Source organism: Rattus rattus, chromosome 6, assembly GCF_011064425.1.
Source record: "Rattus rattus isolate New Zealand chromosome 6, Rrattus_CSIRO_v1, whole genome shotgun sequence".
NCBI lineage: Eukaryota > Metazoa > Chordata > Mammalia > Rodentia > Muridae > Rattus > Rattus rattus.
In genome coordinates this window covers 140,905,933-141,050,111 of record NC_046159.1, presented here as the reverse complement: position 1 = coordinate 141,050,111, position 144,179 = coordinate 140,905,933, and the positions used below count along the sequence as shown (strand labels likewise).

Genomic DNA, 144,179 nt, shown 5'->3' with positions numbered 1-144,179 from the left:
CTAGCTGTCATGGTGCTAGACATCGCTGTACGGCTTGCTGCAAGAGGAAAGACACAAGCCCTCTTCTCAGTACCAGACCCTGCATGCTAAAATACCCTTCCTGCCAAGCAAATGTACTCTCTGATGCAATAGGAGCATGACTTTTACAGGACAACAAACCACTCTTCTGACTGGGTTTAAGGCCTGCTGCACAGAGAATTCCAGCCTGGTACTGTGAAGCTTCCTTCAAGTCTGTGCCTGAAGAGCTCATGTGACCGAGGGCAGAACCAAATACTGTTATTTTTCTAATCATTGTCATGTTACCCAACTGCCTTCTATATATGTTTACATCACATATGTGGGTTGCTCCCTGTCTTGCCAGAGCGACTTCTCTGCAGTGCAATAACCAATGCGGAGTCTCATAACCAACCAAAATACGAAGCATAAATGAGTATAGAAGCTCAGTCCTAAGTGGGACATTTTTACTCACCACCAAGGCTCAGAGACCATCACAGCAGAGGAGGCAGAAGATGGGGAGGAATCCTGAGAAATGCTGTCATCAGGACCTGACCATAACATTCCATTATAGTAACCTGCACAAGACTGAGCCCACCAAAATTCCAGCACAGATCGGAAAGGAACTCAAGAGCACCCCAAAGTAGGGAGTTATTAGCAGTTGACAGCAGCTGGGAGGAGGAGAAACATTCTTCTTTGGGGGTGTAGCCCTGGTAGGTTGGCCATGTTTCAGCAGACAGCCCCATGCCATGCACACATGGGCGTCACTAAATGGACTTAGCGATTAAATTAGAAAAAACTAAAAAAAAGAGACATGAAGTTGGGAGATGGTAGACATGTTAAGGAGGACCTGGGGAAAAATGGAGAATGAATATGATCAGAGTCAAAAAATAAATGAAATTCTCAAAGAAAAGTCAAAAAGTACTGGATGCCCTGTTAGCTTTCTAGTGAGAGTAAAAGAGTCCTGAAATGGGCAAGGTGACAGTGTCAAGTCCATGGCTCATGAGATCAGTGTGAGGATAAAATGGGAAAATAGGAAGTACCTGACACTCCCTGGTGCAGAAGCATAGAACAAAAAATCAGACATATGTCTACATGGCTCCATTAACTGCTCTCTAAATTCCTTCTTTCATGTAAATGATTTTATGACTTTCCTCCATTTCTTTTGGGATCCTATTCCCTATAGAGTATATGGCAAGTGGCGTGGCCCTTTCAGGACATAGCTGTCTCTTGTTTGCTTTTCTCCTTCTTTCTTTCTTCCTCTCATTCTTTCCAGTGAAAGGCTGATTTTTCCTTGCACTGTGATTTTTGCCGAGTCTTCAATGTTTCGGTAAGTTGTTTCTTGTTTTACCAAAGGCCAAATTTTTTAACCAAGAGAGAGGAGAGAAACTCCTTTATCTCTGCTACACTTCCTTTTTCAGAAGATTAAACATGGCCATTACTTCTATCCCTTCATACCCAAAACCTGATCTCAGATATTATAAGGCTTTCTTCAGTTTACAATCTTTACTGTTTTCATGTGATTTGACTATTTTCATATTTTACTGCCAATGTGTTAATATATTTGTAACGTGAAGATCCACAGCACAACAGTGGTGTTTGCGTCATTTTACATTTCAAAAAGGTGTAGGAGAGAGGGGAATCAGATTCTGAAATATTTTGGATTCTAAGCATTTGAAATAGAAGTTATGAAATTGGAGGTGAGGAACTGTCTTAATTGATGGAGTGCTTGCTATGGACCACAAAGACCTGAGTTTGAGCCCCAACACCCAAGGTAAAAAAAAAATCAAAACTCGTGGGTGTTAGAGAGGTTGAATAGCCAGATTCCCAAGGACTCATTGGGCAACCAGATGAGCCAAATGGTGAACTGGAACATGTCTCAAAAATAAATAAATAAATAAATAAATAAAGGCAGATGGTTGTTGGGAAGCAACAGTGAAGGGTAATGTCTGATCTGCATACATACATGCAAATACAAATACATTCACACATGAACACACACACACAGGAACACATACACACTGACATCTAAAAACAAATAAACAATGAAACTAGGAAACTGCTTCCAACACCAAATCACTAGATTTGTTTGAAGCTTGAGTGCTTAGCTAGTCCTCACCAAGGACTCCTCATTCTCAGTGTTGGCATCAAATCCAGAAACATAGAACATCTGAGATGCTCTACCACTAAACCACATTCCTAACCTGACCAAGAACTTTTCCAAATGGCTACATGCAACATTCATTTTTAGAAAGCTTCCCAGATGAGTTTAATATACATCCATGTTTGAGAACTACTTTAACAATGCAAAATTACCTGTGGAAGGATAGGGTGCCTATGAGGGGACTCTGGGAGTATGATGCAGAATGGAGAATGTTACTTCTATAAGAGATGGAAGGCAGCAATTATGGTCAGAGATCATATCAGAAAACGATTCAAGTAACTTAAAATATCCGATGGAAAAGAGAAGTCTTTGCCAAAGTGCATAGAATTTTAAACTGTAGCATTTTATTTTCACTCTGTGGTTCCAGGAAGGAACTCATATTCTGTTTCAACAAATATGTACGAATTACTTCAGTAATGCAAAGATCTGTATCAGAGATTTTCAAATGATGGACAGCATACCGAATGTCCGATAGCCTGAGTCTCTTCCAGCTTTGGAATGCTTAAAAACATGGCTTGAGTCAACAAAGTTCCATAACAAACCGGGATGTACCTAAGAAGAAAATATTTGGGTTGGGTTACACGGGAGTTTTCAAATGATAGAGGGACTCGGTAAACCAGAAATGTGCTCCAGAAATGATTTTCCTGGAAACGTGCGGAAGACGGCTGGGATTTAGAAAGGACATTCAGCAGACACTGTTACCACAGAAACCAGAGTCCTACACCTGCTACATCAGCCTGTTGTGTGTAGAAGGCTTCTGTAGAGACAAGACTGTGAGATAATCAGGAGATCCTTGCAGGTATCATGGCAGGAAGAGAAATGATCCGCCAAGAGTGAGAATAAAAACTTGACTCAGCCTGATTAAGGCTGGACCCAACTTTCAGGAGTCTGATGTTAGGTGGTTTTATTGCCAGCATTTTAAAACAGTACAATCTGGGAGGAAAAGAAGCTTCCTGGTGTAATACAATCCCCAGTACACATGGAAGCATAAATACTTTGAAATTCAACTCAAAGGATGTGTTATTTCTTCCTAGATCTGTTCTAGAAACAGCCTATTTATATTATCTTAAGGGCCTAAGGAAGAGTCTGGCGTGGTCTCAGTCGTACAGGTAGCATAGATGTCCTTGAGTCTATTAGTCACCTCTGGTCCTGGTTGTGGAAACTTTATGTGGCCTGGCCCAACAGAGAACACAGATGACCAGCAGGCTGTTCATCACCTCCAATTCCCAGACTTCTGGATGGTAGAACAGGTATTTCCTCCTTCGCAGAGACACCCTATGTGATTAACATTCCTGGTTTTCCTGGGGATTTTTGGGCACAAGAACCTTCAAGCTCCCAACAGTATAAGATTAGAAAAATAGCAAAGGCTAGAGTGACTCTGAGTGCTTTCTTTGATTTTAAATTGTGTGTGTGTGTGTGTGTGTGTACAAGCTTGTACGTGTGCACGTTTGTATAAGTATACATGTAAACCTGTGAACATGTGTATGGAGGCTATAGGTCAATATTAGGTGCATTTTTCAATTGTTCTCCATCTTGTTTTTGAGACAGAGTCCTGAAATTCACTGACTAGGCTGGCCTGGCTATCCAGTGGCCTCTGGAATCTGCCTATCTCTACCTTCCCAATCCCAGGAAGCATGCACCACTAGGTCAGGAATTTTTATGAGTTTCGTGGATATATAGAGTAAGCCAAATTTTTGAGACTATATTTTTTAGAAGAAATATAGCCTCTAGAATACATACTTTGCGATATTGAACAAGGGTAGCTATCAGAATGGGGAAATTGCTAGCACAATTTCTTCATAGCTACTAAGATACAAGTGTCTACCTCGATGAATTTATTCTACAAAAAGAAAGTAAAGACATTTTTATTCATGAAGTCGGGAAAAGAACTAGCCTGACAAATTTTCACAATGTGGATTCTAAGAGAGACATTGTGGCGTTGATGGGAGTTAGGAGGCTATAATCCGGAAAAGAACATGAAAGAAGAGACATGCCTGGCCATGAACCCTTCCTTCGCTTTATTGGGTCAGCAGCAAAGGGAAGAGCGTTGGGACCGTACAGGTTTCTGCTCAGTGCTGGAAACAGGGTCACAGCCTCTGCACATAGTGCTGTCAGGAAAAGGTTCGGGGCCAGGCAAATCAAGTATTCATCTTGAGCGTCTAGGAGTGAGAAAATTCTCAGTGATCAAGACAAATCAGATTATCCTATTCTTTCAGTAAAAATGCAAATATTCTTTAACAAACTATTACACTATTAAACTATTAAATCAAGAAAGTAATTAAAGAGTAACTGTCGTTACTTTTGCACTATTCATAAAACCAGTTATTCTTGTCTGTATTTAAAATTTTCATATTTTGTTTAGCACAAATTTTGACATTCATTTGGCTCATTAACATTGCCCTAGAATATTATTTTTATTGCTGAAGTAGATGTGTGTTTTATTTCTAAGCAAATGTCTTCTTGTATATCCTAAGGTAGCATACACTAGATAACTTAAATGACAGAAACTTACTGACTCACGGACTGGAGATTAAAAGTCAGCCCAAAATGTCAGGAGTCAGTTCATTCTGAGAGCTGTGCTGGAAAGGGTGTTGATGCCTTTCCCTGGCTCTGGTGATTTGCTGGAAGTGGTTGGTATTCCTTGGCTTATGATTGCCTCATGACTCAGATGTCTTTGTTCGCATTTGCATACAATGTCCCCAAGTGTGTTGCTCTCCATTTCTCCTTTTCATTATGGATACACTGATTATATTGGATTAAAAGATCTATATGAATCGGAGAGTTAAAATCACCATTAGAGGTTCATGCTGGAATATTACCCCACCTTAATTAGCAGTCAGGTCCCGTGTGAAGGTGGTTTAGTCAGGAACAGAATATGCATGTGACATGAGTTCCACAAGAATATGAGGACTAGTAGCATCTAGTATTTGAACTCACTTTTTCTATGCTTTAATACACAAGCCCTCACCATAAGGCCACAACTGCCTGGAGTATTTAATACAGTAATGCATCGTTAATGTTGGCGGCTTACAGCAATCACTACAGTAAGCTTAGCTGTGTGTCAGGCTACGCAGCCTAAATTTGTTTACATATCCTCTATGATGTTTACGTAACACTCACCTAATATCACACTTTTCAGAACTATTACCCCATAAAGGAATATGTGACTATAATTACATCTGCCATAACTTGATTTCCAATTAAAGCACACTCCTTAATCACTGGAGGTTGAAACTACAACATAGGGGCTGGAGTTGCAGATACAATTCAACCCACCTTTATTTAGTAAGTTTTCTATTTTCTTTACTCTATTATCCTTTAGAAACTCAAACACAATTTCCAGAATCTCTACCTTGGACTCTGAAAGGATTAGGATTGCCGTACAATTTCTGTCTTCCTTTTGACTAGATTAAATTCTGTATTTACCTAGAAACAAATAGCTCACGGGCTGGAGCCCCTTGTTTCCACTCTATCATACTCAAGTCTTACAATTTGAACTCAGGAAAAAAAGAAACAAAGGAGCAATCAGAAGCATATGTACCTTGGGATTCTGGGAAATCCTAGGCAGTGTCCCCACACCATTGCCTAATCATTTCTTCATCTAGACTTTATTCCTCATATCCAGTGTTTGAGAAACATGTAAGTAGTCTATATTTTCGCTTTGACCTTATATCTCTGGAGTGAACAATGAGTGGCCTTAACTGAGTCTTTACAGATATGTTTTAATTCACTCCTCATCAAATCTCTTCAAGCAATACAGATGTAAAAACTGAAGTCTAAGAGTTTCCACAGCCAGAGAGTGGTAAAGTTAGAACTGACACTTGGTCTAGCTGTCTTCAGAGCCCTGAGTCTCAAACCTCCACCCCACATCATGGGTATACATGTTAGCTACAGTTCCAGGGCTTTATCTGACAGTGTAGGCTGATCATTACACATAAAGGAGACTCAAACAAATGCCATGTCACATCGAGAGTCTGTCTAATAGGTCCTTAGTGGTCCTCATTGTCCCACCCAACCTCGACCAACAAGGAAGACACGACCCAGAGGAGATCTTCTTCAAGCAGTTTACTCAGGAACCTTGATACAATCTTCTTCTACTACCCCAGGGAATGCCCTACATCAGCTTAAGTACCCAACGCCAACCAACCCCAACGTGCCACGTGGGTCATGCAGATAGGCTGTCACTATTCGGAACCTAGCAGGCCAGGCAGGCATAGCCAAATAAGGACTTGTTTACTACAAGGAGCGCTCACCGTCTGGAGGGTGGAAGGCAGAAACCAGCGCCATCTTTGAGGCGCGGCACGTTGCAGCTCCCTACACCTCATGAGTGGACTAATGCTATCATCATGTTAATTGTTCCAAGAGTGGGTCTGGTATAGAAGCAGTCTTGGCCTGTCTTATTAGATCCCTCTTGCCATGTGATAAAGGCCCTCATCAGATACAGTTTCCCCCACCAACTTCCTGGCCAACCTTGGGATTCTGGGCCTCTACAATTGTGGTCCAGTAGATTTCTAATTATTACAAGTGACCAAGTCTTAGGTATTTTGTTATGGTAACACAAACCAAATTAAGAAAAGTTCCTCATTTGTGTTTTCACAGAGCCTATGTACTATGCAGGTCTTTTGTCCCTTTTCACATCAACATCCTTGCACAGATGGTTAGTCTAAAGGAGAGTTTAGATGGATGATACATAAATAAGTAAAATTCAAAATATTTCTCATACTGATATAATTAATGCTTTAATGAAACCACTTAATGAAGTGCAGCAGATAGAAGAACTTATATCTCTAAAACATAATTATTCAAGGAGTAAACAGCTGGAGCATTGAATAATGATGTCCTAGGGCTGAGGAGAAGGAGAAAAGATAAATGAGAGGAGCATGTAAAGCCTGAAAATTACAAACCACCCCATGACATCATTCATTTTTTGAGAGGTCTTGCAGGAAGAAGCAGCAATACAATTCATTTATCGGTTGCTATTTTTTTTTCATGACAATGTTTAATTAGACATGGTAGCCTTCAGGAAAAATCACCGCTAATATAATAAGGGCTGTCCCTTATCTTTTCAGTGATCCATTCCACTCTAAATTAATTCACTGAAGTGAATTACTGAAGTCTTGATGTTGTCATTTTTTTTAAAAAATCCTTGCTTCTGAAAGCCCTAGAAAATAGTTTTCTGCCATTTTCAGAATCGAAGAATAAAATGTCCCCACTTAAGACTCTCTTTCCCATTGCAGACACTTCTTTATGTGTTCACAATACCCACTCTCCCCTTTCTTTACACCACCATCGCTTGGCATAGTTTTGAACAAGGCTTGAAAATGCTGAGCCATAAATCTGAATCATTTTACTGTTGACTGCTATGATTTCCCAGTTACCATCAGACTCTATGATCATAACCTCCCAAATATGCACAATTCACCTTCAAGGTTTCTGTTTTAACCAAATAAAAAGTCTAGAGCCATTTTAGAGGTTTTGAAATAAGTAGAGAACCAAAATTAAGCACAAAATGCCTTGCTATAAAATGTTGTTCTTACAAAAGACACAACTGCCTACTCTGTAATGTATTCTTCCTCATATTAATTTTGATTGGCTATCTACAACTAACCTCAAGAAACAGCCTCGTTCTCGGGAAAGTGAAGTCTTCCTTGAGCTGCAATTACTAACTTCTCTTTGTCACATACAAGAAGGCTATACAACTGTCTTAGTTAGGGTTTCCATTGCAGTGAAGAGACACCATTGTAGTAATATGTCACCATGACCAACTCTTACAAAGGACACCATTTAATTGGGGCTGGCTTACAGGTTCAGAGGTTCAGTCCATTATCATCAAGGCAAGAAGGAAGCATAGCAGCTTCCAGGCAGACACAGTGCTAGACTGAGAGTTCTACATTTTGTTCCAAAGGCATTCGGGAGAAGACTGCTACTATCTTTCAGGCAGCCAGGAGGAGGGTCTCTAAGCCTACCCTACAGTGTCACACTTCTTCCAACAAGGCCACACTTACTTCAATGAGGCCATATCTCCTAACAGTGCCATTCCCTGGACCAAGCATATTCAAACCACCACAACGATTCAATCTCCTATTTCCAATCATTTCCATCTCCTTATTCCCTTTCTCTAGGGTAACTGAAACAGAACATTGAGTGTTCTTGGATTTTTTTAAAGCTTCATATAATAAATATAAACATTTCTTTTTTAAAGATTTATTCATTTATTATATATAAGTACACTGTAGCTGTCTTCAAATACACCAGAAGAAGGCATCAGATCTCTTTGCAGATGGTTGCGAGCCACCATGTGGTTGCTGGGAATTGAACTCAGGACCTCTGGAAGAGCAGTCGGGGCTCTTAACCACTGAGCCATTTCTCAAGCCCAAATATAAACATGTCTATGAAGTAAAGTAATCAACAGCTTTACATATTTACTATTCATCTTTTAAAAATTTTATTTACAAAATTTTCACCATAACTACTATTATATGGAATGTTCTTACAATTATGGAAGTAACATTTGAGGACCGTCAGGGCCTGCTGCATCGGCAACCGGCAAAACAGTTACTTACAAATTGCTAATAGTAACAATTTGTGAAGAATTCTGTAGTGTTCCTTCCTGGTTTGAAGGGAAATAATACACTATCATTTAGTGAATAAGTACCATTTTTAAAATATAGGAAATATGTTAGTGAAATAATAGTAATTTTTCCAAGTTGAAAAATGTAAAGCCAGAAGAACCAGTCCATTCCAGAGTTTTCTGATCCTTTGTGACAACATAAAAATAGACAAGAGTCACCAGAGCTGCTGCACAATTCCCATTGCTAACAACAAGGCAACAGTTAACAGGACAATACAAGTCTATCTGGGAAGGAAACGTGAAAGGTCACTGTTCAGGGAAGAATCTTCCCACATGTCAGTCTCCAACGATGCACCCGTTACTATAGAAATCTTCTATAGAAAATGTTGGCCTATAAGAAGGAGGCATTTAACTCTCATAATTTAGCTTTCACCTGTAATTCTAAGATAGTGTTCTGGCAAGGGAATGGGTCTCAGCCATCTTTCCATAGTGTTCTAGCATCTGTGTGATCTTGGCATCAACTCATAAGGACCATAGTGTTCTTTCCCAAGACATAGCTAGAAAATTTATTACATATATAAAAATATCACACAAATAATAAATATATAAAGAAATATCAAACACACAAGCACAATACAGAAAAACAAAGGAAAAAAGAAGCACACATGAAGGTATGGCATTATATTTTTCCATCTTCACACTTGTGTTGCTTTAACTGAGGTCTAGTAGTTCTACTTGGAAAAAAATCTCTGAAAACTTACTCTGGGCACAGGAAAGGTGATTCAGATGTTAAGAGCGTATACTGCTTTTGCAGAAGTCCCAAGTTTGATTCAGAGACATCCAATAATTCTGGCTTCCATGGACATATAATGCCACAAAGCCACACACAAACATGTAATTAAAATTAAAAATAAATCTTTAAAATAAGCTTAATCCAACTATACAGAGGCGAGCCACTCTACTCACCTTCAACACATCCGTTTCCTGTCTCCTCAAGGGAAACAGACTCTCTAGCCAGATTAATAAGCTGAAAATATTCAGTCAGCCACACTTAAAAATATAAAAATTCACTGCATATTTAAAATACATAAGCTGAAAGAAAAAGTTCTCTCTTGTCATTCTTGTTTCTTTCAACCTGAATTACCACCAAGGAAAGGAAGGCGCTGCAAGGCCTTAACTATTAACGATATGGCTGCCCAGAGGATGCTAACATACTGGAATGTAGACTTGGGTTGGAAGCAACAGGTTTATCCAAAAACTTTTACAATAAATAGTCATAGATTGGAGTAGGTCCAGAGGAGGGTAATTCTCTGAGAGAGACTGATTTAAGATATGTAGACCAGGTAAATTGTCCTGCGCTATCACTCTTCCCTCTCCTCCCCACTCCTATACTGAAAAATGAGCTGTAATATAAAACGGCAGCAATGCCTCAGGTCAGAAATTGACTCCTTTGGCTGATCAGACCCAAGCATGGCTTCCAACTGGACAATGAATCCATTAGTGTTTTTTTATCCTTACCCACGACAACTAGAGGAAGAGGCCCTGGCTCAATTGTCTGAACCATCCTCAGGCCACAGCACATTAGAAACTTTCGGTGACCTGATGGCCCTAGATAAACAAGGTTTGTGGAAGAAAGAAGGAACCCATGATAGGATTTGCCCCAGGTCCTGCACCAAAGGCTGCCTGCTTCCTAGAAATAATCAGAACAAGCCCGATCAATAACGCATTAGCCAGGCTTTTGAAACTCTTCAAGGGTCAGCAGGCACAGACTGTTGAATTTTCCACCCAAGAAGCCAACTCAGGCCTGATTTTAGTTCAAAAGTTTCAGTAATGAGAAAAATACGTCCTTCTTTTTGAGGAAATTCACTGAAGAATTGGCATTTCTCATACAATGTCACTCACAGTAAGTCAAGAGCTCAGCAGGTGCTAAGAGTTCTCCCTAACAATCTACCAGTGATTCCAGAAAACCTTTAGGCATTCATTTCAGTTAATAGTATTATCTTCCTATCCATCAGAGGACAAAGTGCCATTAAAACATATGTGAGTACAAAGTGTTAGAAGTATAAGTGAGAAACCAACAGAGGTATACTAAGCTGTGTGTGCTGAATTTTTAATTGGAAACGTCTGATACAGAGAGACCAACAGTGACAGCCATTAAAAACATTTATAGACCATATATAGTTACATGCATGTTACTATGAAGTTTCTTCTGAGACATTAAGTTTTAATAAGGGGGTGGCAATGGCCTTCTTAGTGTCTTCTTATGCTTCCTGTTGTGCACCAAACACTGTCACCATCTAGATATTTGGAAATACTGGACACTATACTACGACAAAACTCTCACTCTCACAGGGTATACTTGTGAGTTGATGAAAAATAACAACAACAACAAAAACAAAAAGAAAATCAGATACTTTCACATAAGAGTTATATGCTAGGGAGAAAATGATTTGGACCAATAGGCAAAGCTCAGAAGACAGATTCAGGTACGACCTGAAAAGCAGACTCACCCCAGGGTGAGAAGTTTTCAGAGTCCAGATGCTCTGCCAGCCCAATGCTTGTGAAGTGAAATACGACCAGCAGAGAAGGCAGACATTAAAGAAGCAGGCAGGATGAAATCATAACGCATTCTTCAGATCGGGCAGAAGAGTGCACCACTTATTGTATGAGAACTGATGGATGGTGGGAGTGAGCTCAGAACGGCATCCCGAATCACTTACATAGTTTTAGATGCAAGTCTTCTAGTAGACCGCAAGATACATCGGAAATATTTATAAGGCCAAACAACCCAATCAATGAATGACCAACTGAGCCAAACACACTTTTTAAATAAATACTTAAAATGCTCGATGAATGCATTTTAAAAAAATGTTCATTATCTTTAGCCACCAGGAAAATGCAAATCAAAACGGCATTGAAATTCCAAATCTGACCCCAGTCACAATGGCTATCATAGAGAAAAGAAAATATATTGGAAAGCATGCTGATGGTGAAATTGTTAAATACTGTAATAGGAGTGTAAGTTGATCCAGTCCCAGTGGGAATTGTTATAGAGATCCCAAAGGAACTAAAACTAGAACTCCCTAGAACTCCATATACTGATGCTATACCATGCCTGAGCACATACCTAAAAAAAAAAGAAAAGTCTTAAGGTTTCACTGCTGTGAACAGACACCATGACCAAGGCAACTCTTATACGGACAACATTTAATTGAGGCTGGCTAACAAATTCAGAAGTTCAGTCCATTATCATCAAGGTGGGAGCATGGCAGCACCTAGCCAGGCACGGCACAGAAGGAGCTTAGAGGTTTACTTCTTCATCTGAAGGCTGCTAGCCAAATACTGGCTTCCAGGGAGCTAGGATGAACATCTTAAGCCCACACCACAGTGACACACCTACTCCAAAAAGGTCACACCTCCTAATAGTGCCACTCCCTGGGCCAAGCATATACAAAACATCATATTCCACTCCCTGATCCTCAGAGGCTTGTTCAAACACATGAGTCTTTGGGGGGTCATACCTACCCATAGCATAATAAAAAATACATTTAGTCCAACTTCCAAAGCCTCCATAGTCTATAGCAGCCTGAACAATATTAAAAGTTCAAAGTTCAAGGTCTCTTCTGAGATTCATCCAATCACTTAACTATAATCCTCAAACAAGACAGAAAACCAGCTGGGCAAACTCCAGCTCTATATCTCCATGTCTGAGCAAAGCGGTCTTCAGATCTTCAATTCCTGTTTCATCTTTGTTGACTGCAACAACGTTCTTTCTCCTGGACTGGTTCCACTCCCCATTAGCAGCTTTTCTTGACAGGTATCTGGCGGCTCTGGCATCTTTAACATTTTGGAGTACCAAAATCAACTTCAGCTTCACAGATTCTTGTTCCAATGTCTGGGATCCACACATGATCTTCTGAGCTCCTCTCAAGGGCTTGGGTCACTTCTCCACCTCTGCCCTTTTGGAGCACTCTAGGCTCTGGTCGATCCATTCCACTGCTGTTGCTGTTCCTGGTGGTCATCTCATGGTACTGGCATCTCCAATACACTGGGGTCTTCTGCTGCAACTAGGCTTCACCAATAGCCTCTCATTGGCTCTCTTCATGGTGCCAAGCCTCAACTCCTTTGCCTGACCCCTTAAGTCCTGGCTTGTCAACTATAACTGAGGCTGCACATTCACCAATGTTCTTCCATGATCTCTCACAGTGCCCAGCCTTAGCTGCTGTTCATGACCCCTTCATGCCTTCAAAACCAGTACCACATGGCTCTGACACATTACTAAGTCCAGCTGCAGCATGAGAAACTTCATCAACTCTGGAACACAGCTTCTCTGTGCTCTCAGAAAATGCTTCCCAGAAGATTTCACCTCAGTGATGCTGTCTCTTATTGATCACCACTAATTTCTCAGCTCCAGCTAACGAGCATTAATTTTCCCAGTAGTCCCTTCTTTTTTTCACTCTAAAGTCAGAGCCACATGGCCAAAGCTGCCGTGTTGTGCTGCTTTCTGGTGCTTGAACATGGCCCCACACTTATTCTATTACCAGTTTTCTGTTCCCTGACTCCCTCTCTGCCTCAGATTGGCTTTCCTGGAACTTGCTCTGTAGATTGACCTTGAACTGAGAGATCTGTGTGGCTCTGTCTCTCCTATAATGCTGGGATTAAAGGTGTGTACCACCATGATTGAATTTAAACTTTTCTTCTCCTAGAACCTGCTTTGTCCTAGGATGGTCTTGTCTCCTGGGATTAAAGGTGTGTTACCACCATGCCTGGATCTAAATTTAACTACGTAGGATCTTGCCCCCAAATCCCTTAATGTGTTATTTCCTAAAACATCGGATTCAGTTCCATTTCACTTCCTGGTGCCCCTTTAATACTTGAACTATATATTTTATATTTTTCCTTTCTGAGCTTGCTACATTTGTTCAAAACGTTCTTCATGAGACTTAACCAGAGAACAAAGTCTCTGATGGGTCTTTCTGAGACTTCCTTTGTCAGTGCAGTTAATCTAAGACTCTTCACCTTAGACTCAGGCAGACTTTTCAAACAAGGGCAAATATTAGCCACATTCTTCATCAAAATACCATAACAAACAAACTCTAGGCCACAAACTGAAATTCTTCTCCACTGAAATCTCTTGGGCCAGGTCAGCACAATTCAAACCACTCACAGCAACGGAGTCTTCCATATTCCTTCTAGAATAGCCCTTTAAGCTCCACATAAAACATTCTAGTGCTTTCCAAATCCAAAGGCCCCAAATCCACATTCTTCCAAACAAAAGCGTGGTCAGGCCTATCACAGCAATACCCCAGTCCCTGGTACCAACTTCTGTCTTAGGGTTTAACTGCTATAAACAGATACCATGACCAAGGCAACTCTTGTACAACAACATTTAATTGGGGCTCGCTTACAGATTCAGAGGTTCAGTCTATTATCATCAAGGTGGGAGCATGGCAGCATCCAGGCAGGCATGGTGCAAGAGGAGCTACATCTTCATCTGAAGGCTGCTAGCAGAATACTGGCTTCCAGGGAGCTAGGATGAGGGTTTTATAGTGCACACCCACATTGACACACTTACTCCAACAAGGACACACCTCCTAATAGTGCTACTTCCTGGGCCAAGTATATAGAAACCATCACAGTAGTATTGAACAGATATACCTGTGTAGTCATGATAATTATGTCTTTATTGATAATAGTCAAGACATAAACTCCACCTAGGTGCCTACCAACTGATGAATGGGTAAATAAGATGTGGCTTGTATACACGGTGAAATATTATTCAGCCATTAATAAGGAAATTGTGTTCTTTATCTGGGAAATATGTGGACTTGGTGCCACTGCTCTGCATTAAATAAGTCATATTCAGAAAAGCAAATACCATGTTTTCTCTCTAATATATAATCTTTTCACATATTTTATTATTTCTGAGTTTCATATAATTTTCTTGGATCATATTCACCTGTCATTAGCCCCCCACAAGTCTACAATACCCCAACTTCAATCCTAATTTTTTCTAAGTGATCTGCCAAGTCCAACCTGTGAGATGTGTGTGTGTGTGTGTGTGTGTGTGTGTGTGTGTGTGTGTGTTTTATTTAATGAGGGAGGTGCGTCCACTGGATCATGGTAGACCTACCTGAGGCCATACCTTCAGGAATACTGACTCTCCGCTGATGTTTGTCTGAGGTGGAGAACTACTACTTTAGTATTTATTCAGCCTATTGCAATTTTTGGCAAGTGAGAGTGCAATTAAAAACGTTGATTCTCATCTTCACCATACTCTTACCTACACCATACTCAGACTGGCTTTTACCTCTTACCTATCCTAGCGATTCTACTTTGAAAAATTCACAAAATTAAAATTAGCAAAGGTAAAAATGTGAGAACCTCCATGACTGTTTTCAGAAAAGAATACACACATGTACACATATCAAATGTTATGTGTCTGTGGTTATAGCTATTTTATAGTCATCTTCCACAATTTATTCATGCATGGGGTCATGGGCATTACATAAAATCTAGACCTCTCTAAGAGTGGCAGATCATAGTATCAGATTTGTTCCAGCCTCCTGGTCCATCCCCAACATAAAATAGTTTTGTATTTGTATACAAAGCAACCCATGCTCTTAGTAACATTTCTCAGTACTAATGGCAGACTCTGCAAAGTAAAGGCCAGTCAAATCTGACATGGTGGCCACTTTGCTGACTATGACAAAGCCACTACAGTTCCCAAGTCTCAGTAAAACAGACATAATCCACTAAAGCTCTGGCTCTCTCCATCTCAGCTCAGACTACGATCTAGGTTCTGCAGTTGCATCATAAAGATAAACTTTGTGTCCTTCTGGGATGACTGCTCCTTCCTTCCTGCCTCCTTGCTCCCAAGTCACACTGCTATACTAGATCGATGTCCATGAGTCATTTCCTAAAGTCACCCCCCTGCCCCAAGTCTCCACACTCATGCCAGCTAGAAGTGAGCTGTCGAACCTAGGAAGCCAACTTAATCCACAGTTATAAAATATCATTAACAAGAAGCCTTCTACACACCACACTTAGAAGTGCCAGAAGCTACTGAACCAAGCTCACAGGAGACATTTCAAAGGACACAAAGACTGGCAGTAAATTCATTACACCAAGGTGCTTTGTCACCCTGTCTCTTGGGACTTGCTGATTACTATGAACCGATGATATTTAAATGTTATTTTACTCTTGTCTCTTTTCAAATGCAAACACCCCTGCTTCTTAACCATTGCAGGTGATTGAAGCTCGAGGTTGAAAACCTGTATTTAATTTTATATGTCACTTAAACTTGGGAGCAATAAGGAGGCTTGATAGAAAGAAGTGAATGGCGTATCTAGGCTTTGAGAGAATGAGAGGTAATTTACTGAGTACACTCCTAGTTTCACTTTTGCTTGAAATGATGGTTATACTTGTCATTTTTAAGATTTTTAAATATAATCTTATACTTGTAAGATTTTTATACTTAATGTTTACAACCCAAGAGGTATAATTTGTATAACAATGTGAAGTCGGCTTGTTTTGTGGTTAATTGAAGTATACTTGAATATTCTTTTCTGACTATGTAGATATGCTCTTTGTGGATCTGCATACATTATGTTTTTATTGTGTTGAGGGTTATTAAGCTATAGGAGCTTCTAGGGACTGTTATAGTCACAACCCCTAACTAGGTTCATCATGTGCTTTATAAATATTTGTTCAAATCTAAAGAATCTGAAGACATTGCTCAAAGATTCTTTTCTTATCTTATAAACATTTTATTGTCTATTTTTCAGATATGATTATTTTAAAAAAATACCCTATAGCATTCATTATTGTCATTATTATATCAAGTCCACCCATGAATTCTACCCATATTTTGTCTCACAGGTATTTTTTCTAGAATCGTTTCCACATATACACATGTTAGTTAACATGTTAAATTAATTAATTGTCACGCCCACCTCATCCGGGGTAAGGAAGACGCAACAACCGTCGGATCCTTGTCAACATCCTTTATTGCAGGACACCTTCATTGTTGATACGGGGACCACGAAGCGCAAAGTCGCCGCCTTTATATACACACAACAGTATGCTAATAATACTCAGGATTGGTGGGGTATGGGTCACCTTTACCATCATCCCACTACTTGTCCTCCAGGGATTGGCGGAGAATGAATCACCTCACCAGCATGGTACCGCCCCTCATTAGCATATTATTGGCCAACTGACACTAGGTGCAAAACCTGGCACATGCGTACACTTTGTTCACCACTGAGGGCGCTTCCTACAATTAATTAGTTAAATTAATTATTATTAATTTTGTGTATGGCATAGGAATTGTGTTTATTGCCCCACAGATGAACATTTGTGCCATAAAAACCATTAAATTAGCTTTTTCCTATGCGCTTGTACCCCAAGAGAAAATGTTCTGTAGTACCATTAATAACGTAATCTATCTTTCTTGCCAAGGATGCATGCCATGCACACAGAAAAGTGGGGTCAGCAAAGCATTAACTGATAAACAAAGTCACTGTGTCTTCTTCATTCAGCTTTGCTTTACATGCCAGTCTTAATGTGGCCCATATATACAGCCACCAACCAGATAAGATGGATGAAGCAAAGAAGTAGCTGACAGGAACTGGATGTGCAGATCTCTCCTGGAGAGACTCCTGTAGCCAGAATACAGCAAATACAGAGGCGAATGCCAGCAGCAAACCACTGAACTGAGAATAATAGGACCCCCATTGAAGGAATCAGAGAAAAGGACTGAAAGAGCTCAAGGGCCCTGTCCCATATGAACAACAACAATGCCAAGCAACCAGAGCTTCTCCAGGGACTAAGCCTACTATCCAAAGACTATCACACATGGACTGACCCCTGAGCTCCAACCTCATAGGTAGCAATGAATATCCCAGTAAGAGCACCAGGAAGGGGAAGCCCTGGGTCCTGCTAAGACTGAACCCCTAGTGAACGATTGTTGGGGGATATGTAATGGGGGAGGATGGGAGGGGGAACACCCATATAGAAGGGAGAGGAGAGGTCAGGGGAGATGTTGGTCTGAAACCAGGAAAGGAATAACAATTGAAATGTAACCTCAGTTAATAAAGATGGAAAAAAAAAAAAAAAAGAATGCTTGTTATTTTCTTTGGCTTTTGTCTATGTTGATGGGTATTAACAAAGCCTACTCTCTAACCTTTATTTACTAATTATTAGTATTTCCAAAATATTTTCTATATAAATCACAAAAGAGGTAAGGATACCTGCATTTTATAATACATGTTTTTGTTTGCTTGTTTTAATATGCTAATTTATGGTGAAAGCTGTTATTAATGTTCTTTTATTGAAAGTGATGAACTGATATTAGAGAGGAAAAGAACTACTTCAAGGTCAGAGGCTCATAGGTAGAACTATAGATATATTAAATGCCTCTCTGGCTCTCTATGTTTGCTTCCTGGTCTACAGCAGTGGCTTTCATGGGATGGTTCCCAGACAAGCAACTGGGTATGCTGTAACTCCAGTACTCAGAAAGCTCATAGAACGGGGTTGAGAGAGGCAATCTAGTCCAGGTATATATCAAGATGACTTCAAAATAACAAGGGAGAGAGAAAGGGCGTTTCTAGTATTTTATTTCATTTTTCTATTGTAATTATAGCCCTGAAGAAATTCCATCAAAGTTCAGTATTGAAATGACAGAAAGTGCATAGACAGACAGACACAGAATGAAATGGGAATGAATGAATGAATGTCACCGGTGGATTTTTTTCAGCAAGTAAAATTTTTATGAAAGATAATATATGTCTAGGGGTTTATATTCCTGAATAAAACATCATGACTAACAGCAAGTTGGGTAGGACAGGGTTTATTCAGCTTACATTTCCCTTTGCTGTTATCACCAAAGGAAGTCAGACTGAACTCAAGCAGGCTCTGAAGTAGGGTTTAATGAAGAAGCCATGAAGGGATGAAAGACTTATTGGCTTGTTTCCCTGGCTTGCTCAGCCTGCTTTCTTGAAGAACCCAAGACCACCAGCACAGGGGTAGCATCAGCCCATAATGGGCCCTCCCTTGATCACAAATTGAGAAAATGCTTCTATTGGCCCTCATGGAGGCATTTTTCAAGGGAGGCTGCTTTTCTCTGTGATAATTCCATCTTGTGTCAAGTTGACCACAAAACCAGCTTGGACAATGCATTATCCAGAAATGTAAGTGAAATTGAACTTGTCACTTGTATTTTCTGTGCACAATTTTTCTGGGCTTTTAGTTGATCTCAGAATTTTACAATACCAGTTGGAAAGTGTTCTTGTTCCTTTCCTCACATGTCTCTCAGGAGAAGCCGCCCCATGAACAATTAAGACCCCAAATAAATTTATTAATGCCTGAATAACACCCTAAGTAAGGACCCCTACATCCTGTTAACCAAGAATTTGGGGAAATGGGAAAAAATTGAAGTCAGATGGAAAAAGAAAACTAATGCATTTTGTTGGGTAAGAACATCCATTTAAATTAAGTACAAAACCAGTAAGTAGAAAATTGTGAGTGGTATTCTCATTCTAATTCGTATAATGCTGAAATATTGCAGTTACTAATTCCTCCTATTAGAGATAATCCCAGTGGAGCACAGTCCATATTAGAAATGTAATATATTTGTTTTCCATGACAGCAGTGCCCTGCTGTGAATCTGATGAACACTGCCTAGCTCTCTACTAATCCATATATGATTATATGATTTTGAATTCATAGAGTTTTCCCAGAAAGTTCCACATACTTAAGAATTATATCTAGAGGGATTCTGAGAAATAAAAGATACTCTACTCTGTCAAGATATCCCACTCTCCCAAAAGTCAGGAAAAAATGCATTTACCTGATGTTTAAAGATGTTTCAACCAAACAAGCAGATAAGGCATATTGTAATAAAATATAAATGCTAAGCATATGCACATACAGAGAGAGACAGACAGAAAGACAGAGACAGAGACAGGGAGACAAAAAGACAGGGAGACAGAGACAGAAGAGAGAGTCACACATATGGAGGTCAGAGACAACTTGGAGGAGCCAATTCTTCCTTACTACTACGTGTTAGCTGGGGTCATAATTCAAATCTTAGGCTTGGCAGCAAATACCTTTACCAAGTGAGACATCTCACCTGCCCTCACATATGGCCCACTCTATGTAGTAAGAGCCCATTGTTGAAGACACCACACTCTTTCATTACAAGACACAACTTAATCTGGGACTGATGAGATTCCATAGTGTTAGAGGTGCTATGCACGTTGCTGAAGGAGAAGAGAAGTCAGTGGTCTTAAGCAACCATAGAGCCTTTGTGCTACAGTGCTTGACCTACCAGACAAGATGTGCAGGCTGGTACAATAGCGCCTAGACACTTTATGGGGGTAACCAACAGGTCTCTTGATTGGATTTGAGACCCGTTCTTCAGGAGGAAATTCATGCCCGTCCTATAAACTTGGTCAAAACCCATCGTTAGGGAGTCATCATAGGTCTAAGGTAAGAACCTATTGATGTTGCTTTAGTAAATGGTCATGTTGGTCAAATTGCCTTCTAAATACTTATGTTTATATTTATAGATTGGTGCTGCTCTCATCTTTGGTCAGAGAGGTTTCTTACTACAGTGAATAGAGGTTAATGCAGAGGTTATGAAGTGTTCAGAGTGATGAGAACCAGCAACTTTGCACGTTCAGCCATAGATGAAACATCTGCACCAAACCTCGCCTCCATAAAGGCTCAGAGAAGACTTAGTAACGGGGGCAGGAGGAATGCAAGAGCTAGAGAACTGGGATGAATGCGATGAAAATTTGTATTCAGGACATGACAAGGCTTCTGTGCATGATGACCCACACAAGACTAAGCTTGTTTAAAATACCAGCACGGAGGGACAGGGGGCTCCCAAGTCGCCACCTCTGACTGAGCAGCTATTAATTAACTGTTTGATGGCTGGTGGCAACCCATGCTCCACTGGATGACTGCACACCCATGCACGTATAGGAAACACTAACTGGACTCACTAGGTTATGAAAACGAAGGACGTGCAGTTGGGAGGTGCATGCGTTTTAGGAATTGGAAGGGAGTTGATGAGAGGGGAGAAGGAGAGGGATGTCTCAGATTAAGGTACAATGTATAAATGTCAAAAATTTTCAAAGCATACAAAGAAGCCTGAAGTCAAAAGCATTTAACATCTGATTCCCAGAAGGTATGCTGTAATGTTTCTTATTTTAAGCAGTTTTAGGAAAAAGTTGTTAATCAATGACAATCAAGATAAGAAACCATAGAAAAGGCTGAGGAAATGGAGGCATGTAAGGGAAAAGAAATATTTAAAAGACATGGTCTAGAGAGCTTAGCATTCAAGAATGAAAATTCCTTATTTGTTATTTATCAAGTAAAGAAATCTAAGATCCACTACAGCATTTACTTGTTACTATAGTTACTGGTTTATCTATCTTCTGTACAAGACTATGAGAAAAATGAATGTGTATCTATACACGTATTCTAACACATAGAATGTAATTGTCACTTAAGCATCTAGTTAATAGATAAGTGAGTCAGAAACTCTAATGGATTGGGGTTCCTTTTTGGTTTTTAAAGATTTATTTATTTATTATATATAAGTACAGTATAGCTGTCTTCAGACACACCAGAAGCAGGCATCAGATCCCATTACAGATGGTTGTGAACCAACATGTGGTTGCTGGGATTTGAACTCAGAACCTCTGGAAGAGCAGTCAGTGCTCTTAACCACTGAGTCATCTCTCTAGCCCAATTCCTTATACTACAGAATCATGCTGAATTTATCAGATCACACAGGAGGAGATATCTCAATTTAAGAGACATTGAAGGATTTTCTGGTTCCACTTAAAATGGTGTGAACCCACTATACCCTAACTCTCCTGATTACAACTCTTAAAAATGATTTTCTGGTGACTTTGACTGGATTCAGATTAGATTGTATTATGTTTAGTAGGAGGAAAGATTAAAATATATATACAATATCAAAAAGAAAGAAAACAAATAAAGCCAGCTTTACTGATGAAAAAACTCAAACCAAAAGAAGAACCTGTACAGTGTTAATTCCAGCTTAACGGACTCCAAATCTTGGGACTCAGTAGGTCTGTGTAGGAAAACCTCTAATAGAAATACTCACCCTGTACAGAAGACTAGGAAGGCCACACTCTGAAATGGAATATCAAGAATTACAGAAGAAATATCTGGATTCGGTTTGGTTTTTCTTCCTCTCCATTTCCACCATTGCCCTAGATTACAAGATCTAGTAGAAGGAAACGGGTGAGTCCCAAAGGCCTCAGCAAGAGTTTCAGTCACAACCCCGAGGAAGAGTTCTTCAAGAGGTGGGAGAAGCGTGGGCTTTTCTCTTCTCACTTGGCCTGTGCCACACACACTCAGTAGTGTGAGTTGCTGTAAGGAAGCTAAACCTCGGTAAGGGCAACCCTCTAGCCACAGATCTGAGATAAATAGAAACCCTTGGGAATGGGCATCACGGAAGCTAAGGAATGAGACCCTCTGGGCCTGCATACCTCTCTGTGAGCCATCAGAGTCCTTAGCCTCACTCCTGAGATGCAAGACAGCTCCAAAAGAAAAACAGCAAATGCTTTAGAGCTCACAGCAGTGTAGACCACACCCAGGTACCAGCCTAGTGCTCAGTGGCATACAAGGCATAGATCCAGGTAGCGATAATGGTTCCAAAAGCTGGACCACAGGCAGAGAGGTAGCCTCACCAGTGCCTGCTAAAATAACCACGACGTTCATTAATTACAGCAATTTTTTTCCAACACTCACATACACTCAAAACATTTGGGTACTGTACTAAAAGTTCTTTCTATAAAAAAAAACCTCTAGAGAAAGTTACCACTAAATGCCAACCTTAAGATGCCTGACGCTGGATGATTAGACAAACGTTTGAGTGCAGCTATTAAAGTCATCTCCAAGAAACGCATTAGCCTGCTTTAGATTCTGAAGCGCCAATACGCTGCCTATCTCTGACCCAGGGGCCTCCAGAATCTATGCGAACTTGTTACAGTTCCCTACACTGTCTGCTGGACAGTTTAATACATATTGAGAATTATAGAAGAAGTATTACTACAGATCGTAACAGACGTTTTTAAAAACAATAAAGGAATGATGTGAACAACCCCATTCACTCAGTAATGCATTACAATTCTTTCCATCTTCCACACAATAAGAATCTAGCAATATGTAAAAAAGCACACCACTTAACCAAATGTAGTTTATCCCAGAAATGCAAGAATGCTATTAACACTGAAAGTCGATCAATATAACTCACCACCTTACTAAAATAGAGGGAAAATTACATACAGTGATCTCGGAACATCAAAAGGCATTTTACAAAATTCTGTAAAAAAAATAATAATAAAACCTCATTCGTGAAAAATTCTTTAAGTTTTCCTCGAGGGTATAAAGGTTTTCTAAATGGGGTCTAGAGCTGGAGAGATGGCTCAGTAGTTAAGAACATTTACTGCTCTTGCAGAGGTCCTGGGTTTGTTTCCCAGCATCCATATGTTGTCTCACAACCTTCTGACACACGTAGGCATGTAAATATATGGTGGGCAGACACATAAAACTAAATAACTAAGTATTGAGTAAGTGATGTCGTCTCCTATAAAGCCACAATTGTGTAAATTTATGATTATAAGTATTCTTACAGAATAAGAAAAAAACGAGATGATTAATTTAGAATAGGAAAACTATGGCCCCAAAGTGGAAACAAGGGAGCCTGCTCAGGCAGCCTGCACTCCATAGACACAGTGAGGACAGTGGCTCCAGATGTAGACACAGTGCTGGCTCATGCAGTGCTCAGAGGCAGGCTGAGATCCCTTCTGGGTCCAATGTCTATCCACCTGTTAACGCTGTAATCTTGGCAATACTCATAAGTGAATTTTTTGCTCCAGCTTATTAATTTGCAAACATAGAAAATACAGCACTAGACTTCTGAAAGGATTAAGGAGCCACAGTCCCCTTAGCATTCATGACATACCTGGGTAGAGTAGACCCTGCAGAAAGGAAACCAATGGATAGCATCCTTTGTGTGCTTCTGCTCCCTGGTCCCTTTCGTGTCTAATCTAATCACAGGGAGAATGAAGTAAGCTGTGATACAACAGGCAGTCATCCCACTCAACCCTCCATAACCACTGTGGAATAAGTACTGATTAATAAAAATTGAATTGACTTACTATGTACATCACTAATGAAGTTATAATCACATCTTGTTTTTACTTGTGAGCCTCCCTATCTCCCTGCATAGCCTTTTCAACACCTAACCCTGAGTCGGTATGCTTTGATTGTATAGGTTGACTTTAGAAGGGAAGAAAATCACAATTCCAGTATTTTACCCTTCATCCTGAGTGGAAATCCTCTGTCACCCTCACCCACACACCCACCACTTTCCCCTTAAAACACCTTATTTTATAGACTTTTACTGAGTCTGCAAGCTGCTCCAGGAGTCCGTCCACTTTGACTAAGTAGTGAATAAACCATGAGACATATGCAGAAATGTGACTATATGGAGTGTTTACTGCACGTGGGAGTGAGCATTCTTGGAGTGGTTGTGAGGGCAGCCTTCAGAGGTCCTTTCCCACATCACTAAAAGAAACACGGTGTAAGTGCACATGGGAGATTCTCCTCGCTGTTTGGAAGCAGCCTTGGCTGTTTTGGAATGTTTTCTTAGAAATAAGTTGATCAGTTTTTCTGTACTTTATGCCAATGTCTGTGTCAGCATGGCTGATTTGGAGGCCAATTACATGATTTCAGAGCTATTCTGAGAAAACACGAGCATGCTGGAAATAGAGTGGGGATGGGTTTGAGAGAGTTGACTGGAAAAAAAAAATGGAGACAAGCCAAGTTGTTAATGATTTCCACAGCGCTCAGCAGAAACCATCGACTGTGGTCTCTGTTGATACACAGGACGAAAGCTTTCCAAACTATGGTTACTTAAGAAGTGACTGCATGAAGTCATCTTCTTGTCCTTAAAAAAAAAAGAATCTAAATTTTGTTTTAAAAAAACAAATATTATTCAACAAACACTTTATTAATCAGATTTCCCATTAGATACTATGTAAGTGCCTATAGAGGCGCTCATGCAAGAGTAAATTAGAAAAACAAAAATTTCAGGAAGATCTTTAAAATCAAAAAGAAGAGGTACATGTACTCATAGCAGATCTTTTTGGGGATATTAAAGAACTCAGGTCAGTTATTTTGAGTGCCTTTTTTCCTATACTAACAGTAATAAGCAGGTGACATCAGGCAGAACTATACACTCATCCTCTAAAATAATTTAATTGTCGAGTCCATTAACAATCATTTCAAATAAGAAAGATGCCAACTCTATTTGCCTTTGACAATAAAGAAGTCTATGCTATCAAAACCCCAATTCCCTCCTGCTATTAACTCTGCCCTGTGCAAAATAGGTCTCATTCTCAAGCCTATATAATGTAACCTTCCCTACTGGTAGCAGTAATGTGGATACCATAAAACCAAATGTATATTAGATCTCAACATCTGGGGGTGGGTGGGTAGATGTCTCTTCTGACATTTTCCCTAGATTGCATTTTTGTTACCTTTCTTTGAGCTCAGCAGGCACCATTTTAAATGTCACTATTCTGCTCTGGTTATGCACCAGTTACGGTCATAACAGGTACAATTGATCCAACCCAAGGCAGACTGTAAGTTCTGCAACAGACACACCATGTGAGCCCACCCTTTATTATGCGACCACTGACGCTCCCCAAGTGGTCAGCTCGTCTTCAGAGCATTTTCAGAACATGTCATCAAGTGTCCTTTGTCAAGACCAAGGCGGCCCAATTACATTTTGGTAAAAGTGTTTGCTAGTTCAATTTTTATTTCCCAGAGATGGTTTATTTCCTTTTGTGAGAGGAAAGCCCACCTTCCAACCTAAATAGTAACGGGCAGAGAAACTTTTGTTCAAACTGATGCTTTCAATATTAAAGGGCAGCTTTCTTTTGGGAATCCTTTCTTTTGTCTACTATCCCATGCAATGTCATAATATCCCTTGTTTCCTGCTACTTTTACCCTATCAGTGGAAGCAGGGAGGAGATTATGGAAGTATATGGGATCGACATGCTTGATTAATCTGTTAGTGTGAACTATGAGCAAACTGGGTTTACACCTCAGCATGGATCTGAAGAAAGATTAGATGGGCTGCCCTTTCTGCTTCCAGCATCATGTTATTGGCCTAAGCTCTCTGACACACTGGGCTGGCTCCCAGTCTTAAAAGCTTACCAATGTGATGTACAAAGCACCCACTACACCTTCTAATGCAGTTCACCCAGACTGACATGTAAACTTCAATAACTGTGCGTTGATCTGCAAATGAAAGTTTGTATTGCCCCTGTTTCCCTGGCCTACCTCTTCTTTACCTATAGGAATGCTACCTCGGAAACTATATTATAATCAAAAGACTTTTCAGTGATCAGAGCCTTTGAAAAGGTGATGCATTTTGATTCTGTCTCTCCTGTCTCTAGGCACAGCCCCCCCTTTGTCACTGTGATTCTTCTCCTTAGGAAATTTCAGGGCTAGCCAAGTTCCACATCATCTCACTAACACAGTATTTACTTTATCTATCACATGCATTCAGTCAGGTTGCAGTTGGACGCTATCTGCCAAGCCAATAATCTTTTATCTTTTAGAGAACATGCTGCTCTTTTGTGATCTGCTGAGTTTTACTTCTCCGTGGGCAGCCTAAAGTGTATGGGAGGAGGGAGGAAGCTGATCTTCACACTCAAATATTCTTAACAAGCAATGATGTTTAATTCCAAAACGTTCCTCTTTAACGTTCTCGCGTCTTGAAAGAGTTCTTTAGGGAAAGACAAAACAAAAAGCAAACAATGTTGTTGGTGCCAGTGCTCTAATACCACAGATTGTATTAGCTATGGGTTGTAGGCATAATGCTTTTGTGCACCATGTAAACATTATCCTTGTATTATTCAAATGCTAACTTCTCTGCCCCTATATCACAATCTGGACATGACATTGCAATACTTGTACTAAGAATCCCCCTTCTCATGTTTGTGAGAAGCATTGCTCCCCATTGATTCCCTGACTTGTCAATAAACGCTCATCAGCCAATGACTAAAGAGAGAATAAGGCTTGGCTTCTGCCAGAGTGGGGAAGGGGAGAGAGAGAGAGGAAGAGGAAGAGAGGATTCAGTCACATTCATCCACATTCAACATTGAGAGGAGACATCATGGGAAAGCATCTGAAGCTCAGAGAGCAAGACCAATACTAAAATGAAAATACCTCAAGGATTTTGGCTGGGAGGTAGCCAGAGTACCTTAGAGAAATAGATTAGGTTAATAACTGCTCGGCTAATGTGCTCTGAAGCTTATCAAAAAGTTGTGTAGTCTGTCTCATTCGTTTGGTAGCTAGTCGGGGGACAAAGAAAAACTATCACTTTTAAAAATGCATTTACAACATATGGTCCTCATGCCAAGGGGTCAGAAGTTCAAAATCATGTACAAGATGAAGCAATCAGAAGTCATGATCCATGAGCAGTGAAACTGAGAATATAAAGTCAGAAAACTGGTATAGGTGGGGACCAAAGGAGGCAGAGGAGGATTAGAACTGAAAGAGATCTTTGAAAAAAACAAAATGTACAAATGGAAACTAAAGTAACTAATACATTTTTTTTTCAACAAATAAAAAGAAAAGAACTGAACCCCTGGACAATTCTACAGCAGATCTTGTAAATAGAGCCTGTAAATGGTTGCTCATGAACACCATATTGCAGAGGCCGGGTACAAGAGAGAAAGGCTAGAGAAGATCCAGACAGTTATATAAAGATGTACACAGACATATATACACATACATATATACATCATATACATATATATCATATACACATACATATGCAAGGGAACTGAAGATAGAAAGCAAAACAGATGTTGTGAGGCCACGGCACTGAGAGGACTGGCGATTCACACGCTTTGTCTAAGTTAGGAAGCTTTGCTCTAGTTCCACAAACGTAGGAAAGTCATTGCCGAGCTGGTCTGAAATAACAAACTGAAACCAACTATAACCCTAGCCATGAGGAGAGGTGGTAGGGAAAAGAGGCTGGATAAGAAAGATGGCCACTGTTTGTGCTTCAAGTTTCACAGCTGACTATGGTGATGGTGCTGAGCACATGTCCTGCTCTAGCCTAATGTGTCATTAAAAAAAAAAATCAATGGCCAAGAAATGTTTAGGAAAGGAGTATAATGTATATGGGGCAGAGATTTACAGTACACAAAATTTTTTCATTATTCCTAATAAAATATTAATGGTTTTAGCATATGAAATACTGTTTTGGTAACTGTCATGTGAGGTGACTACTTAAATCTTTCTCATAGAACTGGTATATGTTGCTGTAAAACTTCAAAAAAAATGACAGAAATGGTTCCTGTGAATTCCCATTCTGTGAGGATTTGCGTGCTCTAGCTGTTTCTCTGTCAGCCACTTTCACACACTGTCCCCTTGGCGGGTTGTTACCATGCCTGACACATACTTCACGTTCTGCAGGACATGCTAGCGTGGCCCCATGCCACACTAGCTCCAAGCATTCTAGGGCCCAGCACAGCTTCCTGTCGTGGACTCTGCTCACACTCCCAACCCAGTGACATCAGGACTCAACACACTGTAACCCAACAACCAGATGTACATGTTAGATACTCAATGGACAATACATCCACACAGAAAACTTACAAAGGATATAAACCACCCACCTAGATAAGAAATAATTTGCCCATCTAGACAACACAAAATCCTGTACACATTCATCTCGTAAGAATAGTCCTAACAACCTGTAGATGTGCAGAGAAATCTTAACATCTGCCTCCATGCTGTCTTGGCTGCTCCCCCTCCTCTCTCCAGTCTCCTCTCCTTCTCTACAACTTTCTCCCGCCCATCCTTCCTTCTCATCCAATGACCGGCCTCATTCTATCCTGTTCCTGCCTTCACCTGCCTAATGACATCAACCTACAAGGCATACACTTAGGTTTAGAATGTATTCCCAATCAGAGGCAATGAAGGAAGTTAAGGCCAGTAAGGAAAAGGTTTGAGCTGTTGAGAGTCAACTACAGTGATCTAACTCTATTAAAATGTCACGCTCTTCTTCATTCTAGAAGCACATACTTCATGGAGACTATGAGGGCCCACCAGTTCGTAAGGAATCTGACCTTTGACCTTTGCTGTCATATTTCACTATTCTTGCTGAACACAGTGACATATGTCTGTAATCCTAGAACAGAGGAAGGCGGCAAATAAGGAGTGGCCTGAGCTACATAATAAGACCAAGAGAAAAAGAAAAAAATAGAAGAATGAGAAAGCGAGAGACAGAGACAGACAAAAGAAAGGAGGGTGAAGGCAAGGCAAGAAGAATGGAAGTAAAGAACAAGGAAGAAGGATGGAAGGAAAGAAAGAAGGAAGGAGGGAGGAAGAGACAGAAAGAAGATGGAAAGAGTTCACCATTCTCACAGCATCTGTCCTCTGATGGTAAATTTTATCTGTGTGCTTACCCAGGGCATGGTGTCACCAAGTTAGGCATTACTTCTAGGTATGTCTGTGAGAGAGTTTCTGTAAGAAATTAACAGTTCAATCAAAAGACACAGTAAAGTGCAGCTCCCTCTCAGTATCCAGTCTGTTTGTTTGAAAGAACTTGAATTAACACCATCAGTCCTAGTTTCCAGGCCTTACAACACAGGCTGAATTGTACTACCAGCTCTTCTTTCCTATAGATAATAGACAATGGGACTACTCAGCTCCCATCACCTCGAAAGTCAATTCTTGAATGTAAATAATCAGGCAAACGCTCAGCAACTCTGTTTCTCTGGAAAGCCTTAATACATGCTCTCAAAGTCACAGAAGGAAGTCAAGAAGAAAGGGCACAATGAGACACAAAAGCTGTTTCCCAAGTTGAATCAGCCTATCACAGGTTGATTTTAACTGGGTTAAAATTTACATTTTGTTCGGCAAATGTTTTGAGTTTTACATGAGGATACTTGTACCATTAACATCTCCATAAAGGAATAAAATACTTCCATAATGGTAATAAAGTTACTGTCTCCTTCTACTTAGTTACAGCTCGCAGACAGCCACTGTTACCACAGTCTAAACTTGTCTACTCTTCAAGCACCTTATAAATTTGAGTAATAAGTTTTCATATCCTAGTCAATCCTTTCAACATATGACTTTGAAGTGTATTTGTATGATGATGTCCGTCATTTTGTTCGTTATGTTGAATTTTAAAAAAAAAAAAAAAGGTATGGAGGTTTGTTCACTCATGAATGGACATTTGGAGGCTAGAGAATGGCGTCAGGTGTCTTCCGCTGTCAGGCCGCACCTTATCTCTTGAGGCAGAGGCTCTCCTTAAACCTGGAGCTCACCAGTTTGGTTAGACAGCCAATTTGGCCCATGACCCCACAGGGTCCGCCTTTTCCCTCCCTCTCAGAGTTACGGTTTCAGATGTGTCTGTGCAGTCACACACAGCTTTTATGTGGATGGCAAAGACCAGGACACAGGTCCTCAAGGATTTACCCACAGGGCCATCTCTACAGGACTCATTCTTTTTCTTTTATTCCTAAAATCATGTACGAATGCATGACAATATTCATGCATAACTAGTCTAGCATAGTCTCTCTTTAAAATCCTGCTCACTCAGAGGGCCTAAGAAGGACAACATTCTGATGCATCTAGTGCACAGTTCTTTATTTTTTTTTCTATTTTAACATTGTAATATACGGTGGTTTGAATAGGCTTGGTCCAGGGAGTGGTCTTGTTGGAGTGGGCATGGCCTTATGGTGGAAGTGTGTCATTGTGGGCATGGGCTTTAAGACCCTTTCCCTAACCATGTTGGAGCCAGTCTTCTAGCAGCCTTCAGATAAACATGTAGAACTCTCATCTCTTCTTACACTATGCCTGCCTGGATGCTGCCATGTTCTTGCCTTGATGATAATGGACTGAGCCTCTGAACCTGTAGCCCCTGTTGAATGTTGTCCTTACAGGAGATGCCTTGGTCATGGTGTCTGTTCACGGCAGTAAAACCCTAACTAAGACATAATATAATTACATTTCTTACTGCCATTTCCTGCATCCAAACCCTCCTGAATATCCCTCCCTGCTCTCCTTCAAATTCATGGCCCCATCTTCTTTTTACTAATTGCTATGGCATGCATATATGCACATGCATATATATTTATAAATATAACTTGTTCATTCATTATATATGTCTAAATTCAACATGTTCAGCCCACACAATGTTACTTATATGTATGTTTTCAGGGCTGGTCGTTTGGCTCTGGACAATCAGCTGGTGTGCTTTTCCTGAGAAAGGCCACATCTCTAGCTCCCTACTTTCTTAAGTTGCCTACCTATCATCGTTTTGTGTAGGATTAAGAGCTCATTGGTTTTTCCCTGTCTCTTTTGGCCTATCATTACTGTCATCTTGTTCAGCTCACATTTGGGCAGCCATGCTGGTGAGACAGCATGGCCCAATAACCGTAGCAGTGGTGCACATGACTTGTCAGTGACCAACAGCACTCTCAATGGACATAAGTCTCCATCAGCAATACAGAAATCACGGCTAGTACCCGAGACCCAGATAACCACTCAGTGCTAATGAAGTCGTGGCTATTGGAAAAGAATCTGCAGCCACTAATTTACTCACCCAGAGTAATCTTTAACAACAATCTAAAAACGTTTATCGTTAAACCCACAGGTAAGTGTGCCTTCATTCCTCATCAAGGAAACTTCTCTATGACACAGACTAAAACCAGTGGAGAAAACCACAATCAAATGCAGAGATGCAATGGTTATATCTAGGAAACACTCCCACAGCTAAGCCTTACAAAGACCACACGAGACAAAGAACCACGGACTTTGCAGTGAGACTGTATCTCCACTTATTTCTTTCTCAAATCCATTCTCCACTAAAAGAAAAACAGTTGCTTCTTGGAGAAATGGCTGATTCAAGGATGTCACATGAGCCAGGAACCAAAGATTTGGGCTTTGTTGTTTTTGTTTGTTTGTTGTTGAGGTAATTCTTCAGAAATAACATTTTTCATAATTCGTAAAATTATACGTGGGTCTGAACTAAATAAAACATATAAGAAATAGGAAAGCTATGAAATTCCAATGGTATTCCTCTATGAAAGTTATTAGTAACAGTGAAAGGGAGAAGTAACTTTACAGTACAAAATAATTTTCAGACAACACGTTCATAAAGTATATTCAGTGAACACTATGAATTATGTGATAGGCAGAATTCAGCAAGAATTTCATACTCTCCTGCCCAGGATCTGTCGATGTGTTAGCTGGGTGGCAAAAGGGATATTACATGTGATCACGGATCTTAAGATGGGGTGCTGTGCTGGTTGATCGGTGGACTCGAGGCATCACAGGATCCTTTATCACAGAAGAAGAAATAGGTATTAGAAAAAGAGATGTGATGAAAGTAGTGATGACTGATAACTCAACTTTGAAGAGCTGAACATTTGAAAATTTTAGACGAAGAACTGAGCAATTTTAAAAGATCCCAAATAATATAATAGAATTATCCCTTGCACTAATCTTTCTGCAGTCGTCTTCCTGCAATAATCAAGGTGGTTGCTGGCTCTGGAGATTCAAGAGGGAACATAGGTCAAGGAATCATTAAAAAGGAAAAATAGATCCTGCCTAGAGTTTCTAGAAGAATTATGCTATATTGATACCTGACTTAAGCCTAATAAATTCATTTAAGGCTTCCCATGTGTATAGATGAGGTTACTGTTTTAATGTTTTAATCCCTAAATTTGTAATAGATTTTGATAGCAGTGGGAGAAGTGAGTGCGAAAGGATAAGTTATATTCTTGTGCCACCCAACAGGTTGTAAGAACAGAACTCTGATTTCTGGCAAAGTCGCAGCGCCTGCATATACTCAAGTGTGAGGACATTGTACAAAACAATGTTTGCAATTTTCATGTCAAGGATGGGAGAGCCAAAGGACTCTTGCTTTATTGAAACAGACTGAAGAGGTGTAACAATTAACATCTGTGGTTTTGTACTGAATTTTTAATAGAAGACATAAAGAATAATTAGTGAAACTAGAATGAAATCTGAGAATTGAATAGCAATGTAGCAATCAAAATTGTGTAGGAAAGCATCACTGTAGGAAATGTGTGTTGGTACTCACAGGGAGAAGAGAAATCAGCCACTTAGTCTCAAATGACTTGTCACAGTTCATAGTGTACTTCATTATCCTACACTGGCAACTCTTTTACAAGATGATATTGATTCTATTTTGACTTTTAGATGGGGGAAATCTATATACATAGATTATTCCTTAGTCTACAAAATTGTATTGAGTTCAAGACTGACTTTAACAGAATTAAGAAGGACAAATAACTAGTGACACACATTAAAGGACTCACAACGAGCGTGACAAAATGGAACATTAAATAACCATTAGAAATGTCTAAACTATATCTGCAAAGATATTTCACTGCAGGGGATATTTCTATTCTATTATTTGGGATCATTTTAAATTGGCCTTCATCGAAAACTTCCAAGTGTCCTGTTCTTCAAAGTTGAATTTAAACTGAGTTTCTGATTCCAGTCTCATTGTGTTGCTCAGAGCAGGCACGTGGGTATCTTTGAACTCTTTGGATTTGGCTTAACCCAAACCCAGTTCTTCAGTGACAGTGGGAAATGCTGGAGAGATGAGGGGTAGCAAGGATGGGGAGAGTTGTTCCTTCCAGTTTAATCATATATTTCTCACAACACATCCCCCACATTCCACTTTCTATTATTTTCCCCAAACAAAATCACTCAAATCAAGGATTAATATCAAAATGTATGGGTATTGTAAAAAAAAAAAACTACAGAGGAAAGAAACATTACATTTCTTTCCTAAAATAAAAGTCATTTAGTCTGGCTGTCACTCAGTACATTTTGTATACTATTAAAGGATTTGAGAGGGGGTGGGGAGGAACTGAGAAGAGCAGAGGGGAAACTGTATTCAGATTGCATCATGTGAGAAAAGAATAACACATTGAGTAAAAGGGGACAGTAACTTCCATCATGACTCCACCAGCTAACATGTAAAGCACCAGTGTCCCCACCATATTCTCTGAATGCCGTCTGCACCACCTTTGTCTTAATATCCTTCTGCTTCTTTGTTGACAGCTCATCTGAGGGCTGACAGCTCAAAGAGGCAGCATATGCTCCTCATTCATTCTTCTCTCAGATAATTATTTGAGCATTTATTAATCACTGATTTTCCATTTGTCAGAAGATCTTTCATTCATGGGTTTAACTCTCAGATCCGACTTAAGAGGCCCACGTGGAAGCAGCGGAACCTTTTCAAGTGTCCTTTTGGTCAATGGTACTGAGTTTTGACTTTCTTCTGCCCCTTTCTTTCCTCCCTCTCCTTCCCTCTCTCACCATTCTCTACCTCTGTCAGACAAACACTCTGCTACCTCCCTCTATTACATTCTGTTGCGTTTCTGCTCATTCATAAAAATCTCTCCACTTCCAAGCACCTCTAAAACCATTCTCTCAGGTGTAATAATGGTTAAAATGCCTTCCCCTGCTGATGCTTTAGCCTTGCAAGATGCTAGAGTTGGCTTAGTTTCACCAAGTCCTGTTACGAGAGCAAAGCCTTTTCCTATCGTTACTTGTTAGTTGTCTTCATGTAACCTCCCTTACGTCTGATGTCACCTATGTCTTACTCTTGTGTACTCTAGCTTTGAAGCTATGTTATCTATGCATGAGGTCTACATGATCTCCACCACTTTTATCCCTGTGGCAATGTAATGAGAACTTGGGCTACTCCTGAATGACACTAGTTTAAAGCACTGTTAACTGATTACTAGATTTTACTTCCCCGTATACTCTGTCTCCAGCTGGGGATTTCATAGGTGACTACCACCACACCTAGTGTGGTACAATTATCAAGTGGTGGACAGACCAGGGAATGATGGCAAGCAGTATCTTCCTGAAAAAAGTGTTCACTCCTTCCCCTCCCCTTGAGATTATTTCCATATTTTTTTTCTTTTTCTTTTTTTCCAGAGCTGGGGACCGAACCCAGGGGGCCTTGCGCAAGCGCTCTACCACTGAGCTAAATCCCCAACCCCTATTTCCATATTTTAAGCACTATTTAAGCCTTAGCACTCGCATGTTTTCCAAGTAAGCTACCTTATGATCAGCATTAATTAGTGAACACTGGGAGAAGAAACTGGCTTTAGTTGGTTGATATAAAGTGAGGTGAGTCAGTAAATTCAGGGCAAACAAACAGAGCAGTGAGGCCCGGTAGAGGAAAAAACAAACAAACAAACAATGTGAAAATCTAAAGGCAAAATTGTGCATGTGTGTTTTTTTTTAATTTTGCAGCTATGCTAATATATTGCACACCTGGAACAATTTAAGCAAGAAAACCAAATAATGTAGTATAAAACTATAACCTAATATGTGTGATAAACACCTGTGAATTTGCATTGATGTAACTAAGAGAGTAAATTAATAAATTGGCAAGAAAAATGAAATCTCCAGTGTAGAGTAAGTCCTAATAATGAATACAGACTCTCCACTCTCAAGGAGGAAAGTGTAGAATAAACTTGCCACTTGTTAAATGGAGTAGAAACATTGCCCTTCTGAAGAGCTCAGGAAAGGGAAGGTGGAAGATTATGGGGGAACTTAAGCAGACTCCCTGGGCCAAGTGATCAAGAGTAACACCCACAAGGCATAAGTGGGAAGCTGTGTGGAGAGCACCTACATCTAAAATGTGATGCAAGTAACTCTTTACCTCTACGGTCTTCCTCCCCAAAATTATCATCCGAATCTAAATCACAAGAGTTCCTGATGAATTTCAATAAAGCAGAAGCCTACACAGTATTTTGGCAGCATCCCTCAAAATGCTCAGTCATCAAACATGCAGAAAGTCTGAGAGACCCACCATTGCTAAGAACAGCCCCCACAGACGCGATAGCTAAACGTAATATCGATCCTGGGTAGGATACTAGAGGTGAAGGGGGCTCTGTAAAATCTACAATCTAAACACAGCATGGGCTTATGTTAATAACTCTGTCAGCACTGATTCATTAATTATAACAAACATGCCAAATTATAAAGATCTTCAGAATAAGGGATATCGGATGTGGGCATTGGGGGCATGTGTGTGAATGAATGTGAAGATATTTGTTCTCATACAGGAGCATGTGGAGGCCAGAGCAGGATGAAGGCTGTCACCCTCTATTACTCCCTCCATGTGATTGCTTTGATCCAGAGTCCCTTCCTGGTCAGAAGCTCACCTTTCAAGGTAGGCTGCCTGTGGAGTGAAACCTCTGTGCCCTGAATGCTGGAGTAAGAGGCATAGACAACCATGCCTGGCTTTTGACCTAAGTGCCATGGATCCAAACACAAGTCCTCATACAGAGCAATTGCTTTTACCCACTACACCAAACCCTAAAATCTCAAACTGTTCTAGTGAATGAAGTCTATTCATGGAAAATGACGGCACTGGGAGCAGGATCCGTGGTTGATCTCCAAGTCTATGTTCTGCTTTCTTCAACAAACACCAATTAAAAGTCCAAGCTTCTTAGTATCTTAAAAAATGAAAACTCTAAAAATATTGTCCACTGATGATTTTTCAAGTTTTCCCATGGAACAGTGAAGGCTTCCTTTAGGTTCTTTTTTTTTTAATTGGATATTTTATTTATTTACACTTCGAATGTTATCCCATTTCCCAGTTTCCCCTCTGCAAACCTCCTATCCCATCCCCCCTTACCCTGCTTCTGTGAGGGTGCTCACCCACCCACCCACTCCTGCTTCTCCACCCTAGCATTCCTCTACACTGGGACATCAAGCCTTCATAGGATCAAGGGCCTCCTTTCCCACTGATGCCAGATAAGGCCCCTTCAGCCCCTTCAGCCTTGCCCTAACTCCTCCATTGGGGTCCATGTTGATCAGTCCCATGATTAACTTCGAGCACCCGCATCTGTAATGGTCAGGATCTGGCAGAGGCTCTCAGGAAACACCTATATCAGGCTCCTGTCAGCAAGAACTTTTTGGCATCAGCAATAGTGTCTGGGTTTGACATCTGCATGTGGGATGAATCCCCCAGGCGGGGCAGTCTCTGGATGGCCCTTCCTTCAGTCTCTGCTCCACTCTTTGTCCCTGTATGTCCCCTAGACAGGAGCAATTCTGGGTTAAAATTTTGGAGCTGGATGGGTGCCCTCATCCCTCAATCAGTGGTTAAGCCTAACCTCTGGATATGGTTTCAACAGTTCTCCCTCTGCTTTGTGGAGTATTTCAGCTAATGCCATACCGATGGTGTCCTGGGAGCTTTTCTGGCATCTGGGACTTTCTAGTTACTACCCACAGTTCCCCATCCCCCATTGCTACACACCTCTGTTCAATTTCCTGACCTTCTGTAATCTCCTCCATCTCCTCCCACACCTGATTCTGCCCCTCTTTTTCCCCTCCCCCTCTCTTCTTCCCAAGTCCTTTCCACCCTCTACTTCCCTTGATTATTTTGTTCCCCCATGTAATAGGACTGAAACATCCACTCTTGGGGCTTCCTTCCTCTTCAATTTCCATGTGGCCCATGAATTGTATTGTTGAGTATTCCAAGCTCTTTTTTGCCTAATATCCAGTCATCAGTGAGTGCATACCATGTGTGTTCTTATGTGACTGTGTTACCTCACTCAGGATGATACTTTCTAGATTTACCCATTTGCCTAAGAATTTCATGAAGTCATTGTTTTTAATAGCTGAGTAGCACTCCATTGTGTAGATGTACCGAATTTTCTGTATCCATTCCTCTGTTGAAGGGCATCTGGGTTCTTTCCAGCTTCTGGCTGTTATAAATAAGGCTGCTATGAACATAGTGGAGCATATGTTCTTGCTATATGTTGGAGCATCTTTTGGGTGTATATGCAGGAGTGGTATAGCTGGGTCCTCAGGTACTACTATGTCCAGTTTTTTGAGGAACTGCCAGACCGATTTCCAGAGTGGTTGTACCAGTTTGCAATCCCATCAACAACAGAGGAGTGTTCCTCTTTCTCCACATCTTTGCCAGCATTTGCTGTCACCTGAGTTTTTTATCTTAGCCTTCTATGTTGCTCTTTGAACGTTATTGCCATAAAAATAGACCTGTGCACTAAAGTGACATCATGGGAGTGAACTGAAGCACACGGTCAACCTCTCCAGTAGACAGACAATAGACCTGTGCACTAGAGTGACATCATGGGAGTGAACTGAAGCACACGGTCAACCTCTCCAGTAGACAGTGAATATGGCCATCCAATCCCAGTTGATCTTCCAGGTGACTCATACTACTGATTTGGGATACCAAATGTTGGGTGTTTTGTTATACAATAAAGCATCAACTATGATAGATCTTTCTGTTACTTTATCCACCAATTTTAGTCTGTATTAACCACAATTTCTCAATGTTCTACCCAAACAGAATGCATTTTTATTCCTTTTGGAAATATTTTAATATTCACACATTCATGTGTTTTGATCAAATACACCCCTCTTTAATTCTGCCTCTATCTCCCCACCATTTTCCCCTTCATCTTCTCCCTCCCTTTTCTAATACTGAAGAGTTGATCTAGTGCTGCTTGTATGTACATCGATATGCAATCATCAGCTGGAGCATGGGTAGCATCTGCTTCACTGAAGAAAACTGACTCCCTCCTCAAACATTAAACAGCGGCTTTGTAGTTTTCTGTACATTGTAGAGAGAAGGGTAGAACTTCAAGGTAGCATTCTCCATTTCTCTTTAGAAATACTTTGCCCTTCCTAGATGCTCACTCACAACATTCCTTTCTTATATACCAATTTCCTTAAAGAAATTATCGCTCATCTTCCCTGCTTACAAAAGTAACATATAAATATAAAAAGGAGGGAAAAGTTTGGTTTCCTTGATTTCCTCCTAGAATAAAAATCTCATTTTGAAGGGGCATGTTGACGTTAAGAGAAATTATCTGAAGGTCATTACCTTGATTGGTCTATAAACTCAGTCATAGACACTCAAAACATGAAAATCTAAAAACAGTATGAAATTTTCTTCCGTCTCGCATAACAGGCAAAATATCATCCAAAGATGGTTTGAGGACTCCAGAAATGTAGTCATTTTTTTTTCCTATTCCTGGTGTCATTATCTATAAAGTACAAGATTTTCTTTATAGCCACACCCACATTACAGCCAAAAAAATAAAATAAAATAAAAAGAAGGAAAGGTGAATTAAAAGGGCAAGCAGATTCCTTCAGGAGGAAATCATGTGGTCTTCAGCTTTGCCTGGATCACATTAGTCAGACAATTACACTTGGATTCACAGGGGACTGCAGAATATATTGAGTATCTGGCACTTACATATTCTCTTACTGGGGAAGGAAGTAAAATAGAATGAGAACGAATGGAGTCATTATTCCACACAGAATGCTAGTCTGCTCAAATGCTATGGACGGACTAGGCAAGAAGATGAGATAGCTTCACTCTTGAGAGAGAGCAGGATCATCAAGAAAGAAGCAAGACAAAAAGTAGGAGGCGACTTCTCCTTTGAAGAGTTTGATTCTCATGAATTTGTTCTAAATTCTTTCAATGAGTAGCTGCATAGCGAAAATAAAAAAGACTTGGTTTTTCAAGAGATCATATGCCTTAGTGCAAGAATTAGAGAGAGAGACAGCTATGGTCCCATTAATCTTGAAACCTAGCAGAAAAATAGGGAAGTCACTAAGTGACTCTGGACTTTGGAATTATGTATTAAGAAAATACCACATTGATTTTATGAGGTCAGAGATGTGAGACACTGGCTGACACTAAATATCATCCAAACCCAAAAGCAGTAAAACTTAACAATTTCTTTTAACAATAACAGCATAGCATTCCAATGATAATCTTTCTACATTTTTGTTTCTTAAATTGTTCATGCACTGTATTTTGTTCATATTCCTTCTTCTCCCCCATGTCCTCCTAGACCTTTCTCCCCACCTCTCTGCCTTCTTAATCTCATGTTCTCTGCCTTCTTAATCTCATGTTCTCTGCCTTCTTAATCTCATGTTCTCTGCCTCCCGTTCTCAAAAAAGCCAATAAAACAAAAGCCAAAAGGAGAGCGAAAACACCAAAGAATAACAAAGAGCCTACAAAATATCATGGAGTCTATTTTGTTCTGGTTCACTACTCTTGAGTGCATGGCCTGTCCTAGAGTGTGATTGAGATGCCCAGTGCCATTCTATTGAAGAAAACTCATGAATTCCTCACTCCCAGCAGTTAAGAAAAAAGTCTAATTAAAGGGGAAGTGAGCACAAAATCACAGTTATACTTCTTACAGCAGTCATAAAGTCAGCAATTTAAGAGCACTTTGGTTAGGATTAACATAGAATTAGTTTTAGTCACCGAAAAGTAGATATCAGGTATGAATCTCTATCTTGGCTGAAATGTAGACTTAATAAATGGCCAGGTTTTTTTTTTTTTTTTTTTTTTTTTTTTTTTTTTTTTTTTTCGGAGCTGGGGACCGAACCCAGGGCCTTGCGCTTCCTAGGCAAGCGCTCTACCACTGAGCTAAATCCCCAACCTCAATGCGGCCAGATTTTAAGAATACTTCCAAAATTTTACTACTGTACTTTGTGTTCTGGTCATGATTGATTAATGGGGAAAACAAAATGAATTGGTCAGTTTCTACTCTTATCAAAAGATCCTGAAGAAACTATACTTTATCCTTTGAGTGAAAATTATACAACAGATGGAAAACTATGCACATCTGACATACTGAGACATGCCTAATTACAAAATAATTGATTGCCTAATGGGCCTCGTTACCCTTGGAAACTCTCAAGGAGAACGCTTAGCTAGACTCAAAGAAATGGAAACCAAGCTTCATCAAGACACCCGGAGACAGAAGAATGATCTTTTTAGTTGACTGGGCAAGACCATCTCCTTAGATGCTTGTTTGACAAGTCGGTACACTCTTTCTTAAGTACACTGTAAAAGAGGAACTGAGACTGTCTCATCAGCCAAGAATAACATCCTGTCCTGTTTGGGCCGTTAATGACTCTTTAGTCATATTCCTAGATAGGTAAGTTCTGTCTACTAATTATTAGCATATAGTTGTGAGGTCACTTCTGTGAGTGCTTGAATTTTTAGTGACATAACAAAGGAATAACTAGTGTGTTCCAGGTATTTGGTTCCTGCATGCACTATAGCTTGCATGGGCTTGTGTAAACTATATTTAAAAATATGTTGAAAATATATGTAATAATGTTAAGCATCAAACATAAGTTTTAAAACACCAATGGCTTATGCTCTAAGATCAAGAATTGACAAATGGGATCTCATAAAACTACAAAGCTTCTGTAAGGCAAAGGACACTGTGGTGAGGACAAAACGGCAACCAACAGATTGGGAAAAGATCTTTACCAATCCTACAACAGATAGAGGCCTTATATCCAAAATATACAAAGAACTCAAAAAGTTAGGGAGACAAATAACCCTATTAAAAAATGGGGTTCAGAGCTAAACAAAGAATTCACAGCTGAGGAATGCCGAATGGCTGAGAAACACCTAAAGAAATGTTCAACATCTTTAGTCATCAGGGAAATGCAAATCAAAACAACCCTGAGATTTCACCTCACACCAGTGAGAATGGCTAAGATCAAAAACTCAGGTGACAGCAAATGCTGGCGAGGATGCGGAGAAAAGGAACACTCCTCCATTGTTGGTGGGGTTGCAGACTGTTACAACCATTCTGGAAATCAGTCTGGAGGTTCCTCAGAAAATTGGACATTGAACTGCCTGAGGATCCAGCTATACCTCTCCTGGGCATATACCCAAAAGATGCCCCAACATATAAAAAAGACACATGCTCCACTATGTTCATAGCAGCCTTATTTATAATAGCCAGAAGCTGGAAAGAACCCAGATGCCCTTCAACAGAGGAATGGATACAGAAAATGTGGTACATCTACACAATGGAATATTACTCAGCTATCAAAAAACAACGAGTTTATGAAATTAAATGGTAGGCAAATGGTTGGAACTGGAAAATATCATCCTGAGTGAGCTAACCCAATCCCAGAAAGACATACATGGTATGCACTCACTGATAAGTGGCTATTAGCCCAAATGCTTGAATTACCCTAGTTGCCTAGAACAAATGAAACTCAAGACGGATGATCAAAATGTGAAGGCTTCACTCCTTCTTTAAAAGGGGAACAAGAATACCCTTGGCAGGGAAGAGAGAGGCAAAGATTAAAACAGAGACTGAAGGAACACCCATTCAGAGCCTGCCCCACATGTGGCCCATACATATAGAGCCACCCAATTAGACAAGATGGATGAAGCAAAAAGTGCAGACCGACAGGAGCTTGGATGTAGATCGCTCCTGAGAGACACAGCCAGAATACAGCAAATACAGAGCGAATGCCAGCAGCAAACCACTGAACTGAGAACGGGACCCCGTTGAAGGAATCAGAGAATGAACTGGAAGAGCTTGAAGGGGTTTGAGACCCCATATGTACAACAATGCCAAGCAACCAGAGCTTCCAGGGACTAAGCCACTACCTAAAGACTATACATGGACTGACCTTGGACTCTGACCTCATCGGTAGCAATGAATATCCTAGTAAGAGCACCAGTGGAAGGGGAAGCCCTGGGTCCTGCTAAGACTGAACCCCCAGTGAACTAGACTGTCGGGGGGAGGGTGGGGAGGGGAACACCCATAAGGAAGGGGGGGAGGGAAGGGGATGTTTGCCCGGAAACCGGGAAAGGGAATAACACTCGAAATGTATATAAGAAATACTCAAGTTAATAAAAAAAAAAAAAAAAAAAAAAAGAAGGAACAAGGGACCAATGACCAAGGGCTTCCTCTGATCTAACTTACACCATATCCATATATGCATATGCATGCACACAGATACACACCTATAAAATAAGATTTCCATAAAGAAAAGTTTCCATTCATACTTGATTATTTTGAAGTATGGATTTTATGGGAATGGTAAGGCATATGATTCCTGTTTTAATTTGTAGAATTCAAAACAATTGATTGAAAGGACTTGGGAGGTATGGAGAGGTGTAGATGTGCTTACTCTCATGTATTTGTTGTACTTCTAGGTGGAGAGCTACTATTTTTATAAGTGCTCAAAATTCCCTTTCTTGTCCAGTGAAAACCCTCTTTCCATTCATTTGAGGTTCGTTCTGATAGGAGGCCTGTGAACTGTGAGTGCTTCCCTGTTTTCTCTGTGACAAAAAAAAGTTCCTACTTCACAGGCATTTCCTAATGCAGACTTGAAATCACCTTTCTTCTCTAGGCTTGGCTGTAGAAGTGGGAAATGACACCAAAGGAATGTGGTTGAAATATTGTGCTTGAACTTCACAAGGTCTAATAGAAACTTATTATTTTCTAAATAGTATGTGAATATCATTTTAATTGCTTGCTAAGTAATTAAACCAAGATATAGATTTGTTAAATCTTTACAAGTGGTCAAATGAAGTTTTTGAATTATTAATTTTAGTATGGTTTTGTTTTGTTTGTTTGCTTGTTTGTTTATATCAAAAACATATTCCATACTATTAATGGTTAAACAGGCTTGAGTTAAAGCCTAAAAGTATGTCTGCTCTTATCATGGTCTCTGACTCAACTATATGACTTATTCTAACTAGTCATTTTTATTCTATTCTATCTAGATTAGGATCTTTTCTCCCACACATGCAGTTTGTTTCTTTCCTCCTACACATTTTTTTTTATGATTTGGACCCGTTTGTATCATCATCATATAGCTACAAATAATAAAAGAGAACACTACTTCCTTAGGTCTGTGAAGCATGAGTATCCTGTATTTTATGGCTAATATCCATTCATAAGTGAGTACATATCGTCCATGTCCTGTTGGATCTGGGTTACCTAACTCAGGATAATATTCTCAAGTTCTATCCATTTGCCTGCAAAATTCATGATGCCTTTGTTTTTAGTAGCTGAATAGTATTCAATAGTTTACACATATCACATTTTCTTCATCCATTCTTCAGCTGAAGGACATCTAAATTGTTCCCAGTTTCTGGCTATTGTGAATAAAGTTGTTATGAAAAAAAAAAAAACCATAAGTTTTTCCAAACTCCTATTGGGGCGGGGGACTGGATTCAATATCACTGAATCATGCCTAATACCATTCTGATCTAGTCTCTGTACCCCTCGAAAGGACTCAGGTAATTGCCCTTTGGGAATTCAGAGGCATCTGTATAGTCTAGGATATTCTGCATATTGTTTCTCTTCTAAAAACACTAGTAATTCCCAGGTACATATTCCTTTCAACCTCTACTTCTATGATACAATGCTGAAGACAGGAATTCCAAGACTGAGTATAATTCCAGTGCAAAAAAAAAAAAATACTGCATATCTGAGGTAGCAGATATGCCATTTACCCCGATATAACTATTGTATCATCTGCAATAAACTCCATAGACATTTATAATTATTTTATATCTATTTCATGCAACTATTTACAGTTCCACATATGACTAAGGGCAATGGTTCTTGTCTTTCTGTGGCTTTTTATTTCCCTTAACATAACAATTCCCAGCTCCATTTATGTTGTCACAAGGGGCAAGATTTTAATTTTCATGTTGAGCAGTATTTTTCCCACATTATCTCTCTCCCCTTATTGCTCCATGGATACCTGGCTAGTTTCTGGTTTTTAGCTATCATGTACATCAGTACAATAAATATGAGGGTCAATGTTACTTTGACATGCTGACTACTCTCCCTTTGTTTGTATACCTGCAGTAGGACTGCTTGATCTGTTCTGTTCTCCATGACATGTAATCTAACGTATATTCCTATCAACAGTGTGCAAGGGTAAGAAATATAATTCTGAAATTCCCTAATTTTATCAAAATGTTCTCATGGTAAAAAGACAGGTAGGGACGCATCGTTTCAGTTGTACCCGTTTGCAGCAGTCAGCCATTAGAGAGTACTTTATTTACTACTACTACCACTTCAAAAAACATACTATTATGTATAGGGCATTATTGAATTATTAGATGTGTTTTCTTCAGTTGATTAGCAATGGTAGGGGCAATGGGTTTCTTCTCAAAAAAGTCAAGAAAGTTTAGTCAAGATCAACATTCTCCTTAATAGAGAATGACAGCACTGCATAGAGTTCTTTGGCAATGGTAATGAAAGAAAGAGTGAAGCATCATGTGAAAAAAGGCTACATTAAAAACAAACCACTACCACCAAAACCAATAGCCTATCTAGCCACAGTAAAATAAAGGAATTTCACCTTATGTCAGACAGTGCCTATGATAGCCTTCCGTCTTTCTATACCAGGTTGAGCCAATACAAAGAACTAAGTTCTACAAACCTTCATTTGAAATATAAATAGATATAGGGAAAATTTAGCAATTTTTCTTACTGCTGAAGTCACCTACGTCCTTACCCAGGCTTGCTAAAACAGATATAGTACTGATACAATGACTAATTACAAAATATGATTATATATATTATCCTCATGTCTCGACAGATGGCCCATTGAAATCCCGCATTTCTAATCCTGTTGGTATAATTTCATTTGATTAAGTAACTGTATATTATTTGTCTGCACTACCTACTTAAGATGCAGTGTGACAAAATATTATGCTTTTAAGTTTAATAGATGGCTATATTTAGTACAACAGAGATATTCATAAATTATTACAGAAGTATTAAAAAAACAGGTTGAGATTTGGGGAGATGCCTTAGTTGGTAAAGTGCTTGCCATAGTATAAACTTCTAAATTTTACTGTCACTATCCATGTAAAATCAAAACAAAAAATCAGGGAGCTAAGGCAGGGCACCTATAGTAGGTACCTATGAGTGTGAAAGAAGCAGAAAGAGGAGACATTTTGGGCTCACTGATAGACAAGTCAGTCTAAGCAAATTAGAGAGCTCTGTGTTCAATGAGGGAGCCTGGCTAAAAACAAAGTTGAGAATAATTAAGGAACACACTTAACCTCCGGCCCTCACATGCACCCACCTGTGCCACACTTCACCCCTGCACCTGTGACACATGCACACATGCACACATGCATACTTGCACACACACACACACACACACACACACACACACACACGTCAGCAGCAGCAGCACCATCATCATCAGACACAACAGTTCTCTTGTCCCATGATTGCTGTTTTGTGTAAAAACAAATGATCTCTAATACCTCAGCGCACAGACACCACTGACAATGCAATTATTAAACAAGAGCAATGGACAGAAGCCATCTTTCCTAATATTTGCAGTTTGGCTTAACATGGTGATAGCAAGTAATTTGATTCACATATTGTCATCATTCCTCATTGAGTTAATTAGAAAAATGTTTATATGCAGTTACTAGTGATGTAATAAACTGGCATCTTAACCACAAGATATTGCTTGGTGAGAGCTAGATATGTCACGGTAGAGGAGTGGCTCTGAAGCTTTGTTTAATCGAGAATCTGCGAACACCGACAGTGAAGGTCCTTGTCCCTAACTGGTTCTTGGTCAATTGATAAAGATGCCAGTGCTTAATAGGTGGGCAGAAGAAAGAGGAGAAGAATCGAGATACCTGGTGGGAGAGGGAGACAGAACAGACTCAGAGTTGCAGGAGAGATCTTCCAAAATGTCGGAGGAAAGGGAAAGTGGCCCATGGGCTTCATAGAAGATAAGTTGGCAACTAAGCTGAGGGCAGATTTAGAGGTGTTGAGCTAGGGATAGAGGTAAGGGCATGCTCGAGAGCCCAGCCACAGAGCAAATAAGGCAGGTTAAAAAGAAGCTTGTGTGTGTGTGTGTGTGTGTGTGCGCGCGCGCGCGCGCGCACGCGCGTGCGTGTCTCATCTGCGGATCTGCGATAGCTCCTAGACAGGTGCACACCTGTGTGCAGGCAGGAACACAAAAGAGAACAGTCAAAAACTACCTGCAAGATGTCATAATGTGAGCTGTCCCCTAAAAAATAGATTCCACGAAGGCAGAAATTTCATCTAGCTTGAGTTACAACCATATTCTCTGTTCTAACACAATGCTGAGCACAAAGTAGCTTCTCAGGAGTATCTGCTGACTAGAATGTGTGAGCTCCTGGAGGTGGTGAAGGCATCCATTTCTTTCTCTTCTGCTGTACCGTGACAAAACCTCTGCGTATACTGACTGAAAAAGAAATGAGCATCGATCTACAATACATCTCTGCCTTATTTGGATTCAGAGCACAGTCCCTACTCTTGGGGTTTCATTATTGAGTTTGGGCCTGAGTTCCTCTCTGTGATCTTCTACACATATCACTAACAATTCAAGCCTCCATATTTCCATCTACTGATAATGCTACTACTCTGAAAAGTTCTCACTGAACAATAGAGACACCTGCTGGTTAAATGATATGCTTTAAAATGTTGCATCTAAATCAACAAGAATTGAGCAGCAGATGTGGCATAGTGTTAACATTGACCCTCCTCTTGAGGAATAGTAAGTGACAGCATTTAATTTCTTTCTTAATGTGGTGATGCTCTGAGAAAAGACTGTGTTCTCCTGCAGACAGACACTACTGCCAAAAAAAAAAAAAAAAGTTTAGCTCCTAATTCTTTTGGTTAAAGACAATTTTTTATATCAATGAACAATTAAGTATCCAATAAGTTGAAATATTGTGCCATATGCTGGCAAAGTAAAGCTCTCGCATGATAGAGGGGGGCAACATATCATCTTGGCTCTGTCAGGGCATGTACTCAGCTCTACTCTTAGATGGGAATACTGTTCTTTAAAAAGAAGGAAATTCTACAACATCTAACAACAAGGATAAACTGTGCACATATGGTACAAAATGAAGTAAGTCAGTCACAGAAACAAATACATTATTGCACTTAAATGAAGTATTTAAAATAGTCAAACTTGTAGAATCAAAGAGCAATATGGTGGTCACGGAGGATGGCGAGGAGGGGCGAGGAGGAGGAAATTGGAATTATTTATTAATGGGCATAATATCTTAACAGATGACTAAGCTCCAGAAACATTCTGTACGAGATTGTACACACGTATTGTGTGTGTGTGTGTGTGTGTGTGTGAGAGAGAGAGAGAGAGAGAGAGAGAGAGAGAGAGAGAGAGAGAGCTAGTGCTTCATACATTAACACTAGCAAGATGGTTGATCCTATGTTACATTCTTTCCGAAAGGAAATAAACTTTTAAAGTCAGTTAATATCTGAACAGGTCTTGGTCTATCACATACGTGAGTTGTGCCCTTGTTATTTTGTGCTTTATAGGAAAGTAACTTTCTATAAATATGTTTTTATTGCACTGGTATGGACAAACACCTTTCATCTCCCAGCCCTTTCTATGATATCTGTGCTCATTTTTCTAGGCTCTGCTTACTTTCTCTGCCAAGTCTGCTGTTCTCTGTGTAAAGTTCACTTTCATAGCATCCCTGCTTTGATCCTCACTGGATAGAAGTGTATGAAACTGTAGACCTCCATCCCCCTGACAACAACTGAAATTTTCCAGTTGTTGAACAACTGAAACACATTTCATCAATTTTCTTTCCCAATGACCCAATCAGTCTCTGCATCATCTGCAAAAGAAAAGGAACTGAAAAGGATATATAGAGAAGTGTTTTTTCAGATTAAAGGATTAGAGTGTAGAAATGAGACAGAGACAAAAAAGGACTCGGAGAAAAGGGGTTTTGAGCTGGAATTGGCTTGTGGCTCGGAGGAAAGCCTTTCAGAAGAATAGGGATAGGGCTGAGCCAGAGTGAGGTGGGGATCGAAGAGAACAAATCGCTCATTGCGCTGCTAGCATCAGGATCCCCATCGGCTCTCCCAACGTTTGGGAATGTCATCAGTGTATTAATAGGATTCATATACTGTATGGAAAGAAAAGAATTACATAGTATTTTTCTTTTACTTTGAAAAATGTCTTTTGTCTGTAGCAAACCATCTACTTCCAAGCTTGAATGCATAGTAAAGATTATGAAAAAGAATTCACACCTTAGTAGTCCAAATACTTTTATGTTAATGAATTAACTTTTCAAAAGAGAAAATTAATTTGTATGGTGACATGGGCCTGTAATACTAGAAGTCAGGAGACTGAGGCAAGAGGGTTATGAGTTCAAGGACTCAAAATAAGGTGGGTGGGAGTAGAGGGTGGGGATGAAAAGAAAAGGAAATATCGAGGGAGGAACTTTGCCCAACATTGAATCTATGATAATGTTCATGAGTCTTATACAACACATGAAACAGTAAATCACATATAGCAAATGCCATCAATGTGCTATGAATGTTTTTATGCCATAATTTCTGCTAGAGAAGCTGATATCTCTCATCTTTAGTTTTCTATAAGACATTTAAATCCCAGTTACTTAAATTCAAGTATATTTAAAATCTAACTGCACACTGATTAAGAAGAGTAGTAGTTAAGTGTAACTGCAGACAGGTATTCTGGAATTCAAATCACAGTCTAAAAAAATCCTTATCATAATTATTGAGGTTAAAAATCTAGAGGTATTACTGTAACAATATATTTACATCTTAAATATCAATATTATGACTTCATGTTTTGTTATGCTTCCTTAGTCAAAACTCCCAATCCAAGGAAGTTGATAAAAACTAGATTTGTCTTCCAAATATCAGTTGATGCTGAGTTCTAGAAAGGACATCGTGATGTGGTTTCCCAACCCTGGAACAGAGCCAAGAGGACGTGGGCCTCCATGAGTATTGATGATTGCAGGGCATGAGGCTTGTTTGTATAAAAATATATAGATATGTTAGTTTATGGTTCTCTTTTGAGAAATAGTCTCCCTGCTGAGGTTATTGGGAAATATTCTCCTTGCCATGATTATCAGGGAATGTCCTCTCTACCAAGGTTAATGACTCCATAATGATCAGAGACAGTATGAGTCTGGGAGGTGAAGGTATGTCTATGTTCCTAGCAAAAATGGTAAACACTGTGACCTTCAGGACAGTTCTTCAGACTGTGGGAATGAACGCTGAAAACATGAGTTCAAAAATACATAATTTCTCAATTGTGCAAAATATAAGGATGCAATATGAATCATATGAAGGGCTTCATGAACCTAAAAGAACAGAGGCAGCTACACTATGAGCTGAAGGGCCCTAGAGGCTTTCACCAGCCTTCCACCCACCGCCTCAGGTCAAGGCTAGGCCAAGTTCCATTCTCCACCCAGAGTTCTCAGGAAGAGCAGGGACATTCTTGAAAAACCACAGAACGTACTGACTGATAGTCACCTGACCCTCTGGTCCCAGATAGAGTTCGAAGGCATGCCACATGCTTGCTAGCCAATAGATTCAAAGCCAATAAGTTTAAACTCTTACCTTGCTGATGTAACCTGTACCGATAAAAAGTATGAAAACTGTTTGTTAGAGCTATTCGGGATCACCTTTTAGTTACTCACCAGGAGGGGCTGATTGAAGGTTGACCTCGACATGCCAGAAAAGAAACCTCTTGCATTTGCATCGAACTCCGTTCTTGTGTCTCACTTGTGGGGGGCTCCCAGTAGTTAAGACTCACTTTGCTGTCTTACAAACCAACTTCTTCAGAAAAGTTTCCTGAAAGATAAAAAAGTCAGGCAGATACAAAGGCAGGCAGATTCCTGGGGCAGAATGAATTTAGGTGGTCTGGATGGTAATCTCAGGATGGGATCCTCCCCAGCTAAATTTATTGTCTGGGCTTACAAAAGCAGGCAGATTTCTGAATTCATTAGCAGTGCTTAAAAAATGTGCTTACTGTCTTTATTTTATTTTTTCAATCAGGGGCTGGGATCACAGAATGTTGATTTGTAGGAGAGTTAAAAGGGAACAAGGAGTATGACTGAATTGATATGTAAATAAAAGGCTGGGCCTTGGCCTTTGAGAGCTGGATGTGCTCTCTGGAGATTTTCAAAGAAAGCTGTCTCAAACTGCAATCTTTCCTTGCCTTTCTGTTTTCCAGACAGAAATAAATTTTCTTACCTATTTTATCTGAAAATAAAGAATAAGATGCCTATCAGAAGGATCCCAGTTCAAGGCCCATAAAATAATGCCATACAAAGAAACAAAAAGAACCAAACCTACAAGCCTTGCTAGATTTTCATGTTCAGAATCTTAGGGTCTGATCACACCATTTTTCGCAATCATTCACTTGCATTTGGCATCCATAAACCTAAGGTAGGGTTCTGGATGCTTCTAGATATCTGAAGATGGCATGGAAGCTCTACACCCTTTCCTCCATACTTCTCCCTCCATATCTTGTCTGTCAGCAGAGTGAAAGATTACCTAAGATTCCATGGATAAGAATGAGCTTGAAGGGGTTGGGGATTTAGCTCAGTGGTAGAGCGCTTGCCTAGCAAGAGCAAGGCCCTGGGTTCAGTACCCAGCTCCGGAAAAAAAAAGAAAAAAAATAACATATTGCTTCAAATTGAATTCTGAAAGCGTCCCCAGACATCAACTTCCTAATTAACTAAATCTGAAAACTGGTTATATTTTGTTTTCGTCATGAAGTGACTCTTGCCAAAGTGTATTTTTGAACTAGAGCAGGGTGCATGAAAAAACAGGCTCTAGGGCTGAGGTTGCAATTCTGAGTCTACCATTTGCTTGTGTGACCTGGACACTTCCTACGACTTCACTTTGGTCCCTGGGTAAGATATGATTCGCTTGTAGTACCTTCAATGAAGTATTTGTCATCTCTAAGGATTACATGAGTTAATACATATGGAAGACACACGGGAACACAGAGATGTTGACTTACATTATTCAAATTCAGGGTTATTTAGCCCTTTCTTACCATTTTTTTTTTAACAAAGACTTTTTTTTAACATTGAGAACAAAATTAAGCAGGAAGTTCAGGAAACTCCTACGTGGCTTCATACATACACAATCAAGGGTGAACATTTGTTATAATGACCTACAGGATGAACCTATACTGACAGACCATTAACTCAGAAAATCCAGGTTATGCTAGAATTCATTCTGAGTAGTGTATCTATCAGACCTGTGGGTTTTGCTGCAACTGTAAAAGCATGTTCCTCTTTCAGCACCACATAGACCCCTTGCTGCTATAGGAACCCCCGCACTCTATTCATTTTCCCCACCCCTGGAAGCACTAATTTCACTGTCTCCATAGTGATGCCCTTTACAGAGTATCATTGTGGTAGACCGAATGAGAAGAATGGCCTCTGTAGGCTAACATACTTGAATGCCTGGTCTCTAGCTGGTGAAATTCTTTGGGAAGGATTAGGTGTGGCCTTGTTGGAAATGTCTGCCATGTCACTGAGTGCAGACTTTGAGCTTTCGAAAGCCCACAAATACCCAAATGGCTCCGTGCTTTCAATGTGCAGTTAAGAATGTAGGCTCTCAACTACTGCTCTAGCCCCATTCCTACCTGCCTGCTGTGATGCTCCCCTCCATAATGACTCATCGTTTAAAATTGTAAGCAATCCGCCAATTAAAACTTTCTTTTGTAAACTGCCTTTGCCAGGGTTGTGTCTTCACAGTAATAGAAAAGTAATCAGAATGGCATGGTCTTAGCATGCAGAGCCTTTTGGATGGTTTTCTTTACTAAGTGACATATATTTCGATTTTTCACTACTTAAGCGCCAAGTAAAATCCTGTTGTATGGATGTGCCTGTTTCTTTTTCCATTCACCTGCTGAAATAAATCAGATACAAAGGCAGGCAGATTTGCAAGTTTTGTCCTGAAATGATGAATAAAGCCACTATAAAAACATGGCTAACATTAAAGACAGTGCTTAAAAAGGCTGTCTTTATTTTAGTTTTTTTCAATCAGGGGGGATACAGACAGAATGTTGATTTGTAGGAGACCATGACTGAATTGATATGTAAATGAACCTTTTGCCTTGAGACTGGATGAGAGATGCCTCAAGACTCATCCATGGACAGAAATTCATTCTCCACTGAAAATAAAGAATAAACAAACAAGGTTTCAAGGCCCTTTCCCAAGCCATAACTAAAAGAAATCATCTAGCATGTTCAGAACTTTAGGTCTTCACACAGATGATTATTTGGAATGAATCCATAAACCTAAGGTAGGGTTTGATTTTTTAGACATCTGAAGTGTATCACTAATAGTCCAAAGGAAAGATTACCAAAAGATAATAATATATCTTGATTTTATAAAAAAAGTTAAATGGCAGTTGAATCAAAGAAGAAAAAAGGAATTGCACCAAATGGAAAAACCCCTTACTGCTCAGCACCTTAGATCTTAGAACTACTTTTTTGTTTGGTTTGGTTGAGATGTGTTCTATGCAGACAACACTGCCTAAAACTCCAGAATCTTCATTCTGCCTCAGTTTCTTCTGTGTTGAAATTACAGGTGTAAGCCACTGTACCCAGCGTGGGGCTCTTTAAATTAAGCAAAAAGCAGCTTTTTTTTTTTTTTTTTTTTTTTATGTTTTTCACCAGAGAGTCTGCAGAGTTTATGGCAGAAAACCACAACTGACCAGTGTGCAGTTACAGACTATAGAGTGCCTATCCCTGAAAGAATAAAAAATGCAGCTTTTGTTGGAATGTCCTGTCACTGAAGTTTAAAAAACCCTAAATACCTCAAATTCCAGACCCAACCCTCTACCTGTACTGATGAATCCCTCCATAATGACTGCTTAAAACTTGAAGGGCCATTAAACTTCCTTTGTAAACTGCCTTTGCCAACCACAGTCTTCCAGGACAGTAATCAGAATGGCATGGTCTTAGATTAAAATCTTAGAGAATAATCTTGAGAAGCAGGAAATCCTTCTGTATGGGTTCTTTTCCATTGATGGACCATAAAGTAAACAATCTTACAAAAAAAAAAAAAAAAAAAAAAAAAAAAAAAAAAAAACATGGGAGTCCAAAGCCGAGCTCCTCAGACTATGTGATTTTCACTGGGACCTATCATCTGCAAATTCTGATTAGGGAATGAGACATTTTCCTTGATTTTATAAAAAAAGTTAAATGCAGTTGAATCATAAAAGGAACACCAATGGGAACCCCACTGCTCAGCACCTTAGATCTTAGAACTACTTTTTTGTTTGGGGTTGAGGTTTCTTGCAGACAACACTTAAAACTCCAGAAATTCTGCCTCCCTTGTCTTAGCGGGGTTACTGGAACCAGAGACTCCAACTGCTCCAGTGTGGGATGAGTCTATCCCGAAGAATAAAAATGCAGCCCAGTTACACTGGACCTTACTATCAGATTAAAACCTTCTCCCATTTAAAGCAACAATCTTGAGAAACAGGAAGCAAGGACATTTTCCACTGAGTCTCATGTGGGGTTTCTTCCTTTAAATCCCTTGTCTTGGGTGTGGGGGGACCCCAGTACACTGGTTCCTATAATAAATCATCCCAAGAGACTTGAGTGGGGGTTTCCCGAGACTTGAGTTAGAGGGTTTCCTCCAGGGGTCTTTCATCCCAAAAGTGGGACATAGGACATTTATGACACAATCCTTACACCAAAGGTAAGGGAATGTCGCTGAAGATGGGGGCAGCAAAAAACAAACAACAACAACAAAAACCTGAAAGAGGTGGGGAATGGGGAGACTTCTGTGAAACACCCACCACGCAGCAGCTGTGGTATCCTGCACACCACCACTCCAGTCAACACTGCAGCATGGATGGGATAATGGCTAACAAAGTTCCATCCATTAAAGGCTGCTGAGGAAGAATCAATTTCCTTCCTGAAGAGACCAGATTGTTTTCTTATGTCCAAGTGCGCAGCCCTACACCCAAGAACATCTGGCTTACATGTGTACCCAGGAAAACACACACACACACACACACACACACACACACGTACCAGGACATGAATTTGAGTGGGGATTGGGGATGTCAGGGAGAACACGGGAGGAATTATGAGTGGATATAGTCAAAATGCATTTATTCATATAAACTCTTAAGGAATCTGATTCTTAAAAGGTTGGCATGGGGGCAGGGTTTCTATTTTGTTCATCTCTAAGGATCCAGAAAACAGAGATGCAATCGGTGTAGAGACCAGCATTGAACTTTAAATGCATGAAGAACTGTAGTCTCCTAAAAGCGAGGTCACACTCACGGAGGACACCTTTCACAATAATTATACCACACGACCAGAAACCAAGGAGCAGAGAGAGACACCCTGCTTTCTTCTGTACTCTAAGGCCTCTTCTTCCCTTCGATCCTCCGGAAACTAAACGGTGCAGACACCTGCTAAGGAAAAGACTCTCCTCTATATCATCCGCATCAGCTCGGCAGGGACTATACGACCGTATTGCTTGCTGAGAATGGCGGTCGACTCCGCAGCAACCCATCAGCTTGTCGACGCAGACGGAAGTGACGTCCAAGGTGGCGCGCAGGTCCGCCCCACGGGAGAGGCGGGCCGGAGAGGGGGGGTACTGAGAGGGCGGGGGCGGGGCGCGGCCGCGGCTCCGTTTCCGGTGGCTGGTTGCGCTCGCTCACCCCAGCTGCAGCCACTCTCTCCCGTGGCTGCTTCCTCCATCCTGGTATTTTTTGGAGCCTCCATCCTGGTTCTTCCAAAGTGCCCGGACCCAAAACAGGAAGTAAGTGCGATGGAACCTTCAGGTCCGGGCCTCTGTCGCAGCCGCTCCGCCCAGTGCGGCCGAGCCGGCCCCTTCGCAGGCCTTGGCTGCCGCCGGCCGGGTTCTGCGGGCGGGGTCGGAGTCCGGTCTTTGTCTAGCCGCCGCGGCAGGCCCCGCACGCTGCGCCCGCGGTCTCCGTCGCCGGCTCATGCAGGTGCTGGCGGCTGGAACCACCGAGCGATCGCTGGGGCGCAGCGGCGAGCCGGCGGGGGCGGAAAATGGCGGCGGGCTGGAGGAACTAAATGGCGCCGGGACCCCTGGGGGTGGGCCCGAGTCGCGGAGGACAGCGCCAGGGGCCGGCGGGCGTGTGCGTGCTGGACGGCAGAGCTCCCAGCCTAGCTTTGCTGGATTCGCGGTCGACTAAGCCCCCTACGCTGCCTGGGCGTGGGTGCGGTTGGCAGGGTAGTGGGGGCGGGGGTCTCCCCAAGCCCACCCAGTTCTCTTTTGCTTGCTTGGCCTGTATGCCCCTCGCCGGTTGTACGGTCTGGCTGGACTCAGCGAGGGAGTCATGGTTGCTGGCCGGACTTTCTCTTTAAAGACTGCACGGGACGTGGCCTAGGGTGCGGGGAGAGTCCTCGCCCAGCCAACTAGTAATTGTCAGGATCGTGCGGAGCAAACCTTAAGCGTTTCAAAACCCTCTTTGGTACTCTAGCGAGAACTTTTTTTGAGAATCTCCCCTCAGCCTTGAGAGTTTTAACTCCGAAAGAAGTGGTCCAGTGCCATCCTGTGCTGTTGAATGATACAGCATATGTTTTTATAAAGACTCGGTGTAGCTAAGGAAAGATTGGTAGCCCGTGAAATGGATATTACATCCCTTTCCCCAGCCTAATGCTCGTGATTGCTTTTCTGAGATCTTGTACCCCTTTCTGACAGCTAGACTTCCTATTGGAACATCCTCGAAAGAAAAGAGCATTTCAGTACTGTTTCTGATATTTTATGTCTTAAGCTAGATGTAATGCCATTTGAGACTTTTATTAATTAGACCTATATTTTATTTTGTAAATAACTTTTAGGCTATAAATTAAAGAAAAGGCCTTTGATTATGTTGAAGGTTTACAGACATCAAAGGCTACTTTCCTTAAAGATTTTTCTGGTACTTCAAATTTCTTTAGGGCAGTCATAAATGTACCTTAATAATTCGAGTAATTTACAATAACATTTAAAACTACAACTATAATAACAAAGTCTTATTGGTTTTACTGGGATAGAATAGTAATAAAAAGTGTATATTTGGATAAACTTAGACTTAAATTACATTTCAAAAATCGTTATGTTGAGTGTACCAAGTTGGTGAGAGACTAATGGTGTCCTCCACCGCAGTCAAAAAATATAAATAAAACCTCCACAGCAGTAAAAAACACAAATAAGGGTTTGAAGAAAATTGTTACTGTGAAGATGGTATGTATTTTATGCTTCTATCCCATTACTTCACTGTCTTTCTCAGGTGCTTTTGAGTACCACCAAACAAGCTAGCATTTCTTCATTATTTTAGATTATGATAGACTTAACCCAAACTGTTGTTCAGGGGAATGATCTAGAAACTTACCTGTTCTGTTTTCTTGTCTTCAGCATTTACTCTGAAAGTACTGGGTCTTGCATACTTCTTAAGAATTTAAATGTGTATGTTTAGCAGTTTGGGGAAAACATACAAAATAAACCTTTTTCTCCAAGTATTCAGGTTTTAGTTTTTTGAGGGAGGAAATCAAAGTTTTATTCTTAGGGTTTGAGCTTGAAAATAAGAGTGTATCTGGGAAATGGTTACTAGTGCCCTCTGGTCTGTCTGTCTGCCTATTATTATTATTATTATTATTATTATTATTATTATTATTATTATTATTTTCCCCCCAGAGCTGAGGACCGAACCCAGGGCCTTGCGCTTGCTAGGCAAGTGCTCTACCACTGAGCTAAATCTCCAACTTTTTTTTTTTTAAAGTTGTGTTTGCCTATATCATTCGATGTCCCTAACAAACGGCCTTGTTTTACATTTATTAAATAGGGCAGAAAATATCGTGTGGGAAAGAAATTAAAGGGTAAGGTTTTATAGAAACAGTTTTAATGACCCAGAGTAGCAAAACGAAACCATGTTATCAAATTGTGTCCATATTTAGCATTCAATATTTATGGTAAATATGTTTTGTTTGGGATTGCTTTCAACCTATTGGTTGCTTTCAGCAATGATTATCACAATATACACAAATTCTGGGTCACCAGCACAGACAAATACATAAGATTAAAATTACGCATTTAGCTTAGGTTGTAAAAGCTAATTTCGTGGGAAATCCACAGCATTGTAAGGTTGGTTACATTGTTATCATAAAGGCAGATTAAAATTAAACAGGCTGAGCACACAGTGGGATAGGAGACTAAGTACACAGTATTAAATGTTCTCAAGGAATGTTATTAGCGTGGCTGCAAGAACTGTTAAAAGTTCAGTCTCTTCAAAGATGGGATATTTTCAGAAACCCTACAGTTTTTGTCTCAGTCTCTTGAGTGCAGTGGTTTCTATTAACGTCTTAATAAGAAATAAGCCTCCCAACTAAGAGTGTACAGCCAGACTGTCAGCATTAAGTTAGGGAGAGAGCCAGGTGTTTTTGAAAGCATTGAGGAACTGGTGACTTTCTTTAAATTTGTATCTGTCAGTTGCAAACACACCAAGACTTTAGAAGAGCATAGAGGTTAAGGAGGATTCTGTGGTGACCACCTCAGCCTGGTAGATCAGCATCTACTCTACACAGTTGAGCTCCAGTGTTTGTACAGACTGTGCTAATGTTCTCTCAAACTTAAGTTCTCATTTTACTAATTGAGTACATTCTCTTTTTGCCGTAACTCCACTTGAAAGGATTAGAAATTTGTGTGCTTAAATAATACAGTTTCAACAAAGGTGGTACATAAATCCAGAGCCAAATGTTATCTGGATGGAGTACAGAGGCATGTGGAGTTTGATGGCTCTTGTATCATTGTACATTTGTCTTGATGGTGCTTTTGCTTTGTGCCAGAATTCTTATAATAAAAATTAATAAAAATCAGTTTGTTTGCTTTGATGCCATAAAGGTAAATTGGTTCAGTTTCAATAAAAGGTAACTATTGTGTCTGCTTTTTTTTCTAGTTTGTGGAAAGATAGCCCACTCCATGATTAAAGTTGTCAAGAACAAGTATGTTGGCAGGTCCTATATAAACTTTTGTCATACCTTTTGAAACATCATTTTTTACTATTTGTACCGTGAGGCCATTCCTTCTAGCACTGGTGTTTAGAGCTAACCCTTCACTCCCCTTACAAAGTGTTTTATGCCAAAGAAATATGTGTTAGGTTTATTCACTGCATAGTGTGTTACAGTGTTTGGTAAAGAAATGTGATTTTAAAATAAACTAGTGGAAAGAACATGGTGATAATTTGTGATAATCTAAAAATCAGATTGCGTTTTTTTAAAAGTGCTGTTTGAAAAGATAGAGTATAATAAAACACTTAAGTTCTTATATCATTGTTAATTACATTAGATAGGCAATACAATTTTATTGTCAGGCCACGCATGAAGTTATGTGCCTTACTTAAAATCACCCATATTACCATGTAATTTACTCTGTTCAATTACAGCATCATTGATAATTAAGTCAACACTTAAAGCAATTGAAGCATTACTTTAAATTTCATTTAATAACGTATTGACACTTGATGATATGTAGTATTGGCTTACCATCTTTAAATGAAACCATTATGTTCTTTAGTTCAATATTCTTTAGCTTGATTTATAAATCTACTTTCCAAACTTCCTCACACAGTATACAAAAGGATTTTAAGGGTCCAGAGCTGTTACTGCTAGCAGGGAATCTTGCTCTGCCTGGATAGAAATCCTGAATAGGCAAAGAATATACTTCCAGCAACGCCGAATTCTGGAGTATCCACGACTTAGGGTCTGGACTGCCATGCTTCACAGTTGTGAACCCCAAGCACTAGAGGCCTATTGACCAAGTGAACCCAAGACACAGCTCTCCCAGGCCTTCAGGCTAACGGCTGAATGAGTGCTCCTGCTTTAACTGCCAGTGGCCACAGCCCTTGACAGCTTTGGTTTGGGGCAGTCTTGAACAGCAGAGGTAAGCAGTAGTGTTAGTCTTCCAGCTTTGTCACAGAAGTGACTATCCCCATCCTGTTGTCAGGGACTAGTGTTAGCAGTTTCACTGTCCAGAGAGTTTGAGAGCCTTGGCTCTTTGGCAGCTTCCTGGGACTCTTTAAATGCCAGGACTCCCTTTTGGCTCTCACCTCTGTTCCCTGTTAGCTCTGGAACCCTTTAGGTCTCCTTACTACTGCCACTGCCTCAGCCTCTTCCTTCACTTCCACTTGTAATGTACTTTTTTCGTGTGTTACCAACTAAGCCTGTAAGAGAAGATGACAGTGGAGACACTGGGCAATGATGCAGGTGATAGTGTAGGAATGTCTCCTAGCTGGCTCACAAATGTGGTAGGCTGTGCTTCATTCACAGCAATCCAAACAAATAAGGACAATGTTTGTGCTTGTTGGGGCAAAGCTCCTTATGTAAATGCTTATACCATCACAGGCCTTTAGCTGGACCACCAGGGGAGATGCTCCCTTCTGGCCTGGGTTGGAACAACTGTGGGGTCATGAAGAGTTCATCAAAGCTTGTGATGGCAAAAAGTCTGGAGGTTGTACTTCAGCAAGCAGGTTGGTTGATGTAAAGCTTTTTCAAAGCTGTCTGTTTAGAACGTTCAGAACAATTGGTGGTGCCATAATGCACTCAGCTGGCTGCGTGGTTGTCCCTTGCTCACGGCAGTGACAGCAGTAGGGAAGGGTCTAACAGCTGTCTGATTAGACAGTCAGATTTGAAGGAAAACGTGAACAGGGGTGCTCACAGTATAGACATCCTTAAAATGAATGGTGTTTCACACTTTAACTCTTAACCCAGTGCCTGAGGAACAGAGGACAGTCTGATCTGTCTTATAATCGTTCCAAAGCATTGCACATCAAGTGCAGAGGGTTCCCATAGGAAGTAGTAAGTACTTTCTGAAGATGTTATTCTGTAGGCCTGTATGTTTTCTAACATTTCTATATGCATCCAGATATGAGATCTAAGAATTTAGATCTTTGTTCCTTTAGAGAAAAAAAACATTAAATATGTTTTTTAAATTACACATTAGTAGATAAATATTGCCGTGTGTGTGTGTGTGTGTGTGTGTGTGTGTGTGTGTGTGTGTGTACGCCCGTGCATGAGAGAGAGAGGGGGGGTGGGTGTGAGAATATGCTGGGCATAGAGGCTCATTAAGGAGGGTTTGTAAATACTGTGACCTCAAACTAACTCCCCCAATAATTACTGACTGGACAGGTATTATATACCTATTGAAATGGTGGGAAGTAATTAGTAGGGGGGAAAGAAGAAAAAATTTGGGCATGGTGATACAAGCCGGTGATCCTAACAGTGAAGAGGCCAAGTCAGGAGAATCATAAGGTCAAGGCTAGCCTGGGTTACACAGTGAGACTTTATCTTAAAAAAATTTTTTTTCATAATATTGTAAAAACAAAAGTTTGGTGAAGTATAACCAAAAATTTGGAAGGTAATCATTAAAATGTTCAAGAGAAATAGGTAATTGTTAATACTATATTGGGCCAGGAAATCTCAAACACGGCCTTGTCGCCTTCAGTTCTGTACTTCACCCCCCACCCCCACCCCAGATAGTATTGTATGCCCTCCCCTTCCCTGCCTGTGGATTTTCCAGCGTTTTTCTGTGTGACCTTGGCCATTCTGGAACTTTGTATACCATGCTAGCCTCGAACTCTGATTCACCTCCCTCTGCTCTTCAGAGTGCTAGGATTAAAGGTGTATGCTACCACTGCCTGGCTGTATTTCCCATATTAAGAGTATCCTCACTAGTGCATTTTCCTATGCCATCTAACTGCACTCTATCTTCCTAGACAGCCTTTGTCATCTCAGGTCAGCCTATGTTACCTCTGGCTTTATATGATTACCATAGGTAGTGTCTGTGCTTAGAAACTGTTAATGAAGTTGACCTCTAAAGAAGACATGAGGCTTCCTGGATTTATTTCTTTTTAATGAATTCTTGACATTTAACTGCCCTAAAATTGAGGGCAATAGAAGACCCAATGGATATGTGAGTCTAAGGACTTTGTATCAATACTGAAGTGAAGGGGAGCATGAGAGATTCTTTAATTTTGTGCTAAATAACAAATGTTGCTATGTTGTAACGTACCCTGTTTGTTCCACCAAGTTACTGTATTCTAGTGAATAGGGACATCTTGTGTGAGCATGGTAACACAAACTTGTACATAGGAGGATAATCAATTTTAGGCCAGCCTGGGCTACATTATGATACTCTATTACATGCTTTCCTCCCCTAATCCCGTTAGCTGTAAGTGAAATGGGGCATATGCAAGAGTGCCATTATACATGTTTTACACCGTTTTCAGGTTCCTTTTTCTTGAATTTATTAAGGTATTTATTGTCTCAAGGTAATTTATCAGGGATGAGAATATGCCGGAATGTCAGTTTGTCAGGTAAAATGTTATCTGTCTGTCCTCCCTGGTGTCTTATTTCTAATTAGTGTAAAAGTGACATCACCCCTGATTTGGGGGAAGGCTGAAGAGGGTGATAGAGCTGTGTGTAGAACGTTCGTGGCAGTGTGCAGGTGGAAGGGCTCCTGCTGCAGCAGCATTTTGTGTGTAATGAGTGAGAGTCAGCTCTAAGTTCCTTCACCCCAGTTGCTGTGATTGATTTGTCAACGTGTTTCTGTTTAGATGAGTATTTCTGACTTTAACACTGGCATGACCTCACTTCCTTTTCCCACTCTTTACCTTCAAAGTGTGTCTTGTCCTCTGTATTTTGGATTCTCTGTTTGCCATCCACCCCCAGTCCACTGAAATTACTTCTGTTAAGGTCATGAGTGTTCTCCATATTTATTGCCTGATCAAGTAAGCACTTCTCTGTCATCTTACTGGCAGCTAGTCATTTCTATACCCATTGAATACTTACTAGGTTTCCTTCTGTGTCACTAGCTAGTCCTTAGTCTGCTCTGTTTGTCTTCCTCGTTTTTTTTTTTTTAAAGATTGATGAGTTTTACTTTATGTGTGTTTTTGCCTGTGTGTGTATCTATGTACCACAGGCCAGAAGAGAGTGCTGGGTCCTGGAACTGAGATTACAGAGGGTTGGGAGCTGCCTTGTGCTTACTGGAGACCGAACCCGGGCTCTCTCTCTCTCTCTCTCTCTCTCTCTCTCTCTCTCTCTCTCTCTCTCTCTCTCTCTTTCTTTTAATAGTTAAGGGTAAATTCCATAAAAGACTTTGTTTTGTAAACAGTTTCTGTAATTGCACTGATCTGTTCGTCTCTTTGGAGTGAGACGTTGGTGTGGTGCGTATCAGGGAATAACTTGTGGGACTTAGTTCTTTCCTTCTACCTGTGGGTCCCCAGGACTAACCTCAGCTCAGCAGGATTGGCTGCGATAGTATCTGTCCATAAAAACTGAAATCAGATTTGGTACCTTCCCAAGTTATCCAACACCAATTGAAGGGTCACTGTAATAAGGTCAAATGGAAGGAATGACAACATGGCTCAGTGATAAGCAGTAATAACACTCGCTGTGCAATCTGTAGACTTTAGATCAGAACTCAGTACCCAGCACACACAAAGATGGAAGGACACATCCGACTCCTCATACTCACTGTGACATGTGATTACACTCCCACCAATAACGGGGGGGGGGGCAGAGGCTGGAGAGGTGGCTCAGCAGTTAAGAGAACTGACTATTCGTCCAGAGGTCCTGAGTTCAATTCGAACCCGAGTTCTCTTAACCTGAACCAGTCCTTGTCTTCTGTTCCGTTCTGGAACTAGAATCTAAGCCTCCAATTTCTAGGTATCTTTAAAAACAACTTGTGTACTTTATTAAGTCAGATTTATAGATATTAATTATAACTGCTGAGCATAACTTAAATGTTCAGCCATTCACTTGGCACCTTAAATACCGTATATATTACATTTAGGTATCAATTGTACTAATACTTAATAAAAACAGCCCATGTCTTGAGTTGAAACCAGAAGCCCAGGAATCATCCAGAGATGGTGTCCTCTTTCTTAGTCGCAGTCTCTTCAGTCATAAAGCCTTGTTGTCTCTGCCCCCAAAGCAAAGCTATTCTCTCTTTCCTCTCTTCTTGAGTACTGTGATGTTTCCAAATCATAGTCACCTCCTAAACACAGTCTTTATAACTTACACCTTCTGTCTTCTCCATCCTGAGTGATCTGTTAGAAATCAACTGTCCCCAGATAATATAAAGGTTAGTTGGTTGGTTCCCACAGATTCCTGAAAAGGGTTGTTTACTTGTCCTCTTGTGTGGTTCCTGATTGAATGGATACTATAAATGGTTTTTAATGGTTTAAGATGAAATAAGGTATTTCAGAGGTGTTAATGTATCATTATAGAAGAACGTGTTAACTGGACATGTTAATTAGTGTTTCATATGCAGTAAGTTTGCACAATGGTCCCGAGGCCGAACCACTTGTATACCTAAACCTGTTTTCAGAGGACATCTGACTGTTTGCTGAGTGGCCTATGAGCTCTAAGAGGATAAAGAATGGATTGTTTCTGTCTTTGCTTGTACAGTACTGGTTTGCAGGCAGATTACCATAAAATGCATTCAGAAGAAAGTTGTGCTTCTGTCTCACTGTTGTGGGTAAGACATCGGGTGTGAGGCCAGAGTGCTACAGCATTATAACTGGTACTCAAATACTACTTGTTGTGTCTAAGCCTCATACTATACTGTTACTGTTCTAGAGTGTTGCAGATGCACAAGCATGGAGGAGAAACAGTCTGGATAACGTGAGTGATGCTGCTGGCCAAAGCACAGAGGCGTGATTCTATGGGAAGGGCTGTAGCTAATCTATCTGTGGTCTAGGTAAGCCTCTCTTTACTGCAAAAATACACCCAATGGTTTGCAGACCTGACAGAACTACATCATGATATCCATTTATCTTTATCTTGAAAATGGTGTCATTACAGTTGTAAAATCATGTTCTTTGATATAGTAAGCTCATTACTCATTGAATCTTTACCATGTAAATACTAATATATAGTTGTCTTTTTGCCAAAGGAAAATATTTTTTAAACAGAATATATATTAATACACACACACACACACACACACACACACACACACACAGATTAATATCTATGTGAGCCAAATATTGAGTAAATGAATATACATCAAGACTTTTGTTGGTATTATTAGTAAAAGATATGTAGGAAAAAACTGTTGAAACAAGATGTATAAGATTCGGGGTTGGGGATTTAGCTCAGTGGTAGTGGTAAAGGCCCTGGGTTCGGTCCCCAGCTCCGAAAAAAAGAAAAAAAAAAAAGATGTATAAGATTCTACATACTTTAATCAGGCGTTGGTAGTCCAACACTCTGATCTTTGCCAGCCACAAGACACTGACCTTGTTCTAAGATTCTAATTGTTTAGTCTGAGAACAAGCACAACAGCTGGGCTATTGCATAGGAAAGAGCAAGTGAGGTTACCTTAAACAGAAATTCTCTTTGTCAGGAGTAGGCCCAACCCCATACAAAAGCATTTGCTGTGGTTAAGTATACTGGTTTAATACTATGGGGAGAAAAGAATTATTTAGTGTTCTTATTTTTCAGGGCTTAAATACTCAAAAGGTGCTTACAATTGTTAGATCAAGATGGAAGTTTTGGTTAATTTTCTGCTAAAAATACCAGGCTTGAAATGTAGTTCAATGGCAGACCATTTGTCAATCACTATGGCTGAGAAGACAGGGTGGCAGGCCTGAGGCGGCTGGTCACGTGCATCCACATTGTGTCTTCGGCCAGGAAGCAGAGAAACATGCATGCTGCTGCTCAGTTCTCTTCATGTCTTCTACTTAGTCTGAAAACTCAACCCTTGGCATGACATCACTCAAATTTAAAGTGCATTTCCCAGTTCAACCTAATCTAGAAAATTCCTTACAGTCATGCCCAGAGGTTTATTTCTATGGTGATTCTAAATCTCACATTGACAGTGAAAATTAACCACCACAAAATGTAAATATTATAAGAAAGTTGTTAGAACTAATCAGAGTTGGTCAAATTCTTACAGGTTATTGAATCTCATTAACAATGGGTAGAAACTAAGAAAGGCAGTTGGTGAAATCTGAACTCCTTCTGCAGGTTTATATAAAGACTGTAACGCAGATATCTAGATCAGTTTCATGTACTGTCTGGAAATAATTTTATAAATCCTTACATGGTCTCTTATACAGATTTGAGTATGAGCACAGTTGAAGAGGATTCTGACACAGTAACAGTAGAAACTGTGAATTCTGTGACGTTTACTCAGGACACAGACGGGAACCTCATTCTTCATTGCCCTCAGAATGGTAGGAGAATTGCTAACTAATACTGGGGATTGATCAATTCTATCTCTCCTTTTGTCCATCACTGACACGTAGTTTAGACTTGTGTGCTTGAAAAGACCATGGCGTCTTCAGATTATAGATTAATCTTAACTTATAAAAATCTCTTAGTTCTTAATGAACTATGACTTTTAGTCTAAGCGTGTGTGATATTCTTTACTAATCTGCTTTCTGTCTTCTGACTGTGATTTCATCCTGGATTATTTCATTCATTCATTTTACCTAGCATGTACCTGTTGGGGCGGTTCACATTTCTATCTCTATTATGAACTCTCTATACTACTTATAGGCACCTCGGATTTTACATGGCCCAAGGGCTTCTTTCCAGATATTTCCTAAACTTCACTTTTCCTTTTTAGAATCTCTGGTCACGGTTAGGAATAAATTCCTTGTGTCATGACCTAACTGGTGGTATGCTGTCCTAAAACTCCATTTATCCCTGTTTTGGGTCCCTCTTGATTAGACCAGATTATCTTTTCTCATCTGGGTTATTCCAGCCTTTTATCCAGTTTTCCTACGTGTTAGTGCCATATTGAAAGTCTAGCGTGGTTTTTAGAATATATAACTGCGTGCTTTGATTCCCTCCTGCCACAGCCGCCATGGCGGTTAGAATTCTCAGGCTTATGTTCTTCTAGTATTCATAGTTGTTTATTTTCACAACACTTTTTTCCACTCTTCAATTCTACTGCACATTTTTCTCTAACTGCCAGAAGGGACAAATGTTTCCCTGCTTCCATTTTTTTTTTTTCAAGTTCATGACACCTCCATAGGAAATCTCCCTTCACTTCCAGTCTAGGTGTCTATCTCCGTGCACTCATGACAACTTCTTCATTCCACAGTCACAGCTCTGAGTACACTGTTGTGAAATTGTTGGTTTAGTTATTATTCCACCAGAACTTCCTCGACAGGACATCCTTCACTGTTCTGTCCCCAGCACTTAGAACCAACTATAGACATTTAGTAAATGTTTGAATGAATCCATGAGCAGCCCTTCCCTGTGTGTGTGAAGTCTTTGGAAAACCAAGTTAGTTAGAAGGTGGGACTTTTATCCACAGTGGTGGTGGTTATAAGAACAGGACCTGGGTACTACTATAAGCAAGGAGAAAGCAATGACAATGAGTCCTTGTGTTGCTGGGTGAATTTAAGTGAGCAAGTAGGGGAAGAATGGTTTTAGGGGATGAGAAAATTGCTGCAGAGACTGATGTACTAGGTAGAGATTTGTTATTTTTGAAATTGATTTGAAGTTTTGAGCATTCTCTTTGGTTTGTTTCCCCCCCCCCGCCCCCATTAGACCCTGATGAAATAGACTCAGAAGACAGTACTGAACCTCCACATAAGAGGCTTTGTTTGTCCTCCGAGGATGATCAGAGCATTGATGACTCTACACCGTGCATATCGGTTGTGGCACTCCCACGTAAGTCTGTTAAGGAACATGGTTACCTTTGGAATCGGACTGTAGCTTGCAAGAGTCAATTGGCATTTCTAGAGACCTACGCTCTACTGTTACCTACTTAGTGAAGAAAATACGTTTTTAAGCTAATGCTTATGAGTGTTTACTGTGTGCCAAGCAAGCATAACTCTTAAATTGCCTTTCCATATTGTGCAATCTTTTCAACACTTCTTTACTCTCAACCTGCTGCTGTGGGATTTGAAAGGAGTATTTATTGTGCCTTATATCTATTGAGGCTCTCCTTGTTTTTTAAATGGATATGTGTTCATCCCTATTTTGTTCAAGAGTTTTTAAACTACACCCGTCCCCAAACCTTTCTCCAGTGCTATGCAGTAGGTACAATTATCATCATATATTGTAATAAAAAAAATGAAGCTCAGAGAGACAGGACATTAGGACACTCCCAGGTAGTCTAGCTCCTCTAGGCCACACTTTCACCTTTGTGTTGATCTGCATGGAAGTTAGGTAGATGCCTAGGTTTCTTACCCTAATGAGGTTTTTAGTATGCTTAGATTTTGATATCCTTTAGAGTAAGTAGGCTAGATTCAGAGACGATAGAACAGTTCAGTTGAATGCCATTGACCGGCATACCAGCAACAATATCACATCCTGTTTCTGATTTAAGTATCAAATGAAATCAAATCTTTATCTAGTCAGTGAAGTTAGGACTAGGTATTTAGCATAGACGATTATATCTTAATAAGAAACAGGCACAGAGCTAATTGCTTCTCAAACTGAACAGATACCGTTTTATTTCAGATTACTGTGTATAAAAAAACAGTTAAGAGTAACATATCCATGCTTCAAATTTTGAACTAAATGAAGTTTCTTCCTGTTGGTTCATGTTTTTAAGTGTTTCTTACTGTGTTTTTGTCACTTTTTAAAAAACTTGGTTGGCCTATCTATACAGATATAATCCTATATGAATATTTTATAAACCAGAGTTTTTGAACAATTCTCTTGGGCCAAATTGTGACTAGTTAGTTCATTATTTAAAATACTTGGTTCATAGGTTGGGTCTCTACTTGGCCCTTTGTTCTGTTTTATGGTGTGAAGTTCATTTGTCACCTAATAAATGTAGGTGTGGTGACACTAGAGTGCATGTGCTATGCACTTTGTTACATTTGGGACATGATTAGAAGACTTGACTCGGACTCTTGAGTGTGTTCTCCACATTGATAAAAACTGTTGATAAAATCAACTTAGAAACATTTGTCTTTTGTTAAAAATAAATAAATAAAAACCTATAGTAAAGCACAGAGTTTGGCCACTTAGTCCCCTCTCAGCCCTTGACTCTGATGAGTAGCTAAGCTTCCCTGCCTAAGAAGTTTAGGAACAAAAGCAGCCACGTGGTCCCGTCTTCATCCTCATCACCCTGGAAGTGAACAGGTCGCCTTTGCAGCTTTGTGAAGGTAATGTGTGTAGCTTGTACACACCAATGGCCATTCTTTTCCTGTATCCACCAGAGCAGCCTCATCTCCATAGACATGAGTGAATACTTGGCCACACTCTAGTTATATGTTGAACCTACTGGAATAGATGTGTTTCCACATAGCCTTTAAAAATTAGCAGGTACTTTATCTCCATAACCACACTGACTACATCTTACCTACAAGGGACCATACTGGGTGACTTCATCATAGTTGACAGCATCAACCACAGAAACTGAAAGTGAACATGTGATGCCTAGATCCACTTGCAAACCACCCCCAACTAGGAGAGATGCATCTTAGCAGGTAGGATAATCCCACTCATACACTGTGGTCTAGGCTACTGAGTCACCCATAGGTTAACAAGTACTGGTTAACATAAACACTTAACTATTGGGCCTCCCTGGATCCAAAGCCAGAATAGCCTGCCCAACACAGCCAAGGCACATCTCTAGGGAAAAAAAATACCTCTACTGCCTGTAAAATTGGTAGAAGCAATTTAATGTACATATTTACACATACACACACACACACACACACAAAGACATGAAGAAGGTAACGTTACTGCCCAAAGAAATCAGCCAAAGGTCGCGATTTCAAGGAAAAGGAAATACACCAGTTGCCTTTTTAAAAGTTTAGTTGTTTAAATAATAACTGTAATCAAGAAAATGCAAACAGCTCAGTGAAATTAGGAAAATACCTTTTGTTTTAAATAAAGAACCCAGAAAGGATATACATTATAAAAATACACAAAATTTGGAGCTAAAGAACTTGGTAAATGAAAATTTAAAATCAAGCTTTAACAAACTAGATAAAGCAAAGCAAAAGCTGCTGATTCCAAATTTCTTGAACTTGAAGTAATAAGTGTTTAGAAATAACTCAGATCTAAAGAGTTAAAAAAGATCCAAGACTTACAAATAAGACTTAACTTTAAGAAAATGATTGTGTTACGGGTATTCTGTAATAGAAAGGAAAGGGACATATAAAAATGAATTCAGCAAAATAGCAGTTGAACATTTTTCAAATCTTGAATTAATCTCAGAGACCTCTAATAGAGTCACTCAAGGAAGGTCTTCTCATGCTGATCGGTGGTGGCACTCAGGAGGCAGAGGCAGGTGGATCTCTGAGTTCAACGCCACCTTAGTCTACAGAGCAAAAACAAAATCATTACATAAATAGAAATGCTCAGTGGCAACATGAATATATTACTCTGAAAAGTGCTAGCATTGAAAGATAGAAAATGCCTTTCCAAGACATGCAAAACCAGAGAATCCACTTCTATCAGGCCACACCAGCTTTACAATACTAAGAGATTCCTTTCCTAGAATCAAAAGAACTATCCCTCACCCAAAAGCAAAAAGAACAAAAACCTGCAATTAAATTCTACCAATACATGGGGCTGGGATTTAGCTCAGTGGTAGAGCTTACCTAGGAAGCGCAAGGCCCTGGGTTCGGTCCCCAGCTCCAAAAAAAAAAAAAAAAAAAAGAACCAAAAAAAAATTCTACCAATACAGAAAAACAAGCTATCCAAGAGGGAGGAGGGAAACTACCACCTAGAAAGCAAACTCCAAATTTAACAAAGTAACAAGAATACATGTTAGCAATACTAATACCATAAATGTTTAATATGGCAAAACGGATTTAAGGGCAAAAATCTCAAGACATTAGCTTATTTATAAGGACACACAATAGACCAAAAATTAAGGAATGAAGAAAATAAATGAAAAGCATCAAAAAGTTATTATAAGTAAAATGGATTTTACTTATAGATAAGAGACAACAAAGGTAACCTTAATTATTATAAAGGGATCGATTGAACAGGTGAATCGTTGCAAACATGTATAAATCCCAAGCAGTGGAACTGCTAAATAAACCAAATGTTGGCGTAGAGAGTACTTAATAAAGTAATGTTTGAGAGTTCCAGTTTCCCACATTGATCTCTGGAAAATCAGATAGAAAATCAAAGAAACATTGGCAGTATACTATATTATAAGTCAAATGACTCTAATAGACTCTTATATATAATTTTATCATGCAGTGAATTGCATAGTGTCTTCAGTACAAGAAACATTTCTTCAGGATAGACCATGCTTATATTAGGCCACAAAACACATTCCAACAAATTTCAAAATGTAGTCATCAGATCACCATGTGAATGAAGTTGCTTATCAACAGTATGCCATTGAATGATTAATGGGTCAACGGAGTAACAATGTAAAACATGAAGATGGAAATAACAACATACACAGGAGAAGTAATGCTAAGAGAGAAGTTAGTAACATTAAATGCCTACATTGAAGAAAGAGTTCACATAACCAGATGATGTCTTCAGGTATCTAGCAAAACAAGAATAGATCACACTTAAAATTATAAAGGAAGAAATAACAAGTGTCAGATCAAATTGAAACAAACTGGACCCTAAAAGGTCAATATAACAGCTCAGTTGAACAGCTGATTTGTGAAAGCATGTATATTGAATGGATAAATCATTAGATTTATCAGGAAAAGGAGACTCAAAATTAATACAACAAAAGTACAAAGAGTTAGAAATACTTGTATTTTTAAGCTATTCTATGCTAATGAATGGGAAAACCTCCAAATAAGTTTTGTGGACATGTGTCCACAAATTGAAGCATGCAGACAGAAAATTTGAATAGACTGATAATGGGTAATGAGATCGATCGGTGCACACGAAGCAGAATGACTATAACTACAGTGTTGACAAGGGCAGAGAGAAGAAGGGCTCTTGTACACTGTTGTTGGAAATATGAATACATCCATCCTGTAAAACAGTGTGGTTCCCAGAGTAGAACTGATAGGTGATCTACCAGGAGATGCCTTCATTTCCCATTCCCCTGCTTATAGCACTGTCACAGTAGGCAGGACGTGCCATCAGCCTGGGTGTCCACCCACAGATGAAGAAACTGTGATACATAGACATTGTGAAATATTAACTTAGATATAAAAGAATAAAGTGCTGCATTTAAAGCAGCAGCATGTCTTGGGTGAAGTAAGCTAGGCACAGGAAGCTGAAGATTGGTTTCTTGGAGGTAGGGAGTAAAACTGGTAGCTGGAGTTGGGAATGGTTGGAATACGGAAGGAGGTTGAGGAAAAGAAACCAGGATGCAAAGATACCAGGGTGGGGGTAGACTGTAGTGTGATGAAGTCGAAGGCTAGTGTTCCCGGGGATACTTAGACACAAAGCTGGGGATATGGGAACATGAAATGCTACATTGCATACTAAGCAAAGCATTATTTGCTAGACTTCATGCAGGTCTGTTAGTACTAAGTTATTTAACAAGAAACTCAGGTTTTACATCCTTTTTAAAGCTGCTGATTCAGTCCTCTCAGCTTAGTCATTCTAGCTTACTCCTTTGTGGTTATCTGCCTTTATGCTGCTTCTCACGTGTCATGGTCATTTCCTGTTGAGAGTCACTCATCTTTTTGTTCTCCATTTGCTTCTCCCTCTTGCTCTCTTGGGTCACTTGTTACTGGTGTGCATTTGTGACCTTTCAGACTGGTTGCCTCCTCTTTCCAGCGCAGTCTCCCTGCAGAACTCCAGTAGTCTTTTCAGTTCCGCCCCCACGGATTTGCCAGCTTTGCATTGTTCCTTCTGTACTGTCTCTCCCGCTCTCCTTACCCATTTGCAGTTCTGTGATCATGTTCACTCTCTTGCAGTTACTTCAGATGCCTTTCCTATCTTCCCTTCCATTGTCCTTTGGAAAACTAGAAGCCTATGTAAATTGGTTTTGCCTGTATATTTAACACAACTAATGGATAGCCTTAGAGAATGGTAGCATGAACAATGTGACTTTGCTCTCTCCCTCGTGAGTGACAACATGATCTGTCATGTCACAGCAGCCTTACTCATCCACTCTGAGAATATTGTCTCATATGTCCCCAAACCTGACACCTACGTCTTTTGTATCCAGAGGACAGCCTTGCTTTCTATTTCAAAGAAAATTTACTATATTACAAGAACATACAGTCTACATCCATTGAGACCACTCGGTTTGCATATGCCCGTGTGTCCTGGTGTTCACCCCAGCTAGCTAAGGCTGGCTCTTCTGCCTTCCAGCTCCAGGTCTTTGCAGACTCACAGATGTTCTTGCAGTACTTAGGTCTTTCTTCTGAATCACTAGTTGCTCGTTCTCTACCTGGATGACTCCTGTTAATGTTAAACTCGTATTTTTCTGTAAACTAAAGACCTGAAGCCATTTTTGGCCACTATCCAACTGCCTGCCCTTGCATCCAGTCTCCTCTCATTTCGCTTTAACATACTCTGCGGTTTCATCCGTGGCCCCCAGGTCTCCAGAGATCTAGTATCTTTCTTCCTGTCCCCTCTCTGAGTTTGTCTTTTATGTCTATCGTTTAGTTTGACTTGTGCACATCATACCAGCCTCTAAATATGGAATGGCCTAAGACTAGGACTCCACTCTTAAGAGTGCCTCTCTGTTTTTACTAATGGTCTTAGTTTGTGTTTTTTCCTTCTGGTGATGATGGTCCTGCTTATTTTAACCAGACTTCTCTTAGAAGTGCTTGGTACAGAGAGCCACCTTCAGATTTTCCCCAGAATTCTTGGTGTTTAGTGCTGTCTCAGTCATGTATGTAAAAGTGACTGCACTGCCTGAAAATTCACGGATGCTGAACAGTAGTCTATTCTGGTTGCTTAGATTTAAAAAGAAGGGGGCAAAGCACGGTCATCTTGATCTTTCCAATCTCACACATCTTGTTTGTTTTCAAATCATACCGGTTCTGTCACTGACATGCGTTCACAATTTGAACTATGTATGCTTCCACCTAGTCCAAACCACTGGCCTTTCCCACTGTGCTGACTCTAGCCCTTCTGCCCTTCAGAATGTCTTCCTCACAGCCACCAGAGCAATCCTGGTAATGAAAGTGAGCTTATGTCATTTTTCTGCTCAGAATCATCCAGCGCCTCCTTTCTCATCTTTGCTGCAGCCTGTGAGGTCTCACTCAGTCTCTTTCCGCTCTTTCTTCATCTGATGTAACAACAGTGCACGGATCACACTTGTGCCATTGTACGCGTGCCCTGTCGCCAAGTTTTGTGCTTGTCTTTCCTTAAAGTGCTGTCCTGCAAGACTAGCTTCCTTCCTTTTCCCAAGTCGGATCACCCTAGTTCGTACCTAAAATTTGGGACATACTGCCTCACTCTACTCCATTCCATTCCCTGCTTTATCTTGTCCTTGGCTTATATGAGTATTAACCAACATGGAATCCTGTCCATTTCTAGACTATAAGTCCCGTGAAAAAGTGTCCTATCTGGTATTCATGTCTATTGAGCAAATATGTGCAGTATAATGATTGGTAAGAAGTGGGTTTGGAAATTAGATGAGTACATTTTCACCATGGATTTTTGTTTGGGTAATTAGATCCTACAATTACTACTGTGCAGATGAATCATTATTTTCTTGAAGTTTCAGAAAATGATCAGAGCTTTGAGGTGACCATGACGGCAACTACAGAGGTGGCAGATGATGAACTTTCTGAGGGAACTGTGACACAAATTCAGGTATAGTACATATTTTAAACTGGCTTCTGTGAGGAACATGGTTATTACACACAACTTAAGTAAAAAATGATAAGGATATACCTTGACTCATAATGTCAATAAAGCAAGGCCCATCATCACTGAGGTTTCTAGTCCCAACATGTCGTAAGCAAAAATAGATGCTCATTGTGTTCCCTGTAGAGATCATGGTTGGAATAGGAAGTGATGGGTGTGCCTTCATCTGTGTCTAGAATCCTGCTTGAACTGTTAATAGCAGTGATTACAGTTGTGCTATTCCGTTTGGTGCTTGTAGAGCTAGATAGGCTTTCTCATGTGCTGTGAGGCTGACTGGTAGCCAGGCCTTTCTGCTGTTCTTACTGTGAACTTCTTTTGCTGTCTTACATAGTTTGAATCTAAAATGAGCATGTATTCTAAATTTATGTCTACCTGATTGTGCATCTTTTGCTTTTAGTTGGCTTATTCTTTTACTTCATATCTTCATTTAATGTCTGATATTTTTGAATTGAAAATACTTGAACATTTTTATGAAGTATCACAGTGGCCTTTCGCTTAGGAAGTATAAGACTTCCGGGTTGATATGTAATATTAAGAACTGAGAAGTAATAGAAAAATTCTTTCTTCAGATGAGGCTTATTAAATCATTTCACCTTTTTAATATAAAAATTGTATGAGCTTTACTATAAAAAGTCTTGTAAATAAAATAAAGATCACAGACCAAAGTTTACCAGACTCCGTGCCTGTGCATTTCAAAGAAGTTCTCGTAGCTAGGCCATTCTGACACTGTGGAGCCTCACCCTGGGGCTTACACTTTCACTGCAGTTTGTGTTTATACACGTAATCTACCACCAACACTGAGTGCTCTCTGGCAGGAGGAGAGTGGGACCCCAGCCTTATTTTTTGTGTAATTCACGTTCAGCACCTGCGTTCAGTCCTTCCTCATCCCTTAGAGTCAGCCTTTCTTACTCTCTTTCCTGCGTTATACTTTACTCACATGTATGCTCATGTTACATATATTATGGGCTGGATTCCGCATATGAAGGAGAACATGAAGTTTTTTTCTTTCTGAGATTATATGATATATATTCAAAGTCTATCCATTTTCCTGCAAGTTTTGTTACTTCATTTTTTAGAGCTGAATAGTATTCTAGTTTATAAGTTTTCATCATTTAGTATTATTTCAATTGATACTGAAAGGGCATTTGACAAAACTGACCATGCCTTTATGATAAAAGTTCTGGAGACTTTAGAAATAGAAGGAACATACCTCACTCGCTCACTTAGTCAGTCAATGAGTCAATCAAATAAATAAAGGCTTTGTGCAGCTAAAACCGTTAAGACTTGTACTTGTTCCATTAGTTTCTTATATGTTCATATACACACACGCATATCATTTGTTTACGCATGTGTGCATCTGTGCATGCTGCAGCACACATGTGAAAGTCAAAAGATAACTTGTAGAAGTGGATTCTCTCTTCTTCCACAATATGGGTTCTAAGGATTCAGGTCAGCAAGTCTGAAGCCAGTCTTTATCTTCCGAGCCCTCTCAATGGCTATCCAGTGATTTCTAGCTAGATTGAAGTCACTTCCACAAATAGTGTCACAAGCAGCAGCCATAGAGACATGGTTCTTCTCATTGTGCTCTCATCTTCCACTGACAGCTTTCTCTATTTCTGTGAAAAATGGGACTGTTCTTCAGATTAGAAATTCAGTTTTCTGTTTATAAGAGAAATAGTACATTCATTCTTGGAACTTACCTCAAAGTAGTGACAGCCTGGTAGTTTATTCAGGCCAGAGACTAAACTGAATGACAGTTATCATGTGGCTCTCTGATGTGTCTGTGACAGCCTCATACATACAGTCGCACTCTGACCAAGTCGGTCCTTTTTCCAGTATGGCTCCCTTTAAGCCCAGGATCAAGCCTGTGTCCATACCTCATTAACCTGAGTGCTAAAGCTGTAGCCATGACGACATAAAAGTCCGTGTACCATTACTGTCAGAGTTCTCTGAGAGGAACATACACCAGGAGGCTGTGAATCTTTACCCACTAACACAAACTCATCAGGAGGTAAAGCAGACAGTGATTCTGCAGTGATCTCTTTTAATTTAGTCTGATAATCTTTTATGAAGAAGTTATACTATGCAAGAGAAAAATCTCTTGAGGACATAGACCAGTCATAACACCCAAAGACAGGAGACCTTTTTCCTGTCTGTAACTGACACCAACTGTATGAAAAGTTCATTTTGCCTATAAAGACACCTACATGACTTTGGAATATATTCTTTCTTTGTTTGTTTGCTTGGTTTGGTTTTTGTTTTTTGAGAAAAGTTCTCACTGTGCAGCTCTGGCTGTCCTGGACCTCACTCAGTACACCAGGCTGGCTTTGAACTCAGATCCACCTGCTTCCGCCTCTGCCCTTATGCCCCTCTGCCTCCTGAGTGCTGGGGTTAAAGACGTAGGCACTGCACTCAGCTTGGAATATCTTAACTTTTGTTTTTTGAAATAAGATCTCACCACATAGCCCAGCTGGCAAACTTAAAATCCTCCTGCTTTAGCCTCCCAAATGCCAGGATTATAGTTTTGTGTCCCAACGCAGCTTCCTTAATGATTTTTAAGTAATGCAGTGCTGATCAGATTATAAAAGGCAGTATGCACACAAGTGAACACTTTCGTTAGAATTTTACAATTCCTAGCATCAAAACAGGTGAGTTAGCTTGGGTATTAAATCAAGCTCCGCCTTTCTCTGTCTCTCTCTTTTCCCCCTACCCCCAACCCCACCCCCTTCTCTTTTAAAGATTTTACAGAATGATCAACTAGATGAGATGTCTCCATTGGGTACCGAGGAAGTTTCTGCAGTTAGCCAAGCATGGTTTACAACTAAAGAAGACAAGGACTCTCTCACTAACAAAGGTAAAGCAGACTGGATTTGAGATTGCAGTGCCAGAAGCCAGGGGTCTAAAGGCTTGTTGTCATCAAGATTCTGTTTCCCTTATGAATACTGACGCACAAATACTCAAAAAAGTTACTGTAAACCCAATTCAAGAACACATCAAAATGATCATCCATCATGATCAAGTAGTCCTCATCCCAGGGATGCAGTTCAAGATTCTGCATTAGGACTTCATTGGTGGGACAGAGTAGTGTAATCTTTCTATCTAGTGGGTTTAAATTTAGCCTGAATGAAACCATAATGCTATTTATTTTAGAATAACTATTTCTGATACAGTGTAAGTTTTGTTGTGTTTTGAGCATTATATTGTGGTGGTATTTAAGAAACAATACAGTTATTGCTTTTAAGAAGAGAATGTTTTACTTTGGCTTGAAAGTCCTTTAGAAGCTTAAAGTGGGATGGTGTCACATAGCTGGGGATACCATAGCTGGGGAAGCTGTTAAAAAAAAAAAAAAAACCAAGTAACTGAAATGCAGCTGTATTACTGTAAGGAAAGGAAGCAGAGATACGTGAGTAATCTCCCTTGCTCAACAGTGAACGCTGGTAACAATCCATCCACTTGATATCCAGTGTCTTATGCTTATCTAGCCCCACAATTATTAGTGCTTGTTTTTGTACCTATAAAAACAATTTCGTAGTGAAAGAAATCTTTTGAGTATGATTTGACTCTTTCCCTTTGTCTAAGCAGTTTTATTTCTGAAAGAGAAGTAGCAATGCTTTAACAATCTTCTGTCCCCGTTCAGTTAGGTTACAGTAGTGACTGCAGTCAAGGACACTTCAGATGAAAGGCACACACACAAAGGAAGGCTATTTGCTTTGTTCCCCTCAAAGGGGAATGTTTATGTAATAGTTCTTTTATTTATGGCATACTAATATTTCTTTTAAAGGACATAAATGGAAGCAAGGGATGTGGTCCAAGGAAGAAATTGATATTTTGATGAACAACATCGAGCGCTATCTGAAGGTACACCATGATAATGTTTTCACATTTCAATAATTTGTTTATTGATGGTGGCAAGAATATCCAGGTAGTGTTTTGTGTGTAAACTATGAATATCTTACTGATTTTCTTAACAGAAAATTGCTGCCTTTATAATTTCAAGGTCTGTGAACTTACTTGTCACAGTGCTCCCTCCTCAGCCTCTTGTGGTACTGTGATTACAGGTACCTTTTGTGTGTACCAAGGTGGGAGCTGAGAAAGGCTGTGGACTTGAAAGGGTAGGAACTAAGAGTGGGTCAGATGTAGCAAACACTGTACATAACTGCTCAGTGGCAAGAGAGCAGGGTCTACAATTCAACACCTGTAACCTAACTCTTAACTGGAAGCAAGGTAAGTAGCGTCCAGACAGCTGCAGAAAGTCCAGGTCAAATGACTAGAACTTTATTTACAAAAATGGGAGGGAATAAAGCCTTGAAGGGAAACTGATAGTTTAGGTAAGTGGTAGACTGATGGTGGAAAGCTATACTCGTTACAGAATCCTCTCCAGAGCCTTGCTGCCTTACCCTTGAGGTGGAGTTAGACTTAGTGTTTGAAATGTCGGTTGTTATCATTGGTTGGATAGTAGGATATGCACTCTTACTGGCTGTTATCATCTGATATACATAAACACACTGCTGCCTGCCACATCTGTGTTCCTAAACTGAATGTTAACTGCAGTCTTCCTAAGGTAAGCTCTGTAAACTGTAAAGAGCTTTTAAGAAATCTTTCATTCTTTATAAACTCTACAAATGATAAATGGAAGTGCTTTCACAAAGTCAATTTTGAAGAAACAGTATCAACAAAAAGTCAGTAAATGTTGAGAGTGAATTTAAAAGTTGTCCCAGTGGTCACACATTCAGTGACAGTGAATTGAGGGTCGCTGTAGGGCAGGGATTCCAGCTTACCTGGTGTGAGGTGGCATGAGCCACCAGAAAATGATAAAAGTCTATGTACAGCCATAAAACAGGGTAAGAAACACCAGATTTAGAAAACCAAGAACACAGTTTCTTGTTTAGCAGATTTGAGCAATCTCCTGGGACCCTTCCATTGTAGTGGTCCTGTCTAAGGTTTGCGATATTTGACAGGGCACGTGTGAGAACAGCAGGAGCTCAAACTGGCGGGAAAGCCCGTCAGCGAGCACTCTGTGTGCAGCCCTAGTGAGGAGGTGTGAGGAACTGCAGTAGCTTAAACAGTTGATGTTAGGTCATCTGGGGAATAATGGTAGGTAGGATTGACTGGAAGGGGCAGTGTTGAAAAGATGGGTCAGTCCTGGGAAGGAAAAAAGATAATGTGTCGTTAGTTCTTGATCGCACTGTGTGACACTCGTAGAAGAGTGACGAGGAGCCTCTTGTAAATGTCAGATAGTCTATGTGTTGTGCGAAATGATAAACAGAAGTGACTGCCACCAGCAGCCTGAGAAGGGCCGACATGGTTGACATGTCTGACAGCGCCCAGATTATAGGTATGCGAAATCTGGCTTTAGTTGTGTGCAATACTAAAACTCTATGAATAAATGATAGAAAAGATTCCAAATGTTTTAGAAGATGTTTGAGTAGGATTTGACTCTAATTTCACTGTAATTTTACCTGGGTCTCACGGTTATAAAAAGAGACGGTATCTTGTGCATTGTTTCTCTTGCTCCGTATTGTGGTTTTTGTCAGACATCGTTTATCAACTTGGTTAGCTGTATTTCACTGAACGAATAAATTTCAGGTTACCCATTACACAGGAAATGCTAATTTTCATTCTTTTATGTCTATATGTTGATTTCAAGTTAAATAAGTTTAGATGCTTATTGACCATTATATTTCTTTTTAAAATTTTCTTTGTATTTTCTATCCATTTTGCTATGGGTTTTTTTCTGCCAGATGTTCACAATATATGATATATACTAAGGGTTTATTGGTTCATTACAGGTACTTTGTCAAAATTTAGGGCCTGTCTTTTCCTTCCCTTTGGATAACTTTCCTTCACCAGTGTGCTGCTCTCTTGAACAGTAACACCTGACAGGGCAGGTCTCCTCCCAGTGCTCTATCTATGTTTAGCACTCTTCTCTTAAAAAACGTAGTTTGTGGGTTGGGGATTTAGCTCAGTGGTAGAGTGCTTGCCTAGGAAGCGCAAGGCCCTGGGTTCGGTCCCCAGCTCCGAAAAAAAAGAACCAAAAAAAACGTAGTTTGTAGAGAATGAAATCCTGATACAATTTTTATTGGAACTACACTGACTCTGTATAAGTATTATAATATTTTATGTTCTCTATGACTTGTAAGCTTTGTAGAGAAATGCAAATGTCTATTTATTGGCAGCTTGATACAGTGCTTTGCTGTTTGGTTTATTTTCTCAACGGTTTTTAGCTATCTATGTGTATAGTATTCTCTGAAAATAATTATTTTCAAGTATGTATTTCTGTTATGTTCTTTATTATGGCCACAACTAACCCTGATTCAGTACAAGTTTTATCATTTATGAGTATTTTCCTTATATTTTAAATTTTGACATGTTTTCTACAAATATGCTGATAGGAGTCATCAGAATAATGATTATTTTGAAACTCAACAAGCTTCTACTGCTGGGTGGACTCATATCGATAAATTAACTTTCTTATAGATCTCTGGTTTCAGTGTACTAATTTAGTAGGATTTTGGGATCAATATTGAGTAAGCTTTCAGCCTTGCCCCAAAATTATTTTCTGAGGTTTTTCTCATTTGCTTCACTATTGAAGTTTTGCTGGTCTAATAAAATCAGAAGTTACCAACAGTTACTTACCTCTTGACTGTGTGCAGTGTTCACTGGTAATACGACTTGGGCCTGGCACTTTCATTATGGAAAGATCAGTAGTAATGTTTTTTTTGTTGTTGTTGTTTTTTGTTTTTTTAATTTTCTGGTTTGTCTATTTGATTTTCACTTTTCCAGAACCCATTTTGGTAAGTTGACTGTTGAGGGATTTAGCCATTTTATGTAAATCCAAACTTTTATAAAGTTGTTCACAGTGCTCATTTGTTGATCAGTGTCTGGAACACCTCTACTTATGCCTTTTGTTGTTGTTGTTGTTATTGTTGTTCATTTCTGGTATTTAAATGTGTCTTAATTCATCCTTTCAAAGAACCAATTTCTAAACTTATCTTTCAATTTATTTGATTGCTGGTGGTTAATTTTGCTTTTTTGATTTTCTTGTACCAGTTTCAAGTTTACTTTTTAAATTTTTATTGATTTTTAAATGAGTTAAACAGAAATTGAGTTGTGAGAATTGAATAGTTTGTTTTTGTGCCCTTAAGAATCTCATGAATAATTAATGCAACATTAAGTTTATATTTGATTTATTAGCAATAGAGTCTTTCTCTTAATGTCATTGCTGACCTTTAACATTAAAACTAATTTAAAAGCATACTATATCCACATACATTGTATAAGAAATCCCTAAATCAAAGAAATGTAACCCATTTAGGCTCGCGGAATAAAAGATGCTACAGAAATCATCTTTGAGATGTCAAAAGACGAAAGAAAAGATTTCTACAGGACTATTGCGTGGGGGCTGAACCGGCCTTTGTTTGCAGTTTATAGAAGAGTGCTGCGCATGTATGATGACAGGAACCATGTGGGAAAGTATGAAAACTGTACTCTGCATGTTTTCACATAACAAGGGGGAGTGGCTAAGAACTGTCAGTTTTTTAAAGTTAATTCCTGAAGTGGAGGCAGCTATGACTCATTACTGGTAATCTTATAATTTTGTAGGTATTGGATATGTGGAGAAACCTCGCAGTAAGGACTTGTTTTAATTAGAGCCTGAACCACCTTACCTTACTTAGTTTAACTTGATCGAATTGACGGGGTCAGAGTTTGCTTTGTAGATGAAACAGTGAGGTGGTTAAAAATGTAGGAACTGTTAAAAGAATTCCATATTCTTTGTTTTCGTGATTTGGGAATTAGTAGTACTAGGATAGTCACTTTGTTTTTAAATAAAACAAGAGTGGAAAATAACGAGTAATGGATAGATTTCCGCCAGAGGCAGCATTTATGGGAAGGTGTCAGGGATGTTCAGTGCAGTTATTTTGGGGTCTTACTGCTGCTTTGGTCTCTGGAATGTTAAGTGCATAATGAGGCCTCCTCTAGCCTGTCAGCAAGCTGCCAGTGAAGAAACATTGTATGAAGGTGAAAAAAGAATTTTTTGGCTCAAGAATGAATGACTTGGCTAACTTCTCAAAAACCTTCCATGTAGTACAAGTGGTTGTAAAATGGACAGCCTTATATAATGTTCAGATAAATTTTTTTAACATATAAAAGAAACATTGCATGAACTGTGTGGAAATAGAGAAATATGTTAGAGTATCTGCCTGGCTAGAAAAGAAATTTTTTTCTCTTTTCCTCTCATGTACTGTTGTCTGTTGAGCATCTGCAATTTCAGAGACCTAACTAGACAACATAGGGCAAGCAGGTGTTTGAAATGTTGGATTTTCATAGAGAAAGTAATAGAGTATATATGTATATTATAGCTAACAGTAAGTATTCGGGTTTTTAAGAGTAGAGAAGCATTTAAACTCCCTTTAATACACTTTAATAATATTATCTATATGCTGCTTGATTTAATGTTCAGCTTTCTAACTAAAACTGGTTTGGGGTAATGTTTTGAGCATTCGATACTCAATTGATTTCTTCTCCCTTGTTCTGAATTTCTAGATACACTCCTGAAGAAATTGAGAAGCTCAAGGAGTAAGTTTTCCGTTTTGTTTTCATGACTGCAATTGTTGGCTTTTTGGAAGACTGGTGTAGTTTCATCTGGCTCTTAAAAGCATGACTTTCTGTTAGAAGATACATTAGGTTTGCCCCTAACAGACAAATTGGTCTCCTATTGTCCGCCACCTGGTGCTTGCTGAGACCAGTAATAGGTGTTCCAAAAGAAAGTAAGTTCAGTGGCCTGAACACCATACTTAGGACTGTCCCCTGGAATGAAGGGCTGTTACATTTCCAGACGCATAATGCTGTTATGTTGACCTCAAGCGGAGCGTGTACTTTATGTGTATGTCTGTCTATCTGAAGACAGTGGAAAGGGAACCTATTCATTAGGACCTTTTTAGATGTCTGAAGATGCTTGTTAACAATATGCTCAAAAGGAGACACTTTGGGACTTGCCTGGGAATTATGTCAATAGCCTGAGAGGAAATTTGGTCTTTTTGAACACATATCCAAATTACCTATTTTTTCTCTGACCCAGAAAAAGGGCAATTGCTGCCTGTCTTTTTTTCACCCATAGACAACTGTGGACCCCACCCAATAAAAGGCCACACTTTCAAACTTTGGCTCTCAAAAGTATTGCTGCCCACAACTTCCAAACCAGTCTCAAAAGGGAAGAAGAAGAATGAAGAATAAATGGTGAAATTAAAAGGGAGAAAACAATTGATCCAAATGCTGATGGGCAGACTCTTGTTCTAGGCTCCGGATAAAGCATGGCAATGACTGGGCAACAATAGGGGCGGCCCTGGGAAGAAGCGCCTCTTCTGTCAAAGACCGCTGCCGGCTGATGAAGGACACCTGCAACACAGGTACTGCCCGTGCCGCTGGGGCTGCCCTGGCGCCAAGCCTCCCACCCCCAGATACGCATGTCTCTGCGGTCACTCAAGGGATCACTTCCTCCCCTTAACAGATAAAGCCCACAAGTGTTATGCTTAAAATACAGGACGTTGAACGTTGCTAGCAAGGACACAGCAACAGCTCATTTGCAAATAAGTGTAAGTCTAGCGTGGCTTAGTTTTGTATCAATTTAAAACTGGTCCACATGAGAAACGGTTCCTTAAGATAGAAGTAGTTTTGATGTAAGGCCATCTAACTGAAGAACAGCCTATGTTTATGAAAACTTAATGTTCAGGAAAATCCCGTCAGGAAGAACCTCTGTGTATTTCAGGGTATTGTATATATTTTGCGGATCTCAAACTTGAATTATAGTTTTCTATAAACAGATTTATGGTTATTAGTATTTCAGTGTCTTGACAGATCTGCACATTACCTCTTAATATATGCAAATGTTCTGAGGATAAACATCAAACCTAGTATTTGTGAGAAACGGTAGTCTGTAGAAACTCTGTTATTGTCTCTACCCTTTCTGAGTCTTAATTACTTTGTAAAACAAAAGTTTCAGTAAAAACTTTCAGAGGTCTTCGATCCTGATGTTCCTGAAGGATCCATAATCCTTTTAATTATAATTTATTTCAGGTTTAGTTTCAGCTTCTAAGCAGTGTTTTTCTTTACCCCCCTTACCTAAGGAGAAATCAAGAGTATGTCCTCTCTCACCATCATCGTTACCAATGAGACGGCGAGAACATGAATCTCACCAGCTTTCCCTCATTCTTTGGTGTGGCCTAAGGAGGGAAGAAGCAGCTATAGATGAAGCTCCAGAGGTTTTGTGCACTGCCGTAGGCACAGAACTCTGTATGTTAGCACAGTGTCAGGGGCACTGCCACTCTCTGACAGCAGCCTGAGAGATGGACTCGCCAGCTTCCTTTTGCCTTACCATGGCTCCTGCTGACTTCCCCAGTGCCACAAGACAGTGTAGCCATGCACGTTGTGCTTGGAAAGCAGAGCCTTGTCCTTCTCTGTCAGTCTTATCCAGACAAGGGCTCAGTAAAGGACTTGTTCAGGAGTGTGGTCCTGAAATAACACATTTTATATCCAAAATTAAACAAGAGAAACATTCGATGCTGTTAATAAGCTTAGAGATTTGGAAAATACAGGAATGAAAATGTATATGAATATTAGTGTCATGATTGGCTAATATATTGTTGCACTGGCTTGGAGTTGGGATGGTATTTTATTGGGTAAATCTAATTCTTACTGAAGTAGATGAGCTCAGAGATGTTATTCCATGTATGCTTTATTATTTACTCTTAATAAGAACAGCCTCTAAGTGTATTCCATTGTTGCTGGGACGTGTGTTAACACAGAGAGTCAAGTTCCTCCTACTTTACTGTTTCTATACAAAGGGCTTGATTCAGCTTGAACATACGTAGTTCTTCATAAATATGTTTTAGGTAACATGTCTGTCCTTAAAAAGTCAATAAATTCGAATTCTAGTGCATGTAGTCTCCTGCTGAGTGCTGTTGTAAACTAAACTCATCAACAGAACTACTCACCTTGGCCCTTGTGCTGGGACATAGAGGGCTGAATCCTGTAGTGACGGAGAAGATAACAATGTAGTCTGGATGGTTGCTTTCTCAGGGAAATGGACAGAAGAAGAAGAAAAGAGACTTGCAGAGGTAGTTCATGAATTAACAAGCACGGAGCCAGGGGACATCGTCACACAGGGTGTGTCTTGGGCAGCTGTAGCGGAAAGAGTGGGTACCCGCTCAGAAAAGCAATGCCGTTCTAAATGGCTCAACTACCTGAACTGGAAACAGAGTGGGGGAACTGAGTGGACCAAGGAAGATGAAATCAACCTCATCCTCAGGTTTGTATCCCAAATCTTTGGCAACAAAACCTGCTTGGATGCTGTAGACTCCTTGATTGACTTTCTTAATTTCCTTGAGTGCCTAGTGAAAAGCAGCCTTTCTGTGGATGGAGCCATGTCTAAGATGCTAGTACTTCACAGTGAGCCCTTTGTTCCTTTATGGTGGCTGCAGTCAGGGTCCAAGCAAATACCGTATGAGGATGCGGAGGCTAAGGCTGGGGCGATAGCAGTGAAGTTTTCCACTGTCCTCCAGGGGGCTTCAGCCCGAGTCTGTGGAACGTGGCAGCGTGCCTGCGCTTCAGCCTTCCTGTGCTTCAGCCTTCCTGCGCTTCAGCCCCTGGTTACTCTGCCTCAGTTGGCAGCAAGGACCTAATAACAGTCACGTGCACCATCAAGTTAGATCAAAGCAAGCACTTCTGCCTCTCAGTTCAGCAGATAGCTTTAAGATAATGGCGGTGTGTATGTAAATTTGGAAATTATTTTGTTTCAACCATAAAAACTAATGAACAAAACAGCGGGAAAATCTTCAGAACATTACAGTTACAGTTACGTCAAAGCCTTTGTGACAATAAAAGCTAGGAAATAGACTTTTAAGACCTGATTTAGTTATACTGTCATGCTGGGTTTTGATTCATTTTCCATTTTGTTTTTTTCTCAACTAAGTCATTTTTATATATGGTGAAATTGACATTTTTTTATATAAATGGAAAAAGCTTGGAGCCAAGAAATAACTTATTATAAAACAGTGCAGCACTGTACAGCTGGAACTGTTCTTGGTCTGGGTATCATCTCTAGCCTGCTCCCTTTCCTTCACGGTGCTAATCTGCTTCTAGCTGCATGCGGCTGAGCACCTGGTTGCACTTGGGCTTCTTAGCTCTGAGGCTAATCTCTGCTGCTGAAGTCCCTTCCCTTTAATGGTGGATGGCACCTCACTGCCTGACCTCCTGTTCTTCATTGCTGGGCCTGTCACCTGTCGTACAAAGAGGATTTATAAATAAATTTAAGATCAAATAGATTTGTTTTGTAACTTACAGGATAGCTGAGCTTGATGTAGCTGATGAAAATGACATAAACTGGGATCTTCTAGCTGAGGGATGGAGCAGTGTTCGTTCACCACAGTGGCTTCGAAGTAAATGGTGGACCATCAAAAGGCAAATCGCAAACCATAAGGATGTTTCGTTTCCTGGTAATGTACTACTTGCTTACAGTATCACTTCTGAACAATAGTGGTAGGAGTTCTTTGCCTCAAGTAAAGGCCAGTATGGCACATTCCCAGTGAAACTGCCCTGTTTCCTTGTCTTTTCTGCTCTAGAGAAGAGTCCATGTGATTTGTAATCCCAAAGCCTGTCAGGGAGGACACATTTACATAGGTTCATGTTTTTCCACATAAACTACTATAAAGAGGAAGTAAGTGTTACATGGTTTTATTTAGTACAAATCTTTCTAAAAATGAGTTAAGTTTGTTATTTGAAGAAAAATTTGGTACTCTGTTTTGTAGAAAATAGGCTCTATGGGTTTCTACTTTTGTTGCTAAATCCAGGGATCTTAAATTGAATTAACTTAAAGACTTGCTGTTTTGCATCTAGGTGCTAACCTACGTTAGAGAGTCTCATTTAGGCTCAAATTTCTCATCTTATGGTACACCCAACTTAGCAGTTTTCAAAGGAGAATGCAGTGCTGAGGGGCTTTACTTGATTAATGTAGATTACCATGAAGTACAAAAGCTGGACATTGTGTTCACACTTGTAATCTCAGCACTAAGAAGGCAAAGGCAGGCAGATCACTACAGACTGAGACACCAACCCCTCACACTGGCCAAAAAGAGCAAAGCCTAGAGTAAAGGACCTTGAGTACATATTACAGTTTGGCAGTCAAGTGCAGCCCTTGAGTCATTGATGGAAAATGTACACTATTCATTTCAAAATAAACTTCCTAAATAATTGTACCAGAAGATGCAGGACACAGAAGATAACTCTTTCCATGCCCTTAACAATGCCCACCCATTTCTATTTTGTTATGGTTCCAACGGCAAGAACAGTATGATTTTAGCATTTTTGGGGTAGGCATGGTGGCACATGTTTAAGTCCAGGCTGCTTGAGGGGCTGAGATAGAGGATCACTAGGTCTAACAATTGGAGACCAAACTGGGCAATATAGCAAGACCACTCCCATCTCCAAAAAAAATTTTTTTAAATCCTTTTTTAATGTTATGATGGATGTTATATTATCTAACAGTTCTCACATGCAGTATACAACTATTTACTCCAAATACTTTCCCTCCTTACCCTCCTCCCACCCTACTTCCCTTGTTGCTTAGATGGTGGTCTGTCGGAGAGTCAATGTTCTTTTTGTCTACCCATCTCCCTTCAGTCTTAATAAAAGGTCTTAAACAGTTACATGAGAACCAAAAAAACAACCCAGTGCTTTTGGAGAATAAATCAGGATCTGGAGTTCCAAACAGTAATTGCAATTCCAGTGTACAGCATGTTCAGATCAGAGTCGCCCGCTTGGAAGATAATACAGCCATCTCTCCAAGCCCCATGGCAGCGTTGCAGATTCCCGTCCAGATCACCCACGTCTGTAAGTGTCGGCGCCTCAAGACTCCTTGCCATTGGGCCTTAGGACCTAGTTAATGGCTCCAGTGCCTTTTAGTCTTCTAGAGTGTTGATGGAAATTGAATTGGGAGATCTAAGGCATTTTATGTTTACCTCCGTTAACATTTACACAAGAGTGAATGTGTGACAGGAAGAGCTTCAGCCACCTACCAGCTATAAGTATTTCTAAATCATCTCTCTAGATTTTATAATTAAGAATAAAGATAAAATAACTGATTAGAAAACTTTTTCTTAATACGATAGTTAGCAAGCAAAGAGATAGTGTTCAGCGTGACATTACGTTTATAATTATCCAGAATGTAGACAACGTAGGTGGATCTGAGGTAGTCTATTTTAAAAATGGGATCTTTATAAAGGTTGAAAAAAAAATTAAGGTAGTAAAGGGACAGTTCAATGCACGAGAGTGTTTTTCATCTGTTATCTTTGCCTGTCAGTTTGTGCTTAGATTTCAGGAACCCAGCAATATACAGAGAGGAAAGACTTTTCACTTCAGCTCCAAGTGTACTGTCCTCTCCCCTTTCTGACATTTCTTTAATTGTAGTGACAGAAATGAGTTCCAGTTCTTGGAACCATCTTTATTTACCATACACCCCCCCCTTTTTTTTGGTGGTGGTGGTGGTCCTACCTGATGCTGTTTGCCTGTGAAAAGGTTATTGTTTGCTGTGCTTGCTCACGAGCGTTTCCTTATTGCATTTTGATTAAGGTTTGCAGGATACCGTCCTATTACATGCTGTTTCTTGACTTCATCTTTAAGATGATAATAGTGTTTTGTCATTGGGACAGATATAAATACACACACATACACACATATCCAAATGTACCCTCTTGGTGCCCTGGTTTAGAAACAGCGGGCACGAATTGATACTTTGACCACATCTGTCTATATATGCAATGACTATCAAAGTTATCTTTGAGGGGGCTGCACTTGCCTTGCATTGGTGAAGCCCTGCGCTTGATCACCAGCACCACAAACAAAGCTACTTTAGAAACATTTAAACTAACTACATTACTTGCCTTACTCATTATTTGGCCCTCCATGTTTTTTATTTTATAGTTGAAGTGAGAGAACTGTCTAGGCTAAATAAATATACAAGATGTTACTGCCTAATAAATTGTCCAGGAGAGTGTTAGCCACCAGTAGGATGATAATATCCATTAAGAGGACAGCAAATATTTTATACATAGAACCTTAATACTCATTCATACCATCTTTTTAATTTTAAGAGTGTTTTATTACTTACAGCAAGTTATGTGAGTATAGTAAGAGTTCTGTAACCCATCTATTACTTAGCATTCTGACCTCTAATTTTGCTTATTAGACCCCTTCAAATTATGGTCTTTTGAAAAAAATACTATCATAAATTCATTTGGTTTTAAAATTGTTTTTACTCATAACAGTTCTATAGAGGTAGGACAGATAAAGTTACTGTAAGAAGCAGTGTTACTAGAACTAATATCTTATGTTATAAGGCCAGTCCACATCTATAGTGCTCTTTAAAAATTTACAGAAATGTTACTCTAAGTTTCTTTCTCTCTTTCTACATTAGCCTTGATGTGTTCTTGCTTCCTAACACTTGCAGCACCTTCTGATACAACCAAGAGTTAACAGCAGAACTCTTGTATGGTTCCAGTGGTATCTGGCTTTATGAGGCTTATCGTGTTACAATTGCTTTCTAGAAGTATGAACGCAGCCATATTTTATTTAAAAAAAAAAGACATGATACATGATAAGCATGACTGTTCTGGTAAAGCTGACAGTGGGCTAAATAAAGTTAGCTATTGTGTGTGTCTGATCTTTGTGCCATCCCAGATAAGTCCATCATGTAACTTTAGGTTTACAAACAAATTACTCATTGAGATTTCCTTCATGACAGCTGAATCCATTGGAGAAACTTCACAAAGCATTTTATTATTGTCCTTGTTCTTACTACAGCTTCAACAGACTCCCCTGCTGCTTCTGTTGACTCAGAAACAATAACACTAAACAGTGGAACACTACAAACATTTGAGATTCTTCCAGTGAGTAATACTTGAGATAATAGTTACTGGCTATTCTTATGCAAAACAAAGGTCAGGTATCCTTAATAGAACTGTTACTGTCTACGAGGAAGTCAGATTGCTGAGGCCAGATGGACAGTCTAGACATAGATGTCCACTTCTGTGTCATTGTCACTTTGCTGCTTCTCCACGTGAACATAAACAAATGTGTTTACCAAATCCCAAAATGACAGTACTACTGAGGAAACAGTATAACTTTGTGCTGACTCTTAGATTGGAAGTTTCTAGTTCCAGTCCTTCTTGGTTAGTTAATACATCCTATTTGTATAAGTGCAACGACCTTAGATTCCCAGCACTGATGTAAAAACCTGAACAGGGCAGCAATTCCACCATTGCGGGGTTTAAAGGCCACCCAGTCAAGCCATGTTGGGGAGCTCCATTTCAGTAAGACACTGTCTTCAAAAATAAGTCGGAGAGAGACCGAGGAAGACACCTGTGTTGGCCTTAGGCCTACATACGCATTTGCACATGTGTGTGCTCGACACACTTGCTATCAAATGATCAAATTCTAACTGCAAGGTCACCTAAGAGAAAGGAAAGTACCTGTTGACGTAAGAACTTATACGTGAATGCATAATTTCAGACTTTGGTTAGCAGTTTGATCACTATGCTGGGTAGGAGCAGAAGCTACAGCTTCAGTCAGCCGTGCAGTCACTGATAAACAGGCACTCACCCATAGTGTACCAGCTTGGCCTTCAGTGAGTCCAGATATTGAAAACACGTGTTTGGCTTAACACTGGGTTTATCTACTTGTAGCTCCGTAAGTGGAAGAAAATCTTATGGCTCTCACTTGAAATTCCCCAAACAAACATCTGGATATGATAGGAGTAAATCTTGGTTGGCTCTAGCTAGCGGAAAACAGGTCATAATTTAAATGATAAGGTTTCTTTTAGGGGCAATGAAAACCTAAAAAAGCAAAAGCCCCAGTTCATATCTGCCTTCCTAATGTAAGCCTAGAGTTAACTCCCTTTATTTTATTAAGAAAATGTAAACACTATTCATGTTGTTTCAAGATTTAAAGAATTAGATATTACTACAGTAATTCAGTCAATACCCTTTGCTAGACCCTTGGAGATGACCAGAGTATCTACAGAGTCTCTTTCATCTCTGACTGAAAGTGGTCTCACAGCGGGAATGTACAGTATATTTAACAGTGATAACAACAGAACTTGTTTATTTTTACTGGGGAAAGGAGTTAAAAGGGGTATTAGTTGTTATGTTAAGGGTTTTTACCTAGGAGGTTATACAAAATGTTTTAAGAGTCTGTCTAGGGCTGGAGAGATTGCTCAACAGTATGAGCCTAGCTGTTCCTCCAAAGGACCCCAGCTCTGTCCCAGCAGCTACACGACAGCACATAGCCATCTGTAATTTTAGTTCCAGGGTGAGATTCAACACACAAACAGTGGGCAAAACACCCATACATGTAATTTTCTTGAAATACATAGACTTAAGTGTATTAAAACACTTGAAATATATATGCAGATATTCAGTATTTGGAATGACTCCTTGCTATCTGCAGTAAATACCTGTAACATTTAGAAAAATTATTGTTTTACACTTTTCAAGAAAGCAGAGAAAAACTCCATTTCCCAGTGGGCAATAGGCACTCGAACAATTTTTATGTCTACCAGCCCTTTCCATGAGACAGAGATATTATCTCCTTGTTAGCAATAAAAAAAACCCTTGTATTCAGGGATTCTAGACACAGGAAAGATTTTGGTCAAGACAATATTAAACTGAAAAAAATAGATTATCTAGCTTACCTACTACCTAATGTATAAAAATACTTATTCTGCAGGTTATTAGGATAACCAAGACTCATCACAGAGCCACTATGATGCTTTTTCTAGTCAGCCATCTCTTCACGTAGTGTCTTCAATTTTCTGACTATGAGTATTTCATAACATTACTCAATAAAAACACTGAAGTAAATAAGCACTGCTAATATACCTTTTCAAAAGCTTAAACTATTATTAATGCGTCCTGTTATGGGAGCAGGGGATTATGTGCCTTGATGGTGATGGCGAGAGGGCGGAGGATAACTTGCAAGAGTCTGTTCTACTTTGTGGATCCTGGGGTTCAAACTCCAGTTTGGTTGCAAATGCTTTAGTGGGATAAGACATGTTGCTCATCTTAAAGTTTATTGTTTTTTAAACTACAGCAAAAACATTTAAAGAGGTGATTGAAAATTGGGTTCCTGTATTGCCATGGTGGCTCCTGAATCTACTGTATTGATACATAGTTGAAACCAGAACATAGAGCTGCATGGGAGTAAAAGATAGTAGATGGTTGGAGACAGTTTACATAATAAAGAATATTCAATTTATCGTTTGTACCTTCTTGATTTGCAAGTGCAGTTGCTACCTACTAAATTCAAGTCAGTCTTTAATGTAGCTCTAGAGTTAGTCTGTAGGCTTCTGTATCTGTGCTGAATCTCGTTTTCTTCTTTAGTCTTTCCATTTACAGCCTACTGGTACTCCAGGCACCTACCTTCTTCAAACAAGCTCAAGTCAAGGTCTTCCCCTAACACTGACCACAAGTCCCACAGTAACCCTGGCAGCTGCTGCTCCTGCTTCTCCTGAACAGATCATTGTTCATGCTTTATCCGTATGTTATAGAATTATAATTTTTGAGTGCCTATTATGGGTCAGGATTACTTGATAAAAATGTAGTTTGGGTATCAGAGTACTTTTCATATTACTTGTCCTTGGAACAGTATTTTGCATGCAGTTCTTCCCTGGGTACACCTGTAACCTCCACTATTTCTTTAACAAGAGCGATACCCATTCAAGTAGGAAACGTACAGGAGGAAGGGACTCGAAGGGGTCATAAACACAGGCCAGAGAAGGGATGAAGTAGCTGCAGAGGTGAAAGGTATGGGAGAGGGAGATGGTCAGTTCTTCACTTTGTCATTGATAGTTCCCATTAATGTGTTACAGCCGGAACATTTGTTGAACACAAGTGACAATGTCACAGTACAGTGTCACACACCAAGAGTCATCATTCAAACTGTTGCTACAGAGGACATCGCTTCTTCAATATCCCAAGCAGAACTGACAGTTGATAGTGATCTTCATTCATCTGATTTTCCTGAGCCTCCAGATGCACTAGAAGCAGACACTTTCCCAGATGAAATTCCTCGGCCTAAGATGACTATACAACCATCATTTAATAATGCTCATGTGTCTAAATACAGTGACCAAAATAGCACAGAACTGATGAATAGTGTCATGGTCAGAACAGAGGAAGAAATTGCTGACACTGACCTTAAGCAAGAACAGCCTTCCGACTTAGCCAGTGCTTATGTTACTGAGGTAAGCTGTGTAGAAGATTGTAGCTTGTTTTGCCTTGGGTCTCACAGGTTCTTTCAAGGAGAGATACTCTGTATCAACCTTCCCAACGCCAAGACCCTTTAATTAGGTTCCTCATGTTCCAGTGATGCCCAACCATAAAATTATTTCGTTACTTTATTACTACAAGTTTGTTAATAACTATTGTGAATTGGAATGTAAATATCTGATATGCAACCCCAAACGGGGTTGAGAATGGGTACTCTAGTACCTTCCTTTTTTATTTAGCCTCACAGAATATAAACTCAAAAGGTCTAAGTGAATGAGTTCTTGTTGCTGGCAGAAATGAACAGGCATAGACACCTGGGCATAGTTCCTTGCTGAAGTGTCCCCTCTCCACAGGCAACAAATTGAGAGACACTGATTGCTTCATCGCCTTTAGATGGGGTGGAAAGGGTAATTTAGATTTTAGGAGTTACATATATCCCACAGTGCAACATGATTTTAAGATGGAATGTATTTGAGAGCTAAATGTTAACAAACATGACATGGACTCGCTTGGGGAATGTAAATCAGTTTCCTTCTCTTTGTTTTCTCTTTTAAAATATTCTGTAGGATTTAGAGTCTCCTACCATAGTACACCAAGTTCATCAGACAATTGATGATGAGACAATACTTATCGTTCCTTCACCACATGGCTTTATCCAGGCATCTGATGGTATAGACGCTGAGTCTGTCTTGCCTTTGACAACACTAACAGGTACTCTACTAAGACTCTTCTCATGAGCTGGATAGTTAGTAGGGGGGTCAGGTAGTTGTTTTATGCAGTCATGCTAATTTTCTCTTGATCTACCGTGTTCTCCTGTTGGCTAAATCCTACACTTTTGTAAAATAATTGGACTGAATGGAGAATCAGTAACATATATTTAATACTATTTAAACTTAACTCATTACAGATCCCATATTTCAACATCATCAGGAAGAATCGAATATAATTGGATCATCTTTGGGCAGTCCTGTTTCTGAAGACTCAAAGGATGTTGAGGACTTGGTAAACTGTCACTAGATTATTAGAAGCAGGTACTTCAGGAAGCCACATTGTTGACTACATTGTCTCCAAAGAAAGGAGCCATCCCAAGAGTCTTGGTCTGCCATTCCTCTGGCCTGTGCATAGCTGCTGTGCTTAAGCCATGCACATCGTTGCTGCTGTTACTTTTTACCTCCTTTTAAGTAGATCATCTGAGGTCCAATTTTATAAGTGTGTTATGATGGAGGATAGGAAGTGTGAGCTGCCCAGACTTGTTAAGTTTTGTGTCAAGAGGGAGTTGCAGTCACTGCAGCTACTTCTGTCACCAAAGCTTCACTCCTCTGGTTTACATCTAAGCAGTAATACCCATCTCTGCGGTGGACACTGAGCTCTGCCCAGACTCAGGCTGGTCTGCTTACAATTCAGGTTATATTAGCAACAAGGTCCAGCTCACCTTAGCAGTGACTTTCAGAAAGACTAACTTAGGAGTTTATGACATGACCAGCATCCAGGTCCAAGATCATGGGAGGTGGCTGTGATGGTTAACCCATTGCTGGCAGTGGGAGCTGACTGAGGCAGGGTAAAGGACAGAGCAGAGAGTCAAGAAAATTCACTACAGGTCTTTGGTTTTTAACTTTTAAAGGGAATGTGGGTAAAGTGGTAACAATGCACTGGTAACCAAGCAGTTATCACCCTCATCAGAACCAGTCCTTAGTTTACAGTTAGCACTTTGAGGTGAGATTACATGAGGGGAGGTAATATTGCCTGTATTTGATAACCATGACTTTTTTTTATTACACGTTTTACTATATAAATTGCCCAGAAGATAGTTGAGGGGTATTAGAGTATGCTGTTCACTTAGTGCATTACCTGGTGGGGGTACAGTATAGCTTCTCCCTCAGGCACTTTTAAAAAACAAAGTTTGCTTCTGTATCAAAAGAAAACAAATCAAGAGTCATTCCTAAGGTAAAGCCAAAAAGTAGCCTCTAGGGCTTTAATGATATGATCATTATAGAAAAGTCAAAAAAAAAAAAAAAAAAAAGGAAACTTGTATAAATTATTTTATTTATTACTGTAATTAGATCTTCACAATCAAAGTTGTCTTTTCACCATCTGTTTTATTAATGTGAAACTGTAGTAATAAGGAAAAGTTGGTTGCCTAGGGAACAATAATTGTATATTCAGTTTAACAGAAATAAAAGAGTATTTGTCTTAAAATGCAAGATTTTGAGCCATGCAATTAAATTGTTAAAAAAAAATTTCAAAACGGAAAATCCTTTGCTATTTAAGGGCTGGAATGTTTCAGCTTTTTAAAGGAAAGCAGAGATGTATGGTACAGCTCCCTTGCAAGAGGGGATTCAGATTTACAGTTAACATGAAAATCATGGCAGACGTGTGTGGAGGATTCTTCGTACACTGGTTTGCAGCAGTTACATTCACATAGATTTCCAAGAGTCCTGGTAAGTCCATCTCTGCAGCCTCACCTTCCCACATCGTGGAAGTACAGGTTCGCACATATACATAGCATGATAATAGAAAACAAGATATAGTAAATGAGATTCCTAAATTTCGGTTCTAAGTCTCCTTGTCGATACCAGTAGATCTAAAAGAAGAATCAAGTAAAGATTTAGGTAATGACCAACTATTACAGTGTTAAATACAACTAATGCTTCTTTATACGGATATCGTTAAAACTTAATTGTCCTGACATAGTTTTCAGTTTAATTATGATTCAAGTAGTGCTAACTAACAAGTGTTTCCATGGTCCAACGTCATGTGTATTCCTGTTTCTGTTGGGTTCTAACCTCAGAGTAGTCACTAATCCGGCTAGATGAGAACATGTGTCTGGATACACTTTTAGTATATTTGAACCACCAGGAGGGCAGATGCAAAGATTTATGTAACTGACTCAAATTGGATATGTAAGAGGGCCTCCATAAGTAAATACATAATTTAAATACCTCAACCTTGGTCACTCAGGGCTGTAGAACATAGGAGACAAGAAAACTTCAAAATTCAACCTTAGACTAGCTCTACTCAAGTGTTCACAACCTATGTAGGTTTGAAACAATTTAAGGATTTTTAAAACAAACAAAAACCTTTTGTTTTGAAAAATGGTGTTAGAAAATGATGTTAGAGGTCAAACCCCTGCATGTTAGATCATCTCTCCCACTGAGCTGCAACCCCATGCCCAGGTTTTCCTGTTTCATAAAGTTTCAAGCCCAACAATTAACCTAAATAACAGAAGAAACAACCACCATCCTCTGGGGTGGGGCTTGTTTTTGGTACACAAAGGGGTCTCTGTTTCCTGACAAATGTAATGTGATTACCTATATGCTGGGAGGATCACAAATCAAAGTGGATCGTGTGTAATTATCAGGAGCAAATCTGGGGGGAGTTAAAGGAGAGGTGCCCTATTCTAGACCCAGGGGCTAGCAATCTGTCTAAGCATTGCCACGTACGCGCTTACAGACACTTAAATTCTATATAGTACTCACAAGTATGCAGGCAGTAATACTACTCAAAGAGATGCAGACAGCAAAAAAAATATTCAGTGGTTTGGGAGGTAGTTGAGGAACAGAAAAGCACTGACCAGTGTTACCTGTATGGAGAGAAATATGTTAAAAAAAAAAAATTAAAAAAAAAAAAAAAAAAAAAGGCCTTGAGCAGAATTCCAAGGTGTGGTTAGACCGAGGTGAGGCAAGGTGATACATTTTACATTATAAAATCATGTTTAAGTCAGTTAACACTTTTTTCTAACTTTCCTGGTAATATGAAAGAGGGCAAAACAAGTCTCAAAACGAACGAAAAGCCAACATCAACAGTGAATCCCATTCCCAAGATTAATCTGATTATCCTGGTATTATAAATATTCCTAGTAAGTGAATAGTGCTCATTTCAGCAGAATATAAACTAAACTGGAACAGTAAAGAGATTAGGGTGGTCCCAACACAAGGCTGACATGAAACTCACGGATGGAGCACTCCATTTTATAAACATCGTCCCCAAAAGTGGTGTGGTACACACGCATGCATAAACTGTTAATGCCTATTTGTTTTCAGTATTGCCAGGATACTGTGGAAAATTAAAATGACAAAAGTAAAAGGGAAAAAAATAACTGAATATGCACAAAGCTGGTTTGTCATAGTTTTATGATAAATCCGAAGCAAGAGTATAGTAGGTTTCTGTTCCGCATTTTGTTTCTACCTTGTATTAAAAAGCAATGGGCAAACTAAGGTTTGTTCTTTTTGACAAACTTAATCCCTATTTATCAGACTTTAGAAACTAGTTTTAGTCTGATAGACCTATATAAAATGTGTATCACATGTAATTCTAATGTGCTTCACAGAATTTAAAAATTTACTGTGTACTAGCTAAGTCTTTTAAAACTTGGCCAGAGAACATTTAAGGCATTAAGTGGGAGAGGTGGTGGTCACTGACAGAGGAGTTGGTTACTGGCACTATCACTTTTCCAGATTTACTAAGCAGGTAACAGTGGCAAACTGCTGACTGTCTTTGCTGTGACTGTCATGTTCTACATGTTTGTACCCTCATTAAAAGTCTTTGTTTGGGAAGAATTGATACTAAAAGTTCTCAATGCTGGCCAGCAGGACAAACGTGGCAAAACAAAAACAAAGATACTTACTAGGATCAACAAGGTGGTTAAGCCGCCAACTACTAAATTGATGATTCGGTCCTGAAAGAGACAAGAGTTTGTAAGCCAGGTGACTTGCATTCAGCTGCTGCCAGAGTGGAAGCTGGGATAGCACAGGATGAAAAGACCAAGGCCACGTCGGCCCTTTGAGGTCTTCCAAATAAAAAGGCTGTGGTAATGGGAATGGTTCTGGAAATGAGGGACACTGAGGAGTGTGTGTGCCCTTTGGGGTGACTGACTATTCCTAACTGAGGAGTGATGGGGGATGATGCCCACGGTGCCAGGCATAGCCTTGGCACCAGACTGAGAAACAGGAATGTATGTGAGTGGCATACGAAGCTGCGTGCCCTGGCTACCTGAAACTACTTGACGCTGTTAGAAAGGCCCAGGGCACCATGCTGGAGGGAGACAAAGGCTCCAGTGTTGTTTTTTTCTCCAACTTAGTAAGACTTGAGTGATGTAAACAAGGAGTTATTTGACCCAAGAGTTTTCTTATGGTTTTCATCCCTATTCCAGCCAATTCTATAAAATATCTGAAGTGGGGATAACCTAAATATTACAGGCTAAGATAAAGTGAGCCCAGTGTGTTTTAAAGTACCTGACAAAAATTAGAACAAATCCTGAAAACCAAGCTTAACTATGTTACAAAGTAGTAAGGTTGGCAGGTCCTTTATAAGGTTATAGAACAGAGGACTAGAGTTGTCACTTGCCTGGAGTGTACAGGACCCGAGTCTTGAATGCTCAGCACCCCTATCCTGAGGAGGGGGGGTGGGGGGAATTACACAACAAGGTTGGGATTTAAGACTTGATTAGGAAACAGTACTTCAGGGCCAACCAGAACAACTTATTTGTGCGAAGCCAAAGCTGGAATGAATTCATATTTATGGCGCGGGGGCTACTGGTCTTCCAGCCAAGGCCTTGCACACGATGCTAGGCAGACTCCACAGCACTTTCCTCTTTCAAGTTCTCCACTTTTGAAAAACAAAGTGGCAGGCAAAGGTGGGTGTGTAGTAGGTTTGGGGTGTGCCTGATCTATGCAAGGACATACCCTAACTTCACTAAGAACTCAACAGATCTTAACAACACGACCCACCAAAAATTAGACCATTTCTTAGTAAAGAGACCTGGGAGCAACTTGTTAGCCACTTAACTTCCAGGCAGGACTAATGCGTATGTGTTCATCAGAGTGCATAAGGATAAAACCTGTACACGTCTGCAACTTTCAACTGGCTATTCTGAGAGTATCTTCTCTCAAGAGATTTGCAGAAATGTAGTATGGGTCTTCATATCCTAACAGCTCTGTCACTAACAGGTATATAAAAGAACCAAGGTAAATGGCTGTTTCCAAATGTCACAGCAGCCTGTTCACAAAAATCAAGAGTAAAGAGAGAGGAGAAAAAAAATCAACAAAACAGATGGAGAGCCAAATGACCAGACATCTCTTCTACGAGGGCACTGGGGTTATGGCCTGCTTAGTGACGTGCCTTCCTTCCACACGAGCCAGGCGGCCTGAGTTTGGGTCAATAACCAGCACTCACCTAAAAAGCTGGACGTGAGGCCTGGAGAGTTGGGCCCAAGTTTGATTTCCAGCACGTTCTCAAGCAATTCACACTTGTAACCCTAGCTCCAGGGGATGTGACACCCTCTTCTGGCCTCTGGGCGCACACTATACACACGCACACACAGTTGTGTTGTGTTCTGTGAAAGCTAGACATGGCAGCGTGCATCTCTAAGTCCTCTCCTGGAGTTAGAGGAGATGTAGAGACAAGTGGGGCTGTAGAGCTCAGTGCCAGAGTGGCTAAACTAAGAGACCTTATCTCAAAATAGAGGTGGAAAGCGATAAGGGAAATCACCAAACACTGACCTCTGACCTCCAATGTACGAACATATATATATATATATATATATATATATAAAATTGCAGTATGATCTGCACATGAAGAGGCTCAGGAAAATCAAAGTGCCTAAGGCTACAATTCTAAATTAAACAAGATGGACAGGCCTACTTACCCCATAAAAAAACTTCACATTCCTTGCTAAACAACATATCCTAAAAGCCACTACTGCTGTCAGTTGACAGATGGCACCTCACAAAGCCTATTAGCATGTCCTGTTAGCCTATTATGATAGCATAACTGCTGTCATCATGTAATGCAAACAATCCCCCTGCCTGGCTTCTAGACACTTGACAGAATTTCCTCAATCAACAGTTACTTTGCTAAAATGCAGCCTTTCTCTTGGTTGTTTCTGAGGTCAGCTGTTTAGAATGTGGCACAAAGGCTTAACAGTGTTTACTTCCTCCCATCCAGAGCCTTGCCCTCAGGCCTCCTGCTACTGAGTGCCATAAACCCAGGTTAGAAGAACTACAGAGTTCATTAGAAATTTCTCACTTCTAATGCTGTACCCAGATCTGCTTACTCCAATATGGTATATGGATCAGTTGCATTAGCCTTACCTAAGAGCCTGTTTAAATGCAAAATCAAGTGTCTGTGTCTGTGTCTGTCTGTCTGTCTGTCTGTCTCTCTCTCTCTCTCTCTCTCTCTCTCTCTCTCTCTCTCTCTCTCATCTGCTGTGTCAGATAACATTTTTAACAAGATCTGGTATAAGTCTTGAGCAAACCACTTTGATAGTTCAAAGCTTAGGGTAGAAATCCTTTGTCTGGGACAACGATTATATTCCCGGGTTCAACAGGCTCTTCTAGCCAATCTCCAAATCACAGAACAGATGACTTCATCACTAGTTAAGGTGTCAAAGGGCATTTAAGGGAAGAATGTGCTTCATATGGGAGATATATAGTACATGGAAACAAACACTGAATTAATAAGATACACTGAAACTCAAGTTTTTCTGTCTGCAGCTAGTGTTATTTTTCCCAGAAACTACCTATTCCATGCCCCCAAGTTTTATTTTTATCCTAGTTCTTAGATTTTTCTGCCCCTGTGTGACCCAAGTGGATCATCATTTAGCCTCATCTCGTTTGATAGACTAAAATGCACTGAATATCGATAGTTTCAACAGTTTCTAATTCTGAATGTGCTTCAGATACACTTGGGGTCAGATAGGACTAGTCACCTGGTAACTTAAAAAGTCCCCAACTTGCCTGGCCAGTCATTGTCCAGCACATTGTTCGAAGGTACAGGCCATCGACTCAAACTCAGGTAGCAAAGGCTTTTACAGGATACTGACAGTAACATCCAAGAGTCAGCAGCCATCATCCGCTCTTGGGAAATGCCGTTGCTCTAGAGTTTAGAATGCTCCCAAGCGTCATGGTCAACCTTCTGTTTCCATAGCAACTTGTCCCTACTCCCCAAACAGCTTTTGTGGGAAACATAAAAGGCCATGTAACAATAAAGATGAAGGCAAAACTCTAAAGGAGTTTCAAGAACACTTACGAGGCAGGAAGAGGTAAGCACATTCATGGGTGACACTGCCTGTGAAGTGATTTCTGACTTCATGTCTCCTCCTCAATGAGGCTTTGCTTTCTATGGCTTCAAGTTACCGGTGCGTCAGAAATCCAAAAGGGAAACTTCCCAAAATAAACAAGTGTATGCTTCAAACTATACATTATTCTGAGCAGCATAATCAAATCATGTCGAGCTCCATCCTGCCTGTGATCTAAACATCCTTTTCACAGTACTGACACTACACAGTACCATGCTCTTCGGTGGAACCAACTCAGCTGTCAGATCTGTTACGGCACTTGTGTTCAGTGACACTTCTACACAAGAACGAGGCTGTCAAGATAAGCCACCGAGTGCTGCTTTACATACCACGGTAGAACCTCTCAAGTTGGGGAGGAGGAGTTGCTGGGGTTAATGACATCTACTGTACAAACACATCTGTGAAGTTCTGCAAAGTTTACTGTTGCACCTCAAGAGGGAAGGGACAGCCACAGTGCATGGTTAGTACTTAGCTAAGAGGAAAGGACATTTTATTGTATATGATTCCAAGTGTCTCTTGAAGACGGGACACTTCCAAGACGTGGCAGTTCTCACCCATCAAAGTACGTAATCTGGATCAGCAAATGAGGCAAACTTGTGGCTCTAGGTGGAATTTGTTATGTGATATTGCATATAAAATGCAGTTTTTCATACTCAACCAGTTCTCATACTGGTCCTTAAAATAAGCTAAATATAGGATAGGTGCACTCACAAAACGGTGAAATTCGGAGGTGAAATGGTTGAGAAACTGCTCCCAATTTGACTATCCCTCATCCGTAGCTGAACTCAAACATCTCTTTAACTTCAAACCCTTTCTGGATATCATCCCTCAGGAGAGAGATTCCCACTTCAAGACCCCCAAAGATCACTCATTTTACACTTACTAAGTCAAAGTGAGACACACTACCTGTGTAAGGCTGGCACTTAGTAGTGGGGATAGGTGGCCTCCTTCAGGATTGCACACTGTTGGTATCTAGGGAAGTAAACCAAAAGTGTCCAATGGCATTTTCCTTAAAGCCTCTTGCCAGTAGAGGGAGCCCATCTCTGTCCTGGGACCTGGCCTGTATACAGTCAACAATGGCCTGCGTGCTTATGGGATGGGCATGTAGCAGAACAGCGCCACCTAGGACACACATGGTCCTGCCCAACATCCTCTCAAGTGCTTCCTGGAACCACACTTCAGGCATCTCTTGAAAACAAGAGATACGTGGCAATTCCAAACCTCCCGCAAACAGCTCACGCTCCTGTGTACTAGTCCTAGACTGAACAAGTCAGGACTTCACCGGGCTGGACATTTTGTTTTCCAAGCCAGCTTAAGACACCTCTCAGTCATACCAACTTCACTTCCTCATCTCAACTATGTGCTATGCCAAATCCTTCTTGTCCTACTCTTTTACCTTCTCTCCTCCTGTCCCCAAAACTGGACCACATTCATCAAGCCAAGCATAACCAATCTGCTACACCAAACCTATGACTTAAGAACCTCCTTTGCAGAATACGTCAGGGGTTAGCAATTCCAGAAATGCAACGAAGACTCCCTGGAGGAAGCCTCTTGGGAAACCTGGCCCTGAGCCACATGGTTGAAAATCCTCCAACAGCCACTGAGGACTGGCACTAGGCCCAGCTCTGGATAAGTCTAAATACCTTAAAACTACTCATCTCGTCCTCTATGTGTCAAATGTTGGGGATGGTGAAGCCAAAGCTTGTTTTATTCTCAGACTTTGAGCCACTTCGTATAATAGAAGCCCAGCCCAATAGTAAGCCTATGCCCTTGTCCTCCCAGGAGAGGGCCTTTTCCTATCAAGCCATGAGCCTCTGAGAGCTGCCAGTGTTCACAGTGACCTCACTGTCTTACCATATTCCTCCGCCAACAATACCGAGAATTATCAAGATGGTATTAAAGGAAGAAACGAGGTTTTCTATACTCAGCTAGTCCCTCGCTGTGTTTCACTGGTCTCTTGAGTAGACTGCTTCAGACCTCTCCAGAAAGTGGCTGGGAACACTCTCTCTGCTTGGGTTCTCAGTCCTTTCTTGAACCCATTATATCAGTAGTCATCCCTACAAAAAAAATGTTGAGCAAGAAAGGAATGCCCAGTTTCCATTCCATCCTAAAGAGGATCTCAAAGTGGCCTGCATTGCTGTCCCTCCTGTACCCATGCCTTCCTCAATCCGTCATCCCCGTTTGCACCACTGGTCACTGGCTCTCAAGGAGACATACCACCGGCCATAGAATCTCAAGTCCCTCCAACATCAGAAGAGCCCCTTTCTACTTAGATTTTATGCTTTCACTTTCTGTTCTTTCTATAGTGACTGAGAATATAACAGAGTAGATGAACAGTGACCAGGGCGCAGATGGGATGGGGGAGGGCAATGAGGAATCACTGCAGTGTGGAAGTTGAGAAGCCCTTTTTAAAGAAAAGCAAGGAAATATACAGGAATCCAGAAGAGGGCTGTTGCAAACAAATCTATGCAGCACTGGCCAAAACTGAAACAGAAATGAGCTGTCACCTTATGTAGTGACATCCTCTCCAAATTTAATATGTAAATAATCTGCAGGGCTGGCTTTAAGAGGTGTCCTCTTTGAAGCCAGGCATGGTGGCTGTGGTGGTTTGAATGCTTGGCCCATGGGGAGTGGCACTACTATGGGGTGTGGCCTTGTTGAAGGAGGCGTGGCCTTGATGGAGGAAGTGTGTCACTGTGGGGCGGGATTGTGAGGTCTCCTATGCTCAAGCTCTGCCCAGCATGGAATTACAGTCTCCTCCTTACTACCTATGGATCAAGATGTAAAACTCTCCACTCCTTCAGCACCATGTCTGGTACATGATGCCATGTTTCCCATCAATATGATAACGGACTGAACCTATGAAACTGTAAGCCACTCCCAAGTAAATGGTTTGCCTTATAATAGTTGCCTTGGTCATGGTGTCTCTTCAGAGCAATAAAACCCCTAACCAAGACAGTGGAGCATGCCTTTAATCCCACTACTTAGAAGGCAGAGGCTGGTGTCCCTCTGAAGGCATGCTAGGTCACATGTCTTTTCTCGTGGCTCATATGTGCTGTTGGGATGACAGGATGTACTTTTCACAACAGAGTGAGTTCTAGGGCAACCAGGGCTATTTAAAAAAAAAAATCTGTCTGGGAAAAATATTTATAGAGAGAGGAAGGGAAAGATAGCATCTTTGGGAAGTGATTAATACACAAAGGTTGAGGGGTGCCTGGGTTCAGTACCTCTCAAAGCCTTTTGTCAATCCATTCTGCTATACTGACCACATGGCATTTCTGCCCTCCCCCTCCCCCCCAGGGGCAGCAGCAAGTCACCACCTTGAAAGCAGCCCCCACCTGATACTAATCCTGCTGACTCCTTGGTCTTGGACTTCCCAACCTCTTAAAAGAATGAGAAAATTAATTCCTGTTTTCAATATACACGCCAACTGGCAATTTGTTCCAGGGGCACCAATGTACTTAGAACAAAAAGCCAGATAGAACCGAAAAAGCAATGGTAACAGAAGAAAAAGTACATTCTATCATCCCTTCAGCACATATGAGCCATGAGAAAAGACATGTGACCTGGCCTATTTTCTGGGATGTAGCTGTGGACCTCACCGGTTCGCACTGAACTCTTGAGATCTGTTGTCACCATGCCCGGTCAACCTTCTACGCATGCTTCTAGGTCAGGACTCAGAATCTGACCCGATGTTCTTGAGAACTCCAACTATGACAGGGCACAATATAACATCTATCGGTTCTTAGCTTCTTATCTCACAAACGTCTGAGGACTGGGTACTCCTAGGAAGGGAAGCAGAGCCAACTTGCTAATGTGCAAAGCCCACTAGGCAGACTTTCTCCTCACTGTTCTCTGTAAGTGAGGCAGTGACAGCTGGAGCCACATCCTAGCTTCCTGTTTCCTAAACTTAAGGATTTTCATGGTGTAAGTAAGGTTAGAGACATAGATTTTCAGAAATTACTTTGCTTCCTTTCCAGTCATAGAGGAAAACTTTGTGTCATACAAGCTCTAGAAATGGCTGGGTAAGATAGCCATGAGAGGGGACAAAAAAATACCCTGAGAAGAAATGAAACATAGGAGTTTTCCTTTTACTGAATGAAGAAGTAAGAAACCACACGCTCTGTCAGTGAGTTGGTTTCTTCGGGGCTGCACGTCTCTGCCTAAATGGGATCTTCCCCTTATAAGGTCACCAGAGACAACCAGGGGGACATGAGTGGAAAATGAGACTTCTTGCCTCACTGGCTGACTCTGTGAACAGTGAACTCTGCCCAGCGGTACAAGTGTTCTGAGACCTCCCAAGGGAACAGTGAACTCTGAACAGAACCATAAACAAAGCTCAAGGCTGCAGGTGGCCGGCATGGTGGCACATTCCTTTAATCCCAGTACACAGGAGGCAGAGGTAGACTGATTTCTGTGAGTTTGACGCCAGCCTGGTCTACAAAGTTTGACAAAAGCCAGGGTTATGTAGAGAGACCCTATCTCAAAAATTAATTAATTAATTAATTAATTAAAAAAATGCAGGTCTACTGACAACACATTTTCCATTATCACACATGGATTTGAATACAAAATTCCCTCTTCTTTTTGATCAACTTAATTGAGACATTTATTAATTTCCTGTTATTTCGCCACATTCACGGTTTGAAGCATCTTCAGGTTATGAATATTTTTGTATATTCATTCCTACCAGATTCTCCTCACAGATAAAAATGTACCTGAAATAGATTGTGTTCCCTGAAGCACCATTTATGGAAGCTAAAGTAAAAATAGAGCACAAACACGGTCCTACATGTTTAAGGGGAGAAAAACAACCATCGTCGGTAACCACAGAAGCACACGATGACGTGCACTCAAGCTTTAGAATGGCAGACTGCAAAAATGCTGAGGCAGGGGCATGACGGACCCGACACGCAAACCTTCTCTTCAGCTACATACTGACTAGTAGGTTTGGATAAGTCACTTGGCATTTAAGATGCACTTTTCCAGTTGTATACAGATTGCTACGCTGCTGCAAAGATTAGGAAGTAAAAGTCCTCACAACAGGATAATTAATGCTCAATGGTGGCCATGTGCAATGGGAAGTCTTGAAGGACTGATCACACTCCTCCGAGCTTAGCGGGGGCTGAACTGACTCCTCTGTGCTTAGCCCCAACTTCTAAAGCAGCCAACAATTTTTAACTCATTTTATTTCCACGCAAGTCTGTCAATAATCTGGGCTCATCAAATATTATTACCATATCTATACACAACCGTGAGAAAAATAGCTATTCAGCTCATAGGAAGTAGTCAATAAGGATACCTGAGCAAAGGTTTAGTCTTCCCAGGGAGGGTAAACATGAATCAGAGCTTCCAAGAGGATAGGCTCAGTTTGTTTCTCACACAATACTGTATTATACACTCATTTAACACTGGCCTCCGCTATATATACCTCAACAGGAAAACAGCAGTAACTGAACTGCCTGAGAGTTTAAAACACCACTTCCTGTTTGGGCAGCCAGTGTACCCACATTTCCTAACAGAAGCGGCCTGTTGTTGTAGAATCTCCCAAGCATACAGGTCATGTTGGGGTGATGTTAATCCCTCACATTACCCTAAACCTTAATATATTTAAAAAGCCTTACATAAGAAGGGTCAAGAGCCTTGGGAACACATACTCTAGAAGCAGCCGCCTCTACCCATGTTCCCCACAGTACGCACACTAGTGCCAGGAGGCCCCCTTGACAGCCAGGTTTGTTGGAGGAAAGCAAGGACAGAGCTGGGGCTGTAAGGTTCCAAAGTAGAAAGTAAGACTGACTGAACAGGATTCAGGTTTGCGGGGAGAGGGAGCACTACAGGAAGACCACAAAAATCAAGAGGCGCTTAGCTACGAGGTCAAGGAAATAGTTGGGTGAGTGAAAAGCACTTGCCACACAAGCCTGATGTCCTGAGTTCAATCCCTAGAATCGAGGGAAGGGGGCAGGGGAGGGGGGGGGTCCGAAGGTCAGAGGAGAAATGTGACCTTGGACGGAGCGGCACAGAGCAAGGTATGACTAGTGCATCTCAACTCTCTCTGGATGTCTTCTACAGAGCTTTCCACAGGGGTCCCAAGTCCACTGATCCTGAGATAGGAGGAAGAAAACTTAAGGAGTGGAAAGGAAGAGTTCAGGGCCTCTGTTTGTCCAGAACTGCAACTTGGGCACAAGAAGGGAATGTGATTGGGCAGGCTAGATGAGAGAAGACAACGGTAGTTCCTCTGAGGGAGAAAGAGCTGTGCTCACTAGGTAACACAGAAACTAGGCTGTCGAGAGAAACTAGAAGCTTTGGCTGCTCGGAGGGCGGCCTTGTGGGGGCCTAAGCAAGAGAAGGCAGCAAAGGCACGGAGACCTTAACCACAGCTTTGTCCTTAAATCAGCAAACAATAACTAAATTAATTAAATTTAAAGGGGCTAAAAACCACATAAAGAGCATCTTACATTTCTCATCTCGCATTTGAATAGTCCCCGTTCAACCAACTTGCCTAGGGCACTGCAAGCAATCAAGGTTTTGCCCCTTCTCTTTGCTCGCTCCTTTACTGGAGGACATGAGGAGAGCATCTTGCTCTCGGAACCACTGTCAAAAGCCTCAGAGCCCACTGACCTCTGCAGAAAGCCTCTCTCCCCCTTCCCATCTGCTCTGGAGTCCACTGCAGTAACTCCCCAGCCTCACCTTCCACCATGACGTTCCAATAGGGTGTTCACTGCTCTTCTTAGATCAACTACAACGACTTTGCGAGCAGTCACCATCACGGGAACACATGGGTCTGGAAACCAGTTTCCATCACATCTCACCAGGGGAAGTGTTTGTCCTCTGCCCATCTGCATTAGCCGTGGGGAAGCGCTTCTTTGCTCTCTCCCACTGGAAGAATCATGGTCCCTCTTCTCACCCAGGTCCACAAAGCCTAGACAACTGAAACTGACTTACCTAAGGAATAATTATTAAGTCAAGAAATGAGGACACCCAAGCCTGGGCAACTGGATGCCCTTCCACTGCAGAGAAAGATGTTTTTCTAAAACCAAGGACTAAACAGGTTTTAGCAGCAGGGAAGGGAGTGTAGGAAAAAAAAAAAAAAAAAAAAAAAAAAATAGAGTCCTGGGTCCACCTTAAATCGCTCTATAGACCCATCTTGGAATGTTCCTGCAATGAGCATAAAACACTACACCAAAGCAGTTCAAAAACACCACTCACCCACCCTTATCAACTAGCATCTGAGTGGAAAGCCAGCACATAGAGCTTCTGAAACTCTCACACAGAGTTTTAAAAAAAACACCATAACCATAAGTCACTAGTTTTGGAACACACTTTCCAAATGATGATATCGGCCAACTGTGCTTGGTACCTGAGATATACAGCCCAGCGAACTGAAATGGACTCCAAGCGTAAAGCATACGCTGACATCCAAGACAGTATAAAACTAGTTATATCCTGAAACAACAGAACTAGTTATATCCTGAAACAGTGGGTTTATCGGTCTAAATATTTTAGTAGGTCTATAAAGAAATTCTAAATTACATATAAAGCCCAAATATTTCTTTGCAGAGAGAGAGAATATGAATATGAATATGAATATGTGTGTGTGTGGGTGTGTGTGTGTGTGTGTGTTGGGGGGTGTTGGTACTAGGGATCAAATACATAGGACCTTGTCCCATGTCAGGCAAGTGCTCTACCACTGAGCTTAAGTCTGTTGTGTGGTGTTTTAGTTGGTTGTGTAGGTGGTTGGGGTGGGGGTGGGGGTAGAGAGTGTTGTGAATAAAACCTGGAGTCTTAAACCTGCTAGGCGAGCATATAACCCCTGCACCTGTGGTCCACATATGGGTAGCCCTGTTTTAGAGACTACAAGAGCTACAGCACGGCCATAGAAAAACATCAGACATTTATTATTTTGCTCTCTGCCATGCTTGGTTTCCACCTGAAAGAAATGCACTACGGGAAAGAACTTAGGAATGTTTTTGGGTTTTCGTTTTGTTTGAAACCGGGTCTCACACTGTATCTCAGATTGGCCTGGAACCATGGAGCCAGGGCTGGCCTCAGACTCACGGCAATCTTACTGCCTCCTCCTAGGTGGGAAAAGATGGTTTAGGACAGTGAAAATAACATTCTGATACTCTGACCAAGACTGGTAACATTCTCAAAGGTATCCATGAGGTATAGTTTCTCACAAAATACGACCACTGTTCCTTCTGTCATCCCTCACTCAGAACAAGAACTGTTTTAGTCGCTCAATCTCCGAAGCTATTCCTAAACCTGCCAACTGAAGACTGAATCAATTTGTAATTCCAGTAATTGAAGTCACCGTGGTCATTCAAGTATGGAAGGCCGGAGATCCTTCTGGTCTGCCCACCCGGGGGGGCCTCTCAAGTTCCACCAAGTTTTAAGTTTCTTCTTCGGGGGTATAGATTCCAAGAGTGAAAATTCACTACCTGAGCTGGGGCAGCCCTTTACCCCTACTTCCTGGGAAGAGGCAACAAGTATTCGAATGTCTATAATGTGCAAAGGGAGAGCATGCTATGCAGGCTACATTCCTATTTTACCAAAAGGAAGCTGGCAAAATACTGGCAGAGAACTGGCTGAACAAGTAATACTGTGGAAGTTCGCTTCCTTAGCAGTACAACAGAAATAAAAACATCTGTCTGAGAAAGGACTCTCAAACAAAGAACGCTGAGTGCCCAGCCTGTTGCCTAGCGCTGAGGAAACACAAACCCTGGGACGCCCCTCTGTCTGGGCGTCAGTGTTCTTTGCCTTAAGAATTAAGAGATCACACTTACCACTTCGAGCCTATACCATGTTGGTTGTTCTAGGGAAATGAGATCACCAAATGAGATCTCTTCGTCCCAAGAGAGTGGGCTTTCCCCTGTCTGGATTTTCTCTGCTAAGTAGTAGTTCGCCATTACCAAGTTTCCACTTAGGTGGCTACTGTGTCTAGTTTCCTGGCATCTGAAGAGGAGTAAGTCAGAGCCACTCACAGAGGAGAGAGAGGAGAGATTGACTGAGAGATTGACTGCCCACAATTCCCAAGAATCCTCCAGCTCTAGTGGCTCCTCCCATCTAAGGGAATGGCTGTCCTGAAATCTGGCCTATCACTATTTAGACTCCATTCTTGTTCCTGTCCCCAACTCAGGCTTACAAATAAAGTTCTCTACTTGCTGTAGACAAAGACAGATGATTCTCCAGATCAGGCATCTCAGTTTATTGAAAACAGGTTTTGCCCCACATCAAAGCATGGGTCACTTTCCTTTCTCCGTTCCATGGACTTTACAGGCAATGGTCCCGTCCACCTCACAGGACAAGTTGTAGCAAACTTTTAATTATTTACTATTCTTAACTTTTACCTCGTTGACACCAGTGCTATGTTCTGAGGCTGCCTGAGTAGTGCAGGGCATTTATAACTGGTGTACGCTTGGTCTCAGGTGTGTCGTGAACAGAGATATATTTAGACACTGGTGTCCTTGGATGGGTTTCAAATGGATGAGGGATGGTAGGAAACTTTTAAGCAGTAGGCATTTGGCTGGCCAATAACATCAATTATTTCTCAATATCTACATATTTGTTGGGGGAGGGGTTGCTATTTTGCTTCTAAGGTTTCTGGTTTTGATTTGGGGGTCAAGATTGAACTGTGTACCTCAGTTCATCGTGAGCACCTGAGGGTGATCGATTCTCCTGCCCCAGCCCCCCAAGTGCTGACACTGACATAGTGAGATACCTCACCCAGCTGACTTCAGTGTCTGCCTCATCAACAAATCCACCTGGAGGCCCAGGGCTGCTGGATTACAGCGCCTGTGAGGTTAGAAGTCTGAACCACTCAGACTCCCAGTCGGTAGTACTCAGGGAGCTGCGTGCAGGAGGTAATGAACCTCATTGTGGACAGGTGGACACATTTTTCTCACATCAGTTTCATCTTTGTACCCAAAACACATGCCCTCCACGCTGTGACACCAGAATCCCCACATTATGCACACAGATCTCCCATTCTTGATTGCTTTAATACCCAGGTCCCAACGGATACACGTGAATGCTCAGTGGTGTCTGCATTAATAGAAGGAATGTTACTGAACCTGAGCTCCGGAGCACGGTGAGCTGAGATTATCTGAAGTCATCCATCTTGAAACGTCTTATGAAAGCACCCCAAGATAAATCAAAACCCATGTGGAATTTAAGAATAAGAATAAGCTGGCAGCTTCCCAATTTGGGCTTGCCAGTGACTACCAGGTGCAGAAGCTCTGTGTGTTACAGGCCTTCCCCAGAGGTAAGAAATCCAGCTCTACACTAAGAACAGCAACTTTTGAAAGGTTTACTGCTCTTTATCAGGGGTCAGGGGTCAACGGTCACCAATGCCATTTACAAGTCCGGAAGGGGCAGGGTGGGAAACAGCAAGTTAATCTTGCCTAGACTTCCGATAAAGTTGTATGCTGAGTACAGAGTTTCTTGATTGTCCCCAAGACAAGTATCATATCGGGGAAACAGCAAGTTTCAGAAAGTTAATGCTAAGTACAGAGAAAGGCCAGAGGCTCTATTTAATCAAGCTTCTTGAAAACTGTTATACATTCAATGGACTTATATAATGCCTCTGCCTATTTGAGAACTGGGACCCTTTGTTTGATCACCTGGGATGGTGGCCAACATCCACCTTCATGGAATTGCTTCACATCCTCATCCCCTTAAGAACGCTAGTTAAACCACCATCAGAAGCAACCCTGGGCTCTGGGCGCACTCCTGAAACCACTAAAGCTCTGAACGCACACCTGAAGTGTGCAGCTCAAAGTGCGCTGCTTGTGCAACCTTCGCAGGGCTCTCCTTCCACCGCGGGGATTTCCGCACTCACGTGAAGGGCTTCCCACAAACTGCCCAGAACTTTCTGAACTTTTCTCCACTCCAAGCAGCTCTTGGTGCCGGGTGCAGGGCAAACATCCCAAGAGGGAGGGAGGCGGGATTGCAGGACCAGCTCTTTCCAAGCACTCTCCAGACCGGCTGCAAGGAGCCAGTGGGATGGCGGAGGCCGGATTCTCGCACTCTGGCCCGGGGCCCACTCCCGCACTCACCTTGGCAGACGTCTCCCCGAACAGAGGTCTGTTATCCAGGCCGCTGGTCCCATAGGTCCTGGTAGCAAAGTCCTCCATTTTGGGGTTGCTTCGCTCGTCCCCAGCCGCTCAAAAGCGAGTCCGCATCAGCTCGCGAAGTCCGGACGCCCGCCCCTCACGGCGCACGCATGGCCCGGGCCCTGGGGGCAGTGGGGGGTACGGGAAATCCCGAAGGGGCGACTGTCACTCCCGGGGGTCCCCGGGCCGCTCCGCCCCAGCCCCGCCGTCCGCCTCTCCAGCCGCTGCCGCGGGAAGTGAAAGGAAACAAACAGCGCTTGGCCGCCGCCCCGCCCGCGCCCGCCGCCCCCAATCTCTGCCGGGCTCGGCGGGGAGAAAGTTTGCCTGACGTGAGTCCCCCGCGCGGCGGGGCGACCGGAGTGAAGTTGCGGGCCGAGCGCCCCAGCACACCACCCTAGCTCGGCTCCGCGTCCCGTCCCCGTGCTCCCCGCAGCCCCGGGGGCGCCCGCAAGCCAGACCTCGGCGTCCCGCGCCGCGCGCGCGGCGGATCCTGGCAGCGCCCGCACCCGCCGCGACCCCGAGCCGTGGGCCCCAGACGCCAGCGGGACCCCGGCGCGGTGCGGCGAGTCCCCTAGGCTCTCCGGTCCGGGACCCGCGGCCACTGTCGCAAACTGGTCGGGCCCGCCCAGACCGCGTCACTACTCAGGCAGCCAATCCCACGGGCAGAGGCGCCGCCTCGGCTGCAGAGCTTTATTTACAGAGGTGCGGGTCCTCCTACCCAAGCGCGGGTCTCCGTTTCTCCGCCTCTTGGCAATTAGCGGCTGCGCGATGCAGGTAGCCCAAGCCGGGTTCCGAAGACAGCCTCGAATCTGTCGTCTTAAGACCCATCAGCCTGCTTCGACCACTCCAGGATTTGGATTTGGACACTTTACCGGAGGCAGTTGTATATGCTTGTTTTATTCTGTATTACATACAGAATTAGAGGTCCTAGTTTACATAAACAAGTAGAAGTGGTGCTAGGTATTTCCTTGACTGGTCCAGTGAGGGTGCTGACTAAACACGTTTGCTGCCACACACACAGGCCAGAGCTTCGCATCCTGGGCCTCTTTGAAGTCTTGGGGCTTAGAGAGCTGAATGGAAGTGGACAAGCCGCACAAATACCTTCGCTCTAAATTTGAAGTTCTTCCTAAACACTAAAATCCAAACAGCTACACGGGATCAGGCTGACCCTAGTACCTAGATTCAAAGGAGCTCTGAAAGTGTTAGTGTGCAGGAGACCCTAAGGTGAAGCGGCACAGCCACGTAACGCTTAGAATCTAGACACGGGTTCCAGTGCCACGCAACAGTTTAGAACAAGGGATGGGAATAATAACCACGACGAACTTCCAGTGTTGAGTACACGTATTATACGTATCCCTATCATCCAATCGTTAAACGTGTTTTACAAATTAGCTGTTTACTCACGGCTTCTCCTTAGCAACAGCAATACTACATAATCCAGCACCCACTTCTATTAAAAGGTTCTATTTAAAGGTTCATATTAAAAGGTCCTACAAATTAATTCACCCACTTATATTCAGCTCCATTCAACAAAATATTTTTAAGGCACTAGGCTGTAATCCTTTAAATGCCAGGAACAGTTCCAGATCGGTCTAGACTAGGTAGCAAGACCCTGTCTCAATAAAATAAAATAAAATAATAAAATAAAGAACAGTAACAATACTTTGAGAATCTGCTGTGTGCTCAGTAACTATCCACTAGAGTAGCCCAGTAATTATGGGCCTTGGCCAACAACCCCTAAAGACAGTCTTTGATGCTATAATACCAAACTTGAAGTACAGGCAATCAGAATCCCTAAAGTCATTCTCGGAAATATATAATTTATAAATTTATAATTCTGGGAAAAATAAAGACTCTGAATACTAGTATATTTTTTAAAAGTACAGTTATTTGGGAATCAAGAGGACATACCATAGGCAACTTTTTATACTAAATATATACTAAAATAGACAACATACATATTTTGAAATTACATTCACTTCCTATGCTGCCATGGTGCTTGGGGTGGGGAGGAAGCATTTAGAACACACACAAACACACACCCACACACAGACACACACACACACACACACACACACACACACACACACACACACACATATGTTTTTGCTGAGGACCTAGGTTTGCTTCCCAGCATCTACATGGTGGGTCACAAACATCTCTAATGCCAGTTGGAGATAAGTGACATATTTCAAAGCATTTTAGTATCTGTGTGCATGTGTTTGTGCACACCAGAAAGGGTGTGAATTTCCTTAGATATGGAGTTACAAGCCACCCAACCATTTGTGCTGGGAACCAAACTCAGGTCCTCTACAAGAGTAATGAGCCGCCTTAATTGCTCAATCATCTCTCCAAGTTCCTAAACAACATATTTTGAAGCTAAATTTTTCTTGTTGTTACTGAAGTCCATAGCCAGATTTCTTCACAGAATTAAAATTTCTACTCCTGATCCAAGAGCCTCTTTCCTTGGGAAGTGCAATTTTCAAAATATGGCCTTTGTAGCAGTTTGAATGAAAATGGCCCCATAGGCCCATAGGGAATGGTACTATTAGGAGCTACTGGAGCCTTGTTGGAGGAAGTGTGTCACTAGGGGGTAGCTTTTAGGGTGCAGATGCTTAAGCCAGACCCAGTGTCACTCTCTTCCTGCTGCTTTGCCAATCTAGATGTAGAATTCCCAGCTATCTCTCCAATACCATGTCCACCAGCATGTCACCATAGCTCCCAACATGGCAATAATTTACTAAACACCTGAACTGTAAGACAGCCCCCAATTAAAGTTGACTATCAACAGCAATAGAAACCCTAACTAAGACAGCCTTCGATGTCCCCAAATTTGTCATCTTTACCTTTTGAGATTAAAATTGGGAGATTATAGATGAGATGATCTGGTCACTTGGATTGTGTCTCGTAGGCTTGTGGTCAGTACCATGTCAGCCCATAAGCAAGGGCACAGTCTTGAAGCTGAAGTAAAAGACAAACCAAATACATGGTCAACATGGAGGGGAAGGAGAATGTACAGGCACAAGCTTTACAGTTGATGGCATTTGACCTCATGCCCAATGCCGTCATCTAGAAGCTGTGTGGCCTTGGATGAGTTGCCTAGCCTTGCTAGAACCCCTTCCTGTATAAAGGCTGAACATGAAGGTCCTGCATAGTGAATGCTACATGCTTTCAGCCCTAGCATTCGACGGGCAAAGCCACTTGAATGTAATAATTAGAAATATGTGACTTTAAAGTATTTGCCATGAATACATTCCTGGAGCCAGCCAGCCAGTCAGTGGGAAATCCATGGCTGGGGGAGTGAGGATGACTATAGGAAAGGTGGAAAGAAGATGATGCAAGAGACAGATATGGGAGGGCTGCTGGTCAATGCCATGCCAGCAGTGAGTTTATTTCCTCAGGGTCTTTGAAAGGCAACAGAAAGCATGGCCAATTCCAGGACGTTCAACAGTGACCACAAATGCTCACATGGCCAGTTTATGGTACACAGTATCTGTTTGACTGAGGCCATTTCCTTCAGGCTTGGACAGTCTCTTAAGGATGTATGTGTAAGGGCAAATGCATAAGCAGAGGACCTTGGCAGGATATAAAGCACATTCTATCTAAAACCAAAGATGTCGGCAGACTCCTTCATGATTAATCACAAGCAAGAAGTCAGCAAATGCTAACTCCAGCTGTGCTTCCCACGTCTCCTCTTTTTATCTGTACAAGCCAAAGCTGTCTCAGCTATTGGCACGGAAAGACTGTGCCTCTCTTTGGCATCCCGTCTAGGAGTGTGGACCTTACCTGTCATTGGTGCATGAATCCTAGCATCCATGCCCTGTTTTAGGTTGATCCACCTCTGAGAGAATCTTACCCATTTTTTTTATCTATAAAGTGCACTTTATCAGTCATGGAGCAGGAAGTTGTGCCTGTCTTAGGTTGGCATCCAAAACAGCTCTCATCTGCCGTTGACACTGGAATAATCTTGTATCTGTGGTCTGTCTTAGGTTGAGAAGCTTTTCAAAGCAATCTTACCCATCACTGACTACCAACTTCTTCTGGAGGGGATGTTGGAGCTTGAACTTATGTGACTCCGCTTTGACATCTGTGAAAGCTCTGGTGATTCCTCTCAAAAGAACAGGTAACAGATATTCCATAAAGAGGACCACAAAGCCAAGCCCTGCTGTGCCCAATAAGAGAGATGTAAACTGAGAGCCATGAATCAAAAATGGCCTGCATTTTTTTTTCAGAGTATCATTGGCAATGCCAGCGGCGTCAAAACACTAAGGCTTTGCATTTCTTAAGCTTACAAGCTCCTAATGCAGGGCTAACAAACCTAAAGAACTATTAGTATTATGCCAAATATGTGGGTTGCTGTCCATATGCAGGGGTAGGGCAGGTGAAATATAAGACAAGAGTCTGTGATCGGGCAATGAGAAAGGAAAGACGGGGCTGAGAGTTTCAGAGAGAGAGGACAGAGGACAGACAGAAGGACAGAGGAAGAAGACCAACCAGATCCACCTGGCTTGAAATAGTCACAGATAGCTATAAATAGCATAGAAAGGGATATAATAATATACGATAATTTGTCCAGTCTAGGTGAGAAGCTTATATCAATGTCAATTGGTTCTGAGTTCATCGTGTGGCCATTTTGTGAGTTGAGAATTTATTGTTATAAGTCTAACCGATAAATTACAAGCCTCTAGAGTTTTGATTTTACTGGGCTACAAGGACTTGTGACAGAAAGCCTTAGGTGGCAAATGACTGGGAAGATATGAGTGGTTAGGTAGCAAGCAAACCACAGGAACAGGTGCTCACAGCTCTCAATGGGGGAGGGGAACCACATTATTAGAGCATAACCTGCAATAGCATGGATTTTTTTGTTTTAGTTATTACACACAACTCAAATACTTTGAAGGTGCCTTTTTACTCTGGTCCTATTATGCTGACTCTAATTATACATTTTTAGAGTAATACTGAAAAAGCCAGAGTTGGGGTCAAGCCGAGGCCAGTGGGAAAATTCCACCATAAACGTCTGAGCACAGAAAGACCCCTCCCTTCCAGTAGGAGTAAAGTTAGTTTAGTTCCTGGAACAGCCACAGCCAAACTGTCAAGCAAAGCTACCTGTGACTCCCAACTGACCCTCTCCCCCCAACTCCCAACCATCCTCCTTGGAAAGCTCAGAACAGTCCACTGACCACAAGTCAGCTTGGAGATCACTTTGTCCCATCAATAGTACCCTACCTAGTTACCATTGTTTGAATTCTGCCCCACTTGTTTGCAAGGTATATAATTCCCCGTTAGAGTCTGCTCAGGGTCGTCTCCTCTTGAAGTGGGATGACCCAGATATGTCGGAATTAAACTCCTCTTGCTTTTGCATCAATAACTGCCTCTGTGAGTCTCATTCAAGAGGTCCTGGAAGAGGTTCAATTTGGACCTCACAATACAAGTCCTTAGATATAAAGCACGACATTCCAAATGGCTTCTGACTTTCATTCCCCATACCTCATCTCCCATGATCTGCAGTATATCATTGTTTTACTAATGTGAACAGACACCATGACCAAGGCAACTCTTATAAGGACAACATTTAATTGTGGCTGACTCACAGGTTCAGAGGTTCAGTCCATTATCTTCAAGGTGGGAACATGGCAGGCATGGTGCAGGAGGAGCTGAGAGTTCTACATCTTCATCTGAAGGCTGCTAGCAGAATACTCAAGGAAGCTAGGATGAGGGTCTTCAAGTCCACACCCACATCTACTCCAACAAGGCTACACTTTCTAATAGTGTCACTCCCTGGACCAAACATATACAAACCATCACAATCATATAATGTATTTATCGTTTGATTTCGCCATCTATCCAAATCCTCTTGTAAGCTCATGCCATTGTTACGTTTCAGCAAGATGATCAACAAAGCTAACTGTACCTCTTGTGCAAAAGCTAGTGCAAAAGTTGTAGCACTGTCTATACTAAATACTACAGCAAGAATTCTAGCAATGATCAATACAATCATTCCCTTAGGTCTACTCAGATATTTTTGAATTTGATCCAATATGTATAAGCCTCTATCTGAATCCCAAGGTTTTCAAACATTAACTGGGAAGCATAACAAATGAAGGTTGATGAAATACCATTAACGGAAATTCCTTGGAGAATGTCAGATCCACAATTAGTCAAATTGTAGCCATAGCAAATTGCATTGAATTTGGACTCATATAATTCTTAACAGTGCAATTGTCACAGGTTATATTAAACAAATCTCCAGACATAGGAACATTCATTTGCCCAATCATCAACACCTAAGGAAACATATACATCATTACAAAACCTGACAATGGACATGGGCTTGCTTTCAGAATGTATGCAATGGGGATTCCTTTTAGAACTAGCATTTCAGCCTGTAAAGTAGGACAATGGATGTCGTATCTCTCTTCTGTATCTACTTCCTGATAACATTAAGATGTTGCAAAGGGACCCAGGATGGCTGAAATGCTAATAATAGTCTGGACAATGGGACATTTATCAAAAACTTACAATTAGCTGATCCAGATGAAGGACAGCAGTCACATTGGCTGGACTGGATGACATCAGCCTTCAGCAAGTCCATAATTCAGCAGCTTCACAGGTGATCCCTGGACAGAGTCTGTCAGCCAAGTGAAAATATGCTGAGACAAATATAGACTAGGAACAGAAATTAAAATTGTCTAGCAATTGGGGAAGGTAAGAAATCCCAAGTCTAAGGAGAAATATCCCATTTTCAACAACCACTGGGTATAGTTATCTGGAGTTCTTTTGATCTCTGGCAAGTGGATTCAAATCATATGACTTTTTGATTCCCTGAAGCTTGTGTGATTTTTCATTTATAAAAGGATGTATCTTACTATTATCAATGTATTGAAATCCATATTTTAGAAATATAGTTAACAGGCATTCATTAGACAACAGGAGTAGACGCATACCTTTGAAACCTAGTAAAAGCTATAGGTTTGGATTAAAAGACATGAAACATTTGTTCCTCAATCCAGAGGGCTGGATACACAGATTGATGGAGATGTTTTAAGCATGATGAAAAGTATCTTTAAGATTATATGCACAAGGAAACCAAAGGGAAGCTTGTGAGTAAATTTTAAACTGCCAATGTTCTATTAGCTTATCAGAACTTCATTGATCAATGTTAAAATTCTGAAATTTGAAATAACAGTAGCATGTGAGGGAATATGAAACATTTTCCATTTCTCCCTCTTTTTTATACCTTAAATCATTTCCTACACCTCTAATAACTTCCATTTATATGCCTTAAAATTATGTTCTTAGGGGTTGGGGATTTGGCTCAGTGGTAGAGTGCTTGCCTAGGAAGCGCAAGGCCCTGGGTTCGGTCCCCAGCTCCGAAAAAAAGAATTAAAAAAAAAATTATGTTCTTAGACCCTGCAATATTTATAGCTTGCATTTACCAGCTTTAAGCATCTTCCATCTGAAGTACTTTATATTCTAAACCATCATCCAAATTCTTTTACATGCTCTAGTCTTCATCACTGGCATTTATCAATCTTAAACATTTCCCATGAACATTTTTTTTCCTAGTTCCTAACCTGGCTGAGTTGAATCATAACTCACCCAAGCTGGAGCTTGCGAGTCTGCTGTGCTGTCCTGTAGCCACAGCGCTCTGTGCCTTCTTGCCTCTGTTGCTGCTCTGAGTCCTCCCTCCAGCTCCATGCTGGCTCCTCCATCCACGCATGTTGTTCCCATCCCTGTGTCCTGCTGCTGCCTCCACCTCCTGCCCCTCTGGAGGCTGGCGGGCACTCCAGTGGCGGGGCCAGTGATTGGCAGTCACTGGGCACCCTCCTGTCTTGGTGGTGAGCATCAACACCTGGCTCAGGGCCTGCTTACTTCACTTTCCTTCTCCAAAGCCCACTTCTCTCTCCCTGCTCTATTTAAGGGCCGAAGACTAAAAGTATCTACAAGTATTTTACCTACTCCATGCACATCATAATAGTTTTGAAGTCTTTCTCCAACTTTCTTCCAGATTGCTATACTTACTGTACCTTCCTCGGGAAACCAAGACCAAACTTTTTCTATGAAAATCTAAAAAGATAGGTAATTGCTGCTGCCCTGTTTTAGAGAATCATATTCATTTGAGGATTTGTACAAAAAGCATATGTCCGTTTCCACTTCTCCTTTTCATGTTTCTTTTCTAATTTTTTCTACGTCTTTTGCTTTTTCTGAGCTCCCTTACTTGTTCTAAGTTCTCTTTTCTATGTCTTCCCATATCTTTTAGTCCTAAAAGTTAACACTGCCAACACTTTCACTTTTCCAAAGCACTCCATCCACTTCTAGCAATGTCCTTCACTGGGTCCCCAGTAGTTAAGCCTTCATACTGGGTGGGCACAACTTCCTGGAGCCAGCCACCGTGAGGATGATTATAGGAAAGGCAGAAAGAATCTTCTGCAAGAAGACACAAGAGATGGATATGGGAGGGCTGTTGGTCAATACCACGCCATCAGCAAGTTTACTTTCTCAGTATCTTTCAAGGGCAAGCAACAGAAAGCATGAACAATTCAGGATGTTAAACAGTGATCACAAATGCTTACATGGCTAGATATGATACACAGTATCTATGCTTGACTAAGGCCATTTCCTTCAGGCTTGGACAGTCTCTCAAGGATGTGTGCATGAGCAGAGGAACTTGGCAAGATTTAAAGCACGTCTTAGCTAAAAACAAAGACAGAGGTTGGCACACTCCTTCATGATTAACCACAAGCAAGAAGTCAGCCAAAGTTAACTCCAGAAGTTCGCCCCACAATACGTAATACACTAAAAAAAAATAGTAGGTTTCAAAACAGTGGTTGTCATACATGGTGACAAGCGCTATAATCTGATGTTGTTAAAATTCTTTCCCTGGTGAGATATACACAATGTCTAACCCCTCCTCCTGATGTCCCAATGATAAAACAAGCTACAATTCTACCAAAGCTTTCCTAGGAAACCAATGAGTTTATTAGGTCTCTAAAATGGATGAGGGGTTATGAACAAAAGGGCATAAATGACCCTGATGTAGCCACAATGGATGAAAGGTCTGCACCGAGTAGAGATGATGGCTTCCCCATGGCTGTGAAAATGGAGCCTCCTTCCTCTCCTTCTTCCCCACCTATATCCTCTAACCTTTCCCTCATGAGTTCTACCTAATCCATGTACAAATACGGCAGAATCATATACAATTGTGTGGGAGAGATGACTGGTTACTCAGGTGAGGATCTCCAGACCCTCTCCACACCATTGCTTCTTTGATGTCAACTGTGGGATGATGTCATACAGGTGAGGCAGATACAAGACAGAAGGAGGCCTGTCATTGGATGAGAAGGAAGGATGGGTGGGAGAAAAGTTTGAGGGAAGAGGAGAGACTGGAATGGGAAGGAGGAGGACACAGGAGGAGACTGGGAGAGTAGCCGCAGAGAGAACATGGAGGCTGACGTTAAGATTCCACTCTGTGTATTTACAGGTTGTTATGAATGTTCTTAAGGGATGGATGTGTACAGGGCTTTGTATGTTTAGGTGGGCAACTATATCGTATCAATTGGATCAGAGGTTATTGTGTTGTGTGTTCTTTCATGTGCAGATTTAAATGTAGAGAGTGTGCGGTGGCTAGAGACTGGGCCACCACAGAGTTGGTGTATTTCTGACAAGATATCTAGCAGATATCTTGGGGCATTGTGGTGCCAGAGCTAGTGGAGGGTAAAAGACAACATTTTATTTTTATAATTTTGCAACAGCAGTCAACAAGCCCAGCTTTGACAGTCTTTTGTAGCTTCTGCTAATCTGGCTTAGGATGGTAGTCCTAAAAAGTGTGTGCATGATGGCGTGTGTGAAGGATGTCCAGTGGCTTCAAGTGACAGGGGAAAAGCCTTGTGAGAGAAGGATTCTAAATCAAGACTGCAAAGGAGATTATGAAGCAAGCCGAGAAGAGCAAGACGGAAGGGCGTCAAAGCCAGATCCTGTGGGCTTGGGAAAAAAGGTTGACTCAGAGGCGGTGACCTCACTCCATTGATAATTTTTCCTCTGGGTCACCAATGTTTCTAAATGCTACTTCTTTTTTCCCTTTAAACTCCAGTTTCTCATGGTGTCTACTCCTCCCACGTTTTCCCATTTGGCTTTCACTTGTTTGGGTGATAGAGTTGAGAGAAGTGGACCCATGTTATGGCTTCTCACTGTTGGCAGGCTCAATGTGATTTTCTACTTCAATTCACATTGTCTTAGTCATTGTTATGTTGCTGTAAAGAGACCCCATGACCCAGGCAATGTTTGTAAAAGAAAGCGTTTAATTGGGGACTTGCTTATAGTGTCGGAAGATAAGTCCATTATCATCATGGCATGGTGCCAGAGAGGTAGCTGAATGCTAGATCCTGACTCACAGGCAGAAGGCAGAGAAGGAAACCCAGGGCCTGGCCTGCCTGGCTTTTTAAAACCTGAAAGACAAGAGCCGGTGATGGTTCACCCCTTTAATCCCAGCACTCAAGAGGCAGATTTCTTAGTTCTAGGCAAACCTGGATCACATAGTTCCAGGACAGCCAAGGGGCTACACAGAGAAACCCTGACTTGAAATCTGAGAAAAAAAATAAGCCTTCCTCCCTGAAGAAAACTTCAAAGCCCACACTCTTTGACACAACTCCTCCCTCAAGGGCACACCTATTCCAAAAAGGCCACGCCTCCTAATCCTTCCAAACAGTGTAAACAATCAACTGAGAACCAAGCATTCAAATACAGGAGCCTACAGGAGCCATTCTTATTCAAAGACACACACACACACACACACACACACACACACACACACACACGAACAAATTTTGTAATTGTCTTGGTTTTGGTGCTGAGGATAAAACCCAGGGCCTCCGGCTTAGCAAGCAAAAGGTTCTGCCACAGAGCTTCACCATTCTCCCTTCTCATAAAGAATTTTAATTAGCTCAGTACAGATTATGAATTGATTCTTAGGTGCAGTAGCCATCCCATACCCACCCCTACCAGACAATGTCAGGGATCAGGTGGAACATTATCTTTTAAATTTGACTCCTTTCGGCACATGACGGCAGAATGTTGGAAGGCAGAGAATGACATGGATGTCAATGGCAGGATGAGCAGTGTCTTGGCACTCAGTGTGGTGGCTCCAGACGAGCTGTGTTAGTGTGATAGCTCTCGAGAAATATAGAATTTCTTCCCCATCAATATTTACGGCATCGCTACTCCCTCTAGCTTAGTTATTGAGGCAATAGAACTGCCCATCAAAAGAGGAACAGGTAAAGGAAATATACCCTATACGACACAAAGAATTATTTTCGGCTGTAAAGAAAAAGGAAGTTAAGCTATTTCAGTGCAAGTGGCGGCAACTGAAGATAAGTACCTGAAGTGAGTTAGGCCAGTTTGAGGAAGTATGGCCCTAGATTTCATGCAGATATATAAAGTCACGTATGTACAGCAGACAAGAAGGTAGAACTGAAACTATCTATGGGACTGAGAGGAGGAAAATGGGAGGAGAAAGAAAAGGGGAATGGGGGATGGGATTATGCTGGAAGCATATTGTATGCTTGCATGAAAATTGTCCTTTTACGATTCCACTTAATACAGTAATAAAAACAAAGAAGACAGAAATTTGAGTCTCACTTTAGAGCTAATGAATTATATTTGCCCATTACTAACTCTCCTGAAGAGTCAGATACACAAAGCTTGAAAAATCACTGACTTCATTGTTACACAATGGGTTAAGGTCACACAATCACCCTCCCCCATCCCCATCTGAGATACACAAACACCACCACTGCCACTGCCATGGTCATCACAACTTGCACTGCCACCACCACCTCAGCTCCTGGATTCTGGATCTGCATTCTGGTTCTTGATCCGCACCCTGTCTCTGATGAGTGTTTTGCCCGTTTTGAACTTTGTCAACACCCAGCGTGCCAGCGTGTCTGCTGTGTAGTCTTCCCAGCTCTCGCTCTTACCCACGTCAGTCTGTCTCCGGTCCTTTGGTGGTACTGAAAGCCACACCGGGTTTCACTTTCTTCTGACTGAGATTCTGTGTTCTTTCACTGCGTTTTCTCTCCCCCACAAGTCTTCAGTTCCTTTTTCTATTTGCACTGCTACAAGTGCTCGTAAAGTCTCCTGAAACAGTAACCCATCTCCTCAGCCTCTGTGGCCAGACAGCTAATAAAGATGAGGAGTTTAGCATTCTCCCGATCACACAGCCAGCTTCAACTGTGTGCTGAAAAACACATGGAATTCCTGTGTTGCCTAGGCAACTCTTCCTTTCAGCTATCCCGATGGAAAAAAAAAACACAACCTTCGACTTAAAGTGATCAAAGAGATAATTTATTCTGAAGCCAAATTTGAGTGACCGTGGTTTGGGAGCATGGATATAAGTCGCCCCCAAATTCCGTGTTCCACTGTGGAAGCTGTTTCATGAGAGAAAACATAGAAAGCCACAAGTCAAGGCAAGTTTGAAGTGCATTTGATGGGTACCTCAGAGAGGCAGGTACATACATACAGGGAACTCTCCCTAGAGGGCTAAGGCGGGCTATCTGACGACATTCTTAGTTTCTAAGTTGATAGAGCTGCTAGATTCTAAGTGGATTTTGTCTATCCCTTACAAGATGCTAGTTCTGACACAGAGCCGAGTAAGGCGTGGCTATTCAGATGGCTAAGCCTGAGATAAGGTAATTAATTATCTGGGCCAGCAGCATTCCAACCTGTCCATGTTACTACAGTTCTAACCAGTCATCCAGACTTTGCAGACATAGATTCGTTCCAGGAATCTCACTGACACATCGAGCCTCCGGCCCCTTTCCATTTAGCAGATGACTCAGACACCTAATGGCCAAAAGAGGACCGAAGCCATCATATGGGAGTCCCCTCGGTCCCCAACAACCTCTTTCCACCTCTCCTTCCATCTAATCAGAATAAAAGTCGTGCCTACCCATCTCCTATATCTAGGTTCCATGGCATCTCACTATCACAGAGGTCTCACGCTGTAAATATTCTCTGTGACAAGACCTTTAAATGGGTTGTTTCAACCAAAACCAAGCAAAAACCTTTCACTGAGTTGTTGTCCTCTCAGATGCTACACGCTCTCTTTGCATCCTCTGTGGAACTCTTGGTTATTTGCATAACCATCTTGTCTCTCTCAACCTTCCTTGAAAACAGTACCTGCCTAGTACAAGTTAAATTAGACTTCAACTTTTCCTCGAAGCTGAGGGATGAGCTGAATGCTTAGGCCAAGGAGTCCTTAGGCAAGTCTGTTCCATCTCCTTGGGAGGTGTGTCTGGGTCATAAATTAACATCAGCTGTCAACCTAGACACCAGCCTAGAGCCACTTGAAAAAAGGGAACCTCAACTGAACAGTTGCCTAGGTAAGACCGGCCTTTGGCCTTGTCTGTGAGGGCACTTTTCTTACTTGCTAATTTATGTAGGGAGGCCGACTACACTGAATGAGGCACCACCCCTAAGAAGGTAGAGGTGGACTGTGTGAAAAATGAAAAGTGGATGAGCAAGCCTAAGGAGGCAGGCCTGAGGGGGCAACCAGCCACCCTGAGAGAGCAAGCTTGAGGGAGCAGGCCTTGGGGCGGGGCTGAGGGAGTAGGCCTAAGGGGGAGAAGCCCAAGGGAGCAGTCCTGAGGGGGACTATCCTGGAGGTGTAGGCCTGAGAGGCAGGCCTGAGGGGGTCTAGTCTGAGGGTAGGCCTAGGGAGGAGAAGCCTGAGGGAGCAGGCACGAGGGGACTAACCTGGGGAGCAGGCTTGGGGGGGGGGGGGCAGGGAGAAGCCTGAGGAAGACTAGTCTGAGGGAAAAGGCCTGAGAGAGACCAGCCTGAAAGATCAGGCCTGAGGGGCAGGTTTGTGGGGGACTAGCCTAAGGATGCAAGCCTTTGGCAGAAGGCCTGGTGGTGGTGGTGGTGGTGGTGGTGGTGGTGGTGGTGGTGGTGGTGGTGTGTGTGTGTGTGTGTGTGTGTGTGTGTGTGTGTGTGTGTGTGTGTGTGTGTGTTGTTGGCGGTGGGGGGGCAGGGGTGCTGTGCAGGCAGGCCTGTAAACAGTCTTCCTCTATGATTTCTGTTTCAGTTTCTGCTTCCCAGTTACTGTTTGGATTCCTGTTGTTTTCCTGTATGATGAACTATAACATGGAAGTGTAAGCCAAATAAACCCTTTCCTCCCTCAACTTGGTGATGGCCAAAACGTTTTATCACAGCAAAAGAAAATCAAGCTAGGGCAATCAGAAACATGCTCTCTTTGGTGAAATAAAAAGGCTATCTGAGGAGAATCGTCACGTGAGCACATGATGTCTGCACATGATTTCAACATCTTATAATCATGAGAGACTTTCAAGAGTATCCTAGAGAAGTCATCTAGTCTAAAACTGTGACCTGCATTCCTCTGGCTTCCAGTTTTGTGTGTGTGTGTGTGTGTGTGTGTGTGTGTGTGTGTGTGTGAATGTGTGTGCGTGCATGTGTGTGTGTGTCTGTGTGTGCATGTCTGTGTGCATGTGTGTGTGTGTGCATGTGTGTGTGCATGTGTGTGTGCATGTGTGTGCATGTGTGTGTATGTGTATGTGTGTGTGTGTGCGTGTGCATTTTTGTGTGTGTGCATGTGCATGTGCATTTGTGTGTGCATTTGTGTGTGTGCATGTGTGTGTATGTGTATTATATAGGAGAATTTCTATTAGATAAGTCATTTCTATTATTTAAGTATGCTTATGAATATAGCTACAAACATTGATAATATTTTTGAAGTCAAAATTTCTATTAAAAGATGTGTACAGAACAATAGACTATCTCTACTTCCTTATTTTCTGTAATTGCCTGAGAAGACCAGAATCAGGTGTGTTTGCATGGTCCCGTAAGTATCCTCCCATGAGAACTGCAGCGGACATAAATGCCAATACCAGGGGACACGAATTTAGGCCTCCTCGAGTCTGGATGATTGGCAGGCAGCACTTTGCATTACCTTTTATTGCAGGTCTTTCCATCTTCTCAGTCTATCTCTTCAGTGTCCTCCCACAGGGCCCTGCACCTTTACTCTTTCCACTACCTACTCTGCAGAGTCGATCATACATACTGCAGACATACATGCTTGGACCCCAACAGCCTGGCAGGAAACATACAATATGTAAAACACTTTTAGAAATGAACACAAATAACTATTCATCTCAGGTGAGACTTAACCCGAGTTCCCCTTTTCCCTGAACAGCTGTCTTGGTAGAGAGCAGTGGCTTGAGATTCTGAACATTAAACTATTTGGCAAGGTATTTAATAGCCTAAGGCTACGCATCAGATCTATGAAATCGAAACTGCTAGAGATAACGCTCAAACATCAGTATTTTTAGAAGCTCCCTAAACACTTCTTATTTGTGGTTAAAGCTGAGCTTCTATCGACTGTGGATCCCAGGTCATCCTCAGGCAAGGCAGTGGTGTAGACTGAACCGTGGTGAATTGAACTTGTCCTAGAGCATTCTCATGTCAACCTGACACCCACTGGAATCTTCTGAGAGGAGAGAACCTCAGTTGAAAAGAAGATCTGACTGTAGGCCCGCTGGTAGGACATTTAAATTAGTGATTGATGTGGGAGGGCTTAGTCCATTATGGGTGTGGCCATCCCTCAGTTCTGTAAGAGTTCAGGCTGAGCAAGCCAGTGAGCAGCATCCCTCCATGGCCTCTGCATCAGCTCCAGCCTCGAGAAGAAACATGACCTTCTGCCCTGACTTCTTTCGGTGATGAATTATGATACGGAATGTAAACAAAACAAAACCTTTCCACGCCAGGTTGCTTTGATCATGGCGTTTTACCACAGAAACGGAAATCCTGACTAAGACACCACCCTCTGTTACTCAGCTGACAGGAGCCTTCTCTGTAGTGCTAATGTTAGGTAACTGCTCTGTTACATTTCTGTACCTCTAGTAATCTGCTTTTTATTTATGTGAGACTAATACTAATTACACTATAGAATTTTGTGAGAATTAAAAAAAAAAGAAACTGCCTGCATATAGTTAACACTGTACATTACGCAAACCATGTATGAATCTAGTAAAATGAGCCTATGACCATTCTAATAAAATGGAAAAAATTTCATTTAATGCTATAGGGAAAAAGTGGACAAAGTACAAAATTTATTAACTTGCTAGGTCCAAATATCCAGAACGTCGTCTTGAGCTGAACGATAGATTTCTGGAGGTTAGATAAAGGCCAGCGTTTCTCAGGAACTCGTGAAGCTGGTTCCCATCTATCAAAGGGGGTCATTTCCCTTTCCTCCGGCAGGAAGGACATATGGCTATGTGTCCTTCTGTATATCAGCACATCAAAGCCCATGCTGGTCTCCAGGCTCCCTCAGCATCACAGTGAATACCTGTGAAGCATTTCAAAGTCGGCACTAACACCTTGGTCCTTTCCACTGCACAGCAGCTCATCTTCCTTATAGCCTTCATGACCTGTCCACCCAGACCTTCTCTCCATCGAACTCCCGCTAGCCTCTCTGTCTCTTGCTACCCCCCTCCCCCTCCTTTTCCCCGCCCCTCCCCCTCCCTGTCCCCACATGCTCTGTTCTGGATCTCTTTATCATTACCTCTGTCCTCTCTCACTCTCCCGATCCCCCAGCCCTGGCCATATCCACTTTGCTTTCTCTTTGTTCTGAACTCTTCTAGATACCTTTGGCTATTTTCTTCTCTCTCTTACAATGAAAACCTTCCCTTAATAATGGAGTGGTCAGGTCAGCTCAGCATTTTCTCTACTGCATGAATATACATATATATATATATATATATATATATATATATATATGTGTGTGTGTGTGTGTGTGTGTGTGTGTGTGTGTATTCTGATAAACAAAAAAGCATGCTTAGTCTGTGTTATTAGTTTACAGCATATTGCTTTTAAATGCCTCTGAGTTTCCTGGGCCATACAGGATCTATTTTTGTAAGCAGCTGACTCTTGGTGAACACATAGGCAGCATCAGCATGGGCGCTGGTCACCAAGAAAAGCAAGTCATGGTTAGACGTACGCAACTCCCAGGATGAACAAACATGTGTTCACACTTGCATGATGAAGCCTCCATAAAAGTCCTAAGAGGAGTTCTGCTTCAAACCTATCCCATGTGTCTATCCCAGCTGCCCGCCCAACTCCATTGAGGGGCAGAGGCTCTGTATGCTGGACCTTTGCAGACTAAGTACCTCTTCTTCATAAAGGCATTAGTCTGTGTAACATCAATGGCCCATCAGTAGTCAAGGGCAAGAGTAGTTAGAAACTGGAACCGGAGTAGTTAGAAAAAAAGAGTAGTTAGAAATAAAGACCGGAAGGAAGAGGCTGTTCTCAAAGTCAGACCAGGAAAGGGAACAGGTAGAGTGAAAGGAATAATCAGAACCCAATGCCTGTCAGTGCCAAGGGATAAACATGGTTGGGGAAGATCAACTGGCCACAGGAAATCTGTCCTCTTCTGTTGCTTTTTATTATTGTGTTTTGGTGGTGGTGGTGGTGATGTGTTTTTGTTTCTTGAGACAGGTTCTTAAATGGCCCAGGCTGCCTTTGAACTCACCATGTAGTTGAAGATGACCTTGAGTTTCTGATTCTTCTGCCTCTACCTCCCTAGTGCATGTACTCCACTTCCTCAGACATGCACTTCCACTCCCGGTTTTATAAGACAGTTCTGGAGATCAAGCCCAGGACTTCATGCATGCTAGGCCAGGACTTTCCCAAATAAGCCATCACTCCAGCCGACCACACAAAAGCTTGACTGGTGCCTGAACTATATCAAGCAGTTGGATACTGGCAGGGTCACACTCAGAGCAGATGTAAAGAACTGTTCTGCTCCTGGTGTTGAAGAATGCAGGGCTTGCAAACCTGGAAAAGTGCCCGACGTTTGCCAACCTGTCCTGGCTCACCTACCTGCTGTGTTTCCTCCAAAGGCAACATTGTCTCGAAGCATTTCTGCACTGATTGTGACCTACCGCAGCCTTCCTCAGCAGACCCCAGGAAATAGGATAAGGTAAATATCAGCATTGCAACAACCTATACATACACACACTCTGTAATGCCCTGAAGGCAGACAGGACCGGGAGCCTCCCACACAGCCTCGTGGGGGGGGGGGGCCACGCTCTCAATTAACATAGATGGGAAAAGCAAGTCAATCACTTTTCGTTTTCAGTGCTGGTAGTCAACCCAGTGCTAGGTAACTGCTCTACCACCACCAGCTCAATAACGGGGAGATTCCAATCTGGTTTGATCTGGGAGGGTCTGCTTGGGTGGTCGTTTCTTTATCTCTAGGAGGAAAGGTTATGATTACCTGGCCAGATGTAAAGTGCAACCAGGCTATGGGAATAGAGGGACTAATCTGTATGGGGTAGAGTATGGCAAACCCTTTTCTAGCATCTCCATGGGCACCGAGCAAAGCTAAGACTCAGTGGTGTCCTGTTACTGCAGACTGATACTGCAGACTCTCCTGGCCTTTCTCTCTGAGGCAGACGAATAGCAAGAACTAAAACCCTGAACACTTCTCAGAGCTGTTCACAGAGCAAAAAAAGGCCCTTCTTTCCCGGGGAAGTTGTGCGAGTGAAATAGATCACAGTAGGTGAGCTGTGGTTTTATTCTCTGAATTGCTACTCACTGGAACAGCCTCAAAGGATGAAAGGCAGTTAAAAAACATTTAGTGGCTGATTTTTTAAAATACTAGATTTTTTAAAAGTGTATTCATTGAACACAGTCCTCTTGTCAATATTGAAAAGATGAAGCTGGGTGCCACTCCAGCGAGTGAGTTACCCCCTGGGGGAACACCACTTGGGGTAAGTAAGCTAAGTACTGGATTATGCTACAGAAAAGAATTTCAGGACTAGTCAGAGTAAAGCAAGGTCATTAAGTTTATTAGGTTAAGTGGTAGTACAGACTTCAAACTTCAGCACAGGCAGAGAGAAAGAGAGAGAGACAGAGACAGAGACAGAGACAGAGACAGACAGATACAGAGACAGACAGAGACAGAGACAGACAGAGACAGAGACAGACAGAGACAGACAGAGACAGAGACAGAGAGAGACAGACAGAGACACAGACAGAGACAGACAGAGACAGAGACAGAGACAGAGACAGAAAGACAGAGAGACAGACAGACAGAGACAGACAGACAGACAAAGACAGTACACAGCAAGACATGGGTACAGGCCTCTTGCTCAAAGAGTGAAGTTTCACAGGATGGAAAATTAAGCTAACCTGGTGAGGTTTGTAAATGCAGTTGTAAGGGGTTTTGTGGGGAACATTGTTTAAGATTTAGGAATGAGAGAATTCGTATAAAACTCAAGGGCAAGAACAAACTGGGTCTACAAGAGCATACTCCATGCCTCTGGGAAAGAAGGCATCATTATCTCTGCAGGCAATCTTGGTTTCATCAACTGTCTTCAAGGATTTTGACTCTCAGCCAGGATGTCTCTCAGGCTGAGGGACTTCCCCATTTTCCCAGGTCCCCTTTGTCTCCTCTTTCTTTTCTGCCTTCTTCTCAGATAATGTCCAAATAGACTCTCGAATAGACCATTTAAGTAAGTCCTCTCCTTCCCTTCCTCTCGTCTGCTCTCCTCTGCCCTCCGCTCTGTGCAGAGGGGTGTTTAAAGCCTCTTTCAAAAGCAGGTTCTCCATTATAATTCAGTGCTTTTATGCCGAAGCACAGTCAGGCACAGCACAACTGCAGTGAAGCCCAAACCTGACAGCCTTGCCTTCCCACATAGTTACTCTCTAAATAGACGCAACAATGGAGCAATCACACATCTTTTCTTAGGATAATGCCACCTGTTTATTTTTAAGATGAGAAGGGAATACAACCTTATCGCTTAAAAAACAATGTTCATAATGAAATAAAAGTGAATAGGAAGAAGTAAATGGCGCTGCTTACCTAATACTGCGATGTTCAACTGGGTCAAAGGGCAGAGAGGGAGAGTGCTCACCTGTAAGTGAGACATCTATGTCACATCTCTGACCCCTGAGGCTCGAGGAAAGGTATGGACAGACCAAGAAGGATGGTTCCGAAACAGTCTTCTAAGCATGACAGGCTGCTGCGGTCACGAACTCACAGCCTCTGTGGCTGCCTGCAGATGACCTGATGGGCAACGTAGCTCTTGGACCGTCTAAGTGTAGAGATGTGGCAAAGGAGCACCCGAGAGGCCGGCTCTGTTGGTAAAGAGCTCCATACTCAACCGCGAGGACCTGAATCCCGTTTCTTAGCTTCTCTAGAGAAGTGAGTGTGATGGTACATGCTTATCTCCCGTTTCTTAGCTTCTCTAGAGAAGTGAGTGTGATGGTACATGCTTATCTCCTCTAGGAGGCAGGAGTGTCCTTGGTGTTCAATGGTGAAGCTTTCCAGGCTCATTAGTGAACTCCAGGTCCAGTGAGAGATCCTCCTCCAAAACTCAAGATGGAGAACAATAGAGGAAGAGAAGTGCCATTGACCTCTAGGGCTCCACACACACACACACACACACACACACACAGAGAGAGAGAGAGAGAGAGAGAGAGAGAGAGAGAGAGAGAGAGACAGAGAGAGAGAGGAGAGAGAGAGAGAGAGTATCCTTGGTGTTCAGAGAGCTCATTAGGTGAACTCCAGGAGAGAGAGACAGAGACAGAGACAGAGAGAGACAGGGAGAGAGACAGAAAGAGACAGAGAGAGAGACAGAGAGAGACAGGGAGAGAGAGAGAGACAGAGAGAGAGAGACAGAGAGAGACAGAGAGAGAGAGACAGAGAGAGACAGGGAGAGAGAAAGAGAGAGAGACAGAGAGACAGAGAGAGGCAGAGACAGAGACAGAGACAGAGAGAGACAGAGAGAGAACACCATGCACCACATATAAATACAGAAAAAGAAACCCAGAGTAAAAACTCAGTATTTTGCCATCTTTAATAATGACTTTTTAGATAAAAATAAATAAGACATCACAAGACATTTTTCAAGGTCAGTTTGTTTTTCCACCCTTAAGAACTCTTCAGATTTTAATTTTTAGGAATGCTATGAAGATTGGAAATAAAACAAATGCCGATTTTCTTGGGGTTGGAGAGGTGGTTCAGTGGTTAATACCGGAGGCCTCTAGCTTCTTGTGCTCAGGGACAAGTACTAGGGAAACCGGGAATGTTAAACATGTGGTGTTATCACTCCAAAGGGACAGATTCATAACTGGGTTTCTACCCAGAAGGCTGGTAGGAGAAGTGGTTGACAGTCCAGTGACTTCTGTCCTCTCTGTGTGACCAGGGCACACCAGGTGTATTTCCAGACCTTTATCTTGAGTTTGTTCACCTCGGTCAGTGCTAAACTCCCTGAGCCTCTTGTCAGAAGCATGATTTACCTTGATCCCGCTTTCTCATAGACAGAACCTACCTTTCTGGAAGATGGCACTTGGACTTTACAAGAGTTTTAATGCAGTCATGTCATAAGCTTTGTTGAACACATGAGACCGAGTTACCTGTCACCAGGAAATTTTTTGTCCAAATCGTGCTGTGTTTAAATATGTCTAAAATAAATTACCCCAGTGTTAGACTCTTCAGGTTTAAACCAACTCAAGAAACCGAGCTGTGTTAAACCATGCTTCCTTCTTGCCTCATGTGGATCAGTGTTCTGCTGGCCGTGGTGTTTGCAAAGAGTACTACAGAGTTTAGTTCTCAGCACCCATACCAGGTGGTTCACAACTATCTGTAACTCCAGCTCCTGTGGGGCAGATGCCCTATTATGACCTCTGCAGGAGCCCACACATACATGTACACACATACACACAGAGGCATACATACCACACACACACATGCATGTATGCATGCACACAAATTTAAAAAGAAATTGTTTTGTAATCTGTCCAGAAGTATACATACATTTTTTTCTTAAGTTATTTGTCTTCTTAGCAGTGAAAATATTAGCACCACTTCCTGTGGCTTTACAGTGAGAGCAAACATGTGTTCCTGAGCTTTATTTGGGGGAAAGGTGTTAGCTCTGAGAATACAAGAGAATACAACCTCGTCTATATCACCCAGTATGCTGTTTCTTCATCCCATTTTTTAAGACCAATATGAGCACAGTCTCTGCATCTCTCATGCAAATGCTTTCTTTCACCAACAGGTCTTCTGACACTGTGATCTCCTCAAAGATCCATCACCCCAATCTGTGGTTGTGGTTGTGTGAAAGAAAACACACTCCGAGGGTTGAAGATGTAGCAGTGGTAGAGTGCTTGCTGCCTACCCTACACACAGTCTTGAGTTCAATGTCCAGACCCTCTAGCCCTCCCAACCCAAATACTTGTGGAAGATTATTCAATCACGTGCGGAAAGCAACCTGAGGAAAATTTTATTCTGAACCAAGTATACCAATAAAGGGGTTCTGCAGTGGGAGAGAAAGACTGGTCTCGGTTCTGAATACATTACAAAGTATGGATTTACAACTAAAGAGCAGAATGTAGCTCAGCGAATAGAAATTCCCCAGGCGCTATTATCAAACCACTATAGCTCACTACAGGAGTAAAAAGATCAAACAGCTATAAACTTCGAGAGATTGTTGCTGAGGACAGGCCAAGATGATCAGACATTACCCAGGGTTGGTGGAGGATGAGGAAACCAACCAATGAGGGGCTTCGATATAGAAGGGCTCTTGAGTTTCCGGAGCCCGAATAAAGTTTTGTGAAACATCAAAACTTTGTTAACCATGATAGATGGAATGTTTACATCCTCCCAGAATTCATATGGTAAATATGCTCACAGAGCCTGTCGATCAGTCAACACGAAAACCAGGGCTGGGGGAATGAGAATGATTATAGGAAAGACAAGCAACAGAAGCATGACCAATTCCAAGGCATTAACAATGGCCAAAACTGCTTACATGGCAAGTTTATGATGCATAGTATCCATGTTTGACTAAGGCAATTTCCTTCAGGCTTGGACAGTCTCTGAAGGACGTATATGTAAATGGGAGGAACTTGGCAGGCTATAATGCACGTCTTAATTAAAAAACAAAGACAGATGTTGGCAGACTCATTCATAATTAATCACAAGAAGTCAGCCAAAGTTAACTCTGACTGTGGTCCTCACACGTCCCTCCTTTTTTTATCTGCACAAGCCAAAGCTGTCTCAGCTATTGGTTCAGAAAGACTGTGCCTGTCTTAGGAGTCCCCTCGGGTTGGGGATTTAGCTCAGCGGTAGAGCGCTTGCCTAGCAAAGCACAAGGCCCTGGGTTTGGTCCCCAGCTCGAAAAAAAAAAAAAAAAAAAAAAAAAAAAAAAAGATAAAGGAGTCCCCTCTAGGAGTGTGGACCTTACCTGTCATTGGTACATGAATCTCTGAGAGAAAGAGAAATTATATATATATATATATATATATATATATATATATATATATTCTTATATAATCTTATATATATCTTATCTTATATCTTATATAAATATTTCTTATATCTATAAAAGCCTCACTCATGTCATGGAACAGAAAGTTGTGCCTGCCTTAGGTTGCCCTCTGGAAACACAGCTCTTACCCATCATTGGCACATGAATAATCTTGTATTCATTGCCTGTGTTAGGTTGAGGAGGTTATCTCATTATAAATTAGAAGGTTTTCAAGATGATCTTACCTGTTATTGACTACCAACTTCTGCTAAGGAAGACACGGGAGCTTGAATATATGTAACTCTGCTTTGACACCTATAAAAACTCTGGTGATTCCTCTCAAAAGAAAAGGTGATAGGCATTCCATAAAAAGGCTCACAAAGCCAAGCCCTGTTACACACAATAAGAGAGATGTAAACGAGAACCTTGAAGGAAAAATGGCCAGTAAAATTTTTTTCAGATTATAATTTGCAATGCTAGCAGCATCAAAAGACATTTCTTAAATTCACAACCTTCTTATGCAGGGATAATAAGTCTAAAGTAGTATTAGTATTATGCCATATATCTTGAAGGTGCCTTTCTACCCTCATTGTATGCTGACTCTCCTTATGAATTAGACTAGGGCTGCCCCGTGCTGTGGCTGTGAGATCCCTGTTATGGAAGGTGCATCTACGTGCCATTACACCATAGGAGAAACATTAACGTGAAAGTCCAAAGTGCCTCCTGGAAATAGACTGTGACAGACTCGGGGAAAACATCTGAGACTCTCAAAGATATTACTCATCTTCTATTTTTCAAAAGCTTAGTTATACATATACTTTTGTTTTATTGCCAGGCTTCATAATCAACACAAATTATACCTCTTTACATGCCAGACATTTCATAATTTTTAAGTCTAAAAAAAGTCAACCACAAAGTCTACACTGAGTTCCTTCAAATGTGTGAGCCCTTTGATGGAGGGCTCTGTTTTCTGTTCCCCTCTGCCTCAGCTGCAGCTAGCTTCCCAATACCAGAATTCCCTGGTCTCTCTACCCTGCTGGGGTGGCTCCCTGTGGAAATCGTTCTTCTGGACACTTGTCTCAAAATTTCCTTGTAGCCAAAGTTCCTTGGAGCCAAAATTTTGGGACATTTTCTGGGGATGTTGGCAATCTTGAACTGTTGTCATTAATGTCAGGAGCCATTTTGTCTAATTCCGTGAAAGCCCGCCTGTCTGCTGGTAGATTCCCTAGGCTGCTGACACATGGAATGATAAGAGGAGCTGCACTTGAGGCTCAAGGCAAGGGGCTGAACATTCTATCCATCTTGGTGGAAGGAACAGGGAGGCCTCCAGATGGAAACGGATATTCAATGTTTGCCAGCCATCGTCTATGCTAGCCTGTGACCTTGTTTCCCGCGACACTGTAAAGTGTGTAAAGCCTATGAGAATTAAACTGGAGGCTGTCACAGTACTCACTGGACATCCCTCCCAACTTGTAATTTTGTCTCCTCCGAGTCATCTTTCTTCTAATCATTCCCACTCCCACCCCAGAGGGACTGTTCAACGTCATACCGGCAGGCCTGGTTCATGTCAACACTTTTTTTTTTCTTTTTCTTTTTTTCGGAGCTGGGGACTGAACCCAGGGCCTTGCGATTGCTAGGCAAGCGCTCTACCACTGAGCTAAATCCCCAACCCCAACACTCTTGTTCCTTATAGTCCTCCCTGCATTGAAAAACATTAGGATTCATTTATTTACAGGAGGAAAAGATTACTTCTGAAGAATACATATACCAGCACTCTGCCATAAACATGGTTCTCCCAGTACATTCTGCTCTGTTCCATCCCCCTCCTACCTCGAGGGTGTTCATCTTCTCCTTTACCAGCTAAGATTTGCAGTACTTTTTACTATAAAGGGCACCGAGTCTGGTGGAGCTGATCATTCTACATCAGGGCAGGGGTTTTTCATAGCAAGATTAAGACTAGCTACTCTGGGCTGGGTATCCATTCCTGGTCCATTTGTCCATCCCTACAAACAGTTTCAACATCCCTTCGCTTGTTCTTCAATAGCAGGCCCTCAGGATAGTGTGCTCTAGCTAGAATTGTGGTACTGTCTCCTGGATACTTTATACACGACAAGAGCCTTGATTTTCCTTTAGGATTGTCTTAAGACTGTATTAATGCAGGATGGTGAAATCAGTGAGAAGATGGCGCCTAGGATTTTAAGAATGGAGAGTAGAACTGAATACAATCCTGCACAAGAGTTACCAACACTGACTACTGTTTCACGACATTTTTTGTTTCCTATGTGTTCGTGTACAGCAACGTATATGATGTTTACCAATTGAGATGATACTGAAATCCATGCCCACCTGCGCAACTATACTGGTAGGAGCCAGCTGACATTTGACTTCTTATAGGTGGCCAAGGTTGTGACATAACAGTTTTATTTTTTAAAATAGTCGTGTCAAAAGTTTCAAAGGCTTAGGGTCAGTGTGTGAGATTACTCAATAGGTAGGGACATAAGTACCTTGGCACAATGTATCCACATTCATACATATGTGTGCACGCGCATGTATGTGTGTGTGTGTGTGCCTATTCATGCATATATACATATGTATATGTGTATATGTAATATATATATAATAAAAATATAAATGTCTCAAAGATGTTATTAACACAACTCTATGTAGTCATCATAGTTTGACATTTAAAAACTTTATATTAGTATACACAGCACTGTGTTTTATTGTAGTATTTTCTTTGAAACATTCTAAAATTACATATACTTTGAGTCTGTCTCTGTCTCTCTCTCTCTCTCTCTGTCTTTCTCTGTGTGTGTGTCTGTCTGTCTGTCTGTGTGTATACACGTGTGTGGAGGTCAAGATAACTCTGCCAGTAGAGCCATTTCATCTGCCCCATGATAACATTGTCTAACAAAATTTGTTTTTGTTGTTTTTCCTTTCCATGTCTCCGCCATTTTCCTGAATTATTATTATACACACCACTCCTCCTAGCCTCTTTCCTCTTCTATGTTGATTGTATCCTGCTGCCCTCCCTACCTTCCATTTTCCACCCTTGTGGCCTTTCTAGTTCCATACATCCATAGTTCACCTCTTATTTATATCCACACACATAAACATTGCATCTGCTGATGGGAAGAATGTTGTTTTTGATTCTGTTACCCTGTTTAATATATTTTACAGATCTATCCATTTTCCTGCATATTTTGTGATTTCATTTTTCTTTACAGCTGAGTAAAATTCAGTTGTATGTGTTTATTATGCCTTTATTTTTCATTCATCAGCTGATAGATTCCTAACCTGGTTGCGTTTTCTTGCTATAATGCAATAAACATGAATTCAAGCCCTTTGGGTATATGTCCAGGAGATGCACCTGGGTCATCTGGTAGTCCAGATTTTGAATGTTTTTATAACACTCTATAATGATTTCCATGGATGTACTAGGTTACATTCCTGTTAGCCATGAATAAGGTTCCTCTTTTCTCACACCCTTACTTATCTCTTTTCTTAAAGATAGCATTTTTTTTTCTGGGGTGAGATAGAGTCCCAGGTATGTTTAATTTGCACTTTTCTGTTGGCTAAGGATGTTGAACATGTTTAAAGTACTTAACCGACCATTGTGTTTCTTCTTTTGTGAACTGTCTCTGTTCATCGTTATAGTTTTTAATGATTTCAATTGTATAAATATGCTAGGATTCATACAACCCAGTAGTTCTCTTGCTTTTCTCTTCTGCATTATTCCTAAGGAATATAGGCCATGCCTTTATGTCCTGTCATTTCTGTACACCAAGGATTTATCTCTCCTCATCTGACATTCATGTTCACACCCACACACTTTCCATCATTGGCTATTTAGATCTGAGTGTTAGAAAGGGAGTGGAGTGAATAGCTAGGAACATATGCTGTGCTAGAGCGCCAGGAGGAATGCTGACTGCCCACACTCAGCATCCGACTAGATCACCTATCAGTTCTGCACTCCTGTACCTTGTCTGTTAGTTGTTTGTGAAATTTAAATGAATTAACTTATATGTTTTATTAGACAAGTGCTTTGGATGTAGTAAATGCTCAACGAAATGTAAACTAGTACTATTTACGTTATGTCCAGTTTTGACGCAAGAAACATATTTGTAGCAAAATCTTGGGAAAACTGACACTTGTATGTAGGATGATGTCATTACGCAGGTAAAGGCAGGTACAAGATAGTATGAGGCCTGTCACTGGACGAGAAGGAAGGATGGGTGGGAGAAAAGTTTTAGAGAGGGCGAGACTGGAAGTGAGAAGTGGGGAGAAGCAGCCAAGAGAACATGGAAGCTGACGTTAAGATTCCACTCTGTACCTTTACAGTTTGTTATGCATATTCTTAAGGGATGGATGTGTACAGGGCTTTGTATGTCTAGGTGGGCAGTTATATCTTATCAATTGGATCAGAGGTTGTTGTGTTGTGTGTTCTTTCATGTGGCGATTTAAGTTTAAGAGAGTGTGTGGTGTCTGGAGACCTGTGTATATTGGGCATGATGGCTTGGGATGGATAGAGAGATTGTTGCCAGGCTCAGAGAGAAGCCATCGGCAGTGTGATATGAGATGGAGCAAAGCAGGTGAGAGGCTTTGCTGACTGAGATGCAGATATCTCCCAGATATCTTGGGCCGCTTTCCTTATTACTGTGATAAAATACCTGATCAACACAACCTATGGACAAAGGGCTTATTGTAGTTCAGACGGAAGTCCCTCATCATGGGGAAGGCAATGTGACTAATAGTTTCAGGTCATATCCATCCACACTCAGGAAGCAAAGAACAATGACGAGTCTTCCATGCCACTTTCCTTTTCGTTTAGTCTAGAACTCCAGCCCACAGAACGGTCACACCCACACTTAGAGTGGGTCTCCCCAGCCTTGGCTAACTAAACGTAAATGATCTCTCACAGACACATTCATATGCTTGTCTCTTCAGAGAGTTTAGATCCTGTTAAGTTGGCAGTCATTAACCACCGGATTAACCATTTGAGATGTAAAAGAACTTTGCCAAATTACCTACTTTGTCAGACTCTACCACATTGGTGTCTGAGTGACCAATGGCCCACGCTTTGGCTAACATTGGACGTTAGGATGTAAAACGTGAAGCCGCTGTGAGGCAGATTGAATGTTTGAATGCTGGATCATTAGGAAGTTGCACTACTTGGCCGACTTTGGGAGGCGTGGTCTTGTCGGAGGAACTGTGTCACTTGGAGTGGGTTTTGGGGTGTCAAATGCTCAAGTCTGGCCCAGTGTACTTACTTCCTGCTGCATGTGGATCCCAACGTAGAACTCTCAGCCCCTTCTCCAGCACCTTGTCTGCCTGTGTGCTATCACGCCCCTGCCTTGAGGGTAAAGGACTGAGCCTCTGAAACTGTGAGCCAACCCCTGTTAATTGCTTACCTTTATAAGAGTTGCTGTGGTCATGGTGTCTCTTCACAGCCATAGAACACTAACTAAGATGGCTACCTATTCACTCTGGCCATAATGATGCTGCACAATTTGCTTTGCCTTGATTATTGGTGAAGTAGAACCGGTTTTTCAAGGACAGATTGCTCTTTTGTATTCCACTCTCCAGTAGATCACCTTGAAAAGTAAAAACACTTTCACTCTGGCCATAATGATGCTGTACAATTTGCTTTGCCTTGATTATTGGTGAAGTAGAACCGGTTTTTCAAGGACAGATTGCTCTTTTGTATTCCACTCTCCAGTAGATCACCTTGAAAAGTAAAAACACTTTCAAGCGTGACTATTTCCCACTTAGCCTTTGTGGATCTTTCATCTCCAACTCTGCCAAACACGAGCCCCATAGAGCTCGGGCCAGTGCACAGTTGAATGAGATTCAGAATCACACATCTGAGCCCTGCAATGACTTCTGTAGCATAATCATCCGGCAGCCACAAGAGAGAAGACATCAGAATGATCTACCCCCTCTGCTTTGAAATGGCCTCACGGCATCCGTTCTTTATGCTTCCAAGAATTCAATAATTGCTTCAGAACAGTTAAGTGCATTTCTTTCTTAGAATTGCTTCTCTCTGGTGCTTCTGTGTTCTCAAAGAAAAGAGAGCACTTTCATATTTGAAATTCCATAAATCTACAGTTCCAAAGGGCCTTGCCTTTTCCTATTGAGGGAATATTCATAGAGTACCAATGTAAGCCAGGCATGTGGAAGGTGTGTGGAGGAAAGAAATGTATATACACAGAGAATAAGACTTTTCTCTTGTTGCAATGAAGTTAGCAGTCAAAGGAAGGAACATAGTGAGGGATGATGCTTCAGGGCAGGACCTAAATCCCGGAACCCAGGAAGAAGGGATTATAATGAGATTCCCATCTTCTACACTTAGCTGTTACCCTGCAGGGCTACAACTTCACTGTAAACGCAAACTAGAAATAGCGGTCTTCTCCAAGGGAAGAATGAAAACAGATTGTTTCAAACCTTGATGTTGGCTGAAGAAAAGGAGAGACAAAAGCAACAAGAACTTAGAGTCTTAAAATGCCTTCACATAGGACCGTAGCCTCGAAATGGCATTTTTAAGGATTCGCTAGTTATACGCCTGATTCCAGGGGTATACTCACTGATATCCTCTGATTCTCGTTTCCTCCAGAACAAAGAATTGGACAAGGGACACATGAGTAACTATGGAAATAGACATCTTACTTACAAAAAGATAATGTAATTCCCAAGGATAGGAATGGATTAGACAGGTCTAAAGCTCGAAGCCCGTGGGCTCCCAGCCTCACAACCTTCCATCCATCATTTATACAACACTTGCCTTCTCCCACATTTGTGTAAAACACACTCCTCTTGTCCACGTTCTACTCCTTACATGTAGCCCTCCAGGGTAGAGGGTACTAGCATTTCTGCCAAATGTCCTTTTTTTTTTTTGTTGTTGTTGTTGTTGTTGTTGTTGTTGTTGTTTTGTTTTGTTTTGTTTCTTTGGTGAATCTCAATGTCTCCTTTTCCACGCCCCACTTTCCCACTACAAAGGTAGTTTGGGACCTGAAAAACTCTGAGCCAGAATTCAAAGTGGCTCTGGTTGGCAGTGCCCTCAGGCTCTGTCAGACAGACAGACATTCTCCTGGAAGGAAGACGTCTTAAACTCAGCCCTCTGTGAAACCCCAAGTGCAAAGTTTCAGGGACTCTCAAAAACTCAAAACATATCATTAGGCATGAATGAAAAGTAACAGGAAAAGACAGAAGCCAAGCACCAAACTGCCCACCCTCCATTTCCCTGCCTTGAGTAGCAGGGATATCCCCAAGTAAGTACCTACAGACTGAATAGCTACTCTAGCACTGGGTGAAGACCTTCACCCTAGTGAGACAGACAGAAGTTTAGAATCGTATCACTAGCCAAAATAGTATGATTATAATACCATCTAGAGACTCATGTATCGTGCAGTTTAGTATCAGCCCTCGTAGCTCAGGGACTGCTTTCACAAACACTATCCCAACCTCTAACAGCCCAACGTGAAGACAGACACATTTACTCGGGGAGAGCAAAGGGCAGTAACCACGTGACTTTACCTTGGACTTAATCACCAGACTGGTGACCTGGAGCAGCCCCCACCACTCTGCCTATCTGCAGGTAAAGTCTCTCGAAGAACCCTCAGATGAAGACACGGGTCATCAGCATATCAGTTTTCTATTTGAGATAGCAACGCCTGTGGCCAATTATAGCAGCTTGGGACACAAATCCGTCTCAGCAGGAGGAAGACCAGGTTGGACTGGTCTTGGTAGGCTATCACCTCAGGGAGTGACACAGCACTGATAGCTACCCTTGTGACATAGGAACCTGGGCTGCTCCCTCTATTGTGATACTGCCAAGAGCTAGGCATTCTCCAACAGTGCTTACAACAAGCTGGTGATTAAGAGCAGAGCATCGTAGCCCCAGGAAGAGCCTTCTAGTACCCACTTGCTGGGATGGACTACCTTTTTTTTAGTTCTACACCAGTTCCTGCTGAGTAATACGCTCACTGGTTATTTCTAACAAGTCTGGACTTGGATCACCCTCTAGTGCTAACACTAACAAACTCACAGAAAGCCTGGATTTAGGGTACCACCTGCAGGGGAAATAGTGAAAGCAAAAGAGCAGGCTACTTAGGTTTTCTGGAAATGCAGGCATACCCGAAAGCTGACTACAGAGGCCAGAGTGAATACTTAACAACTAAGTCTG

The 144,179-nt window shown here is 41.3% G+C and overlaps 2 protein-coding genes across 3 annotated transcripts; one reads left to right on the top strand and one right to left on the bottom strand.

Annotated features, from left to right (window-relative positions):
• Positions 1-55,096: 55,096 nt before the first annotated feature.
• On the top strand, positions 55,097-95,484 carry Dmtf1 (cyclin D binding myb like transcription factor 1). Of its 2 annotated transcripts, XM_032907043.1 has the most exons (18): positions 55,098-55,243; positions 64,069-64,189; positions 65,550-65,666; positions 66,994-67,116; positions 74,021-74,115; positions 76,909-77,023; positions 77,951-78,027; positions 81,485-81,642; positions 82,714-82,746; positions 83,467-83,576; positions 85,246-85,474; positions 86,509-86,660; positions 87,844-88,053; positions 90,022-90,107; positions 92,598-92,753; positions 93,086-93,460; positions 94,052-94,196; positions 94,393-95,484. In XM_032907043.1, exons 3-18 carry the CDS (start codon positions 65,558-65,560, stop codon positions 94,500-94,502), a joined length of 2,283 nt encoding a protein of 760 aa, XP_032762934.1. In that variant the 5' UTR covers positions 55,098-55,243; positions 64,069-64,189; positions 65,550-65,557; the 3' UTR covers positions 94,503-95,484. The 2 variants fall into 2 exon arrangements, with proteins under 2 accessions (XP_032762935.1, XP_032762934.1); XM_032907044.1 differs by lacking the exon at positions 87,844-88,053 and having other exon boundaries at positions 55,097-55,243.
• Positions 95,485-95,509: 25 nt separating this feature from the next.
• Tmem243 (transmembrane protein 243) lies at positions 95,510-113,289 on the bottom strand. The gene is given in 6 exon segments (XM_032907045.1): positions 95,510-96,066; positions 96,962-97,041; positions 97,044-97,065; positions 98,110-98,160; positions 112,614-112,792; positions 113,129-113,289. Coding segments are annotated over 5 exon segments (354 nt in total). The 5' UTR covers positions 112,692-112,792; positions 113,129-113,289; the 3' UTR covers positions 95,510-95,943.
• Positions 113,290-144,179: the final 30,890 nt, after the last annotated feature.

Coding starts and splice junctions, on each gene's coding strand:
- Dmtf1 (XM_032907043.1), top strand. CDS start 65,558: ATGAGCACAGTTGAAGAGGATTCTGACACAGTAACAGTAGAAACTGTG. Junction 92,754..93,085: donor TCATTGTTCATGCTTTATCC/GTATGTTATAGA, acceptor AATGTGTTACAG/CCGGAACATTTGTTGAACAC. Junction 94,197..94,392: donor GCCTTTGACAACACTAACAG/GTACTCTACTAA, acceptor AACTCATTACAG/ATCCCATATTTCAACATCAT.